At 30.2% G+C, this 125,075-nt stretch overlaps 5 protein-coding genes and 1 long non-coding RNA gene across 7 annotated transcripts; 2 read left to right on the forward strand and 4 right to left on the reverse strand.

Moving 5' to 3' along the window:
- Positions 1–1,792: 1,792 nt before the first annotated feature.
- Positions 1,793–22,319, reverse strand: LOC132739628 (uncharacterized). The gene is made up of 3 exons (XR_009627033.1): positions 22,184–22,319; positions 6,917–6,967; positions 1,793–1,872 (listed from the first exon to the last, which is right to left on the reverse strand). It is a non-coding gene; the product is annotated as an uncharacterized LOC132739628 (long non-coding RNA).
- A 4,874-nt stretch (positions 22,320–27,193) lies between these two features.
- Positions 27,194–34,467, forward strand: LOC132739620 (uncharacterized). The gene is made up of 3 exons (XM_060727374.1): positions 27,194–27,616; positions 28,021–28,170; positions 29,455–34,467. Exons 1-3 carry the CDS (start codon positions 27,194–27,196, stop codon positions 31,144–31,146), a joined length of 2,265 nt encoding a protein of 754 aa, XP_060583357.1. The 3' UTR covers positions 31,147–34,467.
- Positions 34,468–38,304: 3,837 nt separating this feature from the next.
- LOC132739635 (adhesion G protein-coupled receptor L4-like) lies at positions 38,305–41,606 on the reverse strand. 2 transcript variants are annotated; one of them, XM_060727390.1, is made up of 2 exons: positions 40,817–41,374; positions 38,305–40,618 (listed from the first exon to the last, which is right to left on the reverse strand). In XM_060727390.1, exons 1-2 carry the CDS (start codon positions 41,111–41,113, stop codon positions 39,458–39,460), a joined length of 1,458 nt encoding a protein of 485 aa, XP_060583373.1. In that variant the 5' UTR covers positions 41,114–41,374; the 3' UTR covers positions 38,305–39,457. The 2 variants fall into 2 exon arrangements, with proteins under 2 accessions (XP_060583373.1, XP_060583380.1); XM_060727397.1 differs by having other exon boundaries at positions 39,794–39,929; positions 40,478–41,606.
- A 69-nt stretch (positions 41,607–41,675) lies between these two features.
- Positions 41,676–42,807, reverse strand: LOC132739652 (uncharacterized). Its single transcript, XM_060727405.1, has 2 exons — positions 42,394–42,807; positions 41,676–42,062 (listed from the first exon to the last, which is right to left on the reverse strand). Exons 1-2 carry the CDS (start codon positions 42,694–42,696, stop codon positions 41,967–41,969), a joined length of 399 nt encoding a protein of 132 aa, XP_060583388.1. The 5' UTR covers positions 42,697–42,807; the 3' UTR covers positions 41,676–41,966.
- Positions 42,808–58,300: 15,493 nt separating this feature from the next.
- Positions 58,301–64,331, forward strand: LOC132739662 (pancreatic lipase-related protein 2-like). The gene is made up of 10 exons (XM_060727414.1): positions 58,301–58,451; positions 59,104–59,239; positions 59,784–59,955; positions 60,216–60,432; positions 61,401–61,514; positions 61,793–61,870; positions 62,180–62,413; positions 62,702–62,813; positions 63,587–63,775; positions 64,047–64,331. Exons 1-10 carry the CDS (start codon positions 58,409–58,411, stop codon positions 64,276–64,278), a joined length of 1,527 nt encoding a protein of 508 aa, XP_060583397.1. The 5' UTR covers positions 58,301–58,408; the 3' UTR covers positions 64,279–64,331.
- Positions 64,332–95,446: 31,115 nt separating this feature from the next.
- Positions 95,447–99,320, reverse strand: LOC132739677 (muscarinic acetylcholine receptor M1-like). The gene is made up of 2 exons (XM_060727440.1): positions 99,255–99,320; positions 95,447–97,525 (listed from the first exon to the last, which is right to left on the reverse strand). The coding sequence occupies exon 2, from the start codon at positions 96,928–96,930 to the stop codon at positions 95,512–95,514; it is 1,419 nt and encodes a 472-aa protein (XP_060583423.1). The 5' UTR covers positions 96,931–97,525; positions 99,255–99,320; the 3' UTR covers positions 95,447–95,511.
- Positions 99,321–125,075: the final 25,755 nt, after the last annotated feature.

A 125,075-nucleotide genomic window follows, 5' to 3' on the forward strand; every position in this document is an offset into this window, starting at 1 on the left:
TTTATACTTGTTGTAATACCTTACTTGATACTTGAAGTTGAAGGTTTGATTGTGGGATAGGCCCAATTCCTACTAACACTCACCTAAAATTTGTTAAGGAAATAATGAAAATGAATGTTATTGAACAAACCCTTACAATGCTTTGAAACTGAAACAGCTATTGTCAAACCGCTAATATAAATATGAAGCTATAAAACTGAAACTAAACAAGTTTATAATAGATATCACAACAGCAGTTTCATAAATGGAAAATGGCCAAACCCATTCAGAAAACAAGAGCTGTCCATTTAAAGGTTACAAATTGACTGTTTTCTGAAGCCTTGAACAGTGAGAAAGGGGCATAACTCAAGTTTTAAAAAGGTAACTCAAAGAGTTTTTGAGACCTCGGGCCATCAATGTTTACAATTTATTCACTGAAAACAAATGTAGAAATTTCCCTAAAGAAGTTTTGAGATTTGAATACCAACCCTTTCACATCCAATAATTAATTTAACACAAAGTGAGACAGTTGAATTGCCCACGGTAAGTACAAATAACTCTACTTATTCCCTTTGAATCATCAAAAGGCTAAAAATCAAGCAGGCTTAATTTTTATTGTTTCATTATTAAAAACAAATGAAATTTATAACGCTTATTTTAAATGTTCCTTAAATAGTCTGTTTTCCCTTTCCTCAATGGGAAATTTGGGTTAAATAGCAGTTTTATTAAATAGAAAGTGAAAAACTTGAACATTTCTTTTCCTCTCTTACCTAATCCTGGTTTAATTCGTATTTTGATATCGTTACAGAAAAATTCTTTCAAAAATCAACATTTTACTTTTATTATAATAATACAACAATTTGGTATTAAACCTCTTTCATAAAATTAACATTGCTTAACGAGTGCTGGGGAAACAAGAAGAATAAATGAAACAAATTGTACAAGATGACGCTACTCTAAATCAAAGTATTAAACAAAACTTCTTTCTCAAATGGATAACTGGAAAATGAATGCGCCAATCTGGCTGGGAATCAAAACAGATTACTGGCACCAAATGAAACCTTTGTTGCAGAAACAACAAGGATGAACGGCCAAATCTATGCCATCTGAATCTTGGTCACACTGTTTGCAGCTCATTTTCTTAAATTTCGCGATTCTAAGACCAGTTCAGAAAACCATTTTTATTCTCAATATGGAAGTAAAAATTTCTTGTTATCCTGATCACAGTCAAATAAATTAATTCCTTAGCTTTTTTAGGTCAACAACATAGATTCCCATGTGACCATAGTACAGAAACAAGAATCCAAGCTACAACATCTTCAACTGGTCTTAAATTTCTTGGGTCAAGCTACGTTTTGTTATTCAGTTCAGATTAATTTGGAATAGTCCCCCCTTTAAATAATAAATAAACAGGGGCATTTGGGACCAAGTCCATTTAAGATATTTAGCAATAAGTATAATTAAAATCAAATCCTCAAAATTTAAATAAACAATCTTTGGGAAAATTATTTCCCCAGTGCCAAATTTTGACCTGAGGGCTTTAAGATTTGAAAAATTTTGTATAGAGATTTCCACTGTAAGAAGGTCATTGTGACCATCAATTTAATGAATATTTAAAACTATAAAAAAAATTGTTACAAAGGGATATTTAGCAAGTATAGGGTTAAATTTGCAAATCCTAAAAACTAATTAACAATCTTGAGAAAAAGCCTCGTTTAACCACTTACTTGTGTATTGTTGGTATATTTTTTTTTCCTGTAATGTTTTTATAAATGAAATTGTTAAGATCTATCTTCTGTTGGTCAAGAAGAAATTCCCCCTGGGAAATGGTGGTGGACTCCAAATCTGACACCAGCTAGACTTTCCTCTACAAAAACAAGTGCTGTCCCTCCCCTGAAAATATAATGTAATAATATTGTTCAATTACAAATTAAATAAACAAATTTTATTCTCTGAAGATAATTTTGGGGAACAAAAAAAATACAATTGAGAACTGAGAAACATGCCTACAACTTGACCGTTTCATACATTTTATAATTAACAACTAAATATAAGGACAATTATTATATTTTCATCTAATTCTGTCAATATCTACATACATGTAAATATTACATTAAAATAGCCTTAGAAAATCAAAATATAAATTTAATCCTCAATATGAATGAACAAATCATTAAATATCATCATAAAATGTGAATATAAATATAAACAATTATAATAATATGTCTCTTGTGAATTATAATAACATATATATTGAAAATCACTGAGGGTATTTCTACTTGAATAACAATAGTTTTATCTATGTCACATGAAGATTTTCATTATACTGCATAAGTGGATATTTTTTGCGTCCACAAAAATTTTGCGAATGTCAAAAAAGTGGACTTTTTGCATGCGAAAATTAATTGCAAAATTTTGAATTTCTTTAATTAAATACTGTTTTTGTGATTATCATTAATTAAACCAGGTACATGCTAAGAATATGCTGTAATTGCCCATCGTTCTAATTCACTGTTTTAATACCCTTTATTATTTTATATAATTGTTTGAAATATACATTTTAAGTTTGATATTAAAAGGACCTGATGACACATGTCTTTGTGACATTTTGAAACATGCTTTTGTTATATGACTAGCCTATTGTGTTTCCGATTACTAATGTGTTATTAACACATATATTGTTTCATTAAATCATTTGTGATTTGTTAAACTTAAACAAACGTCAGTGCCTTAACAGTCAAATTTATTCACTTTATATGCTGCATGAAAACATGTTTTCAAATTATAGAGGAAAGTTTGCATAAAAAAGAAATAATATTTTTTGTGTGATTAGATATTTGTGAATATTTTCAATTCGCAAAACTAGCAAACATTTCTACATCGCAAAATTAACCACTTATACAGTACATATTGTGTTCTTACATGCTAACACTTATCTCACTATATTTGTGCAATTGTTTCGCCTACATTGAAATTTGAACTGTCCATTGTTTACAAATATATGCAATGAGTCTGGGCCTGCTGTGGCATGCTGATTTTTCTTGTGATTTTTACTGTGTATAATTTCTGGCTCATAACTATCTTTCTTTCATATAATTCTATATTCATTTATGGGCGGTTATGTGGCCTTATAAAATAATAAATGTGTTTGCCATAAGATATCTATAATTCTTTTATCATATCACTTTTTAGTAGTAAATATACTACTATTATCATGTTATTCTTTGATAAATTGAAAATCTGATTGTATTTTAAGCTGGAGGCCTTATATTACAAATAAAAACATTGACATTAATTTTCAGAAAGTTTATTTCCTTTTCTTTGAGTTTATTTAGCTAAGACCAGTCACATTAAAACAATAACTGTTATATTCCTACTGAGATGAATGATTATTAAACTGTGGCGAATCGTTATTACACTGTGGTGAATCATTATTATTACTAATTCTTAGTAAGACCTCAGACATCGGCTGAAACGGCCTTTTTGGTCAGCTGAAACTTGTGAAACAATTCTAGTACAATATGTGGACACGTTTGCAATTAAAGCCAACCATGTTCAATCCAAAATATAGTCAAAATATTGCAGCAGATGGCTAGTTGCTTCCGCTATTTTTGTTGGATATTTTCCATACTGCTCCGTACTGTCAATGGAAATTTAACTTTTTCTAATTAAATAGGATCGTTTTTCGTAATGAATGTGTAATAGATGAGTAAAGTAAGGAAATAATTTAGTCCTGGAGGTGACGTTGATTAAGTATTGTGTTCGGCAAACTGTCATCTATAACTGAATTCCTGATGAAAATTATACCCAAGTAATACTACAATCTTTTTATTATTATTAAACATATGGTGTTTCTGTTATCTGTGCATGCATATTGAATAGTACCTTTTCATTCCAGATATTTTTTCTCACAGTATTTGAAAATGTTAAAGCTTTTATTTTCACTATCAAAATGACAATAGAAGACTTACGACATTGGCCAGGTCAATCACTTGAGTATAAGACTATACTACATTGTCTAATGAAACAGACGCATTTGATAAATAATTGGTAGGTATGAAATATTGTGGAAATTACAATACTATTGTTGTTTCAACTCAGAATTAAGCATTAAATAATATAGTGTAAAGTTATAAAGTTTGAATGGATAACAGACAATTTTCCATTAAAAATATGTATCATGAACTTTAAAGTATAAGTCGAAAAAGGGGCATAATTCTTTACAACGTCTTACGACAGTCATCGGTAATCTTTGACAGTCGCAGGTTATCTTATTTAGGTCCCACGACCAATTTCAGTCTAAAGAGGTTTTTGAGCTTGCACAACAACCTCCTTGCGATCAAACAGGTCACTAGTGATCTTATAAGGTCTCAATTAGGCTGTTGCACGATGGTTGTTCGGAAGTGCGACAATCTTACAACAGTCTTTACAAATTGCCACTAGTCACTGATAATCTTCAGAAGTCTTTAGTAATGGTGCGATGGTCGTACGACAAGTTGTAGGTGATCGCATGTTATGTCACCTGTAGTCGTAAGTAATCCCAGGCAATCTTGAGGCCATCGTACGTTTACTTATGACCTGACATGCGATTGTCAATGATGACTTGTCTTACAATAGTCGCAGAAGTAAATTTATCTGTGCAAAAATGATTTTGGTCGCAGAGTCAATCGCTGATGATCGTCAGTTTTACAAGTCGCCTTTGGTCGCAAGTAATCGTAAGCTCTAGTGTGACTGGGGTTTTAGTGTGCAAAGTTTCAAAGCCATATTGTCCAAATGGACTTTGAAAACATTTGAGGTAGTTAGTACAAACCTCTACAAACTTTCACATTATTAAGTGGTTACCCCAATGCTCAGGTGACTGGGATTGCTATACTTATTCTTATGGAATAGTCGAGATAAGAAAGGTGAACAAAATCCTAAATATACAGTTAAATACATATGGCGCATGATCATTTATAATTTCAAAGTATATCTACATACTTGATCATGTATTTTGTTGTTACTGAAGTGTTTAGATGTTATTGAAGTGTTTTGTTGTTATTAAAAAAATTCCGATAATAAGATATGAAACTACTTAGAATAGTTTCAACATGAAAACTTAAAACAGCTTGAAAAAATAATTACCTCATGTCAAAATTGATATAATATAAATGAGTAGAAACTTGCAACAACACAGCAACTAGATTATCAGTCATTATCAATATATTAATCAGACACCAGACAGGGTTATTGAACGGTAAAATAAACAGAAAGCAATGCTAGCCAGAAACAATAAAGTCAGAATGATCATGTTATATGGTTCACCAACAAATTAACTAGCCCGGTTAACACCCAAAATTAGATTAGCATATATATTGGATGAAAAAAGCTAACATTACAGCAGAGGTTAATAAAGCACTTAAACAGTTTTGTATATATGTTTGTGTATTTTAAATCCTAACAGAATAAAACCTCTTTAATCAACAGATATACTGGAGATATATGCAAACATAACCTCTTGTATATTTATTTAGATTAAATCCAAGCAAGTATAGACAATAGTGAAGTGACATGATAAAATATGACAGGTGGACAAACCATTGTCGAAATCTTTAAGATAACTTAAGTTTCATCATAGTGATAGATTATCTCCTCTTGAACAAATATTACTCTCAAATTAGCACTTTAAATTGTCACTTGAACTCCAAAAGTCCACATAACCCTTGAACATAACAAAACAAGTAAAATGGTTTCCTGCGGGGAATGTTTTTAATGATATAAAGATATTTCATTTAACTATTTTCAACATTGTTTGGGGGATAAATAAACGTTTGTATCAGGAATATAGTTAACAATAATCGATCAATATAGAAGAAGGTCTTTGGAAACTGGTGACCGTTGAAGACCGGAGAAGGCCGAAGATAAAACAATTATTTCTTTTAAAGAAAATGATTAAATAGGCCTACCATTTTATGAATTATTCCGAGCAAAAAAAATAAAGTAAACACACAAGTTTACGCAGAAAATATCTCTATTCATTATGGCAGATGCCACTACAAATATTTTAATTTTGTAGATTTTCAGTATTTGTAAAATTTGAGATAGATTTTAAAGAAACATTGATTATTTTCAAACACATCATTCAAGTTTTTTCACCCTAAACGGTAAAATAATTATAGAAAATTAGAAATATCACGTAATAGTTTTTTATCGGACTAATTCCCTAAAGGTAAATCCGTAACGTATCAGCAAACGGTATTTAGCTAGGTTTTCGAAAAGGTCAATTAACCAATCATGTATGGTTTACAGATCACATGCTCCTCCATGTACCGAAAACAGGTCACGTGCTCCTCCATGCTTCAAAAGTTAAACGCGTACCAATACCCTGCGGTCTCCAGACTGCAGGGAATAAGGACAAGGTATATATTAGTTTTCTTACAGGATTATTACAATTCACATTAACAGTCATCTACATGCAAAAGTAACATATCCCCCAGTAAGTATAAACTAAACATGGCTGGTTTTTACAAGTTAGGTTTTATTTTATTCACACTAACACAGTATTATTAAATGGTCATACAAAACTCCATGCTTCTCCATGCTGTATGTTTGATCTGGACATAAGAAACAATAGCCTGTTATAAATTTTCTCATTTTAATTACACTGTAAAGATGATTCCATTGCCATTTTAAGATGTTATTAGTCTAAATACTGGTAAAATTCACTAAAAAAGATTTTTATATTTACATAATCATACTCTTCAGTAAAATGCAATTTAAATATAAATACCAAGTTCCTAATATCACTTTTGTTATTCCTATCCATTTAGGTATCACAGGATTTCAATGTAAACAGAACTTTAACATGTTAATGTCTTGTGACCCTTCCTTTTTAAAAAGATAAAACTTGAAATGTGTTTGATAGGAGATCAGGAAGAACAAACAATATTTAACTTACCATGACTTTACTGCAACTATCTGGTGTTTAACCCTGACTCCATTCTGGCATCTGGAATGATAAAATAGGTAACACTATAGCAAACACAATTCCTTTAATCCATGTTTATCTTCTTCAATCTAAATGTAAATTGTACACATTAATCCAGAAGTTACTATAGTTGCCAATAAATCATCAGATATCCCTGGTAATGACTAGTATCTTGTGGAGTAAAATTTTAATTCCAAACACTGTAACTATGATGTTTATAATTTCATTAACAATATAATAATAAACAAGGTTATAGACAATACAGACAGGAACTTAAACATATTCAATACAAACATTTATAGGCACTTCATTTAAAGGCTAGATCCTACAAAATAACCACTTGATACTTCTAATTTCACCAACATAAGCATAAATGGGTCAAATGAAACTATCAAGTGGATTCTTTAAAAATAATTTCCACCAAAATTCCCGGATATTTGTTCAACCAACAAGAGATAACTCATAGTTAAGAAAATACATACTGTTCAGTAATTCCCTCTGGACAGGAAACAAAATACTAATTTACAATCTAATGTTCCTATATAAACAATTTACTGAAAACAGGATCCAGACCTATTGTGTTATATATACATTGTACCAGTCAATGAATTTGTTAGAATGTTTCTATAAGAAAATCAGAGAGTTGATTTCCAATATGATTCAGGAAGGAATGTTATAGGAAACACAAACAGTTAACACCTGGCAGCAAACTGACAAGAATCTAGCTGGCTTCATTGCAAAAAAAACATTAGGTAAACAGCAACATGTAACAAAGTCTTGATCATAGTATCTAACAAAATAACATTGTTAGAGTCCAAGAGAATCAGTATTTTTCTCAATCATGTTTAATGACCTCTTTATTTCACACAACCATTTTTTGACACTTTGACAAAACTTTGTTACTCCAATTACAATAAGGACATGATATGATTTAGGACTCTCAAAAATGGAAATGAGGCAAGATGGGGTGCAACATAGATTTGATATGAACCTTTTGGACTTGTGGTGGTCGCCTCTACCTACTGAGATAACCAGACGTCTAACCTTTTGGCTAACCTTTCGGACTCAAAATGAAAACAAAGCTATAACCCAGCAAACACCCGACGTTGACCCAACGTTGGATCAACGTTGAATTTTGGTCGCGACGTCGGTGACCTTCATACAACGTCAAATCGACGTTGAATCCCCGACGTCTAACAGACGTTGCATTTTGACCTCGACTCGACGTCGGGTTTTGGTCGGTAATCTGACAATAGGTAAATTTAATTTATGAAACCAATATATATATAAATGAAAGCATAAACAGCGAGAATTTTAAGTTTAAGTTTAGAAAAGGAACATTATATATTTATTTTCTCCATCAAAACAACAGTATCACGTGGGTGGCTAACGTACGATATTCGATAGGTGGCGCTCTGTAAACGGATAGTCGCAGATCAGTATGAAATATATTTGCTCTATTTTCGTTTAAATAATATCTTATCTCCTCGAATTAGTCTAAGAAGTGTTTATATAATTTACAATGAAGTTGTTATCATTTTTGAGGGCTTCATTTTATAGTGGTAAATTATTTAGTAAATTCGAATTTGCGACTTATCGGATTTGAAATTCAATTGTATTGGCGGACAAAAAACGACGGGTTGACAGACAAAGTTGTGTATTCCAAACAAAAGAAAAAGGTAGGCAAACATTATATATTGTTTTTCAATGCTAATTTACCGTATGTTTGCATGGATTCGATGGTTATTTGATCATTGAAATGTTTGACTGGTAAAACTTAATGTCACGTGATTTCGCGAGATAAATATTTTTGTTTCCACGTAAGAACACTTTATCATTTGCTATAGAACAGTCTGTATAATCGGATCATTTTTCCCACACTATATCGCCATGCTAAATAAATGCACATTCAATGGTAGGAAATATCCTAGCAATTGAAATCAATAAAAAGTTAAATGCAGTACGTAAGACTCTTATTATTCAAATGCTGGTAAATAAAATTTCCTCTTATTTCTTATCAACATGAATTTCACTTATATGAGGGGCCAGTCATTTACGCATGTATCAGATGCAGTTTGATTTTGATATCTGTGTAGTTGTTAAACAAATCGTTGTTAATTGTAGTACTTTACCCATACTGTAAGCATACCATGTGTTTCTTATATTATGATAATGATTCATGGCATTTGATACGTGTAAATGATACGACTTTTGTAAGATATATCTGAAAGCACATTGTATTTGACTAGCTATCTTTTTATTAATGTAATCAAACAACATATTATCAATCAGAAAACACATTATCATAGTTATAAATCAATAAAAGTAATAGTTTGTTAATTAGCCTGCTTATCAACAAGTTGTATGCTCGTATCATAAAACGTTTTTACACAGTCTGTCCTATATACACTTAGCAGACCAGATCATGCTGGGCAGAGATGATATCTATAAAAATGACAGTAACATGTGAATTTCTTTGATGTTGTATGAGCATTTGTACAAAGTACTTTGAATAATAGAATATAAAAAATAACAATATCAATTTTTGCGGGAATAGAATTAATTTGGTATTTGTTATATCAGTTTTTCATGCGCTTATGAGTTAACTAAGATTAATAGTAATTTGATTTTGCCTATTGTATTAGACAAACATCCTTTCACCACATGGTTAAATTCTAAAACGATTATATTTCGTCTTTCAGATTGTGAAAAGTATGATAATTCAACATGTGTCAAAAGTTCATGAGGAAGATGAAAATATTTAGAGGAAAAGAAAAATGAAAACCTACCAAGATTTTGTGACAGGAATATTTCAAAATATTATAGAAAAAACAGTGATCTTATTACCCTTGATTTTATAATGAAATTCTTCACGAAGCCATTTTTATCAAAATTAATAGATATATACAGTAGGTACACGAAACTACATGGTTTAAACTAAATTAAAAATAATAAGTGCATGTATCTTTTTAAGTAGTTGGAGAGTTTTGTTAGAATTTCGTTTAATTATAATATGTAAAAGTGATTTATTTCTTGCACTTGTAACTGATTATTTTTTTTTTTTTTTAATTTCAGAAAGTGTGATGAGATCTCAGGTTGGCGACGGTAATGATACGCTTAAAGTATGCCCCAGATCGACCTAGTGGAGGAGGACGAAAGAAGCTAGAATACTAATGAAGATACATGAACATTGCTATTTATAGTTATAACAAAATATTCAGAATATTGCTCCATTTAACATTCAGATCTAGATTCAGTTATAAAATACAAAGACAAATATACATTTAGCGAGTTGGATAGATGATTGAAAAATCCCAAACTCTGAGTGATCAGTTCAGTGGTGATATAAGAAAAAACACATGCATGGATGTTTGCTATATAAAATGTCAGTGTAAATATTCAAGAAGGATTTTGTTTAACATGCTTAATTAATACATGAAGCGTTATTAAAGTACATACCGTCAAGTTAAATAGTTTCAAAAAATATTATGTAAATCTTGCATTTGTTATAATTAGTACCACATTTCTTGTTTTGTACTTGTGATTCCGAGTATAAAATAAATTGCTAAAATCATAAGAATGCTTATTTTTAACCCTATTAAAGAGCTTTAAAATGAAAAAAAAAATCATATTCCAAAAGTTTTGAATGAGGTTAAATCATGGTTAGAAAATTTGGTCAGATAAGGTTGGCATATGGTCAGATAATGGTCAGAAAAGGTTGGATTATGGTCAGAAAAAGGTTTGATTATGTCCAAATATTGGTCAGAAAAGGTTGGATTATGGTCAGAAACGGTTGGATTATGGTCAGAAAAGGTTGGATAAAGGTCATTTTATGACGTATAGACGTCGGTTTCTGACGTCTAAAAAACTTTCAAATCCAACCTTCTGCCAACGTTTACCCAACGTCAGGGTCTAACGTCAGTACAACGTTGGTACAACGTCTTTTGTTTGCTGGGAAGGGGTGAGATATGGATTTGATATGGATGTTTTGAAATGGTTTATTTTAGCTTTATTAGCAATCTCAGAAACATTTCTTCTACAAAATCCTGCTTTCTAACCTCATATAAATTATCTTAAAACAAATCATTGACCTTTTTCAAAATATATTTAGTGATAGAAAAAAATGGCACCAGAGAAAACCCCAATAAAAATCCTGCAGCAATTACCATATTCAAATAAAAAAAAAGCTTTAACTTAAATGTTTTCCATACAAATAATGAATAATGTAAATAAATATAATTATACCGGTAAATATATTTTACTTCTTATATCCAAAGAAATTAGTTTATAAAACACACTTTCACCTTGATGAGATAAATCTATATATCCTGTGTGAACACTTAAGTAAAAATATCAAAAGGCTTTTTTTAAAGCTAGCACATTTAACAGAAAAAGTCTAAAGAGCTATGATAACTTTAATTCCTCCTTTAAGATATACAAACTTTTTTTTCTTGCAACTTCCGTGTCTGTCTGCATATAAAAAATGCCTGACTTTAACATTCACTTTCTCCTGCCCACATAATTATACTAATTAGTCACTTGTTTCACTTCCATTATTGTCTTTTTATCAAATTGAACTTCCTTAATTACTTGTCAGTCATTCAAAATAAAAATCTTTATATTACAAAACTTTAGGAACTAATACTTAAATACTGTTGTAATTTAACAGATATTGGGAATAAGTTATAACCATGAATACTCCTTTTTTATTGGCAAAGTTCTGTCAGTGTTTCTCTTATTATTGCAGATAATCATAAAATGTCTTAGGTAATAAATTCTGACCAGAATCCAAAACTAAAGTGATGGAAAGGAAGAGAGCCTATCCTGCAAACATGATGTATAGTACATCTGTTTTTCAATTATTTATATCTAGATCCTTGAATGAGCAATGTCTGGAATATTGCATCCCACAAGTTTATTAGGTACATTATGTACAGTATGTAAAAAAAGTTGTCTTGAAGTGGCATAGTATATTATATTTTCTTTGAAAATCAATGAAAGCTAGGATGAACTTATTAATAATATCAACATCATGTAACTTATCTCACTTTTTACATGTTACATTAAGTAAAAGCTATATAACTAGAAATATATTCACATTCAAATGTGATTATGTTAAGGCTTCTAATGAAAACTAGAATAAAGCTTAGTATAATGACACACTCATCTGTCAGTCTTATTTCCATATATGCAAATGTTTTCCATCATTAACACACTATTTGAAAAAGGTTTGAATATTCTGCAAGAATAATTGTCACAAATTTGCTGTAGTTAATGAACCTGTGCAGAATTTCAGATGACTAAACTGAAAACATCAACAAGAATCAATATAGGCAGGAAAACTTGATACGCCAACACAGCTTTTAATTGTCCATTGTATTTCAAAACCAGACAAATGAACATATGTTCAAATTTCACAAGCTTTTATGTAAACATACTGCATGGCAGACTGTTTTGTTTCAATATAATTCATATATATAATAATCAATATAAAGTATACATCTATGACAATACAGCACAGAAACATTAACATGTACAAATAAAGATGGTGACACATAATGATGATCAATTTGTAAGCCAATCCCCTCCAACTTAAAGCTTTATAAATCAAAATATATTATAATCTTGTATATAATTTAACTAATTTCTAATTTCATAATTTTCGGCTAATTTGGAGCAAACACTTATCAATATATTATTATGAATTAGTATTATGGTTACAACAATAAACAGTCGAAGTAATGTACACATATCAAATGTATTAAAGATACCTTTTATCATATTAGTCATTAACTGAATTTATTATGCACCTTTTTACATGTGCAGATTGATAGAAATAACTAATTAGCCAGGAAGACTATTATATATGCTATTAAGCCACAAATAAATGTATAATTTAATTTTACAATACATCATACCAGTAGTATGCAGTGTTTATAATATTCAGTATTTGATAAGTAATAGAAAGAGCATCGAAATACGAGGCTATCTGATTTGTACGAGTATTAATCAGATTGCCGAGTGTTTTGATGTTCTTTCTCTTTTGTATCATAGTCAAACATAAAAACACGTTCCCTGTTGTCACAGTATGAAACCACGGGAAAAAGTAACCAATGAACGAGCATCTGAATATGATATTCCTATCGCTTTCCCGTACTCTTTCGTCACAATAAGTAAACCAAAGCAAAATGAGCCAATCAATGGGCATGATCTGGAGTGCAGATAACTAATACCTGCACTCCAGTTAACGCACTGTGCATGTATATGTATATGATTTAACTCTGACACATTTTCAACAGAAAGGTCCCCAAAGTATGATAAAAGCAAGAATAAGGTATGATAAGACTTGTTCTTTTGGTAAACTTAATCATTTTTGTCTATTAAAACTTAAGTCCAATAAGAAAACACTTTCCTAGTTGCCAGAACATTAGAACTATTGGTTTCAACATTTTTTTAGAAATTCACGATTTGGATGTACACGTTGCTCAAATCACCTTTTAGGCCATCTTAAGTTTTTTAATTGTTATTATAAACTTTGCAGATCGGGTTGAAAAACTGCTATAATATTAGGATTAACACAATGTTAAACTTTAAGCTTTACTTCATGAACATATTATGGCAGATATACAGTATGAGTAAATAAGAAATTATTTGTGTAAAAAGATTAACTCACCATGGTGTTATTCATCATTTTTCTCCCCTAACATTATATAAAAAGAATATTTAAAATAGCACTGCATGTGTTAACATTTTTAGGTTAAGTACGATGTGAATTACTAAATTACGAAAACTTACAATGTTTAATGTTACATACATGAACCAATCATTTCATAAAACATTTTACATCACCAATTTACATAGTTATATTTATTACTGTATTGTTTGACATCAATACTAAGGTCTTGCTTGATTTACAGGCTGGGAAATTGCCATAAAATATGACCTGAACAGTGTCCATTAGCCTCAAACCTTGACAGTGAACTATCTACAGATATTATTATCTATCAACATCTATTCCTATTGATTAATTAAGTAAATGACTACAACATTCTCTAAGCAAGCTGGATACTTGTAGAATCTTGAGGAAACTGTGCTGTACTTACTGCCTCTAGTATACACTGCTGTTTATGTTTTTCTAGTTTTAACACCTATTTTGGTCATATCTCAGTGGTTGATCAACCTAACAAGACTTTCCTGGATAACTAACCAGTTGTAATTTACCAATATTTCTGCCAGTGACCATCTACTAACCCCACATGATTTCTTAATCAGCGGTGAGAGACAAATGACTATTACACTCATTGTCCAAGATCAAGTATCACAGAGAAACAGCACCTTGCCCCAGGATCGAATCAATGACCCCTGGGTTGATTACAAAACCATTGCTCTCCAAGATCTATTGAGCTGACGGTTGACATGCAAATGTTAAATGTGAACAAAGAAATGCTGTCTTTTATTTTCAATATAAAAAAACATTATATTAAAAACTTATTGCCTGAAATGTATTCTTGTAATTTGAAATTTAGAGAGAACAAAAATGGCAATATCATAACAATACATGTAATTATATTAAATTTTGCCTAGTATATATAAAATACCACAAAATATATCACATCCATGCATGCACTTTATAAGTGTGTTACAGGGCTTGACACTAACTTTTTTTAGGGGTAGTCAGAAGGACTACCTACTTTGAGGATCAGGTAGTCCTTGGCAAATCTAGGTAGTCCTCATTTTTAAACATAAAAAAATGTTTCTTATTCTATTTAAATGCATTTTGAGTGTATGTATCTGAAGATAAGAAAACAATTGCATGAGATCTCTTCAAATTTATTGGAAAAAATCACCAATAGATAAATCATATAAGATCTAGTAAAAGTTTGTAAGCTTTACTCTGCATGAGATGTAGGTTCCGGCTAGCCTCTGAGCTCTTCAAAGTCATCATCAACAATTTTTTTACATATTTTTGTTATAAAATATGGCAGTGTGACACACAAAAAGTTAAATAGGTTTTGAAAGGGTTCTACTAAGGAATTACTAAGGTGTGTTGCAAATAAAATTGCTAGGCAATCAGCTCAGCTTATATTAATTGACAGCTTATAGGGAAGGGGAGAATATATTGGCAATATGAGCTAAATAAGTATGTCAGTTTTAAATTTATGTAATACCTGGCTTTTGTATAAAAAAAAATATTTCAATAGCAGCTTACAAATCTACTTTCAGGTATAGATAATGTATGACCTTTTAGATGTGTTTTTAAATTCAAAAACAGAAGTAAAAAAGCTGGGACAAGAACAAAATATGTTTGTCTTTACTCTAATTGATTTATTCTACAAACTTATATTGTCAGACATAAAACAACAAAATATCAGAATAACAAACTTTTACTAGTGCTAGTAATTCAGTTTATTTAACTGTCAGAAGATTTAAATAGGGACATTAGATTAATATCTGTTGTTCCTGATATAAACACAAAATTAGAAATGTAAAGCCATTTAATCAACTATATTGCCTTAGTTTTTTATGCCTAGGGTATTAGTATTTGTTAACAATTGTTTTCTTCATATACATGTATTGGCATTATTGCTTACATTTGCTTGTACATGATTAAGAAATGCTGACAACATTGTGAAGTTATGGTAAAGACAATTACAAATACTTTAGAATATTTCTTTTCTCTTTTTTAAAGAGATTTAAACATTTTTCTTCTCTTTTTTTATAAAGAGATTTTTTCCCAATCAATAATTTCATGTCCGAATAAATTACATCCGAAATTAGATCTATTTTCAGACAACACGTTTATTTTGGTTATCATTGTCAGTGTGATTTACACCCAATCAACAAATCATATTCTTTTTAAGTTAAAACCCTTGAATAGGTTCCAATATAAGCAAATATTTTCATTGAAATGTTTAATAGACAAAGAATTCTATTGAAGTAGGCTAGAAAAATCGGCAATTAAGTTGGACTTCCGGTTTCACTTTTCGCAACTTTATAGAGATTAAATAGAATCTATTATGCGTCTGCTGTGACTGACACTAGTGACCCAACGGCTAATTATTTACTAGTAAGATGAATTTATCTTTCGCCTAAAAAAATGTTATTTTATTAATTATTTTTAGTGAATTTAGAGACATCAGGTCACTGAAATTTTGAGTAGCCCGACGGGATACCCAGCTTGGAAACTCGGGTAGTCCTTGGGGAAAATTGGTAGCCTCGGGCTAACGGACCATCGTTAGTGTCGAGCCCTGAGTGTATAACCACAGCAGACTAGTATAACTATATAACTATTAATTTCATCATGTTTACCCAACCACATTTAACAATTAATGATTTCCTGTACTAAAATATCACCATTAGCCATGTCAATTTGAGCTGCAATCAAACCAGTAGGCGAGGGACTAGGAAGTCGACAGCAAGCAATACTAAACAATACCTTAACTCATAGAAGTTAGTACAATGTATTTTTAAATGAATTCCTAAAATTTTTAAATATAATAATCTACAATACTATAGTTAATTGAGGACAAGTTCTTACATAGTTTCAGAGGGGAAAGGGCTTATAAATTAATGTCAAGAATTTTCATTAAAATAAATTCATGTTAACATTCAAAGCAGCAAATATGCTCCTATTAGTTACCACATCACAATTATAAATATATCATTTTCAGTCATGAACTTTTGATAAAAGTTTTGTTGACAGCAGGTGTATTAACAGAAAGAATAATTAAATATCTGGACATTTTAAAATTACAGTTACAAGAAGATTCTTTTCTTTATTCTGAAGTTAAAGCATTTTTAAGTGAAATAATGTATAATAAATAGACTTGCAATGATTTAAGATTAATTAAAAAAATCCTTAGTATAGAGACATGATCACTCACTAAGACTAAGTATAATAACAGTGGAATTAAATAACAAACTGGTACAAGTCACCCCCATTACTGTCTGATTTAAGTAAATCTTGCAGAGGGTTGAAGTTACTTTATCTCACCCATCATTATCAGACCAACAGATTGAGAAAATAAATTAAGTCCTAAGTCAAATGACTATATTAATTTAAAGAGCCAGCACAAAATATGAATGGAAAAATAAAGGAGGGAGAGAAATGTTCACTGAAGGCAGTCTCCTACAAACCACACCAGACCATTAGTTAGGTACCCAGTTGAACAACAAGCAAGAAGAGACATAACAAGTTAATAGCAAAACAACAAAAAAAGCTTACCACTAATTTTATATGGTTTAGATTACTAAACAAATCTACAAAATAATGAAGCTAGTAAACGATTTCTAGCTATCAATTTATCTTCATGACAGTATGTTGACAGGATCTTCCCTACTTGATCATATTATGAAGATATTGATCATTAAATAGCCTATCAATAAACAACCATCCCTGGTCAATTATTGAAGTAACACATACAAGGGAACTAATACGTAATAAATGCAATGTAAATACATGTAATAAACAAGATGCTATGCAATGACTAAGTTAGACATAAAATACATTTATTTTATCAATAATTACATTTACATACAATACATGAATATTTGAATTTTACTATTTTCCAACTGGAAGTACAGTCCTGTAGAGTAACAAATTTTCACTGGGGAATGAATACTACAGTAATGTTACAACAACACTAGTAAGAAAGATCAAGTTACTAAATATACCATCATGTATCATAATCATAAGTATCATCTTTAAATATTGTTATCAATCTGATCAAATATAAAGAATGTATAAATAATTCTACAGTGAAGAAGATGAGACATTTTTGAGAGAAAAATGGAAAAGTAACAGCGTACATTAACATTGTAGTGTAAATTAAAAAATAATTATGTGAATCATAACAAAATTTCCTTCTCATTCAGACTTTATCATATAAATCAAGGATACATTTCTGTGTTTTGTCCTTTTAAGGAAGACAGAGAGTGAAGGGGCTTTTATTAAAAAAAAAAAACATGCTTTTTTGATAGGCCTATACAAGTGAGTTTTTTCACTGATCCAAATATCCTGGTTAAAATTATCTTTAAACTGTATTAAAGTCATCATCATGTAATAGGATATATTACTTGTAAAGTTTAACTGAGCTAACGGTCACTTGTGAGTAGTGGTCACTTGCTAACAACTGTTTTTTCATGAAACATTTTCATAATAAAGACAATATGCCTGCCACTTTAATATGGCACAAGTAAATAGCAGTATCAAATTAAGATATAGCAATGTTTAGATTATAAAATCAGCTTAATTTCTTTTTGTAACAGCTTGAGACATCTCCATATCTAAAGTAAAAACAATTAAGTGTCATTCGTATATAACATAATATAAAATTTGTTCCTGTTCCTTGTTTGACTGTGTAAGAATAGATTTTTAAAGTGTTACTTAAGAAAATCATGTGGAAACGCCACAAAATAATGAAGTATTATTGTTTTATTGGTCCCACCTTTTATTCAAAGTGAAGATACACGCCCATTCTCTGACTAGTCTAGACCTATATGTATTTTGCTTTTGTAATGTTATGAGCCAAAGTGAGGAAGTTAGTTCCCACAGACAACGATGAACATGAACCTCGTATTATACTGGTGTTGGACCTATCAGATTCAGATGGAGGTTATTCAGGTTTTCGGGCCCCCAGGAAATTTCAGTAGAACTAAAGTTACTGGTTTTTAGTACATCCTTGCCAGGGGTTTAACCTACAGTTCTATTATAGTGGTTATTAAAACTCTAACAAAAGCTGTAAGAAGATATATTGATATATTTCTGAATCCAAGAAAGCACTCCCTATGTTCAACTTCTTTGCACTACATATGCACCTGACCATGTCAATAAAGGTGGAAAAGTTCAATGGGGTTCAAGGGGGTTAATTCTGTAAATATTGGTGCTAGGGTTAAAAATCTTATCACAAATAAATGTGGATAATAAGGAAACAGGGCTTCAAGAAGTGGTAGTTTTGGAGTCATTTTTCCTTATTTGGCTTATTACTTCAAATATGTAATGCATTCTCCTTCTTTACCCACATGTATACTGTAGTAATTATAATATGACTTCCAATGTCAGAAATTTATCAGTCTTTGACTTCTGAATCTTGAACTCAATGAAAGCCCTGTAATTTAAAGTTTGAAGTACATGTACATGTATATATACAATTGTAAAAACAAGTTAATTATGCATCTTAAAAAATAAATTTATATACTTTTGTATTACTAACTAGCTTTTAGGCCACATCCTGGAACTTAACCTAACCTAGCAGCATTATTAATGTACTTTCCTATATTATATGTCTGCATTGAATTTCATTGATGAATTTAATAATTGTTTTTTGGGTGAAGCAGAACAAATTCAACTAATCATTATATTTTTTATTGAATGATGTCAAAGATTTTCAACTTCAACATATGCATAACTGCACATGACAAAATACTGAGAGTACAGTAATCTGTACTTCGGTAATAGAGTTGAGTGATAAATGCCAATAATACAGAGTTAGAGTTACTTCTGGCTTCCATTACTTTATATGTCACTTTAATTTTGACATTGTGCAAACAGGTTAGCAGTACTATAAAACCTGTTGGCTGAATTCTCTTTAGCTAAGTTAGAGTATATTAGTGTATTTTACTTTACAGATTTGTTATATGCTAGAAAGCAAACAGGACGTTTCAGCCCCAAGCCAAATCGGCCCCTGTGCAAAAATCAGCCCCTAGACGTTTTGGCCCTTTTCGCGAGACGTTTCGGCCCTTTTTCATTACAGTTTTATTAAAGTATCAAAGGAATTTTGATACTTAAATTCGTTAAAAATTTTAGTATATTGATTGATTGATGGCACACAAACAATTATGACACTTTAAGTAATCCTTAATTAATAATCCATTATAGATCTTTCGATCTCTTAATTTTACTATTTAGATAAATGCTTTTTTTTCAAGGTGTAACAATAAATAAAGACACTTAATCCTTGATTTACAAGACAGCTGACAAACTGCGAAAACTTTTTGATTAACAAAGTTAATTACAATTATATCCAAAAATCATTATCTTTTGATCTCTTTTTATAATTTAACAGCTATTTAACTATTTAGATATATTTTGTTGTTGTTTTTATTTTGAAGGTGTAACAAGTCAATTATTTATTGAAATGCTATTAAAATTCTGGTATAAACACTTAGAGGTAAGCCTTACTCTTTACTAAATATGGGGCCGATTTGGCAAAGGGCCGAAACGTCCGGGGCCGAAACGTCTTGGGTAAATTGGGGCTGATACGTCTTGGGACTCGAAATCGCTACAAATACAATGTATGTTTTATGTCTCTGTTATTGTCTGTAAAAAGTTTCATGTAATTTGTAAACAAACTTAAAATAAAGCTTTTTGTATATCTTGTAGCCCTAGGTCACAATTTGATGGGAATACATCAATTGGCAGTCTCTACATTTTTATGTATATGAACTACGTAAATAACAGCGGTATATCAAGTGAAAAAGTATGAGTTGTTTCCCTTATTTTCGAGTAAAATCAATATCTCTAATGCTTAAACAATACAAATTTAGCTGTTTTTAAACTGCTAGTGTGGGCAATTTAATGTCCGATTTTAAATTTATTACACCATGGCAATGAAAAGCTTGTGATCTTAGCTTTGTTTCAGTATATACTTCAACAAAACATTTGACATTTAAGGTATCTTACTATCTAAATTTATGGTTAAACCTTACAACAAGTCAGACTATTTTACATACAATTTATACCGTGAGATACGCAACCCGTTATCTTTACTCAAATTCTACTGAAAAGAACTGTCAATCGGTGTATTCAAACTGATATGATGACAACAAGGCATTTTGACACAAAGGGATCCGGCACAGTGTTGGGATAGAAAGCTAGTGTAAAAATGTAATTCTAGAAAAAATATATAGTTTAACTGTTTAACATGAATGATTAAAAAAACAGTGTTTTTATTATTGAAGTGACACAAAAAGTCAATGAAATATGGCATATTTTATCAGATTTTAATGATTTTATCAGTTTTATAACTCATTGACTTTTCGAAAACCTAGCTAAACACCGTTTTCCGGTACGTTACCGTTTTAGCTCTGGGGAATTTAGAGCTGTCATTGATTCAGTGCAAAGCATATCACTGATATATCGATATCAAGTAACTAAAATCAACGATACACCGATATATCGATAATATCCTATACTCACTTGTCTGTCATTCATTTTCATACCTGTTTCAATGATTTCAGTCAAAAACATGTTCTGTACAGTGTCTTGTCCACTGCATGATTTTTTCTATACAATATTTTTTGTCACCATTGCTATGAAATAATTCCACTATATAACAAAAGCATCACATTTGATATAAATAATTGTTTCTGCATATATTTTGGCTGAATTGTATAATTTCTAGACATTTAATTTATAAGTCAAAAGTATCGATTTTTTAAAATGTGTATCGATTATTGATCGACAAAAAAATATCAACGATACATCGATATTGTCGATATCGATGACAGCTCTAGGGGAATTACACCAAATGAAGTACATAACACAGTTACGAGATATGTCTATTTTTCTATCATTATTTAACCGTGTAAGTTGAAAAAAATTGATGTTTTTGACAATTATCAATATTCGTTTAATATCTATTGCAAATTATTCAAAAACATAAATTATTTATAATGAAAATCAATAAAATTCAAACAGACGTAGTGGAATCTTCTATAATAAATAAGGTTATTTTCTGCCTAAACTTGTGTATTTACTTTATTGTTCATACAATGGTATTTAATTATTTTCTTATCAAGAAATAACTGTTTTATTTCAGTTTAATTTAAAAAATAGGCCGAAAACATTGAGTTCGCTATTACACTCCATTAGGTGAATTCCTCAGAGCTATGTACAGAAAGTACCGGAAAACGGCGTTTAGCTAGGTTTTCGAATTCGTGAATCAGAAAAAATACACAATTTTTCTGATTAAAAAATTAAATTAAAACTGACTCATATTACCGCGTTACCCATAATTCCAAGGTATTCGACATAAACAGTAACAATGGACTCCTAGACTTCCAGAATCTTCTCCGAATAAAATTAAAACAAGAAAGGAGTTAAAACATGAAAAATAATGGGCGAAATGTCAGTGGGGCGAATCATTAAAAATTCGAAAAACTAACCATCTATTAACATTAGTTTACATGTCAATTTATTTGATAGATATACATGTTCATGAATAAATTAAATTTTACCATAACAAAGTTTCCTATAAAACCAGTTTTTTTAAAAAGAAATTCATGGTATCCGCGTTAAATTGTTAATAGAGCACCACACTAAAGACCATATTCCGGTATATACCGGACACGGCGCTCAAGAGGTTTCAACCCGGTACGGAATTAGACCGGACCCGTTGTAGTCTAGTAAATAGCTTTTAATTTTAAAGTGGTCCAATTTAAGTAATCTCTAGCTTGATTGGTCATAATTAAAGTGTATTGATGGCATCTGTGTAGTTTTTTGTGTTATATGGTGACTTGAAAAGGTTTTTTTTGTGTATTTTCTCTAGGACCTCATTTGTTGGCGGAAGGATTAAAGATGTACAACCCACCACTAGTCTGGAGTTTCTGAAGTGGTGAATTTAAACAGTGTTACAATAGAATGAAGATTTCTGAAAAAAGTAGATGGCTTACACACTATATTTCGGGCATCATTTGACTAAGATAGTGTTGATGTTTAAAGTTGAAGACTGTATATAATTCAACAAGATCAGTGGAATCCAGAATTAAGCCTCAAATTTGACCGATTTACTATAGAACAAAGAGTACGAAAATTCACTGGGCCGAGACCTTGAATGATATTTAAAATGCTAAAATCTTGCCTTTTTACCCAACGGGATAAACTTTAAAAGGTCTAATTCATCTTTTCACAAATATATGGTGTAAAAAAAACTTGGACATTTGAGTGCTTTCTTGGTATTGATTCAGAAATATATCCAATGAAATGGATGAGAAAGCACATTTTTTTAAAAAAAAATTGTGAAATTACAATGCAAAGAGCTAAGAAATTTAGCATCATCTAAAGATCATAACCTTGTGAAACTCTGCAACCCTAATGCCCCTGGGCTCAATATTGGTTCGCCCCGGAGTCACTTGATTTATATAAACTTATATAACAAGACACATTTTAGTATTATTGTATGAAACTAAAAAGCCCAGAGCTTAGATATTTGGCATGTAGCATTAATTTGTAGATTTCTACCAAAGTAATATTAATCATGACCCACATATCAAAATTTACTCTGCCAATGAAAAAAATAAAAAATGCCACACATTTTTTTCACCAAAATTAGGTGAAAGGCGACGTGTTAACATGGAAAACTAGATTTTGGGTAATTCCAAGGGTTTTCATCATTTTTGTTAACCCTTTACGGCGTGTTTACCTCATGTAGACGTGTTTTGACGACTTTTCACCCCCCCCCCTTTTTTTGAGGCCTCAAACAGTGAATAAATGCCCTATTTAGAAATTCAACAATGTTTTTCGTTTGAGAAATATTGTTAAAAATAGTGATCACTTTTTCGGCGCCGCCCCCATTAAGATGATATATCAATGTGTTGCCAGAAGGGGGATATGATGTGCCCCCTTCTGTTTGGGCGGTTTGAAGGGGGGCGGGGCGGCAGCCCCCACCCCCTCATCGCCAAGAAAATTTTGGACATGTGACGGGCTAAAAATGGCCTCAGGTCGATCGTAAGGTAACGTGTAACCAACGCTGAAAAGCCTTTTACTCTATCTCAATCCATTGAGAAGTTGCAGCACTTTGAAATCAGTTTTGATGGAAAAAAAACAATGCAAAATAGTGATTTTTGGCAATTTTGAGACGTCCCCCGTTGCCAAAATTACAGGAAATTTAAGATTGAGCATATTGTTACAGAGGCTATGGTCCAGTCAACATTTTAGCCAAGTTTCATCAGTATTGAATCATTTTTCATAGTTCCAATATAGCAGTTTGAACTTTTCAATGAAAACGGCCAATTTTCACAATATGCTCATGAAGGAAAGGCCGAAATACTATTCATTCTGTGTATTCTTACTATTGTGTTCTGAACTGTTACGATTGAATTTTGTTGGGACCAGTTAAAGAGAGACCATTACCTACAAACTGCACATTTTAGTCCAACACTGAATTAAACGTTGCCTCCCTTCTTAAGTTCGCATGATTAGATCTATTCGTAATATTTATTGTTCAGATTTTAAAAAATATGGAATTCATTGCAAACATAGCCTTGCGGAGCGCAGCAATAAGTTCTTTATTTTTTAAAATATTTACATGAAACTAAGCACAAATTCTGTGCAAAGAAGTCAAAGTTAGGATAGTGCGTCAACATTTCTGTGTTTTACAGTGTCTGTGATCATTAATGTCAAAATGTTACCAGTTTACAAGATGAATGTCAATATATTTGAAATATAACTTTAATGTATTTGTAAAAAGCATAACCAATGCCTTTAAACCTTCAGTTCAGTCGATTAAAGACATACTGTTACATCTTTATTGGGTAAAAACACCTTCCATATAAATTTTAACAAAATGTTTAATATGCTTTCAAAGCATGATGTTTGTTAAAAAAATAACAAGGGTATCTATTTATGCCCCATGAACATTTTTATACGATATACGTACACTTGTCACTGTGTAAACATATCAGTATAAAAGTAAACAAATATATAGAAAATGTAAACATATTTATTCATTCAGATGATGGTGCATGAAAAACATTATGAGATGTTCCTTTTGTTAACATTTTATAAATATTTGTGGACATAGTAATGCATTTTAATTATATTTACGATTTTTTAAGACGTCTGAGCAGCCTATTTGGCTATGTTTAAACTTTTGTTTTTTTCTTGCTTGATTCTTAAAAAATGATTTTAAATATTATTATTAAAATTTTTGTATTCCGAACATGGGCTTTTTTCCCAATCATCTCAGACAGGCATAATATAAACCGATATTTTCCTGTATTTATAATTAATGTGAACTCAATATTGAAAGGTTACAGACGTTAAACGCTTAATATAGGGCTTGGTAAATGACAAACATATGAATGTCAAAACCCATTAACCAATTGTTATTACTGTATAAATATCTACAGATACATGCATTGCTCTCATACCTTTAGATGTAGTTTTTTTTTATTTCCAAGTAAATATAATTTATTCTATTATGATTCATAATGATTGGCAATTTACTTTATGCTTTTGCCATGAATATGTACATTACATCTTTATAATTATATTAATTTTTATTCTGAGATACTACTAAACCTTGTATTTATACATAAATATATTTTTTATGTTTGCTCTCCCCTGTTGACGTATTTAATTAATGTAATATATTTCATACAATGTATACAAGAAAAAAAGTTAATACATTTGATTGGTCTAATTATATCCGATGTACGAATAAATATACAATATGTCATGTATATAGCTATGTTACTATTAATATGATAAAACATTTAAATAACAAAACAATTTCCTCTGTATAATTTATACAAAATGGTTTAAAAATAATGAAAATTAACAATAATTCAAACCAGCCATCACGTATGTGAATGAATACATGATTAGCAACCTAACGATAAGCTGCACCGGTCAATTTCAAACAATAATTACTCTCGATTGAGAACAGTGAACACAAATTAGTAACTCAATCCAGGATGTCAAATTCTATTGGCGTGGTTTTCCCATTAAAGTATCCCTGAAATATGCAAAGTAACAAACCTTAGAGATTGACCTTTTTTTACTTTCAATTGTCCTCTAAACGACTTTGTATTTAATTGCAAAATCCAAATGTCACGAGTATCAAATAAAGCGATATACATATGTACATAATAACACCCTACGTATAAGTAATTGGTATAATTTGGAAGCATATATTTAATGGACGGCACATTTATTGACTTGCACTTTTAAAGTTATATTAAACATATGAGTCATTATACATGTACAATACGCTTTTAAAAAAAGTCGCATGTTTATAGTTCTTATTACGTTTTTTGTTAAGAAGAAGGAACGACCTGATGACATTTAGAAATGTTCTGTTGCTTTTTTGTCCCAACAGGAACACATATTCAACTAGGGACCAATCTGATTCTGATTACTATATTCATTGAGATAATTGCTAAATAATGGCATATTAAATTGACTATGTACAAGTATATTTGGCGGCAAAACGTTATAACGTCCGTTTTTTTGCTATAGGCAAAGAGAATAATTGACGCACGACCTTTGCTTGTTTTTGTTGTTGCTTTTTTGCTTCTGAACTTTAGCTCGACTGATATTTCCATTCAAAATTTTCTAGTTTGATTATGCATCAATATGCAAAGAAAAATGATCCTTTGTGAAAAAGTAAAATTATACTAAAAGACGGCGCTAGAATGTGTGAACAGAAGCTCGAATACACAACTCCATAACAGGTCCAATTAAACCATTTTCTCTTGTCTTAAGCAATTTTACTTATGTCCTATTCACTTGAAATATTATATATGATAGGAGTTTTTCTAAATGTCAGTTTTCAAAATATTAGATTACTCAATATAAATAAAATAAAATATAAATTGAAGTATGATATTTAAAGTAACACGACTGTAGATTTTAGTTATTTTAATGACTTAATAGAATAAATTATAAAAAGTAAATTATCATGCTACGAATTGCCGGTAATATGTCAAAATATGTAGAAATAGCTATTTCTACGGGTAGAACTATGGCGATGGAACCAAACATTCAGTTAATTTTATTTATACAATTTGTTAATCAATTGTTTAACAGAAAGTATGAAATTTAAGGCCCTATTATAATTTTTTCGGAAGCTTTCTGTGATTTCATTTTTAATATTCTGAGACAAAATATAACTTCACGCTGAAATAGTGCTAAAACTAATTTCGATTGTGCAAAAGCGTTTGTAAAAATTACAGAGATCGTTTTTAAAATAAGTTAGCTAAGGGGTGCGTGTATGCATGTTACTTAGGCGAGGAGTGTAAGTCACGTCGGTATCTCTTGTTAAACATTCTGCTGAGGGATAAAACGCCGATGGATTACATGCTATTCGACTATAAAACAAGCTGGAACAATATATTTTAGTATAATCAGATATTGCCATGGCTGGGGATTTTATGTTGCTTGTTACGTTAGTTTTTATTATAAATTTTCAACAGAGCGTATCAAGCAACAAAGAAGCAAGCGACGAAGACATAATAAAAATTAGGATGCGTGAGTTTTCAAAGCTTTGTCCGTACACAGACACCTGCTATACAAATGTTTCATCACAAGAGGAGCTGATGTTTCTTGGAATGAACGGATGTTGTGATGCGTGTAGATGTGATCCTCAGTGTGGATTAGACTGTTGTCCAGACATGTATCTCAAGAACAAAAAAGATTTGTCTAAAACTAAAGAAGTACAATGTGTTGATGCACAATATAGACCATATAGTGTGGCTGTAGTAAATGGACATTCTTTTGAAATGATTTCAAGATGTCCATCCACAGTTAAAGATGACAAAATTGCAGCGAAATGTGCACGCGAATACCACGATGTGCCATTTGATGAATCATTTGGACTCTTTCTTCCTGTTCTTGACCATCTTTCTGGCTTGATTTACAAAAATAGTTTCTGTGCCAGGTGTCATTTTGTAAATTCAAGTTATTTATCGCATGGACCGGTAAAGTATTTATGTAACCATTTCTCTAGAAACATAACATACATACGCGACTTTATAACTATTCCAGATACTGAAAATGAAGACGGCTGCAACTTGGTGTTTGACATTCCAGAAGGAACGGACGGATACCCCTGGATATCTAAAATATGTAATAGAAATATAATAGATCGTTGTAACGTAACAGGTTCGATGGCGTCTACAACAGATATGGAAGAGGCATGTTTCGTCTTATTAAATCCATTTATGAGGCCGTTCAGGAAATGTACATTTTTTTATCAAAGGGGGGGGGGGGGGGGGGGGGGGGGGGGGGGGGGGGGTGGTTTTTGATACGAAATGAGGTTAAACATGCCCCCCAATTTATTATTCAGATATAGCAAATAGGCGACGGCGATACAAAGTATAGTTTTCTCTCACTTCTCAATTGGAACAAAGTCGAAGACGAAAAAGAATACCTAGAAGACATAAAACATAATCAGGGCTCAAATGACAAATGTCTCCGGGACAAAATCTTTGACCCCTTAAAGGTAAATCAAATATATCATATAAATCATTTATGTTTTTATACCTTTATTTTTATTTTTTTTTATACCCGTGCAGCTATTGTGCAATTCACAGCCATGAATCATTTGCGTGATATTAATATTGTTTAAAGAAGCGCTAAATGTTAGCGTTACATTATAGGCGCGTTAATAAAAAGGTTGTCAATTGTTACCGTAAACATTTCTTAAGGTAGACCATGGGTAATGCATTACCTCCACTTTGAAGAGTATTCAAATAGGCTAGAATCGCTTGTAAACTACATTGAAATTGAGGGGCGTGGGTTCAAACCCCAGAAGTGGCAACTTTTTTTTCTTTCTTTTTTTCTTTTTAACATTATTTATGTATCTCTCTGATCCCTTATGGAAGAAAAAAAGTTTGATTTAAATTATATAATTATTTTAGGTATTTTTTTTTGCTAAAAAATGCCAAAATTTATAGCAAATATGATACCAGATATTTTCAAAGTTCGATAAAATAAAAACTACACGGTAAAAGTATTTTATATTTTGCATGATCAACTAATATACCTTTAACAAAATTTAGGTAAACTTTGAGAACAGTCCTTCATTTCGATAAATTTTAGGGATATTTTACATAAGGCATTTGAGATAGGGAAATGGTAAAATTAGTGTTAAAAGTGGGTGGGGTAGGGTATCATTTTCATACATATAAAGAACATTTTGTTTAGAAACAAACATTTTGCTTGTGTAATGCGTTACCTGAATGTTATTATTTGTTTCTTAACAATGAGCAATAGAAAAACATTTTTTATAATGATGATATTACAGATTATTTACAGTTTCCTCATTTCTGAAAATAAGCCCTTCTAATGGCAAAGTCATAGTTAAGAAATATATCCATAACTCATAAACCACACGGTAAATTTTATTTAAATTTTGCATACAGGTGACCTTGAAGACATATAACTGTCCTATGTTGTCAATTTTACAGTTCCTTATGGTGCCCATTACCCATGGTCTACCTTAATTAGGATATGTGGTAAATTGTATATTATGTTCGCGGAACTTGATTCCTAAATTTATTTAACTCGTCCAATAAAGTAATATTTTGCTCGCCAGAGTCTCTCATGATATAATGTTGTGAAGAAATATATTTTAAAAATGTATAATTATACAACATATTTTGTATAAAGCAATGTAGCAAACAGAATACTAGAATCCTATGTAATTGAATGTACATGTATTTAACCTAAATGGTTATAACAATAAGTTTATTAATTATTTAATGGTTTAATTTTCCATATACAGAGAGACGAATGGCCTCTACTTTGTACACAAGGAATGATGGAAATAGATAAAATGTGCTTACCTCCCTTTAATGAAACACCGTATACAATAATGATTGCAATTAACATCATTCTGGAACCAATGAATGGTCTACTGAACGGAGACTATTTTACGTTGAATGACATAATATCTACCATTTATGACGAAACGAAACTTAAAATGGCAACGCTACTCTCGAGGGACACAACGATCCACTCTATCAAAGGAGCTTTACAATTCAAAGCAGACGGCGAGAAAACAAATTTTGATGAAGGACATGCTTTTAAATGGCAAAATCTTAAAAGTATCACTGTACAAACAAAATTTCTCATTGACGATCCAAAAAACGAATTACTTATTACAATACTTGACTTTGCGCTTGGTTTTACGAATATCTCAAACTACAATGGTGCATTTAAATCTAAGTTCAATCACATATCCCATTTGGATGTAAACGAACAAATTTCAAATAATAGTTGCTCGATGGATCTAAATAGGCCTCATTATCAGATATGTGTGGCTCAATCTGATGTGGGAGAAAAAGATTTACATTTTGAATTGATTCGTTACCGACAGGAATTATCTTTTACCTCATTTAGATTAATCGTTCTTGAACCAGAACCGTTTTGTCCAAGAGTTGTTCTGTCAAAACAAACTTACATTTCTTGCAACGAGTCGCAGTTTATATCAAAACTCTACACACAAGATTTTGTGTCCAAAACACTTTCTGAAAATGAAACACATCTGCTTTTTTGTCATGAAGACTACTTTAAACATCTAAGTAGTCTACGATCAGAAATAGACATCTTTGGAGAAAACGATGGCTTTTATAGTTCTGGACAAGCTTTAGCTGTCTTGACCATTGCTTGTTTAATTTTATCGATAATATCACTAGGTTTTACACTTGTTGTATATGCTGTTTATCCAGTGCTACGCTCTTTACCTGGATTAATAAATATGGCATTAGTTACAAGCCTAATCGTCTTCCAGTTAGTATCATTTGTTCGCACTGTTGCAAATATTAACATAAGCTGGCTTTGTACTTTAATCGGAGCTTTCACCCACTTTTCATTTATTTTGTCTTTTGCATGGATGTTTGTTTGTACGTTTCATATGTTTAAGGTATTTGTTTATATCAGGAACCGTTCAGTCGACAGGAATGAATTCCGAAAATTTATTTCTTATTGTTTATTTACATCTAGTGTTGCAGTTTCTCTGGTGGTCATTACAATTGTAATATCCGTCGTAAGATCTGATGGCGAAGACACAGGCTATGGGGGCATAATCTGTTATATTAAGGACTCTACACTAATACTTTGTCTAGTTGCTCTTCCCATTGCTCTTGTGATTCTTATGAACATTGCAATGTTCTGTGTTGTGGTTTATAAAATACAAAAACACCCAATGTTGGCTTCATCCAATCCCAAAGAACGTCAAAATATCACAGTATTTGCCAAATTATCAACAATAACTGGAATGACTTGGATATTTGGGTTCATTTATACTTTTACTCAGATAGAAACGTTTGCATTTATATTCATCATACTGAATGCTGGACAAGGATTATTCATAATGCTTTCATTTGTTTGCAACGGACGTGTTCTTGATATGGTATGCAAAAGAAAATTAAGGAGGTCAACGACAAGACAGACAACTGGTACCACTGATGTCTAAAAGAGATTTCCTCCGTGTTATTTGTTTAAACATTCTGAACTTAAAGATTGTGCTTTACATCCATGTACTTAACTCTGGTGATGAAATAAAAACTAATATTTATTTAATAGATAAGAAACCTTTAGTTTTGTTGAAATTTATTTGATTCTTTCCTTTTATCAACCAACTTATGACTGGTACAATTCAAATACGTAAAGGCTTTAAAACATATTTGAATAGAATCATCAGAATTATTTAAATAACTGACAATGGAAATTGATGTACCAATTGCTTAAATAAAATATACGAGGGTGCATCAATAAATTCGTAAACTTAAACTAATTCAATAGCGGGGAAATGATTTAATTCAAGTACCTAAAATGATTACTCCTTCTCAAAGTAACGTTCTATGCATGATGTGCACTTGTCCCATCTCTCGACCCATTACTCGAACACGTGTTGTAGCCTGTCACTTGAAATCTCCCGCAGCTGTCTGCCCACGGCACACCTCAGTTCCTATCTTGACTCAATTCGTACCACGAAGACTGTTCTTTTTTTTAAATTGGAAACAGCCAGAAGTCATAAATTGCTAGGTCCGGGCTGTAGGATGGTTGCGGTAACAGTTCGACGTTGGGTTTTTCTAGTGTATCCATGGCAACGTGGCTTGAATGGCTCGACGCGTTGTCGTGATGTAATATGAATCCGGACCTAAGTAGATGTGGTTACTTTGTCCTTATTGCCGACATGAGTTCCGTTTTAAGTAATGTTGCATAATAGTTCCAAGTGACTGTCGTTTTCGGAGGAACAAAGTGGTTTAGCACTACACCGCATGTATCACAGAATATAATGGCCATAAACTTCCCGGCTGACTTGGAAATTATCGCTTTTGTAGGGGAAGGCGAGGAAGGATGGTTCTAGACAATACTCTGACGTATCTAGTTCAAAAAAGTGAATACACGTTTGACCACATGTTATCACTCGATTTAGAAATTAATCGCCTTCTTCACGAAACCTCCTGTCGTACTGCTGACACATTTTCACCCTTACCCCCATCTTCTCTGACGTCAATAAACGATGCACCCATCTTGTTGAAACGCGGCGCATTCCCCATCTATCACTTATAATGCCCTGAGCTGTACCATATGAAATAGCGAACTTATCTGCTACGTGCTCCACACTTAATCGTCTATCTCGGAGTATGTACTCCTGAATGGCAGCCACTGTTTCTTCATCTGTTACAGTCACTGGTCTACCTGCACGACTGTCGTCTTCAGTTGCCTCTCTACTGTCTTTAAACCGCTTCATTCACTTTGCAATGGACCCTTTTGACAGAGCAGCCTCTCCATAAACGTTTTGCAAATCTTCACGAATATCGGAAAAAGACTTTCCGAGTTTTGTGTAAAACTTTATAACGATGCACTGTTCGTTGACGCTGTGTGACGCCATTTTCGAACAGACGCCCGTAACGTGACGTCATTTACGGTTTATGACGTCATAAGTGATGACGTCAAAGTTGTGTACATAGTACGATTCAATTTGAAATAATCTGTTTTCACAGCATTTAAAGTTTCATTTTAAACGGACCAGTAGTTTTGACGCTATTGAATTAGTTTACGAATTTATTGATGCACCCTCGTATATGTACGTTTCATATGTACTAGAACAGGCATTTGCATCACCGAGAATTTCAGAAAAAATGATGATTTGATCTTTGTGTAGATACACTAGGCTTAAAACCAAACAAGTCGTTGAAATCTTTGTCAACTGTATTTGCTTAGAAAATCATAGTAGTAATTAACCATGGAAAAATATGATGAACATACGACATAACTTTACTATGATCATTACCACGTTGCTATGATTATATCTGTTTATTTAAAAAGAATACTGATATATGAAATGTTTGGGTGTATATATATGTATATCTTGTTTTTATGTGTGTTGTATTTCAAGATCTTTATATGTTTAGTTGAAATTATAGACTTTTCAGAAATTCAAAAATATGTTTTGCTGTTGATGTAAACAAACAATGGATGTATATTATTTATATATGGTCGCGTGTGTTGTCATTTTGTACTTCATAAGACTAATATGAACAGACATTTGTTTGTACTCGATAACTATTCACCCAAAAATATTGTATTTTGCGTAGAATGTGTATGCAAAGGCTGATGTGATATACAATGTAGAAAGAAAGAACTAATTGAGAGAAAATTTTATAACAGGCTCATGTGTAAGTTAATTTTGTATGTTTTTTGTATGCATTGTTATAATTGTTATTGTAGAAAACGTATATAACATTCGTTCCTCACCTAGATCAATTCTTATTTTGTATGAAAATATGAGCCATGTACATGTATGAATGACTTTGTACATATTCATTGAATATTTATTTTTTTATTTTCTCAGACAAAACACAAAGATGTGGCTTTGTCTGTTTTCCAACGTACAACGTAATTGTAATACCTAGATACATTTTGGACTAGAATACTCTTACACTGTCTTAATTTAGTTCATTTAGAAAGATAAGTACAATAATGCTACATACGTTACTTATTCATTTAGCATTACTGATTAAGGGAGGTAAATGCTGAAAGATTCTTTGTAAAATTACATCAGTTATTATCCTTTATGTGAATTCGTTTGTGTCCTGATCGCTGATTTTTTTCTCTTTTTGTTTTTTTCTTCATTTATTTGGTAGCACAATTAAAACCCCACAAAATAGAAAAATGCATTCTAGTCAATATTTATGATAGACATATTCTTATTTAAGGATAAACCTAAACATTTAACATTTCTATATAATTACCAGCCTCGGTAAATTTTCTCACAATTGATACATTTGCTGTATGACAAGTACATTAACTTTAAATATGTTAGGGTATTTCCAAAAATATTTGCCATTGTAGTATTTAGTTTTAAGTTTTTACATACTCTAAACTCAAGTTTTAAACTGAAATTCGACGTCGAGAATATTGCATACGTAACATTTTCTTTCATTTCTTGGTAATTATTTTGGTTTGTGTTTTTGAATAAAAAAATGAATAAGAATTAAACACAACAAAGAACAACGTATCTTCTGACATCCGTTTAATTAAATTAGTAAATATCTTTTCGTAACCTTCACTCATAAGCAAACATGGTTAACACCTAAACTTTTTCAGAAATATTTTAAAGATTTTGCACAATTTTTATTTGGTTTATTTTGAATATCACATAAATTTATTTAATTCTTCTTAACATCCTTACTGTCATCTATATGTGAGATACGAATGGAAATCCTTTGTACAAAATAAGATTTCTTGCATATGTTACTAACGTTTCCGAAAATCCTGTACAGGAAAAAACATAGTAAGTGTAAAATAAAATATAAATTGAACTTTCACAAGTTTAACAGTACATGCTTTAATGTACTTTAATAAGTTAAAAAACACTACGCAACCAAAACTTAATTTCCCGGAGAGAAATCACGTGCAAGTACTTCAATGACTTTCCTTTAAATTGTCGCCGATATTCGAACAAACAGTGAAATACCAATGAAATGCATTTTCGTGACATCACTTCCATTATAGATCTAATAATATCAAGCAGTCACTTAAAGTAAAATGAAAGGGGAATTTTAGGAGACTTATTGTTTATACAGCGAGGAGACAAATACTTAATAATGTTAATCATTTACGTAATTTTGATCTAATGTGAATAAGTACGTACTCTTTCAAGTATTTCTCTAAGATTAAGATTTAGACAATGTTTAAATGACTGGTTAAATATTTTTCCTTCCAACAGTATAATTTCGCTCATGTTTTAATTGTGTAACTTGAATCATCAGGCAGCACGTGCATTACTTTAAAAATGACAGTATAACAGAAGTGTGACTAGATGTGCGTTCTCTTCAAGTATTTTTTTCTGCCATTCCAAAATATGTGTTAAATGTAATGTCAATATTAAATATGAAAAATTGTTTTAGCCCATTACCCAATATACACGCCTTTTAAAGCCTTTTTCACCACACCCCTTATTTGGTGTCTCAAATGGTAAAAAAATGTATTATTAAGGCCCCAACACTTGTTTTTGTTTCAGAAATGTTGTTTAAAAAAGTGACCACTTTTTTGGCGCCGCCCCTATCCAAAAGATATATCAGGGGGTTGCCAGAAGGGGGATGTGCCACCTTTTGTTTGGGGGGGGGGTTGAAGGGGGCGGCTGTCCCCCTCATTGCCAAGAAAATGTTGGACTTGTGAGAGGCTAAAAATGACCCCATGTCGATCATAAGGTAACGTGTGACCAAAGATGAAAAGCCTTTGACTCTATCTCAATGAATTAAGAAATTGCAGCACTTTGAAATCAATTTTGATGAAAAAAATCAACGCAAAATAGTGATTTTTGGCAATTTTGAGATGTCCCCTCGTTGCTACGGTAACAGGAAATATAAGACTGAGCATGTTGTTACAAAGGCAATGGTCCAGTCAACATTTGTGCCAGGTTTGATAAGTATTGAAGCAGTTTTATAGTTTTAGTAATTTGAACTTGTAACGGGAGACTTTTCACAAAATTCTCATGCAGTAATGGGTTAAACGAACTAAACAAAAAAAAACAAAACAAAAACAACAAAACAACAACAACAAAAATTGTGAACATTTTAAAAAATAATAATAGTTAAAGAAAACAACAAAATACAGTAGAATCCCTACTTAAGACCATCCCAAGAAATCAGACCACCCCGCTATTAAGACCTATTTTAAAAGAACGGAATATTCTATTCTATATGTCATTCGTTACATGATCCAGAATTAAGACAACCCGCTTATCCACTTTTAAGACCACCAGATTCAGCCCCAATTCTTTGTTTTATTCTTTATTTGAAATCATTATTGAGGCTACTGTTGTTAAAGACAACACCTAGCTAGTTCACAAATTTGTTGCTTTTATCTGCTTGAATGCTCGTAGGTATGATACTTGATTTAACAAGGTGCCAAAAACTGTTAATATTGGATAATTGCATGAAATATGGCGTGAAAGTAAATTGAAAAGTTACTGTGGTTTAATATTGCTTTCAGTATTCTATTTCTATTATATGGGAATTATTTACATCATATAATACTTAATATTGAAATCAGAACAAAGAGAATCTAATATAAGATTTCTACAGAAATATGATTTGCTCTCATCAGATTATATATTATTATATACTTTTTTTTATTGTATTTGTAGGTTAAGATACTTATTGTTTGTTCATACAAAATGACTAAAAAAAGACCATGGTCATAAAGCATGTAAGCAATGATAAGAAGAGCCACAATTAAGACCACCCAGAAATTAAGAATACTCCGGTCAAGTCCCGATGGTGGTCTTAATAGAGGGTTTTAACTTTAGTCGGAATTTATACAAATAAGATAAAAAAATTGAGGATTCATGACAATACATTCAAAAGTCAATCAAAAATGCATATATTCCTCTAAGTTACGTTGTTTTTCTCACGTTTCCATATCTATTTGATTGTATTAAACACCTTGTGGGTTAAATAAGTAATAAACAAGTGTTAAATTATATAAGACCTTTAACAAAAGGTATTGCTATACGCCCTTTTACAAATTTCTGTTCATTATACATTTTGTATTACGACTTTTATTATGCTTTATGTAATTTACAATGGTTAACAGTAATGTGCCCTTCATATAAATATGTCAGTAGATCTACTTACTAACCTAACTCTTAATAATAATATTGAAGTAGTTTTTCACATATTATTATGTTAACACTTGTACCATATAGTGCAGACTGTAATTAGTAGAGGCATTTTATCGTACCGTGCATTTATGATAAATAAGTTAATAAGAAGAGTCAATATATATGACCTTTATAACCTCGAAGTCCTCATTATGACCGAGGTTTTCCTGCATCACTAAAGCTTGTCAGTCGCCATGTGACCTTATTAGTGTCAGCATGTCTTAGACAGACGTCATAATGTCCTAATTAGATTTTATAACTATCAATTATTTGTACCAAAGTCCTACTTATAATTTGGCACAACAGAATGCTCCCGTAGAATTTACTGTAAGCTTAAAACCTACTTCCAAAATATTGATCGTAGTTCTTTTTAATCAATTTAGATGAAAAAATGTAAGTTTTGTCATGTGGACATGATCGATGTACACAATTATTCACTGAGTCCATAAACACTGTCTGTCCTTTCTTCAGACACTGATGTGCGAATATCAGTGACGTTAGTTCAAACATTGGCAACTGTATAACGGGTTCACAAGGAGTATGCCCAGAAATGGGTTATAATGCGGACAAGACTAATTCACCTGGACAATTTTACCTTCGTACCAGAGGGGAGATACCACTTAGTGGTAAATTAAAATTCGTCGTCCTAATTCACATCTGCATTTAATCACTTAAAATCACATAAGGTGCATTGATACTTAAAGTGAATCACATTAAAATACAATATTTCACCACAATAATGAATACCATGATTAATTCGTTCTCAACTTAAAGTGCATTGTTATACAATTGGCATATTTTCAATTAGAATTTCAAATATTGATAAAAATAACAAGGGAAATGTATCATTTGGATATTTTTCTGAAACATTTCTTGAAAAAAATGTTGATTAAGTTCAGTAAAGTAATTTAGTATGAACATTTATATGATAGAAAAATTAATATTTTGTTTTAGAACATTTTATCATATGCCATATAAATTTAAGTAATATCGGATTATGTACCTCACAGTTGTCAACAGCATCCATATATAATTCTTTCGTGGTTTGTTGTTATGTTTCATACTAAAAACCATCAACACTACATACCTTCCATTATAGACCAATGCACTTTAACAATAAGAACAAACCTTTAACTCTTATCAATATAAATCCTCCAATTATTGTTTAATGATAAATGTGTCCTCAAGAAATTAATTTAAAAAGCATTTTTGAGTCAGCAATCCCTACTGAGAAAGTTCAATTTCTTTTGTAACAATTATAACTATTCAATTTACAATGTCTAGTTTGCAAGCGGACAGTTCTTGTCCTGACCATTACACAACATTAAAAATGATCAGGTACTATACTTATACTTCAAATTGGTCACTTCAAATGTATTGAGAACGATTTTTTACTAGACTAAGGCGGACTAAATTTCGTACCGAAGACGGGGTGACATCTCGTACACAATTAACAACAGAACAGATACTTTATTTAGATTTGTATCTGTTTACATAATCTATAATACAATAATATTTTCAAACATAACGTCAATAGAATATAAATGGAAATCATGATAGTTTTACCATATCAAGGTGCTTCCTATTTTCAATGAAATAGCTTTACTAGTATTAAAGCGATAAACAATAACTTTATCAAAATGTTAACGAACGCAAACGCCGACGTCGACGAGCGGGTCTTAACAAAATCTTCGCTTTTGCTAAAACAATGTCACAGATACTTACACATGTGCATGACACGTGTTTCATATTCATAGCTTAACAAATCAAATGGTTGAATGTAAGTTTCCACAATAACAAGGATGCATATAAAGTGCATACAAACTTAACTTATGCTTCAGGATATTACAAAACTAGCACTCAATTTTAAAGCTTTATCACAATTTAAAAGTCATTTCTTTCGATTACATGCTACATAGTATATTTCAACGGCTAGTGCCCATTTTTTGTGTATTATTTTTTAATCATATCACATTGTTTATATAAACATTCATCAAATATACATATCATTCCACACAATATACAAAAATGCTGGGTCAAAGTTTTATTCAAAATTGGTGGGGAACCCCAAATATAGAATACTTCTATTCGTTATGTCATATTTATTAAAACATTAACACCACAGCCTAAAGTGTATGCAATATGATATTCATTGTTGGTATATAATTTTATAAACATCGTAACAAACTAAAAAAAATCTAGATGCTAAACTAAGCAAATGCAGCTTATAAAGAAGATAAACTGGTTAAAAGCCGAGCGTATATCTATAATAGCTGCCACCTCGCCTTATTGCACGCTTATTGATAGCAATCCTACATTTAAACAGTTACATGCATACATATTTAAACAAGTTGTTCAACAAGTTATCAATTTGTCAGCTATTGAAATATCGTAAATCTGTTGATTTTAGATAACTAATATTTTAAAACATAAATATTTAAACTGTAGCAAAAATATGTGAAGAAGAATCAACACTAAGATTTATAAATATATAAAATACCAATAGATAACTTTTTATTTCAACACTCATTAAAATGAAATCATTTTCGAAAAATTGAACATTATAACTTTTGACGAATCTTTACTAAAAACACGAATGAAATCTCAGTTACACATCAGTGGTACGAGTTGCCTGTCTTGTGGTCGATCTCCTTAATTTTTGCTTGCATATCTTATCAAAAACACGACGGTTGCAAACGAATGAAAGCATTATGAATAATCCTTGTCCAGCATTCAGTATGACGTATATAAATGCAAACGTTTCTATCTGAGTAAAAGTATAAATGAACCCAAATATCCAAGTCATTCCAGTTATTGTTGATAATTTGGCAAATACTGTAATATTTTGACGTTCTTTTGGATTTGAGGAAGCCAAAATTGGGTGTTTTTGTATTTTGTAAACTACAACACAAAACATAACAATGTTAAAGAGAATCACAAGAGCAATTGGAAGAGCAACTAGATAAAGTATAAGTGTAGAGTCCTTTAAATAACAGATTATGCCCTCATAGCCTGTGTCTTCGCCATCAGATCTCACGACGGATATGACAATTGTAATGACCACCAGAGAAACTGCAACACTAGATGTAAAAATACAATAAGATGCAAATTTTCGGCATTCATTCCTGTCAACTGAACGGTTTCTGATATAAACAAACACCTTAAACATATGAAACGTACAAACAAACATCCATGCAAAAGACAAAATAAATGAAAAGTGGGTGAAAATTCCGATTAAAGTACAAAGCCAGCTTATGTTAATATTTGCAACCGTGCGAACAAATGATACTAACTGGAAGACGATTAGGCTTGTAATTAATGCCATATTTATTAATCCAGGTAAAGAGCGTAGCACTGGATAAACAGCATATACAACAAGTGTAAAACCTAGTGATATTATTGATACAATTAAACAAGCAATGGTCAAGACAGCTAAGGCTTTTCCAGAAGTATAATAGCCTTCTTTCTCTTGAAAATTGTTTTCTTCCGATTGTAAACTACTTAAATGTTTAAAGTAGTCTTCATGACAAAAGAATAAATGCGTTTCATTTTCGGAAAGTGTTTTGGACAAAAAATCTTTAGTGTATAGATTTGAAAATAATTGCGATATGTTGCAAGAAACAAATACTTGTTTAGGCAGAGCCACTCTCGGACAAAACGGTTCTGGTTCTAGTACAATCAGCGTAAACGAGTCAAAGGAAAGTTTCTGTCTGTTCCAAAGCAATTCAAAATGAAAAGTGTTTTCTTTGTTAGACTGAGAAACACATATCTGAAAAAGAGGCCTATTTAGGTTATTCGAACAACTTCCATTTGAAAGACGTTCATTTTCATCTAAATGAGAGAAGTTATTAAACTTAGCTTTAAAAATATTGCTGTAATTTGAGATATTTGTAAACCCAAGAGCAAAGTCAAGTATTGTTGTAAGTAATTCGTTTTCTGAATAATTAATAAGAAATTGAATATGCACCTTGACATTTTGTAAGTTTTGCAATTTAAAAGCAGTTGATGTATCAAAGTTTGTTATCTCGTGGTCTGTCTTGAAATGTAAAGACCCCTTGATATTGTGTATCATTGCGTCTTTCGAGATAAGCATTGTCATTTTGTGCTTAGTTTTATCATAAATGGTAAAAATTATATCATACAGTGTGTAAAAATCTTTCCGTTTTACTCCATTCATTGGTTCCAGTATGATGTTCATAGCCAGCATTATTGTAGACGGTGTTTCATTAAATGGAGGTAAGCACATTTGATCTATTTCAGCCATGCCTTGTGTACAAAATAGAGTCCATTCGTCTCTCTGTGGTTAGAAAATGAACAACGGAATAATAATATCATTGACACATTCACAAGTGTTACAGTTTAAAGATAGAGTTACAGTTGCTATTATTTTTGCTACATTATTACAATACATACTGATAAGGTTAATGTATAACTAACAAGTCAATACAAAACTGAACAATGTGAATTAAGAATAGTATTTATGTCATTAATAACTTCGCCTGTTTCGAAAAAATTCGAGATATTTCTGTTTTCGTCGTCATGCACTAATAAAACTTTTAAAATAGATAAAAGTTTGGAAACGAACAGTGTGCTTAACAGTGATCGGAATATACCTTCTTTAACAAATTTACGGAAATCTTTCATCTGGGCTACTTCTAGTATGATACAATAATAAGTTTAAGGATTTAATCAAAAGTTTATACAACTTTTAAAATGCCACAAATATTACAAATATTGAAACCAAAGCAGTTTATTCGTTTTCATATATATGAATAATATAATCACAAGAAGATACATGTCAATGAATACATATATACCTTGAAGATCTTGTCCCGAAAACATTTGCTGTTTGAACCCTGATTATCTTTCCCTTTTACGTTTTTAGCTTTAACTTTGTTCCAGTTGAGAAGTGTGAGAAAACTTGTTTCATCCCCGTTGTGATCAAAATATAAAACTTGTTGCACACGATTTTGTTACATCATTAAGCTCAAAACCATTGCATAAAAAACAATGTACATTCCTGAACAGGCCATCATAAATGGATCTATATGACAAACATGCCTCTTCCATATTTCTGTTGTAAGACAGCCATCGACCTGTTACGTTACAGCGATCTATTATATTTCTATTACATATTTTAGATATCCAGGGGTATCCGTCCGTTCCTTCTGGAATGTCAAACACCAAGTTGCAGCCGTCTTCATTTTCAGTATCTGGAATAGTTATAAAGTCGCGAATGTATGTAATGTTTCTAGAGATTTTTTTACATAAATACTTTAAACGTCCATTTGATAAATAACTTGAATTAATATAATGGCAACTTGCACAGAAACTATTTTTATAAATCAAACCGGAATGGCGGTCAAGAACAGGAAGAAAACGTCCTAATGGTCCATCAAATATCACATCATGGTATTCGCGTGCGCATTTCGCAGCGATTTCGTAATCTTTAAATGTGAATGGACATTTTGAAATCATTTCAAAAGACTGTCCATTTACTACAGCTTTACTATATGGTCTATATTGTGCATCAACACATTGTACCTGTTTAGATTTAAACAAATCCTCTGTGTTTTTGAAATAAACTGACATGTCTGGACAACAGTTTAATCCACACTGATGATCACATTTACACGCATCACAACATTTGATACCAAAATCCAGATTCTCCTCTTTTGCTGATGCATTTGTATAGCAAGTGTCTGTATACGGACAAAGTGCTGAAAACTCATGTTTCCGCATTTTTATTATGTCTTCGCCGCTTGTTTCTTCGTTTCCTGACACGATCTGCTGAGACATCATTATAAAAACTACTATGAGAACTAATTCAATATAATTCCTAGCCATGTCACTATGTGTTTCTTCTAGAACAAATTTTGTATGTTTGTTCTTAGTTGTAAGGTATGTGATTCATTGGTTATTTAAATATCCCGGTGTATTTGTTCACCACAAGTAATACTGTCGTGATTTACACTGCTCGCCTAATAGTTAGGTCTATATGCGGAACTTAGTTTGAGAAGAATTGTCTCCAGTCGGAAATTAGTTTAAGCACCCATTTAGCATAAACTTTCAATTTTCCCTCACAATGTTAAAAAACGAAATCGCGGCAGTTGATGCACATTAGTGCTCTAAATTTTTAGATAGTTAGCAAGGTAATAAATTTCACATTGCCTGGTTAAGTAAAAAATGACTTAAAGTGACATGTTTAAAAATTATGTACGATAAATAAACAACAATTATAAATTTCGTCCAAGACATTTAAAAATAATTCATTTGAGCGGAACCATAATTGAAATTACGTAAAAGCATTTTTTTGCAATTTTTCAACTTCGATTTTCTTAAGAAGTAACTTCCACTCCGTATTCCCAAAAACCGAAGTCTAATAATAACTGTATATCTATATTAAGGTGTGCATAAAAATGTTTAATCACATTTGCACTTTCGATTGCAGTCAGTCTGTGCTGTGTCTCTCTAATGATTAACTATTAGAAACAAAATATCCTTATACTTCTGATCAGCACCAAAAACAAATAAAACTTTTCATAGTTTTTGCTAAATTTCAAATGAATAAATTTATAACCCTACTTGCATTATAGGCAGACGATATTTTTAAGCTTTTACTAAAAGCAGTTTTCTGCTATTTTTAAACCGATATTCACTCTGTCATTTGTAGGTCAATGTCCATCTGCAAATATCTTAGTTTCTAAGTCAAATTTAGGAAACAAACATAATTTCACTCTAAATGAAACTAACCAATTGTACATATATCATGTTGTTTTAAATAACATGGGGCTTTAAAATTATATGTCAAGTAATGAAAGCTATATTTTGATTTTTTATTGTAACAAGTATTTCTTGGTTTTAAGAACAGTTGATTATTTTATTTATATGTTTTCTAAATACATGTTAAATTTGCAAAGGAAAAAAAGTGCTCTTTTATTGATTTAAAAATGAGGTGCATACTTCGCTTTTACACATGAAATGCTTTAAGGCATATCCCATATCTTTTATTTTCATCGATATGGGTTAATGGGTCGAGAAACATTTTGTAACTCCATACTTTTATTTCTTATAAGACATATAATTATTAAATGAAAAATTAAAATCTATCGGAAATTTAAAATGATTATAGATCCAAAATGACCACAATGTTCATTTTAGGTTTCAAATAACATAAAAAGTTAGTGCTAAAATAAGATATGAAAAACAAAATCAACAAGGAAAAGTAGCATTCAATGAACACATCCCCCAACACAGGTCGACCGGCAAGGAGCCCATCAGCACATCAAATAGAACAAAAAACACGTGCAAACCACGGACGGGATGAAATTATAAATTATTCAAAACAGGAAATCATAAAAATCTACAAGGAAATTAAAGAAAATTATGGGATGTTGGGGAAGCATTCTAGCGTAATTTATCATAATACTGATTTCTTAACGTTTTATTTGCCTAATCAAAAAGACATATGTCAAGTTTCTAGGAAGTATCCTTGGGCGTATTGAAGATTAATTATGCATACAAAATATTATCAAGAAAGGTTTTACAATTGGCCATAACTCAGTCAACATGAGTAATATAGTTATGAGTAATATGAACCTTAGATAGTGACCTCCTATAATCATCTCAAAGACGTTTGTCAAGTTACAAGCAAATACCTTTACTGGTTGATTAGATGTAATGTTGTGCAAGAAATTACTTTTAAAACATTAATCAAAGTAAGACTCCGACGCTCAGGGGAATAGAAATAGTCTTACTTATTATTCTCCTAATAGTCGAGCTAAAATATATTTTAATTTCAATGAAACTTTTACAAAACATCGGACGTGACAAACAATATTTAAACACATATTTATAGTAGTAGGGTAACACGATCGCCCATATACCGTAGATATACGTATAAAGCGCACACTATTTATGATACAGCTAATGGTTTAAAGCTTTAACTTATGAAATACATTAAAAAAAAACTGTTATTTACAATTAATTTATAATGTTTCCATAATTGTATGGTCGATTCCAATAATAGCCTTAACATAAAATGTCTCTTTTGGCTAACATTCGTCCAGACAATTAAACGTTAAATATTAAATTGTTGTTTTAAGTAGGGTAATTTAAACCATTTAGCAACGATTTCGTGTATGTGCCATGCGTCTCTGATGTAATACACCACCCTTTCTTTTATTCAAACATTTTGGAATTATTCTTTTAAAATTATTATAATTTGTGTGCAGCAGAAATGTAGCTTTATACACTTAAAACGTACAATTGTTTGAATTCACAAATACTTCATGCAATCATTTAAAAGATATTTTAAATTATACATAGCTCTTTGGACACAAATTTACCACAGATTTGTTAGATGTAAGAAAAGTTAAATTTGTAGTCAGATCACACAACTAAAATAATAAAAATACACGAAATTGTATGGCAGAATTACAGCGCTTTCAAACCATGCAAGCATTTTATTGTCGTATGTTCACGCGCATCAATGCAGGTTTGAAGTAAGGACAAGTGAACGGTTTTATTATTCTTTCTTATGACAATACCCGGATGTTACACATTAAACTTATTAAGGATACAAAGCATGGTTTGACATTGGTGCAAACTTTAGTAAAAAAAGAGAAAACTAGATCCGTGTGTATTTGGATGTTTTATGATGGTGTGATATAATTGATTAAGCGGATATAAGACGGATTGAAAACACGTTGATTATATTACCAAACTTGTTTTGTTAACATTTTTAGAGCGTTTTTCAAATTTTTAGATGACGTCCATTTTGATTTCGAAAAACCATATTTAATTAACCCAGTTCTTCATTTTTTTATTTATAAAGTAATAATGATGTTTAAAGTAGTTCGTTTTAGGAAATAGAAATGAAACAAACATATTTAAAAATATTAAAACAAAACCTAAGTAAAATGACTGCTTGACTATTACGAAAGTGGAAAATATAAACATTTTGCTGCATTTGCTTTGCTTGTTTAAAGATTTGATTTTTTTGATGACCTTAAGCAAAAACTATAAAATGCAGTTTTTTTCTTGCAAACATCCTGCAAAATGATGGTAATGCAAGATGATAGTAATGAAATGTAAAAGATGTGTAATAAAATGCAAAGTAAAAACTATGTTATAAAAATGTTATGTAAAGGGTATGTAATATTAATGCAATGTAAAGTGTATGCAATATAAATATGCAATATAAATGTAATGTAATGCTATGTAATATTAATTTAAAGACTATATAATACAAATGTAATGTAATAAGAATGTAACTCATTATATTCTTATTTAAAGTCACCGATGATGAAAATTTAACAACAGGATAGTGGCAAGCTAAAGAAAATGAAACTTGAAGATTGAATATCCCTAATATATTCCAAACGTGAACATATAAAACAATGTATCATTCAAGTACTTTGAACATTGCCTCGGAACGGTCAGCAGCAGCATAAGTACTACAGAGGAGTTTAAACCGGTTAATAGTGCACCAAACCTCATTCTTAGTCCTACCATGTTCCTATTGTTGTTATGGTTACAAAAGGTGAAATAAGTAAAACACCAAAATGATCATGTAGAAACATATAAAAGAAAACCCAATGAACATTACAAAAGTACTCATTGTCTTAAAGGAAGACAGAGCAACAAAGAACTTAGAACTGTAAGAACACACAGGAATATTTTATTGTAATTTTGATTTAATTTCAAAATTTAATAGCGATTTGAAATTCTTGTGCGACTACAGATTAGCAAGCCTGATTTTAATGGGGATGTGCTTTACAAACTTTTTAATATCTTGGGCCATGGTTACTTTTCTGCTGTCTTTACTAAAATAATTAAATGTTTTATTAAAAGACATTGTGGCTTACTATTTTAAGACATACTGCATACTTAGTGTTTAACCCTTTTACAATTTGGATTACATCTGACGTACCAAGTGGGAGACACTATGGTGGCAAGTTTTTAATACCAATCGGGACTAAATTTTCATACTTTTGGCTTTATTTGTTATTTGTATCTACACGATCATTTCTGTGTTTTACTTATTTCACCTTTTGTAACCATAACAACTGTTGGAATTTTGCTAGGCTGATATTCATTTTATTTACACTGTTCTCTTTTAAAAGAAACATGTTGGGCTATAAGAACAGTTTGGTGTTTAAACTCTCAAGCAGTGCTATTGCTGCTGATCGTTCCAAGGCCTTCTGTGCTCCTCAGATATATGTCTTGTTTATTGTTACATGCGATTGTGATGACACTTTTGTGCCCCTTCTTGTTTTTGTCTTCTACGGTAAGTAACACCACTTTCCCCCAGTATTTTTATGCCCCCGTCATATAATGGCTGGGGCATATAGCGTTACCCTGTTCCGTCATTCCGTCCTTCCGTCCTTCTGTCATTCCGTCATCATCAGTTTCCGTTCATTATTTTAGTAACGGTTGCACACATTCAACTTTAATTTAAATTTTAACCAGCTTTACTGGTGGAGGAAGACCTCCGTTGCCCTTCCGTGCATTATTTCAGGCACGAACGGGCACCTAAGTAGAACCACCGACGTGCCATAAGCTAGCTGGATAGCTTTCTCACATTAAAGAATCCCAAATCCCTGTCGGGATTCGAACCAAAGCGATGAGGGGCAAGTGATTTGAAGTCAACGACCTTAACCACTCGGCCACGTATTGAATAATTCTGACTTTTTAGAGTGAATGCCCTTTCGGTAAACACTTGCATTTTTCAATTTGTCTCATGCGTAGCTCAAAAATATTTGACCTGGATTCGAATAGTGGTCAGCATGTGTAGTTATGGACCTGGGGTTTGCTTGAATTTATTCATTAGTTTAAACAATATTTTATTTCTATTCTACAACATAAATATATACAGTAAGCATATACAATCTCTTTGATATATTTCGTGGATTAGAAAACAAGTCAAATGTGACTTATGTAAATTCCTTTCCGCACATAATGTACTTGCAATAAAAATATTCACATATTTGGTTAGAATAATACAGAAAAGGGAAATAAATTAAATAATTAAAAAGAATAAATTTGTTAGGGCATTATTATCTAGAGTAGTAGAATAAGAAAACTTCTGTTTCAAGATTATTTCATAAAATTTATTCATTATTTGTAGAGTAATTGTCATTGACTTAGTAAACAATATGTATCTATCATTCAACATTTTTTTGTTGCAGATCATAAAAGATATCATTGATAAATTTTCATTACATCGTATTAAGATACGAAATGACTGTTATAATTATACGACAGTTAGCTTATATTTCTCTTATTTACGCATATCATGCAAAAAAGATACACTATTACAGCGATTTTCATATCTAGATACCCGCTAAATCATTTTCATTATGGTTTAATATAATATTCAAATTCACCAGGATCTTGCCTTATGGTTTTTACAAAAAGAAATAAATCAAAGTCATTACAAACCTTGTATACATAATAAGATATATTGAGTTACATCCCGAGTCGTCGTTGATGAATATTGCACCAGCAGCTTTAAGAAAATGTCGATTAGATTCATCAAGAATAAATTTACATAAAGATGATTAAATGACTGAAATCACAAAGTCGTTTTTGTTCTGTTATAGCTATAAATGGATGCAGCGATACGGGAGAATATACTTTAATAAAAAACAAACGTGGTTTAAAGCGCTGTTATGTAATTTTATATCCCCTCCACCTTGTCATCTTCATACAAGTGTTAACTTAATGTTTTTAATTATTTTTCATATGGCAAAAACGTCTGAGGTAGAACTGTGAACAAGATCGTGTATCATAAAACATCTTTTTATTCATTTGAGTTCGTGTTACCATACAACTAAAATGTGGTTTGAAATATTAATAACATTACGTTCAGTGTTTTGTAAAGACTGCACTTTATTAAAAGCATATTTACTTAATTATTTAGCTGAACTCGGCGAAACACATGTAAGAGCTCATTATCCAATGTCTTCAGGTCTATAAGTCATAAATTGTGAATGAAACATAACTTTTAAATATTCCTTTTAAACTTTTGCTTAGTTATTTTTATGTAATAAAGTAATGCACCAAAAAACAGTGGAAAGGCAGTCGAACATACAGACGGATATACATGTATTTAAAAGAGAAAAAATGTGTCTGAAAGACACGGACGCCCCTACTATATATTTCCTTACAATAACATAATTATTAGGTTATGACAAGGAAGCGGAGCTTTTTCAGTATTAAAACAGGTGTTTATTGGACATTATGCTAAACAATTATGCAAACTTTTAAATTTCTTTATGTACGACAGAGTTATGATATGTACAATGACTTTTGACATTAAAGCGTGACATTGACCTTAGAGCAAGGAATTTTTTGGTCTAATTCAGGAAACACCGCCTCATCATGCTACATATTTGTGCCAAGTTATTTTTATGATCTTGAACATTAAAGCGTGACCTTGAACTTGGACCTAGTTTTTTTTTGGTCTTGTTCAAAACACACTGCATCATTATTCTACACATTTGTGCCAAGCTATTTTAGAACCATTTAATGCATGACAATATTTTCTAAGTGCTGAAAATAGCGATCTTAGTGTGACCCCGACCTAGGAGAAACGAACAGGGTTTTAAACATAACACACCGTCACATCATGCTCAATATTTCTGCCATATTGTTACGAAAGCTCTTGATGCATGACAGATTTATAGACTGGACTAGATTTTCAAACTGCGACATTTGACTTGTAAGTGTGACATTGACTTATCACGCAACACATTTATATTATTTAAGTTTTTTTCTAAATCCTTTAATACATTACCGCGAGTTCAATATAATCTCATTTAATGAGCAAGTTAACAATAAGAATAAGATAAGCTAGCCTTGTTTAAATCTTATCACATTAAAAAGCTAAATATATAAATATATAAGCCCCGATTTTCCAATCATTCAATGCAGTAAATGTTGCCCGAATAATTATATGGTTAGAGTAGTTATTTATTACACACAATATGCGACTACACTAGTTTTGTATTCAAACCTTACTATAGTAAAATTACATGAATAAAATCATACGCCATACAGAGAATAAATATAATACCGGAGGTCAACAGTTCATTTCATGTTTGTTTGCCTATTCCTTTGAAGTAAAAATAAATATAAGAGATTCTATATGTTTCTAGTACACGAAAATAAATCAGCGCAGTGTTGTGTTTGTAGTAATTCTAGTTCTATTAGGCTTGTTCTTGATTGGTGTCTCCGGTATTCCTCCTTGAATACTTTTAATCATCATTAGGATAGGACATGGTGACTGCTTTAAATTTGTTTTTAGGCATTAGGGTTCATGACCCCTGATCCCCTGTCAAAGTTATTTTTATTAAGTCTCGCCTATGAAATCTTCTACAATTGGACTTTATTCCAATGTTTTATTTAATGAAATGAAAATGCTACGTTTAGGGATCTGCGAAGAAGATTTAGGTCTAGCTGCCCTTAAAATCTAATGTCAGTGTTTTAGCGTGTAAAATATATGGAAATTCAGAAAATAAGACCGTTTATCATATAAACTATATTCAACATGCAAATTGTCCCATAATCTTCATTTATTTCGTCATTTTGGAGTTTTAAAGCCATGTTTGAGGTCAAATGTCAGCAGTTTAAAAACTTATCCGGTCTTATACCATTATCAATATTGTAATTAACATATATTTTAACCAGAACGTTACTGTGTTCTCTGCCACTTAGAGTACACTTCTGAGTTCTTGATTAACTATTGGATAATTTTGGATAATGAACTAATCGTTCTTGTTTTTAACTGGTTTGTTTTAAAATTACAATTTACAATAGTATTTTATATATTATGAAAATGTTGCTAAATAGATATATTTTGGTTACTTTTTAACTTTTTGTTTTCAAAACATCATTTCAAAATATGTTTAAGTTCACTTAAGCTTAAGTTTTAGGAATCCAAATGTTAGTACTGAGTTTTGTACTTCGCCTTTATAAAATAATAGGTAAATATATGATTTAAAAGTAATACAATCTTGCGATACAAATACGTCATAATAAATCCCGCCTTCACGGGGATTCGAACCCGCTTATTAGCAAAAATGCACTTGACCTCTGACACAAAGAATCGATTCCCATTGATAAAAGGTTGCAGCTATAGTAATGAAAGTAGGTATGTACCAACCGTAAGAATTAGAATACAAGTAGTCATATAGATGTATTTTTAAACCTAATACTAAGTTTGAGTTCTGATAAAGAACATTAGCTTTAGTTCGATGCTCTGCAAAAATCTACACATATGAAGACGAATGACCTTTTTTATGCCAGAAAACATCCTGGAACCAGTCTTTTCTGACGATCCCCTATCTTACAAACATTCTAGTTTATGACAGGAAGAAAGAAATGCAGAAAAGATCCCTCCGTGGCTTTGATTTAAACTCGCGATCACCCGCTATTAAGCAAAAGTAACACGCCTTATACAACTGTGGCCGGAGATGAACTTATAGTAATGTAGATAGAGTGCACAATTAGATTAAAGAGATATTGATGTATTTTAAAATGGTCAAGGACTTCTGCGTCATATTGAGTGGACCTTTGTGACTAGGTTCTGTTGGGGCTGCGTTTTTGAATGTTGCACTCCCCAGTAGATCTTTCTCATCATATGTTAGCTAGTACAATGGCATAAAAGCAGAAAGATAACCAAGTCATAGAATTATATAAAGTCTGTATTATCTTGGAATATGGTAACTGAAACAAGGGAACATGTCTTGTCATGGAATTCTTTATACAACTTAAACGGACGTGCTTCACACAGCTACAGATAAAATTACGAAATGTTTTATGTCATTTGATACAATGCGCGCAATGAGGCCAAAATGTAATCAGATACACCAAAAACAGACAGATATTGATATTGCCTGATGGTGAATCATTTGCGCCTTTAATTAGCTAAAACGTTCAGTATCTTTAGCGGATAATAATAATGATAATGATGTATTAATGTGTATTATTAAAAAATGCTGTTTACGCAGTTACTATAATGTTCTGGCTTATAAAATTTATTATTCTGAAAAGTATATGAACTTAGACTTGGGCAGAAAAATTGAACAAGCAAAACTCGGTGTTAATGCTTAAATTTAAAAGTACAGTATTTCCAAATTCTGAAACCAATTGCCGATAAAGTAATTCTGAAAATATTGAAATAAGTTTTGAAGATTACAGATATAGTTTACAGAATAAGTAGGGCCAGTATGTTGAAAGACACTTTGACATTGCAAAATATCTTTTTTGAAATAAGCATTGTCATTAATTTGCTCCGTTTTGTCATTAATGTAAGATGAAATAACATTCAACGTAATGTGATTTATGTTGTGTTGACCATGCAATACTTCCAATATGGGTGGCATACACATATCCTTTCTATTTCGTACATTCCTTAATAATGTTCATTGTTACTGTATCACTCTTTACGGTAGAGCTCACTCGTTTCTCTAGATTTGGAAAATAAATAATGAAACAAAAACATACATGACACTTGTTTGTTTGTTTGGATATTACGTCATAGGTCATTTCGCGACGTTCCAGTTTTACTGGTGGAGGAAGACCTCAGGTGCCCTCCCGTGCCTCATTTCAGGCACGAACGGGCATCTGAGTAGAACCACGGAAGTTCCGGTAAGCTAGCTGGATAGCTTCCTCACATGAAAGAATCCAAAGTTCCTGTCGGGATCCCCATAAGTAACATACTATTATAACAGTCTAGATATAAGTATATCAAATTAACATTTGCTTTTCTCCAACCACAAAATATTATTCATCAGATTTTGATAAGCAGTCATTCTAAATTACTTAAATCTTTATCAACTCTTTTTTAAAGCAGCATTATATAAGTTATTCTAAACGTTACATTTCTATTTTTTATCAATATTTGAAATATTATGGAAAATGTATTGAAGACAATATCCACTATAAGAATACTCTTACTTCTTAAATATTTAGATAATGAAGTAGAAAGAACAGTGCAATAAGGATGTAAACGTACCTTATAAATGCAAACGGTTGCTTAAGTGGAATAAATGTTAAAATATTCTTTTGTAAAATAACATCAATTCCCCCCTTTGTTAAGACAGAGCCTTTTGTATGATCACTTATTTTTGTTGAGGTTGTTTTTATCGGTAAGAAATGATGAAATGTCTCAAGTATAGGAAATGTAACCTTTTCAATATTCAGATAAGTTAGTTTATCTTAACATATTCCTGTTTGAGTCTATATGATGGCCGATAGTATGGTGGCCGATAGCGTCAATTTTAAAGCCGAGAAAAAATTTTACCGTCAGATTTTAAAATGTCGCGGGCAACTCAACTTTTAAATCCGCGAGATTTTATGTCAAAATTGTATAAAATGTCGCGGCTAAGTGAAACTCCCGAGTTTTCTTGTCACATTTCTGTCGTAAAAGTCGTGTTTTATGAAGGTTACTATGACATTTTCTGTATACATATTAGACTTAGTCACACAATGATGTCACAAAGAAAACCGTTGAAAAATAAGCGTTCAAGAGAAAAACAGGCACTTTTCCATACGTCTGAGTATTAACGGAAGCATTCCGAAAACAAAAGAAACACTTAATCACCAGGACACCAGTATAGATAGAACGACTAAGTGGACTGAAACTGTCAGTGATTTGTATTATAATAAGAGACCACCCGATCCATAGTCCGAAACCTTTGCCAATACATTACGCCTCACGTATACTCGTATGTTAAAGTAACAAATATACCGATTTTGTTAAATACTATTGTTTATACAATGACCTTATGAAAATTAATGAAGTGCCATTGTTGGACAATAAAGGTCTTCTATTTTATCAGAATAATGTAATATAGATAACATTGTAAGTAATATTGTATCAAAGAAAGTCGGTGATAATGAATGTGTATTTCACACATCAACTATTTTGTACAATAAAGCATTTAATATTTTTGGTAAGAAGTGTTTGAAAAAATAAAAAAGCATGAAAATGAAAGAAAATACAAAAGTCACCTGTTTAATAATGACTGCGAAATTTAGAATATATTGGAAAAACAATCTTCTGAAAACACATTGTTGTATAAATCAAAACGCGACTGTTTTAAAATGAAGCGTGCGCAAAATATAATATAAATCCACAATATTTTGCGAAACATCAAGAGTAATTTTTTGACATTTTAAAACTCTTTTTTTCAGTAACAATGTATTTCAGTAACAATGTATTTAGCATTCATAAAACTATTAGAGATTACTATCTCAGAAACTGAAAAACAACAACAACAACCCCCCCCCAAAACTAACAAAAAATAAAAAATAAAAATTAAAGTGTGGTAAAAGTGGAGGTGTTGATAATTTAATAAAACACACCTACGTTTTGTAAATTGTTCAATTATATGTACATAAATTGTGTTTATCCTGAGACTTGGACAAAAGGTATTATTGTTCCCGTGCCTAAAAAGGGAAACTCTAGTGATGAAAATAACTAAAGAGGAATTAATTTAACATTTTTTTTTAAAATAATATCAATTATGTTAGATTATCGCCTTCGTAGATGGGCAGAAACTAATAATTTGATGTCAGACTATCAATTTGGTTTTCGTAAAGATAAAAGTGCTATAGAATGTTTTTGCTCTTAATTCAGTTATGAGCAAAGTAAAAAGAAATGAAAATAAAACATTATATTCTGATTTTTCGATTTTCATAACATCTTTGAAGTTGTTAATAGGAATGGTCTATGGATAAAAATAATAACACACAGAGCGTCTTCTAGAAAATTGTGAATATGATTAAAGCCATGTTTGAAAATGTTAGATATGTGTAAAGGAAAATTTTAAGTGAATTTTTCGATTGTAACAATATAAATGTAGTGGAAACTGAATATCATTTTGTACTTGGTTGTCCGTATTACTTTGATATACAAAAAGAGTACTTACCAAAGTATTACTGCTCTTGACCAAAAATACACATGTTAATGAATAATTTAAACAATCTTGGTCGAGGTCCATTATGCAATGTTTCATGCAAAATATCTCACTTCTAGCCTATGACCCCACCGGGTAGAGCCAAATTTGACATCAGGTGCAAAATTTAAAGAACTTTTATAGAGGACCTATAGATGATATTATTTTCCAAATATCAAAGCTCTAAACCTTGTACCCTAAGACAAGTGGAATTATAAAGTTTTTACTATATGTACATACTGAAAATGTATGGCCCCCATGGAGCTCAGTGTTATAATTTGGACAATCTTGGTTTAGGTCTACTACACAATGTTTCTTGCAAAATATCTTACCTCTAGCCTGTGTCAATTCAGAGAAGATGATTTTTAAAGTTACTCGATATATATAAGGAAAACCTATGATCCCACCGGGGCGGGGTTAATTTTGACACTAGAGGCAAAAATTAAACAACCTTGGTAGAGGACCTATAGATGATATCTTATATTAAATATCAAAGCTCTAAGCCTTGTACATTCAGACAAGAAGATATTTTAAGTTTTTACTATATGTAAATATTGAAAATCAATGACCCCCGAAGAGGGGCCAATTTTGACCCCAGAATTTTAATTTGAACAATCTTGGTAGAGATCTACCAGATAATGCCTTATGCAATGTCTATGCTCAAGGCCTTGTGGGTCTTTACAAGAAGATTATTTGAATTTATTCTTATAATTCCTTTTGGTTGCCATATCAACCAGATTTCTGAATGGAATCAAATTCCTTGATCAACTTTGGAAGCCCTTCACCCAAGGACCAATCCTGCCATGTTAGGTTGAAAGTGGAATAGTGGTATTTCACAAGAAGATCACCACACCCACGCAACGAACGAAAGTACGCACATATTTTATTACGCTGTACTGAGGATTTCAGTACAGCGATCAGTATAGAACGCTATACTGATTTTTTTATTACTGCACTGACATCTGCGGATGTTTCTAAATTCAAAATTTCATAATTTCTGTGTTTAAATGTTGAATTCTGCTTAAGCCGGTGCTAGGGGCGTGGACGGTAGCTTGCACTTGACAGTACCGTCCATGAACAGGTTCAATCAAACCGAGCCTGCAACATTTTACAATTTTGCCGTGTTGGGCTTTCTTTAGGGATTCTGTTTTTCTCTTTTTCATATATTCCTTTATTATCAGGGAAATATAGAAATTCATTAAGTTATAAAATAATGAAGTTCGATATCTTAATCTGATTTGTTGTCCGTATGTGACAATATCAATTTAAGCGCATGCCTCAACATGATGGATCAAGTAAAATTTTGAATTAAAAGAAAAAAAAAGAAAAGAAAAGAAAAAAAAAGAAAAAAGATTATTAAAAGTGAATACCATTTTAATTATTTTGTAATCTGAAATATGTATAAAATATATTCAAAAGACATACATGTCCATGTATTACCATCTCAATACAAATTTTATCGTTTGATTTCAATTTCAAATTGCACAACTGAACATAGCTAGTATATTCTAAATGAAAAATTAAAGGAAAGATATGTAATCACTAAGTAAACTTAAGCATGTCCCATTGTTTTCTTTATATCCACAGCATTTATGCTGCAATAATGTTAATTAGAAAGATATTACATGCTATTTGATGCATGTTGAATTTGTTGTATGCTGATCGTTGTTTATAATTCACAAAGAGTTTAAGAACGAAATTGACGTTCGGAGTTTTTATGCATAAACGAAAAAAGGTAAAGAGCGTAACAAAAAATCACAAGGAAACAAAAAATTACGGGGTAACAATAAATTTTAGTAAGACCGAAAATGAAGTGAAAAACATTAAATGACAGACAAATAAAAAAAATCATACTACTGCAAAAGTAATCTTCTCTGAAATGACACAAAATTAGCAATACATTAAATACATGGGCATATGATACAAAAACTAGATCGAAGACTCCTATTTATTTCGGTTTAAATGTTTTAAACAGAAAATGCAAATTATAAGTTCTATTGAACAGTGTTCATTACGGCCTTATTCGTGTACATATGAAATCTATAAAGGCACTCAACTCAATATTTTTTAAGAATTACTGTTCAGAATCTATACTTATTAGAATTAAAAAAAAAATAATGGCGAAAGTCCACTGTACAGTATGTTTTAATGTGTTATAGTTAACATATCATATCGTTTCAATAGGATAACATTTTTAACCTGTCAGATTTTGAAAAAAGTACAAGTGAAGATTCCCCGTACAAGATAAGATTTATTACATAAGATTTTACGTTCTGAAAAACCTGTACAAATAAACATTGTCAGTGGAAATTATAAATGAAACTTTTATACGTTCAACAGAACATTCTTTAATGTATTTTAAAGGTAAAAGGAACACAACGGAACCAAACGGTCAATAGAAAATTTCATCAATACAACTTTGGTTTACGTCTATGATCTTTTTATTGTCACCGATATACGAACAAGAACTACATGACCAATCAAGTGGATTGTGGTGATGTAACTCCCTTTTTGATACAATTACAATAATAAGTCACTTAATGTAAAATGGAAAACAGATTATACAACAAATAAAACAGCTCGTACCAAGATAAGTTTTTGTGACAATGCATAATTATGTAAATCATTTACGTAATACAGAGCTAATAGGAACATACTTTTTCAAGTAGGTACTTTTATAATTCTCTATGATAAAAGTTTTAGTTTAATGTTTTCATGACCTGACTAAACCAATTTCACCCCAACAGTATAATTTGTGACTTTTAAAACCAAACTTATCATTTCATAAGGTTTTCGTTCATTGTTGGATAAAATGTTGTAACATGTGTACATTTTATTTATCATAGGGCATATGCAGGGCACTGCCTTAAATAAACATTTATATTTCTAAAAGTGTTTGCTCAACGTAATTGTCAAATGTAAGGCATTTCAGAGCATGTGTATAACTCTAAAAACTGCTTACTTGTACGATAAGAATTGCTTTCTCTTCATGTTTGTTTCCGCGTTTTAAAAAATAACTGTTAAATGTAATGTCAACAAATTTGAATAATGATTCTAAACGAAGAGACCCTTGTTAACATCATAAATCTTACTTTTGCCTCTGGTACAGATGGTAAAACATTTAACCATTTTCAACTTCTGAAAGTTTATTATTTTTAAAAAAAATTTTAATAGTAGCTAAGTTAACCCATACAAAAGTAAGAATTTAAAAACAAATAAGCTTTTCTATGACAATTCATTCATTAGTCAATCAAATAATATACAAAAACTTTATTGTTTAACGTTTCAATACTTATTAAGTTGTTTTAACGATGTTTTAACAACTTGATGTTTAAAACAATTCAATTAAAGTTACGTAAATGCTATATTAAAATTATATAAGACCATTAACCAAAACAAAAATACAATACGGCCTTGTACCATAAGCAGTTCTTCACGACCCCTATTATATACTTCAGTCAAAATCATTACCATTAGTGAACTTCCTTTCTATACCAAGCATGGTGAAAATGTAGGCCAAAATGCCACTGGTTAAATACAGCCAATAATTAAAACACATTTAGTTAAGTTTTTCTCTCCGTGTCTCAATCATGGGCTATACTTTGTCAATATGTCTATGGATTTTGTCATTAGGTAAACTATCAATAATATCAAATAATTTATAACATTTATTAATCTACGAAATTTTGAAATTATGTCACATATGACTTGATTTAATATAATCATGAATTGCAATTTTTTATATTTCCTCATAAATATTAAATGTCAATTTCTTTAAAGCGGTATTTCACTTAATTGAAAATATTTATATTATTAATAATATTTTTTATGACATGTTCAATCTATAAACTACATGTCAACAAATTGCTTGTGGTATTAATAAATTGACACTGTATATGAAACGTTTATCGTGTCTTATAATTCAATGGAGGTTTTATTAATTAATTGAGTTTGTACATAAAAACAATATGGGTGTTTATAATTCCGACTCCGAAATATGTTAAAAAACAATTCAAGTGTTATCATTAATGTATTTTAGTCTCAGTTTTATCATTATATAAAAGTTATAATTAGTGTGTTTTACAAAATTATGGTTAATACAATGAAATTATATTTAGAAATAGAAATTTATTTTGGCATAAAGTAATATGTTTTATAGGAGATGCTGTCGTTGTATTTTATATATTCAAATTTATTATGGAACCAATTGCAATAATTTTTATAATTGAATGTGATTGTTTCTGATATTGTATATTCTACCCAACATTTATAATAAATTGTGTAGGTAATGTTTTACAAAACGGATCATCACTGCCCTACAATAAAGAAGAATGCTTTGAAGACCTAGGCTGCTTCTCAAACGAAGCCCCTTTTAACAACACGCTTGGTCGACTACCAAGACAAAACGATGATACATTCAGGTATGACACTTTTGTTTCTTTTTTTCCCAACAAAATATTTTACTAGATAAACAGAAAAATAAAATTATTGACGAGAGTATTTGATTGAAATCAAAAAGTTATATGAGAATTGAGGCCCTTTTAAAACTATTTTGAATTAACAACTAGTAAAAAAGTGTAAAATCATACCCAGAGTATGCTATTACATGTCAGCGTTTGGTGCTAAACAAGTATATCACATCATCTGATTTGAATTCCTTTATTTTAAAACACATTTTTGGAACATGTCTAGTATTATGAAAAAAATCTTATTAACAATTTAAGCAGCTTGAACTTAAAGTAATTTCCCTTTGTTATCAGTCTGATCACGCTCTTATCTGTTGCTATCATATTTGATATTAAAATCTCTTCAGTTTTAAATGGACTGTATAAATTTTAAAACTAGACATTTCTACTTTACAACAGTAGAAATGAAATTGAACACGCTTTATTAGACAATACTAAAATTCTAACAGAAACCATGCTAACTAACAGTGGCATATGTGTTTGTATTTTTTACTTTCAGAATAATTACAGATAAATGTAGGGGATCACACATTCTTAATGTTGGCAAAAATACGTATACATCTGCCTGTAAATATGACCCTGAACTTCCCCTTAAAATTGTGGTACATGGCTTCCAGCAGAATTCAAAGAACAAATGGATCAGCGATGTTGTTACGGCTCTTCTAAAGAAGGTAATGACATATCTGATCAGTTATTTTATATCATGTTCATGTATATGTATAGACAGTTATATAGAAAACCTTGTCAAATAAGAAAACCTTAGACGTCGATTAGCACGGCAAAATTGAAAATGCAGCAGGTTTGGCTTATAAACAGGAAGTGGAAGTCAAGCTTATTAAAGCAGCTAACCGTTAATACACATTGCATTTTGTTTCTTATTTATTTTGTTTATATTTCAAACTGATATAAGAGGTATATTTTTCAATTACAGGAAGAGATGACAATTATTACTGTGGATTGGGGTCAAGGTGCGGATCTTCCCTATCTCCAGGCTGTTGCAAATAGTCGTTTGGTTGCAGCAAAAATTTCACGTCTAATTAAGATAATGGAAATTCCTCCCAAAAAGATACATATAATAGGATACAGTTTAGGAGCTCATATCGCAGGTTATGTTGGAGAAGATATAAGCGGCATAAGAAGAATAACAGGTATAATGCATATTTCTGACGAATCTGTTGATAATAACATTTTTTATTCATATTTATAAGATTTTGGAATACTGACTTTTAATATCATAGAAAATCAAAGCCGTAATATTGTATATGATAAATATATTAATAAATAGAGAACTTTAGAAGACATATTATCACAAATTTTGTAGATAAGTTGGAGAGATTGTGTTTTAATATAAGCAATCTAAGTATACACATCCGTTCGTTCGACAATTCTTTAACTGTAACCAGAAAACACAGAGTTACAGGCATATTATGCTCGAGAAACAAATTTGTTTCCTTCTTTAGAAAATTGCACACTTAAGTTTTACAACGTTTAAGCAGCAAAATGATAACAAGGAAGTATTATGACATCCAAACAAAAATACTAAATCACTTTATAGAAGAAGATAAATTCTTTATTTTAAAATCCACGTATGAAAAATTACAGTCTGGTTTAAGCTGATCAGCCCTGGACCTGACACAAAATTTAGCTACAACATTTTGAGCAATACAAAATGTACAATAAAATACACAATACAATACAACGACGGACAATGAATAATAAAATTTTTTACTATCGAAATTGAAAACAAAACATTTTGAAAGTATTATCGGAGAAAAAACTGTTTAAAGTTTTTTTTACTTTTTTACAATTTTTTCCAAAAAAAGGTAACAACGCCAAATAAAATTAGGTAATATTATTTGGCCTAAAAAAACCAATATTTGGGCAAAACTGGCTTTAACAGACATACACAAAAAAACTCTGAAAAATCCTGAATAAAGCAATGTAAAGATTATATTTAGTTTACAGCCCGAATGGATAAAGCTTTTTCTTTGTTCCGTATACGATGAATACAAACAACAACAACAACAAACCCCTCAAAAACCAAATAAAAACCAAATAATTAAAAACATTAAAAAACGCTTATATATTTTATCTTTTTATGAACTTTAATATACAGGTCTTGATCCGGCTGAACCGAATTTTAGCAATACAGATTCTGTGGTTCACCTGGAAAAGACAGACGCCGAATTTGTTGACATTATTCACACAGATATTCTCACACATGGGTCTGGCAAGTAGTATTAACATATTTTGAAATTAATAAAAATATGGGAAGGAAATAGTTCTTATAACTTGAAATAGATATTTTTTTGATGAATTTGGTGAAGACTTGCCACCTCCCATTACATGATAATTCTTTCACATGATAATTTAGCTTTTCAGAGAAAATGCATAGGCAGCTGTAATTAAAGTCGTATATATTTTACCAAGACAGAATTTTCAGGGAATGTATTAAACTTTAATCAACGATTTTCTATCCAGTATTTAATTTTGGAAATGTTTGTAAAGGTGTGGGCTGGATTGAAGACAGCGGTCACATTGACTTCTATCCAAATGGGGGGAAGAATCAGCCTGGTTGCTCAGGAAGTAAGTTATTGCTTTATATATATACTCGTATATACGAATTAAATTACTTTATTTATATAATATTGTATCAATAGTCATGATTAATCACTTTTATGATTAAAAGGATAAATAAATGTCAGAACATACTAACATTATTCTATGTAGTTTCACATTGATGTTATAGTATATCAAAGTAGTTTATAAAGTCCTTTAAGAGTCTTTTAAGAACTACGATTTGGCACCAAGGTTATTCCGTATACTTCACTATTATAAGCTAATAGACGACTTAAATAATATTTATTGTAGTATTGATTGTTTCATCTATTTTAGCATTTGATATGACCTGTAGTCACCATCGATCTACACAATTATTCATTGAGTCCATAAACACCGACTATCCTTTCTATGGATACCCGTGTGAGAGCATCGATGACCTTGAATCAAACCGGGGCAATTGTCTCACATGTTCACGAGGAGTATGCCCAGAAATGGGTTATAATGCGGACAAGAGCAATTCACGTGGAAAATATTACCTTCTTACCAGAGAGGAGGCACCATTTAGTGGTGAATTAAAATTCTTTGTTATATATATTTGTATCTATTCAATTAAAATCTCACAAAAATGAACACTGTAGTAATAAAGTTAAGGTAAAAGTAAAAAAATATGATAAACTCAATTTTCATTACAGTAAAGAAGATACGAAGCTACACATAAATTAACTTTTTCTCAACTTAACAATATGAATATAGTTTAACACTAAACATATGTTATTAAACCATATATTGTTTATAGATGTGTCCGCAACAAATGAAGTAAACAAAACAATTGTAATTTACTTTTCTGTCTAACAGGTTATACCAGACATGTGGAAGTGGAGTTTGGTCAGATGGAAGATGTAAAGGGACAAATTATTGTTGAAATGATTGACAAAAATAGGGCCTCAACCAGTATTGTAATTGGAAGGTGTGTAAAATTGGTTTCGAATTACGAGTTTGTAAACAGAAATATGTTTTGACACTTCTCGACTGCACACACGCAATATAAATGCGTTTAAAGGTTTTGGGTATACTGCTTGTTATGTCATGATTTCTTTCTTACACGATTTAATTTTTTGTAGAACAATTAAATTGTCCATACTATTGTTTGAATGATTTCTTATGATGCCATTTGCCTACATTTTATCATTATTTACACGTGCGATCACATGTTTATGCAAAAGTGTTTAGTGAAAGTATATAGCTATAACACAATATCTAATGAAATATACGGTTGGTCGAACATCTCTTTTTAAAGATAATATGATTAATGTTGATTTACTTTACACTTTTTATTAACCAATGAAATATTTTAATGATTAAAGACAACCAGTAGGCAATAACGTCAGGGGGAAATCGTTGTTTCGTTTAGCAAGAATACTTTACACGCATTGCTCAGTACTGGTTGGTTACAGGAACTGATTCGAGATTGTTTGAATACTAGTAAGCTTATAGCTTCCAACACAATGGAACTAAAATAAATTATATTATAAGCTAAAACCTGAATAAGAAAAATCTCAGATTAGGTGTCTTGAAATTATGGACATAAGGTAATCATGAATGGAATATTGAATTGTTATTTATTTGAATTAAGTTGATAGATTGAGAGTATAATCTAAATAAAGGATTGATGCTTTAAGTTTGTTTACAACCATTTCACTCTCAGAAAATTGCTATAATTATTATAATTACTATTTTTAGCGATAAGAATTCGTTTCGGTCAGGGAATCGGCGTGGCAATGTAGCTGTGATACGCCAGATAGAAGGTGAAATCATAAAGATACGAATAAAATATAAACAATACTGGAACTTATACAGTTTTTTCGGAAACAGTGACAAGCATGTAGTTATTAATAAAGTGAAAGTGACCTCTGCAGAAAATGGCCGGAGGTAGGTTTCATACAGATTATTTTAATTGTTGACTTGGCGTTAATTTGTCTGTCCAAATATCATTATTGATTTATAGAGTAATAGCTGGATGTAAAAACATAATGACCATACAATCTGGTTTTGAGAGACTCTGCAATGTGAATCTTTGATACGTTAACTGTACATTTTAACCCGAACATTTACAAATATGATTAACATATAAATGAAAAAAATAAAGCCAGGAGAAAACCTGAATCTTTAAAGAAAGCCAAATATATCCTTTATATTGTAGTATTTATTTTTGTGGAGGAAATATCACCTTGGGGGATGGAAATTCATCAAGAATTGAAAGAAGTTCAACAGATCCAAACGAGTGTAATGTTACGCCGACAGAGGAAAGATATATACCAACGGCAGTTCAGGTTGCGAAACTGATGGCGTCATCCTTATTATCTACGAACATAACAGATCGCTTTTTTCCAAAGGAGGCAACGACGACAAAACGTAGTAGCCTTAAGACTTGAAGAAGATATGTCACAGATATGACTATTTATTCAACCACAGAAACACAATCCAAGTCTATTTAAATTCACTACTTGCAAAATTGAATTGTTTGTATTACATAGTATCATGAATTATGTGTTGACAAAACAAAAAAAGATGCACTTTATTTGATTGTACAGTATTTGATAGAAATTTGTCTCTTTGGGGTAATTCAATTTATTTCAGTGCATTTCAGATAAAACAATCATTATCACCGAGACAACTTGTACATTTTCATATTTATTTATACAATTTACTCAGTAAATTTGAATTCATTTTTTTTGAAAGTCAAATACTGATTTATCAATGCAGAATAAAAATTATAAACCTATGTATTCTGTTGTTGTTATGAAATTGAAAGAGTTTCATCATTTTTATGGCCTTTATTCTGTATAATGTCAGAAGTGTTATAATTTTAGAAGTGGTATTTCTTTAACTAGAAATGTCCATTGGAAGTTAATTGTTAAAACATAATATCTTTAAGTTTAAATGCAATTGATAAACATACACTTATGATAATCACTTTGTGTGAAAACTGAATTAAAAACGTATGATATATTTCAGAAAATAAGATAAAAATGAAAACTTTAAATATACCATAAACCTTGAACCGTCTTAAGCCTGAAAAATGAGTCCCACGTTTTATATTTTTGCTATTTAAGAGGACTAGAAAGACTTTATATAATTTCTATTATTTTCGCAGGCGTACACAATTGTTTGCTTGATCTTTTTTCATTTTCCCCTGCACATATCAATTAATTACAAAATCGCAAGCTCCTATTTTATCGGGTCGGGCTGTAGTCATTAGTAACGTTGGTTAATTTTCACATTTTGAAGTATTTCTGGTTTTGAATTATCAAAGGCAATGTTAAACTAATAAAGTTAGAAGTTACAAACAGTAGTGAGTATCTATTGAGTTCTACTTTGTATCTTCAAATAGAGGGAGACGACTTCTTTGTGAAATTAATATTACAATTTCGGAGTTGTTTCCTCTATATACTATAGTTCGCTACTGCATGACAACTTTGAATACAAAACATATTAGGACAAGCTTTTAGGATAGAGATGAGTCTTATGTCTCTTTAAGTAGAAATAACCATCATAGCATGCAGCACTTTTAAAATCTAGTTGTTGATGCCAAATACAGAAATCTCAGATTTATCTTATGACTTAAATGCACTGTATCGTGAAAACACACACACACACACACAACAAGAACATAAAGTAGAAAAGACACACAATAGAATATGTTAAGATTTTTTCTTTAACATGAATCATGATATCAATTCGGAGAAAGTTAAAATATTGCAATAATTTCCTGCGACAGACGCACTTGTAAAGAAAAACACCAATCGTGTACGATATAAAATAAAAATATGAAAAAAATAAGAATCTGTATATCTAAGGGCTATCTTGATATTCGCTTAACATTGTGCCGTTCTGAATATTGTCTTGTCCGTCTTTATAATTCAAGTGCACCACACTAGCGTAGGTATATTTGACATTAATGAGCGGACAAAAACCTACACAGCATCAGTGCCAATTATACTTTGTATTGACGCACCTTAAGTGTAACGCTGACATTTACGCTTTTATTGTATGTGGAAGTAACGTAATGTATATGCACGGACATGCAAAACCGTTTTTACGGAGTCACAAAAACGGCACGTTTATGTGATAAAGAAATATTTCAAAGTGAAATATTTATTGTGACCAATACAGTATTGTCTCCTGTCAAAAGACAATTGTGTATGTCTAGTATTTTCCAGTTCAACATTTGAGAACCGTTTAGACAAGATAAGGAATTAGAGTCAAGACAAGTGTTAATATAGTTTTTTCAACACGACTAGTAGCTAGTTTTTGTCGAGGTGTGCATTTATTTAATGCCGCCCGCACTTGATAATTGTTTTCATATATGATTTCAAACGATTTCCATTCAAATTACTAGTATATACTTTTACCAATGAAAGGTTTAAAATCACATTTTTGTAACAGTAAGTCTAACGGTTGAATATTTCATGGTTCTTTGAACATCGCTTGCTTTGCTGATCTCATGTCTGTTATTATTTCTAGCCAATGCATAAACTTGTATATACACTCGTCTATAAGATTATTTTACAACCGTTTCAATAGATGTAAAGTGTAGAATGCAGATTTTTTAAAAGTTGCCCCGAGCTTCACTTCAGCGTTATTATACTTGTAATATGGTACTTGCAGACCTCATATGACGCCGTTATTTTTGGACTGAGATCAATCAAACTTTATTGAGTTATAAGGCCACCGGCCCATACACATATAAAAATTTATAATACAAAATATACATATGTGGATGCTACAAATCAGACATGGTTAAGACATAATAGAAATATATAAAACAAAATGTCAACAATTATCATAGAAATAGAATTGGTACTAATTATCAAAATATAGACAAAAATAATCGTGTTCTTTAAGCGCTACATTTATCAAAGAAAAGTATAAATACTAATTATCTAAACATAGACAAAAATTGATCACGTTCTCTAAACGCTAGATATAGAAAAGTTGCTAATTTCTTAATTGTATCAATATCTTGAGTTGACATCAGATTATAATATTTTATATATGAAGGATATTTCCAGAAATAATCACTGATGTAAGTATGTCTTATATTAGAGTAAAGTGGACAAATAATTACAAAATGGTACTCATTTTCTTGTACACATTCACAAAATGGGCAATATCTATAATCACGTTCAATACAACTATATTGTCCAGTTTCTATCGATAAACAATGAGATGACGATCGAAAATTTGCTAAAACACTTCTAAATATTTTAATATCCAGACAATAAACATATTTTGCAGGTAAATAATCTTTTTTAAAATGAATATAATCCATCAATTTCACATTTAATGAACATTTTGACATCCAATTTTGAACATATTGGTCTTTTAATCTATTGACATGTATTGATAAAAATAAAATTGGCTGATCCACACATTGCATTTCCCAAATATATCCAAAACTGTTTTGATACAAGTTAGTTCTAACTACAGTTACCCAATTTTATGACCAATATTATCAAAATATCTTAACATATTATAACAAATTTTAACATATCTAGAAGGATGCATATTAATAATACGTATCCAATATTTCACCATGCGTTTATAAACCAGTATATACATAGGGTAACGACCCAAATCCCCTAAAACTGAATCATTGCAAGCTGTTCTCTTTACATAAAGAAAATGTTTACATGCATATTTATGAATATCTTCAGTGCATGATATGTTACCTGTTCCCCATATTTCGCAGCCATACAATAATACTGGACTTACTTTAACATCAAATATTTTGAAAAATGTTTGATAGGGTATACATTCTAAATTATTTAACGAGCTAACAATATGATTAAATACTTTCTTAGCTTTGATCGCCTTGTCCTCTTGGACCATTGATCCAAATACAGTCGGTGCAAGGGTTGTGAGAGAAGTTGATTTTTTATCTCTCTTAAACAGACTCAATCAAACTGAGTCTGTAATTTTTCATATCGTTATTTTGTTTTCATTGCTTCTGAGGAATCTCCCGTTTTCCAGATTTTTATACTGTAAAGTGTTGTGTGGTAATTGTACTAAAATCTAGTGTTAATTTTTGTTCTGGTATTTATGAATCATTGTTTCCAACGCGTTTGTATTAAATATTGAGTGCAGATTAAGCTTGAAGAGATGTTACACATTTACAATATTTCTCATGAACAGACACAATCGAAGCAATTGTCATAAAATTATGTTGTTGTTATCGTTTTCCAGGGATCTCCCCTTGCGGATTCCTCTCGTGGCTTCGATCTAACATAATTTGTAAAACATCTTGCAATCCCACCAGGAGAAGAAAGCATAAGCACAGTCGATGGACAACAATTATTTATGTATTATTTAAAGAACATGAACACATTAAATGAGAACAATCATGAACAGATATATCTGTAAAAAGTCTTTTTTCATTATCCCTCATGTTGTTTTAATGTTATTGTGTTGCGATTAATACTTTCGAGGGATCACACTTTACACATATTTTTGTTTACCTGAAATAATAATAGAATGCTGAAATACATGGTGTTTAAAATATGTAATATTTTCGACCCTGTTAGATTTTCAGTCAGATATTATGGTTGTTTGCTCATTTTTGTAGTGTCTGTGTTCCTTTTGTTTGTCTTTTGTTATGGAAGGATGCTTCGAACATTTTCAAATCTGATGTTTAAAATTACAACATTCTGTTCGTGTCCACTACGTTACGTATATACGTATAACGTGTTTAGTTTCTAGCTTGATTTATGATTAGCTGGAGAAAAGTTGCGGATTCAACATGTCCTATGAAATTGTTGAAAGAAAATAAAAGTATGTTTAAACGTCTTTCAAAAAGAATAAAATAGAAACCTTTTTAAGGAAATTAGATATTTGCAAATACTTGGTCATGACGAAAATGTTTTCTTTTTCACTTTTGCAATGCCGAGCCAATGTGAATAAGAGCATTATATTCTTTTAAGTAGACATTATATATTATATAAGTGGACACTTGTAATTCCCTTTAATTAATGATAAACGATTTGATTTAATAATTTTATCTTGACCCGGTTAACTAGTTTTCCTCTCAACGGTATACTTTGTGACCTTAAGACCACATTTTTTCGGATAACTTTTTAAGGTGAAGTGTTGTAACAACTTTAGTTCGACCTTATATTTAATAGGTCATATGCAGCACACTACCTTGCATTTTGTTTTATAAAGGTTCTCGCTTTACGTGATGTTCAATTATATGAATTTACATGTGTATATATATTTTTTAAGTTCAGAAATACTTATACAAACATATTGACACCAACGTTTTGCTTTTGTCGCGGAAATCTCAGCATGTGATTGTTAAACGACTTATATTTAAATCATTAATTTTGTACTAAGATAATACCAATGAAACACAACAAAGCAGATGAATTTTGTTCATGCTCGTGTTTTCATAAACGATTCTTGCTCCCTGTTATTTCACGTTTTAAATTTTCATGGATAATTTAATTTTAAATTTAATTAATTATCTCTATCTTTAAAGTTATTGACTTATCATACATACATCGGACACTAACTAATTGACAGGGAGACTGAACAAGTGCGTGACATATTACGAACTATTTAATTGGTTTGTAATATTATTACAATATTGAGTGCTTTTTTATAATTAAGCAATGCCGGGGAATGTAGCTATAGACACCCTTATATGTAACACGATTGGTGCAATGCATTACTGTTTATAATTTTCCAAAGGGGCACAACCCTTTTCGGTCTTGTCTGATACTTTTCAAAGGAAAATTACTCTATTTATTTTAAATGATTTTATACTATATTTTCATTGACTGGATGTGTGGCTAGTATTTTTCTAAGGATACAATTGATTGGTTCATGCATAGTTGATTTTATGTTTTTTTATGTCGTGATGACTTGGTGGGAAAATTCATTTAGGCTTTGTTTTGTGAAGAAGAGATGTAAGTTATATTTTGTGGTCAAGTTTTTTATTTGTAGTTGATATGTTTTTATCCTGACTCTCGCTAAATGCTTTACTGCAAATATGGAGAATTACATTACTTTGATTCTGTAATACATTTATATTTCTTTTTAGTAGAAGCCGCTTGCAAGCGGCGTCTAGTAGATATGCATCTGTCTATACAGCAATGGGGAAAATTTTAAATTTGATTTTGTGTAATTTTTTTGTTTCAACAAAATGACACTGTTTTCAAATTATCTTATAAAAGTAGCTTTTCTGATAACATGTCACAGAGCCTTAAGGGGTTAGAATAAACGTTTAACTGAAGTAATAGGTGATAGTGCCATGTTTGAATATCATATTCTTTTTATCGTATCTAATTTTATCTACATAATGAATGACTTGCCAATGAGCCAGTCTATAGTCGATCGTTCTAAAACTTAACCGTTGAAAGAGGTAACGAATAAGGCAGTGTCACTTACCTTATTTGCTCCGCCTCTGTTGAAATCCGGCTCCAATTGTCGCAAAATTTAATATGATGCTCTGTATACTAGCATTTAGTCTCCTTTGACGGGGTGGAAGGAAACCAGGACAACTTTGAACAATATCGCTTGTCGAATCATTAAATTATAAGATACAAAGCCTTAACCACGCCCACTAATCAGAGAGGCGGTTCTCTCTCACCGTTAAGAAAGTACGCCAAACTCTGCGCACCGGTTACGCTCCGGCCAATAAGGGGAGATCAATGCAGAATTGTTCGTGCTCAAAATCATTAAAACATTATATAATTCGTACCAATATTTAAATGGATATATTCTCGGCACATATTGTCTTGAATTTATTTAAAGTATACCAATCATTTTAATTTTACTTGTTATCTAATTTATTTTGCTTCGACCAGAAGTTTCGCAACAAACATTTAAGAATTTCAGACATGGCATTACTTCGTGAATTTATGCATTAGGTTCTACTGTTTAACATCTTTTTTATTAAACAACGAGCACATACCAAGAACATGGAGAAAAAATATTTTTGTGCTTCGGATATTCAACTGTAATAGAGAACGATTTTCAATGCTGATTGACTGTTCACATCATTTGGCGGCGTCTTTGATGTGCATCATTAACATTTAACTTGTACTCTATTAATAGTTATTGCATTTTACAGTCACTGGTGTAATAGACAGGAGGAGGTGTAATTATATTTTCTTGGTGTACATCACACATCCGTCAGATGGCAAGTCAAATGTAATGTATTGTGTATTGTATATTACGTAAAATATGTTAAATTTATGTAATACCATATGCATGTGTAAAGAATGTTGCTAAACTTAAATGACTGGCAACAGAACATGTCGATTATTATGATCTTGATGTGGACATAAGATATTGATAACAATTAATATTATAATACATTCTTCATACATTATTACACTTGGCACTAGTGTTTTAGTCTATACTTATTATATAGCTGTTAAAAAATTTCTCAGAATCTACTTGACCTTCAGAGGCTCAGATAATAATAATATTGAATTGCGCCGAAACCAACCCTATAACATCTGGCACCCAACGGATATTTATATTTTAGGTAACAGGTAGTGCGAAGAGAGACACAGATTTATTTTGTTTCATAAATTTGAACCGAAAGTATTGTATTTTAAAGAACGTGATTTATTCAATTTTCTGTGTGTACAGGATTGTTCACTTAAATGTTGAATAAATTAACTTGGACTTTACTATGTATCATTATATATCCATATACGCAGTACTTATATACGTAACCATCGTTTAACTTTCATGAGATTTACCTTGATCACTATCATCAGGTGAAAACGAGAGAGGTTCGAGACATGAGGATATTCTGGAGTAGAACCATCATCTTACTGAATTTGGTACCAATTTCATAATTAAGAAGGGAGCTTTCGTCGAGACCATTTGGTTATCTGGGATCTTTTACCACTATCAATATCTGAGGACAGATTTTTTCCAGGGAAGAAATTTTCATATTATTACTTTTGACATAACGACTAAATGTAGAGGTGATTGAAATCCGGGATAATTATTACTACAGTGGTGAGAGTAATAGTTTTTAAATGAAATGAAATGCTAGGGTCGTGCAGGCTTCATAACCTCAGATCCCCTCTCAATTAGTTATCATTCCCTCGAATGTTTTGCAGAGGCAACTTGTTAGTGAAATTGAACGATAATTTGTAGGGTCAGTTGAATCTTTTCCAGGTTTAGGGAAAGGAATAACCAACGCATTTTTTCAAGTGTTGGGAAATTTACCAGATACCCAAATTTTGTATTTATTTCTTTCACCAACAGTCTTTTTTCGCACGATTTATACGTGTTATAAAATTTAAGCAGGTCATTTAAATACTTGTGCTTTTGTATATTGGTTTTAACAAGACACAAGAGCTCGAGATTCTATCAAAAATATTAATAAAAAAGCAAATAATTAAGAAATAACGGCAAATATTTCCCTCTATACAATAAATAAAGACAAGGGTACAAGGCCAATTTACGGTACCTCTGAAAAAGACTTTAGCACTGTCAAAGCCATAGCTGATGAAGAGGCAATATATACCGTGGAGGGGAGAAGTGACATATCGGGCCTTGGTGCGTCATATGTGTTTTCAATCTTAAAAGAAAGTTAAAGGAAAATGTGTGTTTGTTGGATGGCTCGTTTGCTAACTTCTGACCAGACAAGGGAGCGGGTTGAAAAAAACTTTAGCCTTATTGACTAGGTTCAAAGATCGAGAGAGACATTTTCACAGTGGATGAATAGTGTACATTCATCTTTTATCATTCTGATAGAAGTATAGAATTTCCAAATAATATTTTCGATTCAATGCAAGGCATATCAGTGTGCTAGCAGCCTCGGTAGTGAATAACTGAGTATAAATTTTATTTTTAAATTAACAATGCGTATATTTTAATGTCGTCTGATCAATGAATAAACATATTGCTTAGTGGCGATAATAATGACTAGTATGATTTCTCATTCTATTTCGCTTTATATATTAAATTAAATAGCAAACAAGTCAAATCATAAGTTGTTTTTTTCAATAATTTTCAACGCTAGCCTAATAAAAAGCAATCGAAACTCGGAATGTAGTACACTAACCATGCTTTTCTTTCAGCATATTCTATTCTTCTGTCACAGTTAACACTTGGCCTGTCTGCAAGCTGGTAGTGAAGCATGTACACACAACAACTTTTATAATCATATCTCACTAACACTTAAAATGGGACACTTCAAAATTTAATACAACTTTTTTTTCTAGAATACCACATGTCAAGTTTAATTTTTAAAAGGGACAGGGTACCTCATATTTATATCAGGAACTGCAATATTAAAATAATACTTAAACTTGCTAACTTCAGCTTTCATTATTTGTAGAAAATGTATCAATAAAAATGCCAATTAGATGCTTTTGTATTTTCAATCACTTTCAACAACATTTATTATCACACAATTATTTGTTATTGAATAATTCCATCTGTCCCTAACTCTAAACCTTGTAAAATATGTGTTTGCATTTATCTAAAATGTATTATAGATCGTAAAATCTGATGAGTAATAATGTTAAAGCGTACCCATTATTGAAGCAACTATTTTTTTTAATATGTTTTAAAGTACAAACTTTATTAGTTACAAGATAAAATTCCTGTAAAAAACTCATATCATTTATTATATATTGCTCATGTTGGAAACTTTAACAACATTGTTAAACATAATAAAAAAAACTCGCATTTATCCTGCCGGTTTGTTCTTTTCCAGAGCTATATCTACTTTATTTGTTGACCAAAGTATTTGTATGATGAATTGTTAATATACTATTAACGTAAAAGTTTAAAACTGCTAGCACTGAAACCGATGAACCTTTTCCACTGGATGTAGTAAATAAGGATAGAAAGTAAGCAATATATTGTTGGTAGCTCAGGTTTCTTATTTTGATATATAAAATAATTAATGCTTAAAAGCAGGGCTAAATAATTTTCTTGTATATTATTCCCCCTCCTTGTAAAGTACTTAACACATACACTCAACTTTATTCAGTTGTACCATATCTACATACATGTATATACGTTATATATCATAAAAAATAACGATAAAAGAGAAAAAAATAAAAACTAAATAAAAAAGGAAAATCCCTGCAAATGAATAATAGTTTGAGTCTTTGAAAAAAAGGATTGAATTATATGCATTTTGATTAAATATAGAACAAAAGACGCAAAAATGCCACCAGATCGTTTTGATTGACGGCAGTTGAAAGTGCAAGCTACCGTCGATGCCCCATAGCCTATATCACCGGCTGAAGGAGTTTTCACATTAAAAAAAACAATGAATATAATTATGAAATAAGTACTAAATGATTATCACCAAGTTTATTTCTTACTTCGCTAATTCACAAGAAATAATAATCTTTGTTTCACAACATTATCTGATAATGAATCTGTTTTAGGAAATCATGTTCTTCATTATATTCAGCTAGTGAGACATCTTTACCCACGACAAAGAAAATTCTATTAGATGACAAAACATTCATGGTTATTATCATTTAATATCAAAGAATTGTAGAATAGCTGTTGTAAATATACGTATAACACATACATGATTCAAATTCCAAAAACACCCCGCTTATCAAATCGTTTAAATTATTCTTTGCATGTGAATGATAACTATGCTGTACCACTGGAAACCCATATATTTTAATCAATGCGAACAACACAACAACAGCAGCAAAAAACAACAAAATCAAAACAAAAAAGCAACAAAATAATAAACAAAACAAACAAAATAATAATAACAAACCCAACAACCCCCACCCCCCAAAGAAAAAACAAAAACAAAGAAAAACCAATGTACAAAACAAAACAAACAAATATAATAATAACAAACCAAACAATCCCACCATCCCCGCAAAAAACCGCCCAAAAAACCCAAACAAAAAACAACAGCAAAAACAACAGCAACAAAAAAAGCAACAACAAAAACCAATCAACACCACAAAATTACAATATCAATTACTTGATATGTTATAAACATTTCTCCAAATTGTTTAATTAGTAATTAATCGTATATTCATCTTATATGTACCTAAATATCACCAATTAAGACTAATTATACGTTCTTATATTTTTCAATCAATCCACATAAATCATACCCTCTAACGTTAAGCAGTATAGAAATGAATACAATTTTAGGCTCAAAGAAAAAGTACTTATCATAAAGCATTTTTAACCATTTTTTTATCTTTTCTATAGCAAGTACACTAAGAAGTATTTTGTATAAAGGAAGTTTTAAATATTTTTGACATGATAATTAAGCAATTTGATCAGTAGTAACTTTTGTTAAATATTTTGATATCAGTATTTTTTCTTTTGTTCAACTCAATACCGTTTAACATGTAATTTAATCTAGATTCAACGCTACAGAAGAAGCATATTGTTCATCCATCTTATTTATCTTGTTGACTAGATTTTATACCCAAGATTTTCAAGATTTTTTTTTCCAATATGTATTATGCAAAAAAGTTATTAATTATTAATATAATTATACATCAAAGTTATTAGGGGTATATAATGTATTGAGGCTGTCCGTCAGTCGGGTCATCTGGTCGCAAGCACTCATTCGACACTATGGAATTAATAATAATAAATGATAAAGAATAAAATTCCAAAAAATAACACTATAACATCAAATAAATGTTAAACTTTTCTGACCTTCTTGTCGACATTTTACTACTTTATTAAACATGACAATAGTAGTTTACACGAAGTTTACTTGTATATATTTAAAAGAATTAAACATAGTCTCATAAATGATGTTGAACTTTCTAGAGTTATTGTCATCAGAAAGTGCCATTTTATAAGAATCTCAAAGGCCACGTAAGATACAAAATGGATGAAATTAAAAGAAACACCTGTCATTTTTTTAACTGTTTTGCGTAATCTAAGTAAAATCACAGTTACAACAGTTTTGTGACAACTATGTAACCCTATTTATTCAGATTCTTGGCCATTTTTATGTTCATCCTTATAACATCTTAACAACAAAAACTTATAATGAAAAATCATTTAAATCTTAATACTTGTAACTTTTGTAACAATGATGTAACAACTATGGTACAACAATGTAACATTTATGCAACACCACTTATTCCAATTTGGACCCGTTTTTCTGTGCTGTTTCACTTGTAACACATGTAACATTTGTAATTAATGTGATCTTCTCATTTCACTGCCAATTCTCGTAACATTTGTCATCTATGTAACAACCTTTTAACATCTAATTCCAATTTATTTACCATTGTTGAACGCTTATGCTGTACAACTTGTGACATCTCTAACATTTGTTACAATTATTTATGTATAATTGTTCCTTCCCAATTCTTTCCCCAATTTGTAAAAGATCTTACTGGTCAAAAATGTCGGACAGCGGATTAATTATATACAGGCACATCAAAGGTTATAATTTTAAAGGTGTGCATTTTATTAAAGAAATTGGTATTAATCAATGCCTACTTAAATATTATTTTGAATACAAACAATGAAATAATTCTAACGATATATTTACTTATTTCAATAGTATTAATGCACTTTTTCATATAATATCTGATGAATTTTATATGAACCTATCAAAAATTCTTAAGCATAACGTTCGGCAGAGGTGTTATCTACTTGACCATTTTAACAAAACGGAAATCACGAGCGGCAAAGGCATTTTTATAGCGTTTGATATTGGTTCTATTATCCTAATTACATAGCAACTCATAACAGTCAAGTCTAGTGCATGAACGTCAAACTAGGTCAGATCGCACGCGACATTTCTGATAGTATATCATACAAATTGCATGCATTTGATATATGTATGCCAAGGATCAATTTGTTTAATAGAAAAATCATTTTAACTGTCTGAATAAAGCTAGATCTACTTTTCCAAACGGCAATTGGCATTTTCAAAGATAATTTTTTGATAACTTTAAAAAAGTATTTTCTGCTAATATACGTCTATTTGTTGTATTATAAGAAATGGTCACGAGGTAAAAGTAGGTATGATTAAATACGAAAAAAAAAGAAACTTTATATATATTTCCTTTGCTCTCTGTGTATCAGCTCAACACAGCTATTGATAACTTCATATATTACATTTGCCATGTAGAAAAAAAGACATCACCACCAAAGAGAGATGTGAACATTTTTATCTATGATTTTGAAGATTTTTTTATCTATCTATATGGAGACCCATATGCTATGAATAAAAAAATATCCGAAATAGAAATGTTCATATGTAAGTATCATTAATCGAAATTAATTATGTTTTCTCATTTTTGACATCAAATGAATATTTAGTTTCCATAGATGTTTGAGGAGTATAGCCCATGTTATATGGTTATTTACGAACTCGACTGTACGTTCTTAAACAACGATGTTTGTTATTCTTATACATAATCGTTTTCATTTTGGCTCCAACTCATTTTTTTTACTTAATTTCTGATGCGTTGTAAATCAGTGCATCCTTGTTGTTCTCTCTTCACAATATGATATGTAACAAAAACAAAATGATCATCAAAACATAAGGTCAGTCAGAGTTTATCGTGATGAAAAATCAAAAACATAGACACCATTTGATGGTGTTACATCCCCAGGAACGTGTTACAACAGACAATGGTGTGTAGATCAAAAGATACGAGAGATCATGTAGATAATTGTTACACTTCTCACTCGTAGTGATATAGACAATGATTTAGTGAGGTTAAACGGTTGCATTTCTGTATGAACTAATATTTTCCCTGCAAATCTTACATTTCTGAGAACATTATTTATGATTAAGAATAATGTGTCACTAATAATTTGATGAAGAACACAGAAAAAATGTACAAATAAGGGGAAGTTTACGAGATGAGAAAGTGTTTCTGTAACACATCACACCACAGTTTTTCTCGAGTAAATGATTTTATTTTGTGAACCAATATATATATCAATTGAATAATGAAACTCTACTGATATCTGACATACAAAAAGAAACAGAATACAGAGTTTGCCAATAATATCTTATAAATGATATAGAAGTGAAGGTCAGCAAGTGAAAGCAGTATACAGGAAAAAATTCCTAATAATTCCACATACACTGCACCCTTTGGAACATCGATTATGAAAATGGCAGAATTTGAGAGGAAAGATCAACAGAGGAAACTTGTCATATAGGACCACGTGTAATGAACTTGGTGAAATAACCCCATGAGACACCAAAACAGCAAACATGAACGGAAAATGAAAAGAGATTTTGAAAGGAAAACACAAGGCAAGAGATAACGCACTTTAGGTCGTGCAGGGATCAAATATACTAACAATTGTATACAACAATAAAACTAGTGCAAAAAAATAAGTGCATTGTAAAAGGTTCACTTAATATCCTACCATGTTCCAATAATTTAGTTCATTTCCAATAAATATTCATAAAAATAACTTTCACAGATGAGCTTCGTGAAAGACGCTAAATTGTTTAATGCACTTATTATTTTCAAATGATAATTATAAGTCAGGTCAAAAGTGTGTGTTTATGTATTTTTATATATATAAAGTAGACACATCTACAACATTGGTGATTTCTTTGTTAGACATCAAAATCAGTGATATCTCTTTAACGTGCACAATAATGACACAAGGCCTGATTATAAAACTTTTGGTATTAATTTTGCAATTCAAGACCATTTTAATGTTTTCGTCGTGCTTTCAAAATGACGTCAGAAATCATATGCGCTTCATACTTGAATATGTTTGATGATGAAAACTCGATTATTATTTATCTACTATAAAACGAGTCAATATGTTTTGAATATATCTTCATCTGTTGCAGCAGATTAAAAATTCAGTTAGAAAGATAATTTATAGAACATAACTAAGAAAATATAATAGACAAATTGCTTAAAGTAAATAGGTGATAATTGATATTTAAATGACGTTCTTTCGTATTTGATTGAAAAACCTTCAATTAAATTCCGCAAGATAACTGGCAAACATTCTAAAATTTCTACTTATGTACAGATTCCGATGTCTGGCCCTGTAACTGTGTAAATCTTTGATATCAAGATTGAATTTTCATGTTTATAGAAGTAATCACTTACATGATGCACTGATTCTTAAGTGTCAATTATATTCATATAATTCATATATCTGGTAGTCGAGAGTTATGTGGGTAATTAATTTAACATACAGGAATAAGCCACTTAGCATGCAGGCACCATGGTAATTATCTGTTCACAGTTTCATTTCAAGTTATGCATACAATTTAATATTTTCATAATCTATCATAGAATGTTAATTGGATAATGTTTGACCTTTTAACTGATACATGAAAGTGAGAGGCAGATAACACTATGATTATTTAATGTTCGGTAAAAATAACATAATTATTTGGTTTTGTTTTGTTCCTATTTGGTAAATATTTTTAACGTTAAAAATGACAAATAATTGTTTTACTTTCTGGTTTCCCCACTTATCCCGCAATACAGGAATGTGTAAATAATACAATTATTGTGCAAAAAAGTAACCCTAACCAATACATTTTTCAGCAAAAGTATCAATTGATTGATTTGATATCAAGCTGGATATCTTCTTCAAACAAAGAATCAATTCAAACCTACATCAGTCAGAGGCATGTGGTTTGAATTAAAGGAAATTAACCACCCGGATCAGACGCTGATTTAATCTAATTTAAGGAATATGCACATAATTTTGCTACAACTTTATTTAGTTTAAACATATTTTATTTCTCAGAATATATATACATGTTATAATTCACAATATACAGATGCAATTCAAATATTCTTAAAAAACAGGATTAGAATGAAAGACAACATGTCTTATGAAATTCTTCAACTTTATTTCTGTGTCAAATGAAATCGTATACACATACATGCACAATGCGTTAACTGGAATGTAGTTATTTGTTACCCGCACCTTAGAGCATTCCCATTAATTGCCTCCTTTTTTTCTTGGTTAACCTACCGTGACGACAGAGAACGGAATAGCGATAGAAAAATCATATTCAGATTTTTCTGGGGTTTCATAATGTGACAACAAGGAACGTGTTTTTATTGATGCCTATGACACACAAGATAATACGTGTGAATGACATTGGAGGTGTTGCGTTTTGCAGCTATTAATTTGTACAATAACACATACATGTATAAAACAGTTTCAAGTAACACTCAAAGAAAGCAGATTAAGTTATTTTTATGAAGTAATCAGCATTGTCTTGATGCATCAATAACGAATTCATCGTTACATATACGTTTTTGTACGAATAATTGTAGTCAAGAAAGAAAATTCGCCTCCATATTAAATATTTTTTCCTATATCATCGTACTTACTGTGGTGTTCGTTTTTGTCATATATTCGAACCATTTGGCTATACCTTTTAACATCCTGTATTATGGGACATAAACGATTATACCGCTGTGTCTGGACAGCTTTATTTTCAGGACAAGGGATATAGATCTTAACAATGAAGGTTATCAATCATCTATTATTACTTATGGTAGGTCTTTCACCGAGTGGTTAAGGTAGCTGACTTCAAAGCACTTGCTCCTCACTCCTGTTCGATCAGGTACCGCCAGGGAGATTGAAAACTTCCAAGTGAGTGAATGAATGAGTAAAAAAGAAGTAAGAAAGTAAGTGGTACAATGTACATTGAGTTTATCAGAATAAAAAATGCAGGTTTTTATTTGCAATCCAATTTAAGGATCTTAAACACCACAAACATGCAAAGATAAAGAAAGGGAAAATCAAACACTCGACCCAAAGACCTCTCTTACACAGTGTATAAGGCAATTAATTAACCGACTTTGCTATTGCGAACGTGAAGATCACCCATACATTAAGCTAGTGTGACTTTTAACACATAATTTATCTATACCATACCGTACATTTTACAGAACCGAAGTTGGACCGAATTTTGAAATTATAATGTATTCATAATTGACAGGTTAATAAAATCATCCAATATCATGTTCAAAGGAGTCTTGCAATGTTATATAGACTACTTTTTCATTGTTATGATTTTGTAATTTTATGAAGGTTTTAGGCTAAATGTGTTTTTTTTTATTAAATTATAATTATCAGCGATTTAAACTTGCTGTTCATAACGTTTTGATCCTGATAAACATTTCTAGTTAAAATAACAACTGGTATTGTTTCCGGTCTAAATCCCTTAATGTTCAGATAATATTATTAGCGTCAAATTTTCCTCTCAGATAGCCAATACCACTGCAAGCATACATGTATGTGTTTTAAAACATAAAGTGCTTCAATAGTGGCAATGTAAGTTTGTCCGGTCAGACCATTTTAATAAAAACATTTCTTAAATTCAATGATTGATTGACAATGTATTAGAAAGCACATTATCTGGTGCAATAAGTGTTCATCAGAAACTTTTAAGTTGAATTTTTTTGTTTATGTGTAATATTAAACACCGACTTGTATGTTTGCAGATTATGAGCTTACTACAACATCAATCTAGATAAAACATAAACAGTATTCCATATATAATTATAAAACTAACAGCGAAATATATAATAAACAAATTTTTCAGAGCAAAAATAAATGCTGCATACACTTATTAGAAGACCTGAAAAAGTGAAGAAATTCGTCTAATATTTCCGAGATATATCGCTAATTTTTTACTCCTATTTTTGCGGGCATTCATATAATAGATTCGCTAGTTTTAGTTCTGACACATATTGAAAAATATAACCAAAGCAACTTTAATGATTTACAGATATCACACAAAAATTACTCTTTTATTTAGGGTACTTGGTAGAGCAAGGTCTCTGGTGCCCTTCAGAGCCATATTTCAGATATGAACTTGGTACTGAGTAGAACCACCGACGTTTTGCAAGCTAGCTCTCTTTGAAATAACCCAACTCCCTGGGGTGATTCAACCCCACAGCGATTAGGGGCAAATGCTTTCAAGTCATCGACTTTTTTGTCCACACATGAATCGAATTGATATATAAAAATCTGGAAACAAAAGTGATCCCTCGGAAGCATTAATCACAACAAAATTACATAAGAATTGCAGACTCGGTTTGATTGAGTCTGTACATGAGGGATAATGAATAATTGCAACATCCCTCACGCCCCCTAGCACCGGCTTGAGCGGTACTCAATTCTCAACACTTAATAGTGCTGGCATCAATGATCCCGAAGGACCAGAAGTGAAGTACGGGGCAACTTTTTACAGCTGCCACACAGCACTTGACACCTGCTGTTGTGAAGTATAAAAATCTGGAAACAAAGTGATCCCTCGGAAGCATTAATCACAACAAAATTACATTAGAATTGCAGACTCGGTTTGATTGAGTCTGTACATGAGGGATAATGAATAAGTGCAACATCCCTCATAACATAAATAACATAATTTTGACAACTTAACCAAATAATACTTTGACCTGAACGGTCAAGGTTATTTTTACGCTATATATATCTGTTCAATATGAGTTCTTTCAAAATGCTTGTTTGAAAAAGATTTAAGTATTGCCTTCAAAGCGGATGAGGAATGCATGAAATCATTGCTAAACGGTTAAAATCCGACTTAAAATAGCAACATAATATTTTGTTCCGAAACATTGTATTTTCACGAACTATGTTCATGAGACATTCTGTGTGATACCTTTTAGGTAATCGATCAAAAGATTCAGGGACAATATATTTTTATTGTTGATAGACCTTATAAAATATTATATAGAAATAAATTTGTCCACTTTAAAATGCATTGAAGATAAAAGTACGGAAACCTATTAGCGACGCAACTTTTTGAATGATACTCGAAGATAAAAGTTAATGTACCTTTTCATTTTGCAACAGTAGTTTTAATTTCTTATTTTGCTTCACAAAATAGTCAATGACTGACAGGAGATTCTTCAATATGTTTCGTTATTAATCGGTAAAGTTAAAAAACAAAGAGCACGACGGTCATTTTATAACCTGGGGGTGGGGGAGTGTAAGTATACTATATTAGACCCTTGTCATTATCAATTATCGGTCAATCACCGTTATAATACTAAATTCTTTAAAATATATTGCTTATTGAGCTCAACTTTTTAAAGGAAAAATGAGCAATATGCCATTGGTAAAGAAGCTGATGGCAGTTGCACAACGAGTACAAAATAATTACAAAAGTCATTACGCATAAAACCTTTTACATAGTTTTCATTTTATACACAGACCTTTTAAAGAGCTGGAGTAATTAAGTATCATGCATATGAGAGTAAAAAGGGCGAGGTAATTGTTCGGAAAGCTGCTCTTGTCAAATGACTTTTGGAAACGTACGCATAGGGACACCTCATAGTAAACGGGAAAATATGATGATGTGACATCATGTTATAAACTGTTAAATAATTTTGCTACTTTGCAATGCAAATATATGACGATGAAAAATTGTTTTAAATGTACATTGGTGACGTAATTATTATCATAAGTCTATTACGAGAAATACGTATTCGTTCTTTTCAAAACAGTACAGACGGATATTAAGGCAAATTGTAACTGATTGCACATGCGTAGATTCTCACGAAACACAACTAATTACGGTAAAAGTTAAACAAATCCTTTGTTTAAAGCTCTTGCAGAGAGAGTCATCCTTTTGATTAAAAAAACCTACCGTAAATTGTTAAACCTGCCTATAATAACTGTTTGTTGCAATCCAATTATGTGTGGTTGGGTTTTTTGATTGGAACGAAATAATTAAAAATATATTATAAAATAGAAAAGAATATTTTCAGTTTCGGATCAGATTCATATGTAAAATAGGCATCAAATGATTGCAGTATGCATCGATAATGGTATATTTCTTTGTTTTATTTATCTCCCAATGTTTACATTTATCTTTGGTAATGACTGTATAGATAAAGTGCAATTGTAACGATTCTATTGAATGTTTGTTATTTTATTTAATACATATAACTTATCTACATGAACTACCAAATGGTGATATGAGACATTTTAAAAACCAAATCGCATGTCCTTTCACAACTTGAATATCTTGTCTTTGTTTTAATATAAGTTTTTTCTTTCTTTTTAATTTTGTTATTGTATTTGATACTGCCACAACTGTTATAATTGAATAGTTTGTTTTAAAGGTAATAACATAATATACATGTATAATATGATGTTATAGTCTGATTTCTTGTGTTAATTCAGACCATCATACATAGACCATTTCTGCACAATTACTACATATTCAATAAACATAAAGCTGGATTCAATAACGCTGTGCCAACGAGCAGAAAGCCTTGTTAAAAAGTTAAAGAAAATGAAGAAAACGGCGAAAAAGAAGCTATCGATGTAATTGAAGGAATTCAGGTTTGGGCGATTGACTAAGCAGATCAAAACCGACATTAATATGGTTGACTAATTTTTGTGTGACTGTTTTCTTTCTATTTGGCTGTTTAGATTTGTTATATTTAGTTTGATTTTTCTTTTTATTTGGAATATTGTCCATCTTATGAGTTACAATGAATTTCAACATATGCACAATCTCTTGTCAAATATGCAAATTTTGTTACATGTCCTGAATGAGAAAAAAATGTATTTGCACAATACTTAGTCCAAGCTTAAGTAGGAAACAGTTGATTGTATTATAGTATCTGTTATTTATTGTTACAGTCTTTCAGACCTTTCACCACGTTTGATAAGTGAATTGGTTTACCTACATACATCTAAGGTTATAAGAGATTCAATAGATGTTGTTGACGGCTCTGTTTTTCGAGTCTATTTTTATGAACTAACGATAAATTATGTTATACTACTTTGCCTTACCGCCCTTATCTTTTTGTCGAGTTATCTTGATTTTTTGTTGTTTCCATATGGAAAAACAAGGTTCTTAGATAAACATTTTCTTTTTGAAATGAGGTTTCTTTTTTTAAATTTTTAGTAGACAAATGTTTGAATACCGAATGGTACTAAGATTTTTAGGTCCGGATATTGTTTATTAAACATGCTGATAACGTTATTAAAAGGATTGCTACGAAGTATGGAGACCAGTGATATAGATATTAAATACCTAGCCTATACTTAATATAGACATAAAGTGAGAAACACGATAAGCGTATCAACATAAAACCACAGGTGTTAGAATTAATTCATAAGTCATAAGGATAAAACAAAAATAAAACTCTTTATAGAACGAAGAATATAGTGATTTAATTACACCTTAAAATACTGATGTGTTTCCGCTCCTATATCACTGTTTTTGCTTGGATAAATATTCTGAAAATAATCTTATTAATAATTCTATTTCTATTTGTGGCTGAAATGAGTGTTATTCTTTAAGGTTATAAGACTTTTTGATTATGAAATTTATAATATGTTACAGGAAATACTACACTATTTTAAATGTGTCCATGGTGGGAATCGTCAGAAATACTTTGAAGAATTTCATGATTGATATATCAGACGAAAAGCACAGCAATGCAATAGATCATTTTGGATCTGACCCATTGACAGCAACAACAAAATAGAAAAAAAAAACAGAATTTTCAAAGAACGCCCAAAACGACAACACTGAAAATGTTAAAACCCATTCATGTCATTTATAAGATTGCTCAAAATTATGCACGTTTTAGCAGCTTAGATGTTATTTTGATGATAACAGGCACTTTATCACTTGTACATATGTATTTTCAGTTTTCAATGTTGAGGTGTAACTACTTCAATTTCCATATAAAATGAAAAAGTAATGGAACAAAGAAAAACGTAACATCAACTTTGTTCTTGATTCGTTTATAGTTCTCAACATATCGATGATATTGCTTCTAGATTTGGAAATTAAATACTGTTCATTATCACATTTGCCTTAAGGTATTAGCACCCTAATGCATTACCTCCGCTTTGAAGAGTATTCAAATAGGCTAGAACTACTGTTAACTACATTGAAAATGAGGGGCCGTGGGTTCAATCCCCAGAAGGGTCAACTTTTTTTTTCTTTCTTTTTTTCTTTTAACATTTTTTATGTATCTCTCATGTCCCATTTGGAAAGAAAAAATTGTTTAATTTAGATTTTTTAATTTATATAGGTATTTATTGGCTAAATTATGCTAAATCTAGTAATAAATATGGTACCTGATATTTTCAAAGTGTAATAAAATCAAAACTAGACGGTAAAAGTATTTCATATTTTACAAGATCAACCAATATACCTTTTTAAAAATTTAGGGAAACTTTGAAAACAGGCACTCATTTGGGTAAATTCTAAGAATTTTTTTAATTAGGCTTCCTAAGTAGAAAAATGGTCAAACATGTGGTAAAAATGGGTGGGGTAGGGTAACTTTTTTATACAGATTTCATAAATTGTAAGTAAAAACCATAATTTTGCTTATGTGGATTGTTAGCTGAATGGTAGTATTTGTTTCTTACCAAAAATTAATGGGAAAACATTTTTCATTAGAATGTAATTGCAGATTATTTAAAGGTTCCGCATTTCTAAGAAAGGGCCCTCATAACATCCTAGCATGAGTTCAGAAAAGTGGCCATAACTTGATTTCCGTACGGTAAACTTTGTTTAAATTTCGCATACAGGTGAACTTTAAGGTATACATCTGACCTATGATGTCAATTTTTTAGTTTCTGATAGTGACCATTAGGGTCCTAATACCTTAATACATACCAACATACGGAATTGATGCAGAAATGAAATGTGCTCCTGTATTTATATGATTGTTAAAGGAATAGCAATTATCATAATTTAATCTTAATTATCGGTTTCTTTGTGACAAACACAATGCAAATTTGATTGTAAGCTTCTTTAAATTTTAATTTAACCATATTGTATAATGTCAACATAAAAATAAAGACAAAACTATCACTACAGGTAAGCATATATTTGTCTTCCTTTGACAAGAGCTTAGTTTTGCGTGAATCAATTTAGATATCAAGCAAATTATTCACTTATGGTAGTAAGTGTTCCAACGATGGGAATCACTTTTGTATTGTAAGGATAATAATTAAAAATGTTCCAGACAAGTTTAATCCTAGTTCAAATATTGATTTTTATTACTCCGACTAATTTGCATTTGCGTATTCTTCTTATACTGGTTGCAGCTTAAAAAAATGCAACAACTCAACTGTGTGAAGAGTCTATTATTTTCATTTAAATCAAATCATTATTGTATAATCATGATAATTATCATGCCACTTGTGACGAAGGAACTTCCTCGACTATCTGTACTCTAAACTAAATCATGAATTTCTAATATCATAAAGAAAATAATTTTTTACGTCAAATTTTAATTTAATGTACATAAGTCTTAATTTTAGATTCTTATCTAAATTTTAAATCATTTACAGGTGTTTAAGATAAATAAAAATCGATTTAACCTTTTTATTACATAACTGGTTTGAAGCAATATCAGGAATATGTAATTCTGTTAGAAAAAACGATAAGTATTTTAGACATCACTTTCTTTTCAACTTGTGTAAAATTCTTAAAAAGACAGATCTCTCGATTTACGAAAACAAAACAATGTTATGTGTAACTCGCAAACTAAGTTTGCCTAAGCTATTTCACGAGAAATATTGTAGAGTAGGGAAAAAATTTCTTACACTCTTAACAAAGGCATGATTGTATTTATTTTTTGTTTTCAACTATCAAAAATTGAATTAGCTTGATTAATTTCCTGAATGGTAAATATCAAAGAAAAATTTGTTTGTTTACAGCGCACCGATACAGTTACGGTCATATGGCGTCGAAACAGAGAAATTATTTCGGCTAACCTCTGGTTACAACCTCAGGTCAAAGAGCTAATAGATGCATAAACACCAGTTATTCGAATCCATTTGTCGCCACCTACGATAACACAGGGATAAACGATGTCTGTTATTCTTATGCCTCAAACCTCAAAGCCAACATCTCAGCCTAGAACAATAAAAAAACCTTAAAGATATAACATGGTCAAGTTTGATATTTCAAAAAAAATGATAATTTCTATAAGTCTCCTTTTAAATGTACTAAGGATATACAGAGGATATATTATATTTATACCCCCTACACACACTGAAAGTAAGCACAGATTAGTCACATATTTCCATTAAAAAAACATTCAGTGTTTTTAGAAAGGATCAAGCAAACTTGATCATTAGTAGTAAATCAAGCTTCCATAACAAAGGTGCTTGAATTCTCTCATTCAAATAAGATATATCATATTTTATTATTCAGTTAAATTGCCTTAATTTGAATAAAAGTCTTTTACCCAAAGGTGAGCATACTATATCATTAAGAATGGTTACCTTTTCATTTGGATATTTTTAGTTTTGAGAATTGAATATCGCTTAAGCTAGTGCTAGGGCCGTCAGTTTTAAAATTTGTAATTTGCGTTTTCTCACGAGAACAATATAAATAAAACAAACTGTTACATTTCAGGTAGAGTTTTTGTTTTATAGCTCTCAAGGAGGAAACAGTGAAAATCTGATATAATTATTCTTTTATTACGAATTTTTGCAATCCCTTTATTTCGAATTTTTTTTCAACCCTTCGGAAGATTTATTGCTAGATATAGCAATATTTAACAATAAAGGCCAATATAATGCATATAATTCGAATAAAGCACAATATAATAATCCTATGGGACACAAGTGATTGATGTATGTTATGTTAAATCATCGGAAAATAACATCATGACAGACACATTGCTGAATTTTTCAATTGCCTCCAGATTCATGATTTTCTTTAATAATATTTTGAAAATGTATTTAAAAGTAAATATTGTGAAATGAACAAAGAAAGTTATTTACAAATTGCAAACGGCGCTTACAATAAACGTTAGTAAAGCAGTAAATATATGATAGACACTGCAAAATCAGTCATTTATCGAACATAACAGGTACATTATTTCTTGAATATTGAATGTTTAACTTCTCTTAAAACCTTCAACAATTTATAGGTTATGAAAGGGTTGTCGTTTAATGCTGGTGGGGGCCAACTGATTTTTTAAGTCATCATTAGAAAGAAGTTAAATACTGGAATTGAAGATTTGAGATTTTTTTCGCATCATACATGCATAATTTGGAACATCTATCTTTGCTGACTTTATTTTACCATACAGAAAAAAAGATTATATCTTATAATGATTATTTGCTGTAAACGATTTAAAGTGAGAGTAAATGAAATATTTCTTAGTTTAAACTGATTAACTTTTTGTCACTTTTGAAACGATAAATTATGTTAATCAAACCAATATTTCTCAGAATATAAATACATAAATTCACCAATGCTAAATATTCAATATGCAAACTAAATATGCTTAAGATTCAAATGTTTAATGAATTACAAGTTTCTGATTTTATTCTTTATATATTAAGTGAAGTTGTTTTCAGGTAATATTCAACATGCTGCAAATCCGATTATTTATATTGTTTCCAACTTTCAATAAACTACATTTTCCGATAAATGTATGCGAGATCTCAAAAGTAATGTAAAAGTCAAATACAACGTACAATACACTAGGATGCTATACTATTGAAAAATAATGTTTTTGAAATTTACGTCGTTACGAAAGGTAGGACTTTTATTGATGCGGTGAAAAACCGGATTTGTAACGTGTACAGCAACGATGACAAAGACATGGGGTTAATCATAGGCTATCATGATGAAAAATGAAATGCTTGGATATCAATTTTTTTTATAACATGTACTGAAATAGTGTGACATGTTACAACAACAATGCAAGAAAAAAATTACTGTGAGAACTTGTGATTCCATCTCACATACTTATTGTTTTACATGCCACATTTACTGTTTTCTTTGTTGAGTTGTTTGCTATTTTAAAATGTTAATGTGACATTTTGATTGCTTGAGATATGATTATTATTTAATAAGAAAAAACATTCCTTTGAGGATAGAATTTTCTCAGCTGTGTTAGCTATACATTAGGTATAGAAAAGGCAATATGAGTGTATTCTATGACTGGCTGCAAAACGTTTGATTGATCCCAACGTGACACGTGTAATTAAAAATTTCATCTGATAAAATCTTGGTTACGAGATAATTATCTATACCATTTCGCGTTTTACCACGATTTGAAAAAATAATGCTTAATAGTTTTGATAAATGTAATGTCGTTGGAAGTCGTTTTAACGCCTAATTATACGTGATGACTTGCCATAACTTAATGTATTTGTATTTTTACATACCTTATGTATATTTTAATATGTCTAAGACGAACGTTATTTAACGAATTATCAAATAACCTTTAAGTTTGTGTAAGAAATTCGTTTCAGATTTTATTCCATAATGATGATGAATAATTGTAATTTGGTGCACACATAAAACAAATCAGAATCATTTTTTATTATCAGCATGCTTAAAACATCTGAATAGACATATTAAGAAGGTTAAACGTATGCTTGTGAATTAGCTCATAAGTTAATAACTATTTAAATATTATTTCGTTTGGCCTCTTTTAAAATTATACTGAAGAAAAACACTATAATTTAATATCAATAATATAAATTTGCCTAATCAGCGCAGACATTTGTCCGTCCTGTTTTATAACGTTTTGTCATTAATAAACTTAGTGTCACGTAAATGATGACGTTACATGGAAGCATATATAAATCAGACTTTACATGACCTGATTGAACACGGTAGTTGCGTGTGTTTTATCTATTCTATTTTCTATGTACATTAACCATGTCTTTAGAGCATGTATTTGACCTACATACGTCTAAAAAAGGTATAAATGTACGTAATGTACGTAATGGTGTTGCCAGTATGAATGATGTAAAGTACTTTTGGCCTTACCATCCTTATACTGTGTGGCAAAATTGATTAGGTTTTCCTTGATATCTTATAAAAGAAAGATGGCGCATGGATATATTTTGTTTTTATCTAATGGTTGACATAGATTTACATGTATATTAAGTTGCTTACTTCAACATCTAGTTTATGACACACCATGGTTTCATTTGCAAAAGGATTATACAGAATTATGGACATATTAATATCAAATACCTAGTCAAACACAAAAAAGTTGTGATAAAAACAAATCGTTTTTTTTAATCAAAACGGGTTGATTTAATTAAAAAATAAAGCTTATGATGAGAATCATTAATGATAAAGGTATAATGACATACACATTACCAAATGACACCTAGACAGGAGTGTTAATTAAAGTTCAGACATCTGTTTGCCTATGACGAATTTAGTAAATTAAATCATATATTCTTATATTTGTTCATGCAATAGTTCAAACAATTATCAATAAGAAACCATCACACTTCAGCGCTCACTTACTAAAACTTTTGATAAAAGTCACATTTTCGTTTTATGATTTTACTTGTATACACCACCTTGTGGCTGAAAGGTTGCGTTAAATGGTTGAGGTATGAGCTTAAGCAGTATTTAACCTTCAACACTTACGTGTTGAAATCAATGACCCCGACGAACAAGAAAATATTAAAACACTGAAGTGAAATACATACCATTTTATTAGAGATACACATGTTCATAGAAATATTCTGTAATTCATTAAAGAATATTGTCAAACATAAGATGAGATGGAAATTAACCTTAAAATATTAGTCCCGTAATTGGAATACATGTATGTATGTTATTTCACAAAGACAAGGAAGGAAAAATTTAAACAAGCGGTGAGAATTTTCCTACAATTGTTTGAATCAATGGATGGAATAACTATAGGCAAGTAACTTTCAACGCCCACTTCCACGAGAATCAGTTCATTACAAGTAGAATTCACCTGAACCTAAATGATGACAAATATTTAAATTGTAACATAATTATAGAATGTCGTCAGCAATTAATCTTTATTAATTTAGTATAAGTCATAATGTTTGTTTTGTAATTATAGTTAATTATATAAATACATTAATAAGCTTTATTTAATATCATTGTTATGACAGAAAATATGATTTTTCCCTAAATGTTATTATTCACTTTATTACTGTAATTAAAGATTCAGGTACTTATGCGCAAGAAATTTTGCCAACGTGATTGTTATTTAAGAGTCAATTATTTTGATTCATGGCTTTATTAAAAAATAATAAACATTGATTATGTAATTTTCTAATAACTAGAATATGTCAAGTATAATGTAGGAGCTGTCTCTTCTATCTTCATGTTTATCTGAAACTACTTATATAACTCAAGACTTGATCTTGTTCTTGAAAAACAAAGGTAAAAGAAAGGTACAGCATTAATATATTTAGACGGTAAAGTTAATGACGCTGTAGATTGCAGATTTTACCACTCAAATACATAAGTTTAGTAGTTTTCAGAAAATCAAACTTCTGTTTAATCACGAAAAATACACGTTTCGTTTCCTGTGACATCACCTCCTTCTTAACAAGTTAATAATAATAATTGGAATAGGGAGACGGAAATTGCACACTCAGATTGATTTAAGCCTGTTACGGGTTGATTTAAGCCTGTTACGGGTTGATTTAAGCCTGTAACGGGTTGATTTAAGCCTGTTACGACAGAAAATGTAATGGTTGCCGTGTAAATGTCTTAATCATTACTTTGTTATCAACAGAATTATAAATGAGTTGTTGTTGTTTTTTAATATTTTTTAAGTAAAAAGAACAGGAGTATACCATGAAACTATTTACCTTTCTACTAATTATTGGCAATTCTTAAAGTCGATTCTTTACAATTATTATACATTGTTATCATTGACACGTTTTATTACTTTAAATAAGAAAGAAAGAATATTTATATACTTCATTGTCATTATTTCGAATCCTTATTTTCTAATTTCTTTAACAGCCCTTTGGATTTGATTTTACACAATAAAGGAAATAAAACACGTTTTCTCAGTTTATTGCAAGATTTAATCTCACGAGACACCAGAAGTTGATGATTCCAGTGGTTAATCGATTGCATATTACTACATGACATGATAAACTTCTGTATGTTTTAATGTATGTTGTCGAATATCAAATCCCATTGGTAACGTAAATTGAACAATTGTTGTTTATTTCAGACATGTCATTTTATCCTGGTCTATGCCGACTCATGGTATGTCACAAAAGTCTGCGGATTACAAACGTGCCAATGCGGAGACTCACTTTAACATGACGTTGCATACTCGTTGCCTTACGTACGAACGTATGTATGTATTGTTAGATGTAAGAAAAAGAATTATGTTTATTTTATTTCTGTCTCGCTAATAAAACGAACTTTATATTTATTTTGTTTACATGTACTTTATAACAGACAAAAGTTTAGAATGTAATTGCTGCAAAAATGAAAACAACAGAACAGATAGATAACATCAGACAGATTTTTACATAAGGATTTATAACGAGAAAAAGAAATACTAGTATGACCAATATTAGAGAATAACAGTTTTGAAAAAAATCAAAAGCATTGACACCACTTGATGACAAAACACCCATTGATACAATACACCATGTTTCCAGAAAACAAGAACATATTAGTAAACTGGTAAAATTCTCTTCTGATTTTTTTCTCACCGTATCTATTTTGCATTATAATGTTTTAAGAGTAATATGCGACAGGGTGAAATAGAAGTTCTTATTACCTTATAAATAATCGTATTTAATATTTCCTTACTATCTTAGGAAATAAAGGGTAGAATTTGATATATTTTATAATCTACGACTGAAAAAGAAAATATTAATGAGTTCAAAAGAGTAAGTTTGAAGAATCTCAAACAATTAGTTTTACAATACCATGTCGTTTCCCATTTAAGATTAAATTTCTGTTCATATATTACGTGTATTATTACAATTTTAAGACATGATGAACTAAACCCAAAAAGTCTTTTTTTTGATTTTCAAGAATTTAGACCATTTCATCCAAGTGAATGTGTTTTCACAATAGTTACACATTTAACATTATCGACATTAAAAAAGGCCTAAAACAACAAAGTATTTTAACCTTCAAGAATGTAGACCAATTCATCGAAGTGTATGTGTTTTCATAATAGTAACAAATTTAACAGTATATTGAGTAAAAGGATACCATACTCTATTTAACATTAATGATGCAATGAATTATTTATATTCATAAAAGTCGTGTCTTCTTATTAAAATGCATGAGTTACTACAATGGGAAGTTATAGTGTAATTAACATAAACACACGGTTACTGGAATGCGCCTCTTTTTGTATGCTGAGAGAAATTATCATAATCGTCAGAATGGAAACCTTAAATGTCAACCATAGCAAATTGAAAATGTTGCTGAGGGATAAATCTTTCATAATCTAGTTCTACATAGAAGCGTTCATGATCTATATTTTTTGCATAATTGCCCGTTTATCAAAAAATATGATAAACAAGATCAACAAGGAAAGGCGGCGTTCAATGAACCTTACATAACTGTCAAGTGTTGGTCAAAATGTTACTTACGCCATTATTGTTATCGTACGAGCGTATGAGAATGTGCAAAGCGCATTATGTATCATGCTCGAATTTCAGTTGTTAAATACATTCAACAGTCAGATTAAGGTGATGCAAAAATACAAATGTGATGTGGCGATTTTCTTTTTAATTTAGAAATTTTGTTTTTTTTTAAAAATTTTAAAAAATTTTTTGGTTCCTAAAAAATTTTTCAATTTTGGTTTAATCCCCCTTTTTTTAAAAATTTTTCTTTTTTTTTTAAAAAAATTTTAAAAAGGGTTTTTTAAAAAATTTTTTCTAAAAAAAAATTTTTTTAAATTACCTTTTAATTTTTTATTTCTAAAATTTTTAAAAGTTCAAAATTTAAATTAAAAAAAAAAAATTTTTATTTTTTAAAAATTTTTTAAATTTTAAAAAATTTTTTTTTAAAAAGGTTAGGAAAAATTTTTTAAAAAACGGAAGTTTTTTCCCCCCTTTTTTCCCCTTTTAAAGGCCCCGGGGTTAATTTTCCCCCCCCTCCCCTTTGGTTTTTTTTATAGATTTTCCGTCATAAAATTAATCCTTTTTTTTAAAATTTTTAAAAGGGTTTTAAAAACCAATGAATTTAAAATTTTTTTTTTTAAATTAAAAAAAGGGATAACAAAAAAAAAAGGTTTTAAAAATCAAAAGAAAAGGTTAAAATTTTTTTTTTTTTTAAAAAAAATTTTTGGGAAAGGGCCCTTTTTTTTTAAATCGGGGGTTTAAAATAAAAAAATAAAAAATTTTAAAAACGGGATAAAAAAAAAGGGTATGAAAAGGTTTTTTTTTAAAATTTTTTGGGAATGGAAAATTTTAAAAAATTTTTTTTAAAATTTTAAGGGTTTTTGTTTTAAAAAAGAAAAAAATTTTTTGGGATTTTTTTTTTTTAAAAATTTTTTTTTTTTTTACTTTAATGAGGTCAAACGTTTGATTTTTGTACTGATTACCCCCCCCCCTCCAGGAATATCTATGGTGACTGATAATAAGTTATTTAACCAGCTCCTATTCTGTTAACTATGAAATATTGTGTAGGAATTTATTTTGATTATTGTTATGTTAATGAACAATTTGCATCAAATATTCTAAATATTTTATTAAATACTTTTGAAATTAAACAAGCAATTTGTAAAACGCGAATTGTCCATGATATTTAAATGAAAATTTTGCAAATTGAAATTAATTTTATTTAAAAAATAATGAGACCAAGCTACAAACTAAATACTACTTTATATATCTGAGCATTTTATTAAGACGAAACTTACATTTACATACTACATACTACAAAATTTTTAACTTTACAATGTAACTCTTCTATCCTGTTTTCTTCGGCACATATCAAGACAGAATGTTCTAAATTGAGCATTACAAAACGAATAAATTATAGGATTTATAGCACTAGATAAAAGGTAGGACCTCAAAAACACGTTATATGTCATATAACTAGTGCCTTCTAATTGGCTCAAGAAATCCGAGTAAGTCTGGCGGATAATGGCAATAATATAAAACGGTAGAAAACTAATTATGTATGCACAGGTAATAAGAAACAACATTAATGTTGACCGTCCGATACGTATCTTCATATGCATACAATGTCCGTTCATTTTCGTTAACGAATCTTTTAACGTCCCTTTCTTATTTTTAAATTTCTTTTTACTAGTCCGTGGTCTCTTTTTGCTCGAGCCACCGTTCCGTTGCTCGATGGGAACAGATACAATAGTCTCACATTTTCCGTCACAAGTAGAAACGGTGTCAGCAGCAGAAATTTCATTAAATGAATGACTCAAATTAAGCTGGGGAACCTCCAATTGTTTCAATTCTATACCGTCAGATTTAGTTTCTTTTAAAGACTTCCGTCTTATCTGTAATCTCTTTAATTCGGTTGAATCAGATTCTTGCAGCAGAGTTTCATCTTTACTATGCGAAGAATTTTCTTTTTCAATCATGCTCTTAGCAGCAGCAGTTTCAGCTTTTCGTATCAATCGCATCTTTCGATGTTTACATACTTGTATACCAACAAAATAATACAAAACTGATAATGTGGTGAATATGGCAACTGTACTTGCCATCTGTAATATGAAAAAAATGGTTGGGTATATTGATCGGTCATATCTATTTTCTAACAAACATGATTTGCCATTAACATTTCCTAGAGGAATAATTCTTGTTCCATAAAATAGTAAAGACGGCCAAGTTATTGTCAAGGCAATTAATATACAGCCTATGCACATGTATTTTGACCTCTGAGTACTAAATTGAGGTCCATGCGGACGACAGATCCGTCGAAATCTGTCAATAGCAATTGCTACAAGAATAGCCGCTGACGAGCTATTAAGTATATACGTAGAAAATCGCGTCACCTTACAAAGCCAAGGTTTATCAAGAATTACTGAATATATCATTATGTATATTTCCATTGGTAAAGTTGTCATACAATTGATTAAATCCAGTGCGGTTAAAAACAATATAAACATCCTTGATGTACTCTTCCTCCATTTAAAGAAATAAACATACAACACAATGACGTTCCCTGGTGTGCCAATAAGCATTAAAATAGATGTGTAAATTATTGCCGGTAACTTTGCTTTAAATTCTTTCAAGTTGTATTCATATAGAATATTGTTTTCGTCTACATTTTCAGTGATGTTTGTCAAATTCAGTTGAATTAGGTCACGATTCTCTGTCATCAAGTCTCGGTACGTAAAGCTAGATTCCATGATCCACTATTTTTATCTAAAATACACCATTTGTTCTGCAATGCTGAAAACTATTCCCAAGATTACTCAGCCTATATGACTTTTTAGTACAATTAGAAAGACATTGCCTCCCCTGATGATTATGTTGTTTTCCTGTTTGAGTGCAATATCTATTCTTGATTATAAACAACCATTAACTGGAGTTTGTTATAAAACATTTTGCATTCTAACGATTGTAAGTAATTATTTTCCATTCCTAAGAGAGACTTTTATTTTTGTTCTTTAAATATTAAAGCCTTTTGATAATCCTTTTATTTTATTAATAAGTTCATTTAATATCTGTCGTTAAATGTTGTCTCTTTGATATTTCATCTCAGGTTAATTCATCATAAATTCAGTATGTTTTCTTAATTAAGCATATGCTTATAAATATCATGTTAGCAACACTTCACTATTTTGTAGGATAATTGAATGTTCATCACTTCTAAGGCATCTGCTAATTAAGTTAAACGTTATTTTTTTCTTCAATTAGTTGTCCAAAGAATCTCATTAACACTCTTGTTTACCTCTGAAGGCACTTGTTTAGTAAGTTTTTCCCTCCGAGCTAGTCTCTGATCTGAAAAGAGATGAAGATATTTTGAAAAGGTGTTCAGCTGACGTGACCTATCATGATGAAACGGAAAGATCAAGCAGGAGTACATTCATTCATACTATCGGAGTAAAATATGCTTTAAGTTAATTATTAGTTTTAATGTTATTTCAATTACCGGTTGGTAGTTATCTTACAGGTATAACTCGATAATGTTTCAGTAAAAACTTGTTTTAACTACAAGAAAATACAACAAATAAATACGCTCTACATACAAGATTGGAAGTAACAAACCTAAGGTCCATTTAATAGATAAAATAGAAATCTTAAATAATTGCCGGTCCATTATGGGGTCCATTTACGTTACAGTCTCTGTTTGATTAAGCCTATTCATGGACTTAAGATATAATTAACCAAACGCTATTAAGTAAGCTTATGGTTGATTCCCAGATACAATCTGCTTTGAAGAACAAGTGAATGAAGCAGGAAAACATAAACACATGTTCAATTCAAAATATGATTGATAGCAGAACCAAACATAAATGTTATGATATGTAATATTCATTAAGAATGATTTATTACACGGAGTAAGCATATGTATTTCCCATGTATTTGCTGGAAATTAATATGTATGGAGCTGATTACCTAGCTTCTAGCTACTGTCTGTGTTTATTGACTTATATTCCTTGTTTTATTTCTAAACTGATATACTTTCAAATTATTATACTGCCACAAACTACAATGGGTTCTCAAATTGATGAATGTTGAATAAAAGATACAGTGTCATGTTAAGAAAAAGAAACGTCTCTATGGTCTGTCTTATTTTATCAGAGGGTACTATATCATGATTCTATAGTATGAATGTATTCTATTGTTCCCCATCACATGTTTATATGTCATTTATGATAATTATGTCAAAAGTCCACAAATATAGATATGATAAAAGAAACAAAACAGCACGAACTATTTTTGTTTCGGTTAAAACAGTTAAATCACTATAAAGATACAAAACTAATATATGAAACGAGGGCTTGAAAGATATGGTTTAAATAAAGGCATCACATATTCGAACATTTACCGAAATATAAAGTGTTATTCTGAAATCGTCGTTTAACACGTAGTATGTAAATGTGACTATGTAGTATATTAATGAAAATATACTTGCAGTACAAAGATATAAAATACAAACTTTAACTCTGAATGATCTGACTAAAACTAGCTATTCGTTATTTTTTTTCTAAAGCGCGACAAAATGTAAAATTTATTTAAATCAGCTACATTTTGTGTTTTTGAGAAATTCACCTGACATTTACAAAAGAAAATTTAAACATGGTATAGCAGTTTTAATAATATATTGCCAAACGTTTTATAATCTTTTTTTTTCTTAGATACACATTAACAAAATGAAACTCTTCCTCGAGTTCACGCAAATTACATATTTAATATTTTTTAATTCATGCTTTTTATCTATAACATTTTGTTATTTTGCAACCTGTTACTCTAATTCTATACAATAATAGGAAAAACTGCAGCTTCTTAATGTTATTAAAACACAAATACAAAAACTCCGTAATCCTTCCGTAAGACTAATTTGTATATTGCTAATGAAAAAATATAAAACATAATATAATAATTACAAAATAAAGGAAAATGTGATGTAATTCAAAAGATGATAAAAAGTTATGATATAGCAATATATACTAATCTTTACTAGAATTAGCTTAAGGCATGATCGTAAATATTAAAAATATAATACCTTAATGGTCTTTTGTTAAAAACTCCAGTATAACACCAATAACAAAATATCCCTACAATGATTTAAAGACATTTTCTACAGTTTTATGAAAAAATAATCCTTTCATAGAATTTTCTAAATTTTTTGTATGATGAGTAAAATTTAATGACGAATTTAAAAATAAAAAGAAAAATATATGTTGACGTGTTGGATTTCTTGTAAAATGGCAGTTTCCATGGTAACCGTATATCTAAAAACTGTCAAAATAGCCTAACTGTGTTATAACGAATAGAAAATGTATAAGATAGCTTAAAACACACATCGAGCATTGTTTTATGCAAAGATAACCTTATCTAATGATTCTGTATGAAACAAATGATAATCTGAACATATTTCTTTAAAAAAATGAGTTTTCCATTGTTCCTCAACCGAACAAAAAATGAGAAAAATGAACATGAATTCTCAGAATAATTAGAGATATTGAAAAAAGTGTTTCATAGAATTTTCTAATTTTTTTGTATATTGTGTAAAATTTAATGACAAATTCAAAAAGAAAAAGAAAAATATATGTTGGCGTGTTGGATTTTTTTGAAAAATGGCAGTTTCCATGGTAACCGTATATCTCAAAATTGTCAAAATATCCAAACTGTATTATAATAATGTATAAAATAGCTTATTACACTCACAATAAACATAATTTTATACAAAGCTTGCTTTATCTTAGGGTTCTGTATGAATACAAACGATAATTTGGACATATTTCTTTAAAAAATGAGTTTTCATGCTTTTTAACTAAACAAAAAATGAGAAAAATAAACATGAAAATTTTCTGTAAAAAATTAAAGCTATCAAGAAATTTCTTTTATAGAATTTTCTACATTATTGATATATCAAGTAACATTTGATTGTGGATTCAAAAATAGAAATAAAATATATATGTTGAAGTGTTAGTTTTTTGTAAACGGGCATGTTTCCATGGTTACCGCATATGCCAACTGTCAAAATTACCACGCTTTCTTAAGAAATATCAGTGTTATACTAAATGTATTGTCAAATATAAAACATGTTGTAATAAGAATTTCTTTTTCTTTGATGTTATATTAAGTAAATGATACTGAATATTTTTTTTAAAACATATCTAGGGCCATATTACTTTTTTCACTCGACTAACATACCCGAACAGTAAGCAAGTATACAGAAATTTACAAAGAAAATAATGAAATTCTGAACATTTCTTGGATATTAATTTTGTTTTTTTATTCAACACTTTTTAAATATATCATTTTTAACTTCTTTGCCCAGTTGTCTGCCAGTAATCAAGTCGCGACGCACTTTTGTCACTATACCACAAGTGGGTGGGGTAACGCGCGCAGAATTATCATCAATGCTGTCGTACTAATGCTTGGAGAAATACTTTATGTGATGTTGTCTAGACGACATTCTTATTCTTTTGAACCAATCTCCTTTTTGAACATTGAGAAATATCTATTCTGTATTATTTACTCATTATTTGCTTATAGCCGAAATTTAAACACTTATCCGAATACTATTCAACTTTACCTTCATTTGAAGAGTAATTATCCGTGATTATCTTTCTTGGATGCGCATAACGATGCGCACAGAAAACTACCGAAAACGTCTTTAAGCATATCATCAGATAGGAACGCTATCACACACTCTAAGCGATCTAACAGTTCGCCTGCCGTGATTATCAGATTTTATATAGCATAAGTTAAGCCTATGATCAAGGTATGTTGTTTATAGGAAATCGGATTTCAACAGACAGGTTTATTGAAAATTAATATGAAGGCGTTCATTGAACGCCGCCTTTCCTTGTTGATCTTGTTTTTCATATTTTATAATTCATAATGTAAAATTCAAATTAAAGGCATTTTAAACAATATATTTTAAAATTACAAATGTGATTATTGCTTAAAAAAGAGAGAGAGAGAAAAACAAACAAACAAAAAACCAACAACAAGAACAAAAAAGAACAACATTGGATAGCATTTTTTAAGAAAATTTATCTGTAATTAAACGATGTATGTTTTCTATATAGTTGTAAAGAAGGTTCACAACCTGCAGTGTTCCTGGTGTGCAGGTGTTATTCATAATAAAAATCAAGAATTTGTCCTCTTTAAAAACAGTTACAATGTATTATAATCATAATTTTATTAAAAAAATGGTTATTATTGACTTGATACGGAAGAAGTAAATGAAAAAATAAGCTTAACTGAAACTAAAAAAGGGAAAATTATCACATAGAATCTTTAACAACAGGTGCGAGATAGATGAATCTTTCCAGGAACTTAAATAGATGGAGATCATAACAAAGATATAAATAGATGATTTTTTAGAAGATAAAATGAAGGCAACAAACGTGTATTTAGCATTTTTACGGCATTATAATCTCAAGATACCATGTAATAATTATATCTGCCTTATACTCAACTTGCTTCAAATCTCGTGATAAGTTCTGCCTTCCTATTTTTAATTCACTTGTACACTAGGCGGAAAGTGTAGGTTTAATGAAGCTGGTTTATGATTTAGATATATTCAGTTTTTGAAAAAGGATATTTTACCCTGCACCTTTTTAGTGAATCATAGCACTTAGTTCCTTTCAATACCAAAACAAGTTACAAATTGTTTGAGGAACAGCTTTATTGAATACGTCATTTGCACCTTTATATAATGAATATTTAGTAATATGAATAAATAAAACATTTATGAATAATTAAACATCATAATTACATCACAGTCAACAAACGTAAAGTAAATTAGTTTAGGATGATGGTCTGCTTCCTACTTTTATACGATGTAAGAGTAAGTGATAATAATTTTGCATTTTGCCATTACGTCAGTTTGAGTGATAATTGTATTGTTTTGTTTTGCGAAGTTCGATAATTGTTTTTGATGCAATAAGGTTTTTGAAAGTTTTCATTTTTAAGTGAATAACTGGACTCTGTTTTAACAATAATTCACACTAAAATTAACCCACCTTTTTAGAACAGAACAGAGCAGAACGAATCTTTCACTTTCCCCAAAGTATTTTTCAATACAGTATGGGGGATCATAACGAAATGTGTAGATAAATAGGAAAATATGGTTCCGATACTAGAAGACTTGCATAATTATCAATTAAGACAGTACAGTGGTTAGAAAAATATCAATAGAATCTTTTCTTAGAAAATGAAAATTAGAGAATAAAGAGTATTCCAAACACACGTCTTCTTCTAAACTATGAAATATCAAGCAGCAGTTAATTTGCTGTAAGTCAATATACACCTTTTTTTGCTATTTTAACTACATATGAATCATGACGGTTGTCTTTTGTCGTAAAATTTGAACAGGTATGTACAAAATACACATCTACAACTATGTATAGTACGAGATTTAGTTACAGATAAGAAGAGTTGAAAACAATTCTGCACGTGAAGGTCGTGCATGGCAGTTACATACTTTACAACTAAAAGGAATGTCATTTATTAATTTAATAAGTATTACTATGTGAATACAAAACTAATTATGAAAGGAATGGGATTAAAATTTTCGAACTATATTGGAAAAGAGTATGTATGTGAACTATTAGTTATATCAAATTATAAATTTTATATATGATAGATAATCCATATCTGTAATTCCAACAAGTGTATCTATTTTATGAGATGTGATTCATTTGAAAATAAAACATTACATACCACGAAATTATTGATGAGAATAACAAAACATACAAGATAAAACGAAAACAAACAATTTAAGGAATGATAAATATCAAATGAGGTATTGACTGAAGTATGTGGTCATTAAGGTTATTTAAAAATTTTCATTATAGCGTTTATAAACTTCACGAGGCTCATTAAAACGTGTATGTTATTTCACCCTAATAGTGTTTTCAACGGGCATCACAAGTCATTATGTAATGAATTAGTTATGCCAAAAGTAAATTGTTTGTGTGTACTGAACTTGCAAGTCACTCGAAAAAGAAACCAATATTTATAGATGATCGAATGAAGACAATATACCATTTGTCACTATATAAAATTTAGTCTTTAACTTAAAACGTAAAGATAATTATTAATCCGAATTCATTGAAAACAAATTATCATTTTAAAAAAATATTTCATTCGGTAATAATTTCTGCATTATTTATACAAATGGTTATATGTAGACAATTCAAAACATTGCGATCCGTCAACAGCAATATCAACCAGGGTACATCTTAATATTTCAACACCGTCTAAATTCAGTATACACAGAAATAACAACTTACATCATTTGCTTAAATCATTTAATGATAACAAGTGTTGTTTTTGGAAAGAAGATATTTACGTTGAACTATGTTCAACCATTTGTGTGCTTATTGTTGTTGTGAATAATCTATAAATAAATATCATTTTTTTGTACCAGTGTTGCTAATCAGGCGAGGCAAATGGGATAAAAATATGTAAGCATATATAACATTATATGCTATCAATTTTTGTTTTGCAAATTAATACCTTACGTTAATTTTTAAAACACTTTTTTATTTACAATTTCGAAAAAAAGATCAAAGTTTCTCTGACGCCCACGTAACGCCTACATTCTGATTACACTTAAACATGCTAAATCAACTTTATCAAAATCAACCAACTACACCTTACTCTGTCACGATTCACTGTACTGATATAAGAAAATTGATAACTTTTAAAAAACAAGACAATTTAACAGAACATTTCGGAAATAAACATCATAGACTTAGCACGCTTATAAAATGTAAAATATATAATAATGCTGAATACTTGTTTTTGAAAAAACCGAGAATTTTCATTAATTAAATATTTTGCATTTAATGCATTCAAGATGTAAAACTTAGAAGCTGTTCTTTTCCGATATTGTTACTGTTCATTTTTTGGTAAATATATTGTTATTCATTGTTTTTAAAATACGTAAAATATTAAGCATCTTATAATTCACATGTGAGGGGCATTCTATGAAATATTCTATGAGAAAGGAGCATTAAAATTTGTATTTTGAACCAAAATGTATAATATGTAAATCTCATAAGTGAATAGATTATCAAAAATGATCATATTGTAGAGCGTTATTATTGATAAATAATTGGATTGGTGTAATAATAATTCTTTTTTTATGTTTAAACTTAAAGTGTATATACGCAAGCGATGCAATCGAGATAGATCAGAACATATTTTTAGTGTTCAAATTGTTTTAAAAGTACATTATCAACAAATGTTGCCTTTAAATGCTTAAGTATTCACTGGATAAGGATACAACTATTATAATGAGATATGCACTCTAATTGTAAAACCTTCGAGTTAGTTACAACTGAAGAAGCATTTAGTTATATTAACAGGAACTGATTACATATTCTGGGTAAAGTTAAAGTTAAAAATGATCGTCGAGGAATGGTTATATCGTGCGTATTCTAATATTATTTCTAATCTGTTCTGCTGCTTAGTTATACCAGGCAGAAATATGTATAAAACGATATGAAATGTTATGAAAACCAACACATTAATGCAAGCTGTGAATTGATAATGGTTGAACTAGAGTGTTTGCTTTATAAATCATCGGAAGGAAACTCTATAGATATTTACAATACCTTATCACAACATGCGTTAAAGAAACGTTTGTATTGTTTTATATGTGAATACAAATAATGTAAAGTATACAAATTCGTTCATGTTATATTTTTCAAAGTTCATGTTTGGTACATTGCATTAAATCATCTCCCGGAACCAGCTTTATATAGCACGCACGCGTTTTTTATTTATCTTATAATTATATGGTAACATATATGTGCGTCTATATGTTTGTGTTAAATAAAACTTAACAATTTAAAAACAGCTGCGTCATAACGCACCGGAAACGTCTTTTGTTCAGGTAACACGTACAACATGCCTGCCTGCATAAGTACAGATAATTTATCTTAAATATTTAAGAAACTTTCGATTAACATTTTACCACTTGAGTTGATAATTTAAAAACCATTTTAAACACATGCCAAAATTGAGGTTAAAAAAATAATTGATTCTGCAATTGAATAATTTCCTAAGATAATATTTTGATATTAATGCATTCACAATGCCAACATGTTTGTTTGTACAAATGCCTGACAAAATGCAGAATTTGCAGACATATGTTCTTGTTGTACAAAAAATCAAATTGATTATCAAATCAAAATACGATTAATGCCACATCTTAGTCGTCAGATTACAGTTACATCATTATATATATTATTTAACTCTACCGTAATTTGTATAATGGATTAGACCTGCTTTAACCGTTTCAAAAACTGAGCTAACAACAATATACAGCCTGTTGAGACTGCACGCAGACATCATTTGCAAATACAACTCAGTTTCTGCCATACATTCATTATATTTTTAAAACGAAAACAAAAGTATATATGTCAATGCCAACATAGTACTAGTTATACAATGAACTATTATCTTTTTTAACATTTTTCAATTCGATATAATTTTAAAAAGTTACATCATGTTTGTATTACATATGTGTCTAAGGTAACTAACAAAACGTGATTTATAAAATATAATCATTTCCAGAAATAATTTCTACGCTCAATGACAAAACATCGCGTTAAAATCAAAACGATATAAAATGTCTTTGAAATGAAGATAATAAATTTAATAATTTATGAACAAACAAACAACTTTGTTTACTTATAAACTTATATGTTTTATTTTCATGATTAAAAGTAGAAATATACATTTCAGGAAAAGTCATTTTAAATTAAAAATTCAACTATATGAGTGATATAAACACAAATGTAATAAGATATGTAAACAAAGAAACTTTAACATGAAATATATTACTCAGAAGAACTATCAGTTAAAAAAATCAAGAATTTCGCATATCCATTTCACGGTTAACTTTATATATTTTAATAGTTTTAAAAATACATCTTGGATAAACAGGTGCTCTTAATCAATGCTCGTTATAACTGTTCTGTGTTACACGTTGTTTACCATTTTCATAAATATTAACAAAATAGAAAAAATGAGGTACATGTTCACAAGTTAAAAACCTGCCATACGAAGAACTGGTGAAGCACATAATTACAAATGATAACAGAAACAATATAATTCAAATTCTTTCAAGTAAGACAAATGTTAAACACTATTGTTTAACTTAGATCCACAACAACAACAACATAGCTACACAAAGATGTAGGGGAGATAAAAAAAACCTGTACCTTTCAATGGTAAAGAATACTTGAATAATTCACCTCAATAATATTGTGTACAGAAAACTTGAATAATTCACCTAAAAAATGTTGTGTATAGAACACATGAATAATTCACCTCAATAATGTAGAGTATAGAATACATAAACATGAATAATTAACCTCAATAATGTTGTGTATAGAACACATAAATAATTCACCTCAATAATGTAGGGTATAGAATGCATAAATACTTCACCTCAATAATGTACGGTAAAGAATGAATAAACATGAATAATTCACCTCAATAATGTAGGGTAAAGAATAAATAAACATGACTAATTCACCTCAATATTGTACTGTATAGAATACATAAATAATTCGCCTCAATAATGTAGGGTATAGAATACATAAACATGAATCATTCACCTCAATAATGTAGGGTATAGAATACATAAACATGAATAATTCACCTCAATAATGTAGGGTATAGAATACATAAACATGAATAATTCACCTCAATAATGTAGGGTATAGAATACATAAACATGAATAATTCACCTCAATAATGTTGTGTATAGAATACATGAATAATTCACCTCAATAATGTTGTGTATAGAATACATGAATAATATCACCTCAATATTGTTGGGTAATATTGTTGGGTATAGAATACATGAATAACTCACCTTAATAATGTTAACAGTTTATTAAATGCCGTTTAGGAAATCATAGTTAATATGCACTCTTATCAACATGAATTTTGTGCAATTTGTGTCTAATGGATTTAACATTTTAAGGAGTTTTAGCAGTAGCCTAAAGCTGTATGGCATACTAACACAGTGCAAAAAAGTTAAATAAAATGGGATAAAAACAAGGAGATTTAGTACTTCATACCTTTAAAATGATCACCTTGGATATAGTTTGGATTAAACCGATCGAATACTCGGTAACCAAGCACACATTTTAGTAGGAAAATAAAGCTTGATTATTTGTAGAAGATTATCTATCTGTTTTCTTGGAATATAAGTCAAAGTTAATTAGGCGAATAACACCTACGAAAGGTAATAGGTAATGATAAATTTATTGTAGAAGATGCTAATACTGACAATATAATTATAATCAACTCACCCATTGATAAAAATAACATGAATGACGAACAATAAATTTATAATATTGAAAAGAAACGATTGAAAAGACAAATCTTACATAGTATCAAAATGATTACTTCTAAATTGTATCTTACACAAAATTTCAGCTGTTTTATATGCAGGTATATCTATTTACCTTAGATAAAGTAAGATGTGTAATACAGGTGAAGAATTGACATATGTTTTACTCAAACCAGTCTTGCTATGTTGTTACATATAAATACTGGTTAGTATATGTATAATTAACAGAATATTAATAAAGTAAAGGTATATTTTTACAGAGAAATCACCATTACGGCAGATGTTTTATATACCAATTTCACCTTCTGTTCTTAATTTGGAAAGTTTGATTTGTGCTGTTATTAAACGTATAAACAAATATCATTAACATATAAACATGTTAATAGCTATAAATAAATCAAACCAGACATACAGATCTGTTCCATTTACAAGATGAGATCAATTCCGCTAACAGAAATATGCATGTTAATAATGAGCTTAAAGTTAGCAAATTTATACGTTGGTTCGCTAAGTCAATCATACAAACATACTTCATAAACATATACAATAAACATTTTCTTTAAATTCAAAATCAACGTAAAACCTCAAAACATTTTTTAATTGATTAAAAGTCGTGGAAAAAGACATTTTATATATCTAGTAACAGATTTGTAATACAAACAAATGGTCTACAATAAAACACGTATGCTTTTATTTTGTTTATATAATATAGTAGTATATGAAACAGATTATGAAATCCAGTAGGTTGTTAGATACGATGATGTACAACTACATATATTTGCGTTAATAAAGCAATCATGATAAACAGACTCAGTCAAGTTACAGGCGAGAAAAAGTTCCCATAGCAGTCAACATACAAACATATTTCAGTTCAGTTATCCAAAGTAGGGAGTTGAATAATTAATCATTTGATGAAAATTTGAAATGAATTCAAGAATTTACAGGAGGTCCAATATTCTGACTGCACTCGAACATCTTGTTCTGTGTTTCAATCTCAAACTTATCCAATACTTTTTGCCACTATGTAAATGATGTAAGATCTTGTTAACGTCAAGTTATCTTAAGTTTATAAATAAAGCCCGTAATTCACAATAAAAGACTACATGAAATTAACAAACATTTAGTTATATATTTATATTTTACATGTTTTTAAGGACATTTTCTGTGCAATGTATGAAGTCATATCAAAATTGAAAATTCTTTTCTAAGATTATGTTATTCATAATAGAAAGACTTTCAGTTCTCATTCAAATAAGAAAATAATTAAATTGTTATGCCGTTAGAAGTCCCATCATATATCTTTTGTTGTTCCTACGATAATTATGCTATGTACTGTCAGTAAAATATATAATTACGAAATCTTACAGATAAAGGCATGCTCTGTTATTATTCACCAGTAAACTGATAGATAAAGACTACACATTTTCAAAAGTCTAGTTAATAAATTACATAATGATTAAAATAAAAATTGGTGCAACGCAAAGAGATCCTGTCCTAATAAGATTAAATTAGGCTTTATCTAAATGCTGTTATTTCTGTCAAATTATTGGACAAATCATTTCTGCAAATTATTGGACAGAAAGGCTTAAAATACATTATTTAAAAACACAATAGATCAAACAGTAAGCTTGATATGCCCATGAAGTTTTATTCGATCATAGTATACCGCTTGTACGATATCGTTCTTTGCTTACGTGTATATGAAATGTTTATTTCAAAGAATAATCATCAGCATAATTCTAAAAAAATGGCAAAAGAGGAAAAACGGAATCCCATCGCCATAAACGACAAAGTTGAAAATATTGCAGACTAAGCTATGATAGAGACTGTTCATGGTTAGTGCAGGCTACTGTTCCTAGCAACGACGAGAAACGTAGTTAAATTTATGAACACTATAAAAACTACTCATTCCATTTAAAGTAAGTTTTATTCCAAAATAGCAATTGATAATTGTCGCACACAATATAGTGTTGAATATGAAATCCAATTCTATCAACAAGCTGCTGATAGATAATCGATGAGCAGCCAATACTTTTACGTTACCGTTATTTATTCAATCAAAACAACCAGATGTGTCGAGTTACAGGAGTGTTATATTTTGCATGCAAACATATATAAACAGTTAGTCCATAGTAAAATATCTATTTAGTTACTTTGCAAAAAAAGCAATTTGAAATGAATCAAACTACAGACGGAAACACTTTAATAGGCATTTTAGATTGAGAGAAACGTCAAAATCCTCTTACTTTCTAATTACACTCTACGATGCTTTAACAAAAAAACATGCTTTATATATTCTGACATTATTAACAGATTTCTAAAATGATATCATGTTTTGAGAACAAGCTAATTTCTTACTACTATATTAAGTTCAGGAATAGATGGAGATAAAAATAAACAGCACCAAACTTTCCGTGCGTCTTTTATCTATAACGTATTCAGTATGAGGTTATACAAAAACCATACAATTATTATTTCCAAGATATAAATGCTAAGCAAAAAATCGATAACAAATTGCCTTAAGAATTCTTGTTAAAAAACTACACAAAAGATTTCATGATGCCAGGAAACAACACGTATTACCAAAATTACTCAGGATAATGTATTTGTTGTATATTAACTTATATTTTTATTTTGAAGTAATGATTTGTAATCTTGTATGCCTTTGTATGCATTGCAAAAATTATTCATAATATTTTGTACGTATTTTTTCAGACCTAAAATGAAATGAAAAAAAAGAAACAAATTCGTATAAAAAACGAAATGCTTATTGAATTAGATAACAAACAATTAAAATATATCTATTACCAGTAAGACGCACCATAACCCAGCTATCATCCAGTAAGAATGATGAGGCACATGCGATTTTATCAGTCACTTGGTGAACAGTTTCACTACATATTTAAAAACATTGTGTTTCATTATAAACACGATAACGTGCTATGAAAGCATACCTAAGCTGCAATTAGAGTAGATAGGATGCATGGAAGAGCAAAATGAACTTTAAATGTTAAATTCATTTTAGGCCCCCGAAAGGGGCCTGTTAGATAGCATTTTCAATTTTGCCATTTCAGTCTATTTTAGGAGCCATTTTCTAATTGAATAAGTAGAACAAAATATTGTCAATATGATAGATACAATGCGTGATCTGTTGATAATCATAGATGAAGGTGTGTTATATACCTTTCGAATCTGACAGTCATCAATAAAGTCTAACCTTCTCACGACCTTTCAATCAGCCAATCATTGCCGTTTTTGAGATTTTGAAAGCGGATCAATTTTGTATTTTAAACCAGTACGGAAATCAAAATTGTGTACACAATTTTCACGATTTCAAGATATTAAAATAATACTGGATGACAAAATTGGCATCATAATGCTTTTAAGATAAACTTATAAACCAAAGAATATTTGAATCTAATGTACCGCTGAAGAAATATTCGAAATATCTACTTGTGTTTTTTCTAACGCAAATTTACGAATTGTCTGATTTCAGCGATGGTGATGATGATGATCAGACTTTTATTTTTGCGATGCTGCCTGATCTGTAAGATTTTGCTTAAGTTGTATGGATTATGTATACGTTTCAAAAAAACACTCTAAAGAAAAAGCAAATTCGCCATATTTTTTAACGTAATGTGTAAAGTAATCTAAACATAATAAGGCTAATAATATCTGTCATATGTTGTGGGTCAGATCGGAATATCCTGCAAATGGTTAACTTCAATAAGATATTTGTTCATGGAATTAAAGTAATTTCATCCATAACTATTTTATAACAATAGCGTATGAATTTACAACTTTAATAACAACGGCGAAATGACGTCATTCTAAGCACATAATTCCCTTATGAAGTGACGTTATTTTAACGCGGTTCATTCATAAAATGCGCTAAATTGACGTTGTTGTATGGCAAGCGTCTCATCTGGCACCCCCCATGTCAGATGAAATTTCCGGTATGGGTAAAACGCACGGAAACGCCAGTCAGCTATGCAAGAATTTATAGTCTCATTCAAATGCATGAATAGAAGAAGTTAATATAAATGTTTGGATCAATGTTTCTGAAAAAAATGGATATAACTTTGCAAATTTAAACCTCAGAGCTATGGGAAATGACACTAGAACGCATTAGATTAGTATCAAAACATGTATAAAGTTTAAATGTATATCTATAATGCTTCACACTTATAAAAATATTTTTGCAATTTTCAAAGTCTATGTTGTCATCAACTAATGTCTCAACACAGGAACAAATTAAAATAGTGTGCATAATCTCCATTCTGTCAATGTTTTTTTTTTCATGAAACAATCCAAAATATATATTTTAATTACTGCATACTGAACGTTGACGTGCTGTTCCAGACATAGAGTTTGACGAGCATGATTGTTTTCAAAATGTCTGCTTACTATAAATTATTGTTTAAAATGCTTTGGAGAACTTTGATTATTTTTCCATCAGAATATTTGCGTAGTTATCAACTAAAGAATGTAACTTTATACTGATCTACTGATGATTAAAGCACAGTTCAACTAAATAGAAAGCTGTCAAATTAGATGTCAGAAATCTAAAAAATGAAGGAATTCAGTTATTATTGTTGAAACACGTTTTCTTTTGTTCCGACTTTACTGACGTCAACTGAACGTGAAAAGTTTGCAACAATACTTTCAAACAATTATCAAGTGCCATACCAAATACACGTTGTTTTAATTAAATTTAATCCCTTAATTTATGAACAGATAAGATATAGATGTCACCCAGGATGCGTTATATCAATCTTTAGTCATACTTCATTGACTAGCAAAATTTTATGCGTGTCTTTCTGCGAACTAAACGCATCAAAACAAATCACGAGTATTCACAACATTAGACAGAAAATAAATGAAATACATATTTGTGTTGTATCATGCATCAATATTGTTTCTTTCGCCCTGCAAAATGGCGCATGAATTTTGATATCCGAGATAAGATAAACATATTTGATGATTATTATAATCTTCCGTTGATAAAATGCCGCTTGGCGAAATCACTTCTCAATTCATCAAAGGAAGCAACAGCTCAGTTAAAACATATGTTTCGGAAAATAACGTTTTCACTTTAGTCATCTCCACATCACATGACTTTTCTGTATAATGATGTGGTGTTGTGATGCACATTAGCCTATTCCATTCCTTTTCATAAAATCATTTTTATATTTGCTTTTGATAGTTCAAAGATTATTGTGTATTTTTACTTTTTATTCAAGCAACAATCCATACTAGAAGAGATTTTTGATTTCTATATACATATACGTATATCACTGGAGAAATATAATGTTTGAAATTAATCTCGGTCTATGTTAAGGACATGAACAAACTAGATCCCTGTAATGAAAATTGTGGGTTATATTTTCAAACTGAATAATGTTTAGATATGTGCAGTTGGAAATATACTTTATTGTGAGATGTATTCGTGAGAACAGTTTGTATAACAATATTCTTCATGTCTTGATTTCTATGTCAATTTATGGTGCATACACACGCGACGCGTGTGTGGTAATTTGTCGACAAGTTTTTGTCTAATGGATTCTGTAATTGTCTGAGTGATTAAAAATCTTATAGTGAAACAAAACAACACTTCTTAGATTCCTTTGGTGTAAATGATATACGACATCAAATTGTTTCTATGACGATATTTGTCAAGAAACAAGACAGGTTAATAACGGATTTTGTCGAATTGTCAACGGATTGTGCCAAAGAACATAACATATAGAAATGTCAAATCAATTGGACTATAACTACTTTTCCAAAATATAATATTTGCTCTGACATAGAATGAATTATGGTAACAACGTACAGATGGTAAATTTGTAAATAAAGAACACATTTTATATATGTATAAGGTTTATTAGTTTTTTTCAACAGTCTTAATATGTTTTAAACTTATTCAGATACTTTATGGTCTAATAACAATATATGTCCACATAATGGTTAATGATAATTATCTGACTTTGTTAGATTTGAGAAAATATATTATTCATATAATAAAAAAACCAGCACCAAGAAATATGAGTAAAGACCATACAAAGTTGATGACAAAATTATTATTTGAAAATTGAAATTGAGGTTTTGATAAATGTACAAACAAGAAAACCCCAAAACAAACACATATATAAAACATATATAAAACACCTAGATTTTTCAAGACAAAAATTGCATGAAAAGAACCTCAACAACAACAGAAATAATTGATATTAGGTAAAAGTAACATTACGTATTATCTTCATTAACAATAGATTTGTTAATAATAGGGTCAATAATAGTTTGCTAACGATATGTCGTAAAACAGAAATTAATCATTGTGATGTTTAAATAAAAGAACACAAAGGACATAAAATACACCCTCATTAGTGTTCATTATAGAAAGAACTTGCGATGTTTTATCTTCCTTACTGTAAATCGTTGTTTTTGTAATAAAATTGTCTTATAATTATATTTATCTGATGATGTCAGAAAAAAATCTTCTTGTGATTGGTAAAGAATAGAGAGAAGTAAGAATTCCTAAAGAAAGCCCAACACGGCAAAATTGAAAATGCTGCAGACTCGGTTTGATTGAGCCTGTTCATGGACGGTACTGTCAAGTGCAAACTACCGTCCACGCCCCCTATCACCGGCTTTCGCAGAATTCAACATTTAACATGAACTGGTAAATTTAGAATTTTGAAACATCCGCAGATGTGTTCATATGGCGGTTATCATGGAACCTTCAATGTGACACGTTAGTGCCATTCCATGAAAAAAGCATATGGTCCCCAAGTAAAAAAATGCATGAACAAGACATGAACAAAACCAATTTGTACAAAAGTACAAAGAAAAATTAGAGTGAGTATAGGGTGTTTTCACTTAAAATTAATTGACGTTTTACTATATATATCGAGTACAATGCTGGATATTGTAAAATAAAGTAATATTTGCACCTATACAGAAAGCAAAATGAAATTTTACATTTATCAAACGAGACAATATGTAAGCAATAATAAAAAATACAATAAGAAATAAGTTAAAAATAGTTATTTTTTATATTCCTAACGGGATTTAAGTTTAAAGCGTTTAAACGTTTTATTTTTTATGTCACTCTGCGTAAACAATATATTATTCTGCAAAACAGAGTGACCCAAGGATGAAATGATTTTCTAGTTATAGGTTTTGACCCGCATCAAAAGGTACGAAAAATAAAAGAGAGGTCTGTCAAGTCCTGTCATGTTAAAAATCATTGTACTTCAGGATTCTTCTATTCATCCTCTTTGAAATGTATATATAACTACCAGATTGTCTTTAGAAAAAAAATTTGCTGGCATGAAGCTGGGATATTTTTTAGAAACAGACTGCATGTAAACATAAAACCTACAGAAACTTCGCAATAAGTAAACACTGGAAGCCACTTCAATAATCAATAAATCAGACGATTAAGGTTTCAAACAAGTTAATTGTACAACACTTGTTACACAACCATAATGTTTAATGTCAAGCAAATCATCACAAATTTAAATCTATTATGAATTATAATAAACTAAATAATGCAGATCTTTAATAATTTTGAAATAGGTTTCAGTGTGATAAACGAAAGTTACGTTAACAGGTAAGTGGCTGGCTGAATTCTTAAATAACTGAATTGCTATGAATGTCAACAGGACACATATTGTGCGAAACATGGGTATCGAAAATAATCGAGAGTATAGCAAACCAAACCCGGGTCTGTAAGGAAGCTATCCGGCTAGTTAATTTCTGTCTGTGCTTCTACTCGATGCCCATTTGTGCCAGAAATGATGCACGAAGGGGCCCCACTATCTGTTTATTGAATTAGTTCAATATTCGATATAAATGGTCAATGATAGGAAATTTTCGTAACAGTTTTCTCAGCCTCTTACTTAAAGCGTCTTTATATTTGGTATACCACATTAAAATGTGGTCCCATACCTTGCGATTCGATTTTAGGTCTGTCGCTAATCAACTTCTTGTTTACCGACTTAGTTAAATTTTCGACATTATTGGTCAACGGTTAATTTTTTTGTAACGTCACAGCCACATGATATTTGGTATACAAATACATCACGGACTTTTCTGTCTTTGATCCATTTTCTAGAAATTATTTCCCCTTTCAGTTATTGGCTTATCACTATTATAATAGCCAATCTGTAGAAATATAATACTAATTAAACTCAACCTGACAGGGAAACAAGGAACATTATTTCACTTTAGTAGATATTCTTTTCAATTGGGGCAACTATGTGACCTATTCTTATAGTTTTATTTGCCTAAAATAATGAGATATTACAAGAACAAAAATACAAATAAAGATATTTGTGAGTCGTATCATCTTTTTTAAGATGAACATGTCTTTAAACTATGAACAGCCTTTAAAATATGCATATTGACTGTCGTCAATTTTCATTTCATTTTGTTAGAACAATACCAACACAGCTATTCAAAGTCTTAAAATATATGATGCAAAAACTATTAATTATATGCACTGTCAGTTAGAAACTGGTAAATAACTTCAAATTCAAACTTAAATATTTCCTGTAAAATGTTTAAGAGAATTTTGCACCTATCAATACATTTTGTAAAAGTGACATTAAGTTTATTTTTTAGCTGACTGACTATGTTGAATTATTTTTATTAATGTTATTTATAAACATTTTCGTCTTACGAACATCACAAACTGTATCCACGTACTCATTATCACACATTCAAACACCATTTCATACTGAACATAAATAATTTGACTACAAAAATTCCAGTTTTAAATTGTTTGTCATTGCCGAGAATAAGATCATATGATATCATATAGAAATTCACAATTGTTTAAACAACTGTTGAAATACTCTTTTGTTTATATAGTTTAGTAATGTATATTTACAAGTGAATATTTACCAGCCATATTGTAATTTTTACTTAAGGAAATATTTTATAGCATTTTCAACTTTTTGATAGCATTTTGAATAGTTTTCGCTTTTCCAGTTTGGGAATAAGGTTTACAAATGACGGATAATTTGCGCTGTAAACAGGTCCTTTGTTCTAGTCCATGCATAATATTTATCTAGCGTTTTCAGTACCTGAGTTTTCATATTTAATAACGGATTCTCCGATTTAGATTCTCACCAGTTCCCATTTTTGGAACATAAAAAACCCCAAAAGAATAATCAAAGGGCAGTTAAACAGTGCTCAAAATATTTTTTACATACAATAAAAATATTTGAAAAAGGGGGAGAACAGAACAGAAGGAAATTTAGTAAGCAAAATATTATTTACAATGTTGGACACATATCGAAACATTAACCCTTTATTTTTGGGGTTTTAATTATGTTTTTTGCATCAGGTTATACTTTTTAATTATAAGATACTTTAATTTTTTTTTTAAACCATTTCTTTTGTTTATACATTCAAATCCTTTTAAAAACGCACACAGTTTCATCCAATCTAGTTTTCCGTTCGGAATATGGATTTTTTTCTAAGTATTACTAGCATATTTCTCAATATTGATTTTGAATCAATAATCTAAAAAAGTTATGCAGCATTCAGTTTGAACAATGTTTAACATATTAGTGATTCAAAGCTTACATAACTAAAAATGGAAAAAGGGGTTTTAGTTAAGAAATATGTAATAATAAGTACAATGACAAACATATATAACTGATCAGCAAGACTATGTGTATTGAAGATATTATTATTTATTCATTTACATATAAAAAATATTTTACAGTTTCACAAAAGCAATGCATATTTATATAACTTGGTAGCATATATATATATATATATATATAGGTATATATCTTTAACAATACAATTATGTGTGTGCATGTGTGTGATATTTTATAAAACTACTTAAACTGTAAATCATAATGAGTGAAAATAATACACTTAAAGTGATAACTTTGAAATTTAGATAACTCATAAAAATCATTTAAAAATTATTAAAATACAGAAATATTTATGAAAAAATAACTGTAGATTAAACCAAATTTATTATTTTCCTCTATTCTAAAGTTAAGAAAACGGAATAAAAAAAGAAACAAAAATTCAGGTTGAAAATTTTTCAAAAATTAATTCAATAAAAATGCAATTAGAAAAAAAGTTTTTTATTCCTCGAAACGTAAATCAAACAAAATTTTAAAAGAAAATAGCAGACTCTGTTACTGAGTCGTACATAAGGATTTTAAAGGCAAACCCCTCAAGCCCTAACATCGGCTTGAGCGTTTTTTGTGTATTTTAAAGACGCCCCGTTTTTTATATTTTTAAAATTTAAATGGATATGAATTATTTTAACTCACGTGACAATTTCAGGGGGAAAAACCTTTTAAAATATATGCCCCCAAAGAAACCCTTTAAATTTTTTAACATTTTCGTAAAAATTTTTATGATACAATATTGTATATGACATATATCTGGTATCTAATGGAAAAAGTTGTACATTATTACCCATTAAAAAATTAAATACACCAAAAATTAAATGTTTTAAACCCAAAAATTTTTTTTCTTATTTTTTTCCATTTTATATGCGTTTGTAAGCCCAAAAATGGCTTTATGTAACACGATCACGGCTTATACAATCAAAAGATCATTTTGATAATCATCACAGATTATTGATAAAAGAAATTTTCAAAGACAAGAGTGATCTAATAAAAAAAGACAAAGGAACTGCCGTAAAAAAAGCTTTTCCAAAGAAAGTGTAGCTTAAATTTTTAAATGAATGAATCATATTTGTCAAAACAGCGGCATTTTTTTTCAAAAAAAAGTACCTCATTAATATCTAATTTAAATCTTATTTTTTGAGAAAAATTAAAAATTTTTTTCAAAACCCCCAACAAGAAGTTTTGTCAAATAACCAAATTTTTAAACAATTGTAATTCTTTAAAATTTATCTATCACTTAATAGATAAAACTGTTTTATGCAACACCCGCCTATCCATCAGACTTTAAAAACATCATATTAAAAAATTTTTCCGAAGGTCTACTTTTTGTAACGAATTTTTCAGGGTAGTAAACACTGCAAACCCTTTGCACTTTTTTCTATCGAATTCAGGGGAAAAAAATGCTTTCAAGCTTTAAAATACATTGATTCGAAATAATTGTAATGGTGCAGAATACAAAGAGATGCTGTATCTTACTATATCTATTTTCTTTTTAAAAATAAACATGCTAGCTTTTTGCAGCCGTGGAAGATTGATTTAATTTGAAAAATGTTAAGACAAAATAGTTTTATCACTGAGGTTATTTCCGTCAGTCTCCAAATAAATTTTAATAAAAATAATTTGGCGAGGTGTTTCGAAGTTAAAGGAGTAGCAAAGTATCGGTAGACGGTTCGCTCGGTCATTTATATACTGCTTGGATTAATTGTTCTTTAACGTTTACTGTCAATATTGTTCTTAAGATACAAAATTAAAACATTTTTTCTGGTTCTTCGGTATCATTGATTCCAGCACTTCTCAACTGTCGCCTAGAAGTAACAAAATCGAAAAATATTTAATAATTTGAAAATTTCGTTTGCCTTTGACAGATACAAACATGATATTGAAAAGGAAGAATTATTACTTATGATAACGTATAGCCAATTGAAATCCCAACATAGATAAAGTATTATTGAACAGTACTTAAGAAATAAATCGTTTTGGAAAGGGTCAGCCATGTTAATTAAACAACAGTAGTATCACTTACAGAAATGAGTATAACTGGGGTAAAAAGTGCTTTAAAAAATTTTGGGTTTTTCTTAATTTTTCATAAATGAATTTAAAAACAAACCATGGAGGAATAAAAATAAAGCGATTCATCATCATTTTTGACTTTTGTTGAATATTAAAAAGCAAAAAACAATTCTCTTTACAATTAAATTTATGTTTTAGTAAAAGGAAAATATCAATCATTAAGAAACTATCTTGTTTATGTAATTATTCAATGAACTCCATGTTATTTAATATTGACAAATGAATGTAGGGTAAAACAATGACAGTATTTTATCGAAAATCGTTATGTATAAAATTGCATTCAAATGCTTATAAAATTGGCTTTTCATGTCGCAACCGTGTGGTTTTTTTTATTAATTGAAATAACAAAAAAGAATGCTGCGATAAATATCATTTGTAAAATAAAACTTGGTACTAAACTTGAAATACATATTAGTATAATAAAGCATACAAAACGAAGCAAATGAGTATATATTTTGCTTAAGTATTTAGCCGTGTCCTAAATACGACCAAACCCAGGACTTCTGAATTGCGAACAGTGTTTGATACCACTGAACTTTTGCTTTACCTTAACTGTTATGTTATGTAAAAGTGTAAACATGTCAAATACAAATTATATTCCTTTCATTAAAATCACCTTTGAAACAAGCAAAACGGAACGGGTATACAGAATTGAAGATTGTTCTTTTAACTACCTGTTGATTGCGAGCGTGTTGTATAATAAATTACGCTTTCATGTTTTATGAAACTTAGTTTTATCAAGTTATGTATTTTTCTCAGTGTTTAAGGACTAGAAAAGTTTAAACGCTTATGTTATATTATGATATGAATTCTGAAAGCATTCTTTATGCCTTTATAAGAAATGTCATAAATGTCATCATTTGTTTATTTTGGTTTTGAAAATATGTAACATATGTCCATCAAAACGTTATTACGAAATTTGGTTTCCAGGCCTAAAACAAAATGAAAAAGAAAAAAATAACAGATTAACAAATAATTTAAATAAAAAGACAAATTCTTATTGACACAAATGACAAGCAATCAAAATATCTTTATTACCTAGGAAGGCACATCATAATCCAGGTATGATCCAATAAGAATGAAGACACTTTTGCATTTTTATCTGCCACTTGCTGGTGTTATTAGGAAACAGGTTTGCTACATAATTAATATCTTTGTTTTTAATCAGAACACTACTGTGAAAGCATAACCAAGCTGCTAATAGTTTAGATAGGATACGTAAAAGGAAAGTGAGCTTTAGATATTGAATATTTTAAGCATGTAATCCGTTGGAGGGCTGGACAAGCTTGCAACTGGCTCAGCCTCAATCAAATCGAGCTTACAATATGTTTAAATTTGTTGTTTTGTGTGTTCTATAAAATGAGACACAGGCACAATGTTTATTTCTTAGTTTCAGTGTTCTGTAAATGCACCCAAAATGAATACACTAGGCATTAAAAGAAACAAAACATTTCTCCTTATAAAGAATAAAATGTTGGTTTCCTATCTTGAATCACGTGGGTCATGTTAGAGCATTAAGGTTTCACAATAGTTTTCAAAGTGATATCTGGTAACATTTCAAATGAATCACTTAGATTTAATTTAATCATACAATATTCACAATATCTGTTATTGTAACTTCCAGGGTTTGTTCAAGTCTCATTACTTTTTTTAATACTACTCAGTGATTCTCCTAAATTTCGTTCAGCATATATAGACATATATACGCTTCAACCCAACATATATAAAATTGATACACAAATTCATGCTGGGACTAAGAAATGACACTTTAGCGTGATTTGAGAACATAAGATCATTTTAATAATTTTGTCATTATTTTGCCTTTAAGAGGTATTATCACATGAAAAGGCGACCCCATGCATTCGAGATAAAATAACATAAAATAACAAATATATGTAAATCTAATGTTCTGCTGAAAATATTTTCGAAAAATTTACATGTGTTTTCCTAACGTATTGTTTTAATTGAATACATACGTTGTAATAAAAAATTAATTGCATAAAAAGTTCTGGAAGGAAATTTATATTTTCGAAACATTTTCATGGAAAAAATGAGATAATTGTTTAAATTTGAAACTCATGGGAACTGTGATCTTGTATCAAAACATGAAGCAAGTGAAATAGATATCTATTGTGTTTCAAACCTCTATCACAATTTTTGCAATTTTTCAAGTTCATATGTTGTCATAGCAACTAAATATCTCAACGGAGAACCAACTGCAATAGCATGTATAATCGTCTTATTTAAATCTAATCGTGTTCTTAGTAACATCCAGTTTTCGCGAGCGGACAGACGATTGACGGACAGACGGACAAAGGTAAAACCTATAACTCCCTTGTGAAAAGGTAGGTTACTTAAATTTAAAAGTTAACTTTTTGAAAATGAGAATACATATATAGCAAGGACTTTCTTTCCATGTGGTAAAAATATTTCAATCTTTTTTTCACTCGAACAGAGTTTTTATACAAATTGAATTTAGATACATTTAGCTGCAATAAATTATATTTCAGTAACATCCAACTGATTACTGTCTTGCTGGTCTTGGAAAATGATTTGGCGAGCATGTATTGAAATGTTCATGTACAATTATTTGAAGTGTTTTGAAGAACTTTGATTAATTTCCCTTCAGAATTTTGAAAGTAGTTACATGACACCAGAGAAGATTACCTAACGACAAACTACCACTGTTTTAAACACAGTTTACATATTAAACAAGAAGTTGTTCTAATTTGACGCGAGATATTTAAAAAATGAAGCTTTTCAATTTTCATTTTTAAAGCACATTTCTATCGTATTGGACTTAACTGACTCCAACTTAACGTGAAGGATTTTGCTTCACTTTATATACTCGGAACTTTTAATCAGTTACTGCTTCCTTATACAAAAATGAGATATATATGTCAATCAGTTAAATCCGCTTTATAAATCAATTTTCAGTCATACACCATTGAATAACTTAGTTTGCATGTACAATAGTGGCCCTGCATGACAAATTACTATTACGCATAGCATTAGACAAATAGTATACAAATATAGTTTATGATATGTCATGCATAAAGGATGTTTCTTTCGTACTGTAAAATGGCGTATGACTATTTCCTTGATATCTGAGATAAGATAAACATGTCTATGATAATTATTGGCATCCGTTGATAGCATGCCGCATGGCAAAACCACTTTCTCAATTTATTACAGGAAGTCACAGATCAGTTAGAACATATGTCTCGGAAAACGACTTTTTTCTCTTTATCTCTTGATCAAATGCAAAAATAAATTAAAACACATAAGAAAAACGTTATTATTACAAAACAAAACAACTTAATGTCGTGTCTCATTTACATCAAAGAAATCAAAGGATAGTGGTTTTGTTTTACTGTAAGATTTCTATAAAACGCTATAGACAACTAAATGAATTATACAAAAACATGACCAAAAGGTGCTGCTGAATAACCACTCGTGCCGTCTGTGCATGTAGAAACCGACATAGAAATCAAGATAATGTTACTATGATAAGACAAAATATGAAATCAAGTACGATTGTACTGTATAGTGCAGGTAAAATGTTCAGCACTTTTGTTTATTTCTTACTGCACATATCAAACATTTACTTATACACTACTGTCATAAAGATTGAAAAGTACCGAGTTAGTTTTTGTCAACATAAATCACATGCTTTTCGTCTTTTAACGCATATGCTGATGAGAAATTATGAAGAATCATTTAAAATGTTTTATTGTTTAATTGATATGTGTGTACAATATTCAACATTATCAAACATGATAAACAAGATCAACAAGGAAAGGTGTTCAATGAACGAACTTTGAATTAAACAGTTCAGTTTCGTATTGGAAATCACCAAATCAATTTTAAAGCAAACTTTTTTTAGTATTTTGATCATTTATAAACGTTGAAGTTTCCATCATTTAAAACATAAAAAACGAGTGTCTATATCCTCTTTTGATATGGATAATTACTTGGTTAATCACATTTAAAGCAAAACAAGAATAATCATTGAATTACAAAACTCTGAGATTAAAAAATGAATATGACTTTATACAAAATAATGAAACAGCAAATGAATTCAGGAATGCATCTGAACTTCATATAATTATGCATACATGCCTTTGATCATTGTAAAAACTTCATTCGGTCTTTGATGCAAATCCAAATAAGATTCTTTTGAAGAATTCATTGAATATATTGTGTTAATGAAATATGATCTTACGATTTCATAATCAGAAATATATCGTCGGCAGGTACAATAATAGTAAGTTTAAGTGCCGTTATGCCCATCCAACGGTATATAGTGAGTGAACAGGTGAAAGTCAAACTAAGTTTACATTTTACCATAATTCCTTTCACTTTTATAATTGACTTTGCATTAACAATACATAATGCAAGTGGCCCCAAGGAAATTTCTATGAATTGCAAGCAGAATTTAACTGTAATGTTTAATTTTAATTATAAAAATGGGACAGTATTTTTAAATTGAAGGAAGATTTATTTTTTATCGTTACCCTTTGTAAATATCAAATGTTTGTCAATCATCATTATGAGGTCAATATTTTGAAATATACGAGTATAGCCAATTTAGTACAACTTGACAATGACAAAATGTCACTTTAAATATATTTTTCAAATATTTCACAAAATTTCAATTCTGTCAATTACTCATCGGTTCAAAACAGCTATCGGATGTATAATGTCTTTGACGAAATCGATTGACATCAGAAACAAAATGTTAGAGTGAGTTAAATTTTCAGAATATTTGAAGATTGTCGTCCATTCTTGATGTTTGCCTTATTTGTAAATCTTTATGGATATAATTTGTTACGCTTTATAGTAATATTAATTCTAATCAAAATCTCTCGTCCCAACATGTTATCAAAATCAATTGAAAGAAAATACATCACAAAGCGAAATTAAATGAGAAAATTATATAAAATGAATGTATTTTTCAATCTTCTAAATGCTTACAAGATTTCAACAATATCAGTTACAACAAATGGATGTGTTTTTCTTTGATAACATAGAAAAAAAGAGAAATCATTAATGATTTAATCGTCCATATCAAAGAAATGTACTCATTACACCATATTAATATAATTTTCCCTCAATGTTAAGGAGACAACAAGTGCTTGTACTCGAACAAACTAAATGCATAATCTTTTTGATTTGTTATGAAGTTACTATAGTTTCTATACTTTTAAATTTGTGTGCTTATATATAAAAAATAATGAAGAAGAAAGTCATAATCGTTTGTATTGTAACTTTAGTTTTATTTTATCTCATTACGTTATGACAGAAATATGGTTTACACAGTCTGTTTTTCGAAATTCTATTACTCACATTTTTACTATAATTGAATATTCGTGTACTTACACACAAGACATTTTGATGGTTATATAAGAGTCTATTATTTTGATTCATGACTCTTTATTGAAATAATAAACATTAATTATGTAATTGTTTTAATAACTAGAATATGTCAATTATAATGTAGAAGCTGTCTCACCTATTTTCATGTTTATCTGAAACTACTTATATAATTCAACACTTGATCTTGTTCTTGTAAAACAAATTGATATATTTAAAGATTAAAATTAAAGGGGCTGTAGATTTCCGATTTTACCATTCAAATACATAAGTTAGTAAAGCACTCTTCAGATATTCAAACTTCTGTTTTATAAATAAAAAACTATATGTTTCCCCTGAACCTCATTCTTAAAACGTTAATAATAATTGGATA

Source organism: Ruditapes philippinarum, unplaced genomic scaffold, assembly GCF_026571515.1.
Source record: "Ruditapes philippinarum isolate M1 unplaced genomic scaffold, ASM2657151v2 ctg6811_1_1_1_1, whole genome shotgun sequence".
In the NCBI taxonomy this organism is placed as follows: domain Eukaryota; kingdom Metazoa; phylum Mollusca; class Bivalvia; order Venerida; family Veneridae; genus Ruditapes; species Ruditapes philippinarum.

What these genes read in the sequence shown, in the direction of transcription:
- LOC132739620 (XM_060727374.1), top strand. Translation starts at nt 27,194, where the DNA reads ATGCGTGAGTTTTCAAAGCTTTGTCCGTACACAGACACCTGCTATACA. An exon ending in TCTGTGCCAGGTGTCATTTT is followed by an intron (nt 27,617 to 28,020) that starts GTAAATTCAAGT and finishes ATTCAGATATAG; the next exon opens with CAAATAGGCGACGGCGATAC. An exon ending in AAATCTTTGACCCCTTAAAG is followed by an intron (nt 28,171 to 29,454) that starts GTAAATCAAATA and finishes TTCCATATACAG; the next exon opens with AGAGACGAATGGCCTCTACT.
- LOC132739635 (XM_060727390.1), bottom strand. Translation starts at nt 41,113, where the DNA reads ATGGCTGAAATAGATCAAATGTGCTTACCTCCATTTAATGAAACACCG. An exon ending in AAAACTTACAAAATGTCAAG is followed by an intron (nt 40,619 to 40,816) that starts GTGCATATTCAA and finishes CCTCTTTTTCAG; the next exon opens with ATATGTGTTTCTCAGTCTAA.
- LOC132739652 (XM_060727405.1), bottom strand. Translation starts at nt 42,696, where the DNA reads ATGGCTAGGAATTATATTGAATTAGTTCTCATAGTAGTTTTTATAATG. An exon ending in ATTTGTTTAAATCTAAACAG is followed by an intron (nt 42,063 to 42,393) that starts GTACAATGTGTT and finishes TAACTATTCCAG; the next exon opens with ATACTGAAAATGAAGACGGC.
- LOC132739662 (XM_060727414.1), top strand. Translation starts at nt 58,409, where the DNA reads ATGGGCTATACTTTGTCAATATGTCTATGGATTTTGTCATTAG. An exon ending in TCAGCCTGGTTGCTCAGGAA is followed by an intron (nt 61,871 to 62,179) that starts GTAAGTTATTGC and finishes CATCTATTTTAG; the next exon opens with CATTTGATATGACCTGTAGT. An exon ending in AGAGGAGGCACCATTTAGTG is followed by an intron (nt 62,414 to 62,701) that starts GTGAATTAAAAT and finishes TCTGTCTAACAG; the next exon opens with GTTATACCAGACATGTGGAA.
- LOC132739677 (XM_060727440.1), bottom strand. Translation starts at nt 96,930, where the DNA reads ATGGAATCTAGCTTTACGTACCGAGACTTGATGACAGAGAATCGTGAC.